This window comes from Serinus canaria, chromosome 2, assembly GCF_022539315.1.
Source record: "Serinus canaria isolate serCan28SL12 chromosome 2, serCan2020, whole genome shotgun sequence".
Classification (NCBI taxonomy): domain Eukaryota; kingdom Metazoa; phylum Chordata; class Aves; order Passeriformes; family Fringillidae; genus Serinus; species Serinus canaria.
This window is the reverse complement of record NC_066315.1, coordinates 55,549,867-55,689,056: the sequence shown is the minus strand read 5'-3', so window position 1 is coordinate 55,689,056 and position 139,190 is coordinate 55,549,867. Positions and strand designations below refer to the sequence as shown.

Sequence of the window (139,190 nt, the reverse complement as noted above, 5' to 3'; positions counted from 1 at the left end):
ATTGTACTGGATTTCAGCTCGCTCCCGTGTATTTGTCAGCAAGTGTTCTAAATCAAGAATCAAACAGGAAGACTCAAAGCTGAATGCCTTTACAAGGTCAAAAGAACATCACCAAGAAGTTGTCATCATAAATAAATAACCTGGGAAAAAAAGAGCTGCTGATGTTAAGACACTCCTACTCGGAAAAAGAATGCCATCTCGAGTTCATTTTAGTAATATTTTTAAAGCACCTGGGCCAGCAATTAAAAGGATGAAGCAGATAAATTCAATTTTATGGCTTTTAAAAAGCAGAACTTCATAGATTCGTGCCTATTTGAAAAAGACCAGTACAGCTCTCTTCAATGCTGTCAGTTACAGAATTTCATTACATATTTCCTGCAAAAAAAAGTATAATAATATTCAGCAAAATAGTGCAAGTCTTACAGAAAGACAGTAAGTATTAATGACATGTGTTGGGGAGATTATGACATAATTTTTAGGAATATTTGACTAAAAGTGAAAGGAGAAAAAGAAATTCTCCTTTTGATGCCACTCAGAAGACCTTCAGCAGGGAGGTGTCCGAAGGCATTTCCACTCCCAGTTTCCATGCTGTCCCTGCCCATTCTGTATTTTGTCAGATTAATAACTCGGGGCTCCACCTCACAGCTTGCACTGGAGCAGTTCAAGACCCAGCTTTATGTTACAGACAGGTTTAGAAGAACTAGCTGAATGGTGCTGCATCTGATTTCCAGCCACTGCTGAAATATGAATTGAACCTGAGATCAGCGATGCTCTGTGTTTAGATGTTGGGCTGTGACCTGTGACAAGGGGGTTGTGGCCACCCTGGTGATTTGGCTGTGGAGGGGAGAGAGCCAGCATTGCCAGTGGCGATGAGCTGCAAGGTGGCTTGGACAGGAATTGTCAGGAATCATGAATTATGGGCTTATGTGTGCTCAGATTTCAGCCACTCTGTAGCTGCCTTTCCAACTGGCTGCGATTTACACCCTGGCAAATCTCACAGCACCACTGTGACCTCATTGCACAGGGAGGCATTTGCCTTCAGCACAGCGGTGCCCAAAATTCCCATAGAGGGGTCCCTGTGGCCAGTCCCAGAAATCACCCCATCACCTATCTGTCTCCAAAGAAAGCACAAGCATGGCTTTGAAATCAGGAGTCAGGAAGGAAAGGGGTTAACTGTATATACTGCAGTTTTCTGACCTCTTTGGCTGCATGATTTTATCTGCATTAAGGATGGAAACAAACTGTTGTGAGTTGGCAAAGCCCAGGCAGCACCTATTGCAGAGTACAGAAGCTCCCTTGCTTCTCCCCAATGAATCTGCCTTTGATTTTACCCAAGAGGTCAAGAAATGAGCTTTAAAAAAATAGCTAGATGAGATTCACTGTTAATCGCAGCTCTCATTAAAAAGCTCCCGCGAGGAGTTACTTTTCTCTCCCTGCCTCTCTTCAGTGTTCCTGTGGCCCAGCTGCAGGGTTTGCTTTGACTTTCCTCTCTTGGGGATGCCATCAGCTACCACAGTTTGAGTAAAGTGCCTGAATACCTGGAACTGAAACCAGTTTTGGTCGCTGTCTCTCTTGAGAAGATATTTTATTTTTTAAGGACCACTGATTCGTACTTCTCTTTTATCAGTGGTCAGGAAAGTAAATTAATATTTAAAAAAATGACCAGTAAATAAATACTTAGTTTCCTTTTCTTTTTAAAATGACATCCAGAAATTTTTGGCTCAGCCAGCCAACTCCTCTGCAAAATAGATGAACTTATTAAAATCACTAGATGATAACACTCATCTCCTGCAACCCAGTGGTGACTAAGATACGCTAACAGGAACTATTCTGCAGGTAAAACTTATGAGTATAGAGCCTATTTTCATTGGGTCTACCAAAGTTAGTATGTGCAATACTTACAATTAAGTTTAAGCAAAAATACTTTGATGAAGAGAAGCTGATCTGGAATGGTCCTGCAGAATTCAATGCCTTTCAGAAGGGAACCAAGCAGAGCCCAGTCTCAGAAACTCCAACACTGAGTTTTCTGTCTGTCTGGCATCAGCTCAACTCACTGACAGTTCAGCTCATTGTGGAGAGTGGACACATTCCTTTTCACAATAAAATTAAAAGGTGTTCTTAAAATGAGTCTTACTTTTCATGTATCTACATATTGGTTGCAACTCATCAGAAAAGCAATTTCTGGAACAAATTAGTCAATGAAAATGAAAGTAATTATTTTGTGACTCTAACAATAACCTGGAGGCCAGCCTGTTGGCATCTCATCTAATTACTTCACGTAGCATCTTTTATTCTTAGGAGGTTATTTGCTTAAAAATTTCACTGTAATGTTATTCACACTTAGAGAGAAGCAAAACTCTAATTTCTGACACTATTGTGATGGGTGTAAAGAAATACTACCGGCTGTGAAATAAATTAATTGAAATTATGTACAAGCCTGTCTTGTTTGGAGCTGTATTCAGAATGAAAATTTAAGCATTTATGTAAAATCATCCACAAGCTTCACAGTAACTAAAACAGCAGCTCTTTAGCCTTTACAAGAAAGATGTTACTATATCATGTGTATCAAACAAACACAGAGAAGATATGAAGATTACTCACATAACCTCAGCTATCTTGGGTATGTCCTTAACATAAAATTTAATCTTCCCATTTTTCCCAGCCAGCGAGGCATATAAAGTGTGATCTGCTGCTGCTGGGCAGAATGCTGAGGTACATCTGTGTTAAGAGAAAATGCTCTTTCCATATCTTCAGGATTTTAATTTCAAGTTATGCATGTCACTTAACTTTAGTATCCTTTTATGGCCTATTTTTTATTTTTATGAGGTGTATTACACTATATTTTCTCAAAATCCCAAAACAATTTTATTCAAAGAGGTATCTGAGGCAAATTCATAGTCTAAAGGCTCCCAATTTTTTTTTAATAAAAAATTCTTAATTTAAGCTTTCTTTTGAATATGGTAAAGCAGGAATGATCTGCCAGCGATAAACCATACTGCAGAGTAGCTTCTCTGGGTCATTCAGTGTGTAAAAAATAAGGCAGTGCTCAATTTCCTCTGCAGATGAATGCAGAGATATTAGAAAGGATAATTACAAGAAATGGTGACTCAAAGAGGGAGAATATATCCTCTTAAATACAGCAAAATATACCAGAAGGACAATAAAAACTCCCAAACCATGAAACAACAAATGTCAAATAAAAAAAAAATAGGCTCTTACAGTATATATTCTTTTTGTATTTAAAATTATTTATTCCCACTCTGCAGGAAGCAAGGAAAGATAATAAAAAGCAGGAAACGCATTGGCTTACAAGAGTTTGTTCTGTGGGTGTAAAAAGTAAGCATCACATGGAATTTTACCTGCTTATTTTATTACCGTTTTAACTATTTTACTTTAAATCATGGCATGTATTATTTATACAGGCTTAAACAGAATATTAATTAGAAGTGACGGTTAAGCCTGAATATAAATCAAGATGTTAAGTGAGTAGTCTCAGCGGACATTTATAATTAGCATTTGAATGTATAAGTAGATATTCATTGCAAGCGAAGAACTGTAGAAAAATCTATAGTTTTGAGTAGGAAGGGGGTTGGATTTTACATGACTGCGTTCTCCCATGCAACACGCTGGGATAAACATGGATCCTCGCAGCTCTCAGGTTCCCCGAACCCGCAGCGAGCAGATTTTCTTCGTGCTAGTCAACACAACGACTGAGGCTTTCTCTCGGTCAGAAAAGAATCTGGCTGGGATTCCCTCGACCCCGGGGTGCTGGATGGCCTTTTCACTGACCCAGCAGTGCCCGTGCCAAGTGGCATTCGAGCGATGGTTTCAATAGCGCCCAGCTGGCTGCGCCCCGGGCGGGACGTGCGCGGAGCGGGTGCCCGGGCGGAGCGTCCCTGTCACCGCCCGGCCCGGCCCGCCGTGACCCCGCTGGGATCCCCGCACCCCCGCCGCTTGTCCAGCGCCGCCGGCAGGCAAGGAATGGCAATTGAAATGGACATTTCATTCGTAGGTCTCAGTAACGCCCAGCTGACTCTCCATCAGCTCTGCAGCTAAGTGCTAACAAATAGTTAAGGGTGTAGTTTTGTCAGCAGTACAAGCATGCAAAATTCAGGGAGAGATGAGATATTTCATGTAGTAAAATACCATTTTTTTTCCCAAAATGTTGAAAACAAATACTTAAAATCCTTTCTATTATGTAAATATCTGTATTATAAATACGGTATTCTAAAACTAATATTTTAGTTATAAATACAAATGTTTTCATTGCATTTTTTTTAAAGTATTTTTTTTCTAAGTAGAAACCTGCTTCCCAATCAATATTTAACACTGTGTTTTTGCCTGCACTAACCAGAATTAAAACTAGAAAAAACCCACTATTATTAATTATTTCCCCTGTCATTATAACCACTGCATAACTGGCAGTAATTCACTGTATATATTAAAAATTCTACTCAGTATAGAAGAAATAGATTATACTATTCTGCTTAATTTTCCTGCATAAGCCAGTAACCAAAATTTATATGAAATCAGTCTGAGTGTTTGCATTCTGACATACGTTTAAATTTTACTTTCATTTTAAAAAGATAAAAATAACAATAGGAAAAAAAATTTAAGTGCAATGAGCTATGAATTTTCATCATCATTATTGCTATTATTACTATTACTACTACTACTACTAGTATTATTATTTTTGCAGGGAATATTTGGCATTAAAAAATCATGTTGGCAAATGAAAATAATTTTTTAGCTAATAGTTCAGCCTATTTTTAAGCTAATTATATCTGATGTTCTGCCAGCCAAGGCTTATGAGGTGTTTTATAAAAGCCTGCATTTCATCGGTTCTCTTGTAAAAAAATAAAGAAAGAGGTGCTAAAACTGTGAATTGATCCAAAACCCAAACATATCTGGAAAAGTGAAGAAGAAACTCAAAGCCTGTTGACTTGCATCCGTCTCGTCTGTTGTGTAGCAATGAAACCATCACCAGTGAGAGACAAAAAGGATATGTAGGCTTTACATTTCTATGAGTGAATTTGATCAGGAGGTAATAGTAAACTTATTTTGTTGGAACTGATTTTCTTTATGCTTGGTAGATAAGCTGGTGGTTTTCCTGAAGCCCATCAGCACAGATGTATTAGCAGCTAGAGAAAATGAGACCAAAAGCAAGGAGAAAAAATCCAAGAGTGCTATACCCCACAAGGTAATCCCCAAGACTGCAGTGCTACTAAGATGCTGTATTTAGGACTGAAATCTTCAAGGTATTTTCTAGCTCATCAGGTCTAACAGTAGCTACCACAAGCACTACATCCTGGAATTGATATTTAAACCCCAGCTGACTCCATAACTCTTTCTCCTTTTGCCCATTTACAGGCCACATAACATCTCAATGCCTTCCCCTCCCTGCTTCGTGCATGCCCCTGTTCTCAGGTTTTCACTGATTTACACTCAGATATTTGTATTTCCTTCTTCTGTTCCACACTGACTTCCTGACAGGGCTGCAGAGAAAACCCTCCTTTCCTCCTGCTGCTTACTTCTCTCTTTTGTCCTTACCCTTTTTTGGTTGCACCAGGGCAGCTCCATTTCAGGGAAAGCTTTGCATAACATTTAACACTTCGATGTATTTTAGGAACACCAAAGTCACTCAAAACTGCTGACACGAACTGAAACCCTGGAAATGCCCAGCTACATCATTAATACTTAAATGTGTATTCATACCAGACAAAACTTACCTCAGGTGGCTTTCCTTGCACACCTTGCAGCTGAAGTGACATCTCAGCTATCCATGGGCTCACCAAAGTAGGAGTTACTTCACATTCACCTCAGAATAGTCTTATGATCTATTAAATGAATTAATTTGTTGCTAAGTAGAGTTTTATTCCATCAGTTAAAGACAGACTTTATTTAGAATTTATTTGTATTCACACTAAATTAGAAGCTAGACTTCTAGTTTATCTACGAACTATAAAAATAGGGCCTATGATAAATGTCCTTTTCTGTTATATCTTCACTGATATATACAGGTACACAAAAGCATGGCTTCTGCTAAAAATAGCTTCTCTCTAACATTAAGACCCAAGTTTTGCTATTGTTCCCTGATCCCCTACAAGTATGCAGCATGCCTTTCCTCTCTTGATCAGTTTGGGACTAGCAGAGATCTGGGCAGCTCTCAGCATCTGGACCCCAAAGTCTGGACATGTGATAAGGAACTGTCTGGCTCTTCCAAAAAAGGGGGGGAAGGTAAACAACCTTGATTCTGCACCTTAGAAAGCAAATCAATTGGTCAATACTTCTTTTATTTTCCAAAAAATCTGACAGTCTACAACTGTTTTAAGTCTGCTGCACAGCAAATGTGTGCTTTATATTGCAAATAATCTTTACAGTTCATACACTTTGTATAATGTCAAAGTTGACCAGTTGTACTACAAACGCCTTCAGCCTTTTCTGGTTTATTTTAGGTTTCATTGCATATTTTGAATGTGTATGCAATATATGGTAACAAGTAAGAGCTGTTGATTCCTTGTTTCGGACCATGGTGTAATCACATCATTGTGGTCCTGAAGGTCTTGCTAAGCCTGACCTGCAGTGCTCAAGAGCTGATTGTGAGGATACTCAGGCAGGAGAGAATGGATTCAGCTATGCTCAGGTAAGCTTAAGTAAAACACATCAGAAAACAAAATTGAGAAGAAGTAACTGGAAACCAATGATTAGAAAGGACAATAATTCAATAAAAAAAGAATCAGTGAAAAGCATCAGTAATTCTAAAACTGTGTCTATCATTCTCTTTTAACTGTAGGATGAAATGCTTCATGAGAGCATCATACAATCTGACAAAGTCACAGCTTTCAAAGTTTCAGACCAGACTGGTTTTGTAAATTTTACTTTTAATGGTAAATGCTGTTCCTCTTGACACTTCCTCCAGTACAAAACAGTGTGTGTGTGATAAGCCTGCCAGGAAATGAGTCTAACAGTGGAAAAGCACTTGAATAGAATAATATATAAAACAAAATTGTCAAATGGTAAATCCTACCAAAAATACTTTTATTAATAACTTGGAAGATACAACTGCTTGCTATCCAAAAATTTTAAATTTGTTAATACTTATAAAACAGGTGTAGGTATTAGCATAAACCACTTAGCCAATAAACCCACAAAGCACTTGGATGAAGTGAAATATCATATTCTTACACTATAAAAATTCCTGTGACATATCAAGGAAGACAAATATTTGTATTGGACACAGTATGTCTGTCATTTTGCAAAATGTGACATTTCAGCTTGTTGATCTCCTTCAAAAACTGAGGCATTTGGAAACAATCCAGAAAATTATTAGGATTGTTCAATTTACACAACACTATGGCTTAACTGAAGCAAGGCAGATACCAATAATTACATTAAATTTTGAAAGATGCTGAACTAAACTGCTGCATCTATAACTCTTCTCCAGTAATAAGGAGGTGCACAGTCCTTTTCAGAGTGTATCTTGGTATCTTTGACTAACAAATATATTACTTTCCTTTTCTTTTAAAATAGGCTCTGTAATTAGAAACAAGCTGCCCCTTTTATTACAAGATATGCATGCTTCCAAAAAATGTTATTGACCCTAAGGATAGAAAACATGCATTATTTTTGGTTATTCCTAGTGTTAATATTTTGGTCTAATCCATTTTAGACCTCTGGCAGACATTATTTCCTAAATTAGGACACAAGCAGCTTATGAGGTAGGTTCACATCTCAGTGCCACATGTGATGATAAATGAATTTAAAATCAAATTGTGATTTCATGACAGTTTCATAAACTTGAATTTGACACTTAGACCAGTGCTGCATGCAAACCATTGCAATTTGAAACACCAGCCCAATGTAAACTCTCTCAATGTTTCATGGCTGTTGATGGCCTTGGATGAGGAACTTTGCAGTGGAAGGCTCCAGTGCCAGAGCAGATCATTGAACATCACAGTGCAGTGTACTGATGACCAAGTGATGGCTGGGGAAACACTGCTTCACCAAAAAATATGCTCAGTTCAGCTGCTGGTTTTCTGAAAATAAGATTACTATCTTCAGTGTTTGCAAGTCTTTCTGCAGCCTCTGTCAAAAGATTGCAGCACTAGGGGAAAAAAATAGTTTATGCTTTTTTTTACACATAGAGAGGAAAAAACTAAGGCGAACAAAACACTATTTGTCTTGAGTTTAATTTTACAGGGCAGATGTCCTCTGTCCTCCCTGGATTTACTCATGACAAACAGCTTTTTAATATGACTGAAAACTGGAAAAATATCCTGTAAAACTGCAGACTACTTTCTGCAGGCCTACACTATCTCTATATTGCATATATTACATATGTCTAATGTGGCAGATGGTTCATAAAGAAGCCACAACAGGGCCCTCTATAATTTTTCAATTACACCCAACTATCCACTTTTACACTCATATTTGATATTGAATGTATATTATTGATTTTGTACAGTACTGGGACTAAATCTGAGCATTTTTCAACCCACCAAAACAGCCTCTACTGATGATACAATCTAAATTTCAGCTACTTAATAACTGGGACTAAATCCTCTTCTGATCCCTCCTTCTGCTACTCTGTGGATAGCAAGAACATAGGCTTTAGTTTTCTTTTCTTTCAATAAATGTGAATTCTAGATGTGAATTCTAGAAGATTAAAAAGATTGTATTTCTAAAATGAAACAGAAAAAAAATTATATGTTGTTGGTAAACTGGTGTATTCCATAGCTTACATGCTTTATAAACAGGAATTGACTCCTTTACACACACATGATGTTTTGAAACACAGAGGTAATTATAACTTTAGAAACTATAGTATGATGCATAAATGGAAGATAAAGTGCTCTTGTAGAAATTCAGATGTTACTAATCCCATGGGAAATGATCAGGGCTCATAAACATTTTTACTGCCCTTGGTTATGGGCAATGAATACTGAATGGCCAAATAACAGCTACTCAAGGTCTCCACTTGCTTCTCCAAGCTGCATTTTTCTTTACTCAGCACTCACAGCAGACTTGCACAAGAAGCTTGGGACTAGCTGTTAATTTGAAACATTCACATTCTCAGGGTAGGCTTATTTGCAAGCTAGGTTGCAAATCCAGCTCTAACACATGACTTTTTCTTCTAAACAGATCAAAATTATGTGATTCTTGGCAGACTTGATTTCAACTAGAAGACAGAACTGTAAGTAGGTTTTGGGATCAGCAGAGCCATGTTTATCCTAATAAAATTGGGGATTTTTTTGTACATGCTATTTCTATTGGTCCTTTCAATCAAATGAAATATTCATTATCATTTTCAAAATAATAGTAAATAGTAAATGTTCAAATGTTTCCTCCCTTAAAAAAATTAAACCAAACCAGGGACCACACTCCCCGCAGGGGGTACCTTTCCCCCAGATAATTTCTTATAAATATACAATATACACTGGACTAAACCAGTTGAAATTGTTTGCATATTTAGCATTGTAAAATACTGGTGATCAATCATATTATAAATATGCTTCAGAAAGATTTTTAACCAGTTGACTCAGATCTCAAACATTTATTTATACATTATTGTGTTTGAAAATTTGTTCAGATAATAAATTGCCAAATACTGTACATTTTTAAATGAAGAACATGCTAATTAATAAAGATATTTCAGCAGTCCTTAGAAGAATATGTATTTTGAAGCTCCTTCAGCAGAGGTGCTGGAATTCCTCTCTTTGTAAGTAACTTGTTGGATGTTGGTCACTTTGGACTAATGAGTAGAAGATAATTAAAAAACCCAAATCTGACAGCACAGAATTGTTCTCCAATTCACTAATGTAGGATGTTAGCAACCACAGAACGCAAATATCAAGCTTTTACAATAATATTAATTTGGTCATAATGTACATCTGGTTTATCTTACAGCATACATTAAACAGCAGAACTATAGCAATTAATGTATTCAGTTAATTTTATTATTTATTTTATTATTAAGCAAAGGCCTAATCACATTTTTACAAACAAGTGAGAGCAGTCTACTTGGTTTGATCCAGATGTTAATATCTTTTTCTCAAAAATTGTGAAGTTTCTGCAGTTTGAGAGGGACCACAATCTTGAATAAATGTAACAAGAAAAACAAGAGGAGAAAACTGTCTCCATTCAGTGCAGCATTGCTGACATAAGAATATTAACTTTTGCATTTCCTGACTTCCTACACTTTAACTAGGTAACTGTATGTGTGTATGAATGTAGGGCTTCATTTATTTAATTTTGCATGCAATATCCTAAGTTTGATGTTTTTTTAAATAAGAAGGAAAGCAAATAAAAGCACAAAGCCTTCTGTTTATGCAGTCTAATGAAGCTGATTTGGTGCTTTTGATGTGGTATTTTCTGTGGGCTGGGTAAGGCACACAGGGATAAGTGTTTCTCAGCTGTGCAGTTTAGAAAAGTCCTCTGAACTGCCAGTGGCCTTTGGATACAGCTTGAATCCCAGGATTAATAAAGTTTCTCTTTACCTGCCTTCATTCAGTTTCTCAGGAAAACACAGTATATACTATAAATAATTGAGCTGCAGCTCTGAGGACATGCAAAAAAAGCATGAATCTGAAGCTGTTCACACTGGACATTCCCACAGCATTGCACAAATGGGTTTTAATGATGCAGCTTCTATAGCAGTTTCCTTGTCCCTTGAGTCTATACAGAGTATGGCAGCAAAAGCTGGTGAAATAAATTTGGATACTCATAATATGTGTCAATGAGCAGCTGTCAAATGACAGCAGTTCTTTATTATTGATCCTCTCTGTCTTCACAGTGATGTGAACTTCTTGACCTGTGAGAGGCACTTTGTGAAAGAGGGACTGCGAGAGAGTATGTGATGTGCAAAGCCTACGCATTCAACTACGCTCTGAGGGAGCACGAGGAGAATTCTGAATAGGCTACATGAAGTATGGGCTAAGAAGGTGGAAAAGTGCAGCACTTCCAGATGGTAGTCCATAATCTTTAGGGACCTCATGCACAGAAGTATTCATAAGGTTCTCCTTTTGTGCAGGCAATAATACAAAATTAATCATTCAGATTTTGATTTATTTTTGTCTATTAGCCTAGTTTAGGAAACAGAGTGCAATGTGATAGCTTGTCACCAGAGGAGGAGGTAACATGTGCTGAAGAGGCCCCACTGCATAATACATTATCAGAAAGAGAGAAACAAAATACCCTGTTTACTGATGGGTTCTGTCATATAGTAGGGAAGCGTCAGAGATGGAAAGCAGTTGTAAGGAGTTCCCTACGACAAGTCACAGAAACTGCTGAAGGAGAAGGTTTGCAGATGTGAAAGCTATCCAGCTGGCTTTAGACATTGCTGAATGAGAGAAATGGCCAGCATTTTATCTCTATGCTGACTCATGGATATTGGCAAAAGCTCTATGGGAGTGGCTGCAGTGATGGAATCAGAGTAACTGGCAGCACTGCCAGGGTGGCATTGACACTGCTCCGGCAAATTACTGACGTCTGGGTGGAGACCCTGGGGTTGAAAATACATCATGCAGATAGCTCAAGTATCCACAAGTTGGGTCACTGAAGAAAATCAGGATAACCAGCAGATGGATCAGGCTGCTAAGATTAAAGCACCTCAGGTACATCTGGATTGGCAACATAAGTGTGAGCTATTTTTAGCTCAGTGGGCCTATGACACCTTGGGCCATTAGGAAAGGATGTCACCCACAGATGGGCTCATGACCGAGGGGTGGAACTTATCCATGGACACTCTCACAAAAGTTATCCATGAATGTGAAACATGAGCTGCAATCAAGCAGGACAACCTTGTCTGGAAGATGGTGTCTGCAGTGTAACCATGGGAGGCCTGGCAGGAGGGTTGTTACACACTCCCACCAACCCACCAGGGCTGAGGCCATGAACTTAGAGTGGTGGAAGCAGCCACTGGATGGTCAGACAACAGATCCTGTGCCCCAAGCCACCACTCAGAACACTGTCCTGGGCCTTGAAAAGCAAGGCTTATGGTGACATGAAACTCCAGAAAAAAAGAGAGACAATGGGACTCATTTCTGGGCTAAAGAGCATGGCATGGAGTGGTTGTCTATAATACACCAGCATTGTCTATAATGCATTGTCTATAATGCACCAACCTCCAAGAAAATCTACTGATACACTGGACTATTAAAGATGAAACATGGAAATGGATGGTGGGGCCTTCAAACATTGGGAGCCACTGATCACTGCTGGGAGATGTGCATCAATCAAGAGGGGGTGAGCAACTATGTTGTGCATCATTTGTTCCTCTTGGAACATTTATTCCCCACTCTCTCTCTCTCTCTCTCCTTTTCATTACTATATGATTTTTACTATCATCACCATTATTATCAGCTTTTTTTCAATTCTTTAACTGCTATTGACCCATGGGTTAATCTTTCTTTCCCAATTCTCCTCCCCATCCCAGCAGAGAGGCAGGGGAGAGTGAGCGAGCAGCTGTGCAGTATTTAGCTGCTGTTTGAGGTTAAACCATGGCATAACTTCATGAAGCACAAGCTCTTCAGTTAACCTCCGGGACCCATGGCAGACATCAAGCCATGGCCTAAATGCAACTTTTTGGAGATCTGTAAGAATTACATGCAGACAAGCATTTGCTTGATCTGTGATGTAACATTGCCCTTATCTGAAAAGTTGATCCAGCTGTGGGCAAGGTTTCTGACTCCACGTATTTGGCCACCCAAAATAAATATGGCATGATTTAACTCCTACTTATCTTTCAACACTGTATTTCAATATTGCATTCAGATCATCCAATATGGAATGTACTTTGAAAATAATTTAAATGTTTCACAAGTAAGTTTTCACTCTAACAATCATATCCTGAGATCTAAAGCCTCCTTTTCTATTGGCATGAAAAGTACTTTATTAACATTCATTAATTCCATCCTTACTTTGAAAATGTGAGAATTAGCACATGCAAATGTAGTTGCAAAAAACCACAAAGTAAACTAAAGGAAAAGTGAATCACATCTGTTCCCCAGACCATCTACTCCTCACACCTCAAGTTCCCAGCAGTTAATCATAAACTGAGGAACTAGACTGAAATAACCGATAAACCCTGTTCTTTGAAACACAGTACATTTCATAGAAATGTTGTTCAGCCTTCTCTATTCAGTAGCACTGTTTGGAATTGTTAGAAGGAGACTCGGAGTCTCAGAAGAACATCAGCCAATTTTCAGTTCTTAATAAAGTGGCTGCTAACAGTAGCCTTAGATAGGAATATATGTTTTGATTGAAGAAAAATTTTAAAACATTTTAACCATCAGTTTAAAACAGACTGAAACTTCTCTGTTTTCTATAAAACAGTTTTGCCATTTAAAACTTTTTCAATAATTTAAACCTTTGTTTGTTCCTGAGTTTGATCACTTTTGTCATGAGACCTGAATGAAATTCTAGCTTAGTTTTACCACTGCCCGCGTAACTAGGATATACTTATGTGACTTCCATCAGAGCATAAGTCACAAATTTTTACCTTTGGCACTGGGCTTGAATACACATCAATGACAATTTTGCTTGTAAAATCAGACAACTTTTTAGCTAGGAAAGCCCAGAAGAATCCTAAAACTGTTACTCTCTGTAAAGCTAGCCATGTAGTCTAAGGCATTCAATTCAAGACCAAATAACTTGGAAAAGATGGCATCATATGCAGAACATCAGCATTTTGCTAAATCACTTCATTTGCCAAATCATGTCCTTCTCTGGAGGACTGCCATCCAAACCTGGAGGATGCAAAAAGCAAAAGATTCGTGCTTCTTAAAGAATGGCAAAATGTTGTCAGATCATGAGGTATAAGAAAAAATACTACCAGCTGCTCAGTTTACTGAAACATTCTGAGAGAGTGTAGTGCAGAGGGCAGAAATTGGCTTAGGATCAGGAAATATCTTGTACTGCAACAATCAGCCAACATGCAAGAAAGAGCCTACAAAAACTGTAGGATTAATTATGTAATATACATATGTTTCCCATAAACTTGACTTTCAAATTCAGAATAGTTTACAATAATTAAAAGCATTCTTCTACTCAGGTCAAGACATCAGAGTTGTTGTAATACTGGTAGCAACTAGGGCTTGATATATTTTCTTTGACCTTTTCTGCTACTGGGACTTACATTTTTTCTTTTTTTAATTTTTGTTTTTAGAAAAATGAAAGGATAAGCAAGTCTTCAGGAAGAGCAAAAAAAAATTGGGGGAAAAATGATTAAGTTTTTCAAAATTCTACACAATTTCTTTATATCCCTGCATCACACCTATAATTTGATTGAATTTCAGCATAGTGTTGACTTCTATACTCTTAATTGCATGCAGCTATTGATTGAAAAGTGACAACAGAATATGATTTATAGATGACATAGGAGAACAAGGTTTTATTCTGCTTCTGTTTGTGCTATTTGAAGGAATAAGCTTTTAGAGTGCCAAAATTATTGCTAGCCTTGTTAACTACTTTGGAAGCAAAATAATTGACATAAGGATAGCCAAATCTGTTCTTTTATGAAAGTGTAATAAGACAGAAAATCATTTCATTGTCAGATAATGCTTCAGTTTATACGACACAATTAGATTTGCAATAAACTACAAACAGATTTGATAATGTCACTTACAACAATAATCCTGGAAGAAGCAATAGTGTAGCATTCAGCTCCCTGACACCGAGGAGCTGGAAGCAGCCTGCCAGGGAGTAGCTGATTACCCCATCCAGAGTTACATGTATGAAACTGAAAACAGACTTTGACAGGCTATAGATCATATTTTTTTTTAATTTGTCTCCCAACTACATAACAAGTTTAGCTCTTGTCTACATGCATTAATATTCCAAACACTCGGCTCATTATCTAAGTCTAATCAAGGGATGGGAAGACCACACAAATGTATGGATTGTTCAGCAGCCTGACCCGCTCATTCACACACATGTAATAGCCCTGCCATTCACTCATGCATAGAAAGGATCACAAAAGCAAACAATGCCGTGCTCACTCATTCACTTAATTAGTTAGTCACTGTTTCACTCACTTGGTTGACTCAGTCCTTCTTACTTACAGCCTTAGAATCTCATCTCACTTTCCCAGTGAGTAATGCCAATTAAAATTCACTTAAGGCCCACATAGATTGAGAAAATCAGAATTACACCCTCAGTCTGACAGATACGAAACTTCATGAAGCAATCCTTCAATGTAACTTGGAGTATTTTAAGATCTTCAGTAGAAATTTAGTGCAGCACAGGCCTCGCTTAGTCTTCTCCTTTTCTCATCTTTAACTCTCTTGCTTTGAAAGCAAAAGATAGGTTTCTGCCCTCAGTATTATTTAAGCACTATTGAGAGCAAAATCTGACTTTTAATATGTAAATTACAGGCAAAGTTTCAACACTTATGGAGTTGTCAGCCATCTGTCCTTCAGAAAACATTTCCCAGCATCAGTCTGCATAGACACAGTTATTTCATAATTTTCTTGGCTAAGGTCCAGTTCCCTTAATTTCTCTTAATTGTATGTTTCATACCCATCATGAAGGCTTCAGAGAGGAAAGTGATATGTAACATTTCTAAATTGTTAAACCAATGACCTTTTTTGTTCTATGATACAAGTTGGATACAAATTCAAAGTGGTCATTCTTTCCATTAGATATCTGACCAGCATATTCAGCTGACACATAAAATGTAATGTTGTCTGTCAGTCTCATGACCAAGTCTTGCATCACTGCATGACAGAGTTTAATGCACAGGTCTGTCTGTATTTGTACATGCATATAAATCACTGCAATGGTGATCCTTTCATAAAGCATGGCCATAAAGCATGAAATCTTCTGATTTTAGAAATAGATTATTTTGCCAGTAACAGCTTTCTCAGACCAGCAGCAGAATATACATTTTTTTTACCTTTTTGGTCTTCAGAGATGTGTATATTACAAAGAACTGCATATTTGGCAAAAGAAAAAAAAATTGAAATAATTAGAAATAATTGGAAATCTTTATACCTAGGAAGTAAACTCACTGACACAATGTCACAATAGTGAATGGGTCTGGGTAATAATCCCTTTTCTAAATTTGCACTATTTGCGGATGTTTTTATCAAGGGCTAAGACTAGAAAAGGAAAAGCCTGGGGTGCAAATGTGATAGATATTCTGTACTTTGTACATCTCCATAAACTTTTGTGAACATTTTATTTTTATGAATTGCATTATTTTACTTAATGGGTGGATGAGTATCATTATCTTTCTACTTTCACTGTAAAGTCTTTACCATACATCTTCTTATACTGATTTTTGATTATATAACTTATCATTCCTGGCTAGATTTAACAGTTTATCAAGTTCACTTTCAAACTATAGGCCTTCTTAGTTTTCTCCCATAAAGGCATTCAGTTTTTCATTCAGTTTAATCAAGTCTATGTTGATAAACATTATTTTCATTTTTACATTTATGAATATACAAACCTTGAATATGTCAGACCTTATGTGTATATACATAATATAATATACATTATTTCAAAACAGGCATGTAGGATTGCCGTAAGTGCAAACACCTCCTGCTATTTTAGATGTCAGGATTGTGTAATTCTAGGACAGAACAGGATAGGACAGAACCTTTACAAAGAAGGAGCTGAAATCAGACGTGACATAAATATCAAAGAGGAAACGAGGAGGGGGTAAATTATTTCACAACTGCATTTGTTTTTGCAAACAGTCTGACTTATCACTACGTGTATGTTGCACGTGGCTGTTGGAAGAAGTACATTCTGCAGCCAAACATGAAGATTTGATTCTAGCCAGTGAACTCAGTCCATCTGCTAGGGTAATTTAGCCACTGCCTCTGGAGAACTTCGACATATCAGAAACATAATATTCAAATAGAGCTCAGGATTTTAATCTCGGATTTGGCCTGATGGGAGACCATCATCCATCAACACTTATTGAATACCCACTTGAACCTTTAAATTTGCAGCAAAATTCTCCCCTGTGAGTGGCACACTCAGCAGTATCATACAGCTACACACAGCAGTATCATACACCAGAATCATACAGCTACATTTGGTATATGGTATCATACATACCACACATTTCCAGGTGCCAAAACCACCTGGAAATGGGGCCAGGACTTTGCAATTTAAGTTCTCAGGCATACGTCTTTGTGGCAATTTTTTGATATTATACCATTTAGGCCTTTAAGTGGTTTGAATATAACAGTAAATGCAGGTCAGTTAAGGAATAAAAAAGAAAAGGAAAATGCAAGCAGAAAAGGAAAAGAAAGTATTTTTCTCACACAACTTAAGCAACTCCTGTGACCACAAAATAATCAGAAGTAGATTATTTGAAGTGAAAGAATTTCCTATAGATAGTCTTAAAAACAAGTTCATTTCCAGTTGAATGCAAGGGAAGTCAATTAATCACAAATTGAAATGGATGATCACTTGCAATAAGCTTCATCTCTGCATGTTAGAAAAGTTAATGGGAAATCACTTCTGCTGCTTAAGTTGTTGCATAAAAACAACAATAGAGCTTTCCTTTCAGCAACACTTCTCTTTAGCCAAAAGGATACTATCTTGCATGTAATATAGAACCATATTTTGTGTCAGCTGTTTGCATCACTCTTACTCCCATTTTGATTTGTCTTGCATCCCCTGTAAAACACTGAACACAGTATAACAGAGCTGAGGTGGCGCAGCATAGTGAAAACACTTATACCCAATAAAAAATATATTACATACCTTTACCATGACACATAGGGCAAACACTCAGTGAAAGGACAGGTAGCTTTCTGTTACTTGGGGATGTGTGTGAGGGGTGTGTGTGCGCGACTGATACATTTGCAGGGCTAGGAACCAGCTGCATTGAGCTGGCATTCACAGCATCAGATGTAGGCAGCCCATAAATTGCACAGAAATCTGTGCATTTTCCTCTAATATTGCTGCATCAAATCCTGGCTATGCTTAGCAAGGTACTACCATTTTTTATACCATTTTTATACCATTTTTTTCATGCATGCAGTCTGTTTAATTGTCATTGTTAGACAATATGTCCCCACTTGCCACCAAACATGTTTGACACTGAGAACCTCCCCTTTGGCTGGGTGAGTTTCCAGCTCTTGTGGAAAGTGCATCAAGTGAATTGGCAGCCACTCCTTTAGTTGCACAGCAGGCAAAGAGTCCTCAGCAGGACTAAACTCTGCTAGCAGGGACCCTTAGAGCACGGTGTGGTGCTTCTTTCAGGGGCATGCCTTTGGCAGTGGGTCTGTGCTCTTCCCTTTCCAGTCCCCAGGCCTTGTGCCTTCACGCCACAGCACCCCACTTTGGAGTGTGAGGGTAGCCAGGAAGGACAGTGCAGGACCCTCAAGCACCATTGCTGAGACATGGCCAGTCTGACAGACACTGTTGTATATGTTATATCTTGCAATGACTCGTCTCCTCCTCATTTAGCCTAATGAGCACCATACCAGTTATGTTGGCCTATTTTCTGATTATTAAATTCAATTCTGCAGAGAAGCATATGGCAAATGGGGTAAAAAAGAGGTCAGAAAGGATGTGCAAAAGCATTCATAAGGTTGCATTTCTTTCCGGGAAATTGATCCATAAGTACCAGTAAGATATTAATGTAAAACATTTTAACACATAGCTGATCTTAAACAGGCTGCTTACAAAACATAGTCATTAATTGCTTGTTAAAAGTTTATATTAACTCCCTGCTTTTTTATAATAATAGTACAAGAGGCCAATACTTTAAAAAGGTCTCTGATATGCCTTTTTATGATATGCCACTTTATATGCTGATTTCTGCGTAATCATTGCTGTGCATAAGAGATAAATGCTATCACAGATTTAGATTCTACTTACTTGAGATTTTAGATTGCACTTACATTTCCATGTATGTAAGCATTTTGTAAAATCTCATCAAATTCACACGGACCAAAATGCAGAATTTCAGACACACAACAAGCTGGGGTCTCTTGAAAAGTACAGGGTTAAGAAAACACAAAGAAACGAAGATCACGCTCCTAAACGTTCTGCGGGATGAAATACTACCTGCAGCGCTACCGGCTATGATTGTAGGGCTAGGTGTACCCAGGACAGGGTGTGCATCCTCCTTCCCTCCCCTCCAGCGAGTGAGGGAGCTCAAACACGAGCAGGCTGAACCTCTGGAAGCTGCGTGACCGATCCGTGGAGCCACCAGCCCGCGCCACGGAGGAGAGCCAGCCCAAAGCTGCACTCAGCTTTGTTCCGCTGCCATTCCGGAGCACAAAGGAAAGCGACGCTGCCATCAGCAAGTCACCAGCTTATCTACAAGAATTAAAGATGCAGCTACCGGCGTGTCTGCTCCCAGCTGCCGGGGCTGGGGGCGGCCCTGCTGTGCCTCTCCTGGAAAAACAACCTGGTGGGCAAGGGGAAAACTGGCCAACATCTCTCGTTATTCCAGGCCAAGGTAGTTCCCAGACAGGTCTTGCTTGGTTCCCCCCACCTGATGGAAAAAAACCCCCTATGATTCTGACTACAAGAATATCTCAGGATAATAGTGCATAAAGAATAATCTATGCTTTGGAAATACCACCTTACTTGAGATATTAAAAATATTTAAAAGAAACCACTTAACTATTAATTTTGCTTTGTAGCAAAATTTTTGTCTGTACCTTGTTTTTCCTGGACTCAAATGTCACTCATTAAAGGAAGAAAAGAGGCACATAAGTATTCACCCCCAGAGGCAATCATAGTTAGGAGCATCCTCTGATGCTGTCAAACAGTTATTTTTATGTCTAATTGATGCTGGTGATCTAGCACCGACAAATCCTTATTCTACTATCTTAGTCATACATACAATATTAATGTACATGTTACATTCATGTGTTGGGAACATAGAAAAAGCTCTTCTACAGTGTGTTAGCTATAAAAAAGGGCAAATGCTTTCAACAGTTCCAGAAGGGTCTAAAATGGATACTTTTTTCTTGAGCCTGATTTTATTTTATTGTCATGTAACACATGTATTTATTCAACGTTATCCACTTTTCTCAAAAAGCACTGTTCTATGCTGCCACCAGAATTCACTCCTTTGAGAAGAACTCCTCAAAATACCAGGTTTTGTAATTATTTCAAAAATTGTTGCACTATTTTTGCCTAAAGATCCAATCTGAATGTCTCTGCATAATACAGATCCTTGTTCAAATAGTTGCTGTTCAATCAGAGAAATACAGCAGAAACAGAAAACTACTGTGAGTAGAGTGGTTTACTCTTGTGAAAACAGAAAGTCTGTAAGGAGCTCATTGCAACATTAACCAGTGTATAGAGTCAAACTGTTACTAAAATTCTCCAGGATGTTTGAGGCAGCCTGAACTATGGATCAGGAAATCAGCACCTTGTGGGGTTTTTTGACAGGAGTTCATAGCTTTAAGAGCCTAGAATGGAGCCTTAGTGGAGAGGTTGTTTTGTACAGTGCAAAGGAGAAAGAGTAACTCAGTTCAAAACATGTACGGTTTTCTACTAAGCATCAGTTTCAGGTGCAACAGATGAATAATCTGCTGTGCAAGGGAGGAAAAGGATGTTATCGGGGCTGAGGTTTAGTTCACAGGGTAGGTTCTGTGATGCAGATCTTTCTGCCTCGTGGCTGAGCGTACCTGTTACATTAAGTTACCTCATCCTTATCTAGCAATTGTTTTTCTTCTTGTTGACCAAAACCAGATCTCATGAACTGCAACTTGAAGGATCCAAATAAATTAAAAACCCTAAACTGTGAAGGGATTGGGTAGCCATTTTGGTGGTGGCAGCCATCTTGGGGCAGAAGAGATTCAAAATAGCTGAATTTCCAGAAATGACCAATATTTTCAAATGTAATATTTTAAAGATAATCTTCCCAATTGTCAGCCACTCCATTAGAATTAGAGGAAGTTTATAGAAGTTTATAGCTATCTACCATAATATGACTTGTAACTGTAACAGGAAATAATTTCTGCTGCATGTTTTTTGCTCATAGCTCATGAAACCCCAGAGATTAAAAAAAAAAAAAAAAAGAAAAAGAGAGCTACTATTAGAAGTAGCTTTTCAAGGCCATGAGGTAAATCAAGAACATACAGCGCAGGAATGCCCACACTTGAGACCTCACTCCAAGTTTAATACACAATGAAGTCCGGAAATTTTAAGTACTTTCACACAGAAAGAGACTATAAAAACACACAAGTACATTGCCTTTAAGGAGAAGAACACCAAGCCTCGCTTGGCAAATAAACCAACTGCATTATTTGGGGATGAAGGTGCATTTGTGATTTATTTCCCCCGCAAGAGATTTTTATCACTTAGGACCTCATTAAAGTGGCCACTACTCATCTTTTGAACTTTGACCCTGAAGAAGCACTAAGGTAGAGCTAGGAAGCTCAAGGAAGAGGGAAGCTGATATTTGGTGAGGAAGGATTTCAGAAACAAGGATGTGTCGATTGCTCCAGTGCACATCGGAAGTGACACTCGATGTGGGACGCATGGGAAAGGGATCTATTCACAAGGGAGGTGGAGAGTATCATTAGAAAAGTTATCTTGGCAATTTTATTTTTCTCTGCTGAAGCCGAGTAAAGGCTGGAGCGACCAGAGAGCAGGACGACAGCAGAGTACAGGTGCACGAGCCCTCAAGGTTTAAATACAACCTCGGCAACAAGATTGATGAGCACGGCTCGTAGATTACAAATGAGGGAAAACGACAGCAACCTCAGAGGCTGGAGACAGCACGTAGCGAGCAACAGGATGCGAGCCTGATGCGGAGCGAGCACTTTGCTGCTGCGATTTATGACATCCCCCCAAGACAGGGGGAAACCGCGCTGGATGCGGAGCAGCGAGGGAGAGGAAGCCGCCGGTGCGATGCACTGAAGGAGGGCTGGCGGCGGTAAAGTTTGGGCGAGCAAAGGTCAAACAGGCGACGCGAGGCAGCAGCGCTGCAAAGTGACTCAGCCGGCCGAGACATCCGCCGGGGAGCGGCGGGGTTGCCCCGCGGGCGTGGGCTGTCCCCAGCCTCCAAGGCTGATACATCCTCGTTTTCCCGACGTGTCACATCTGTGAGCCACGCAAGCCCACGGCATGATTTGGCAACGTGGGCGCGTTTGTGATTTATTTCCCCCGTTAGAGACTTGTCTTATTCAGAACCCCCTTACAGTGGCCGCTGCTCAGTTCTGCCCCTGAAGATGCGCTGAGGTAGCCACAAGGAAGAGGGGAGGTGATACTTGGTAAGGAAGGATGGATGACGGGACTTGTGGAAGTAAGGGTACGACTACAGAGTATCTCGGAAGCGGCACTCGATGCGGCACGCATCGGAAAGGGATGCGGTCACAAGGGAAGGGCTGAGCATCCGCCAGGAAAACTTATCTCGGCAATTTCATTTTTCCCCGCGGAGGCTGGAGAAAGGCTGGAGTGACCTCCGGCGGCTGAGCTCCCGCGCCGGGGGAGCAACAGGCGGAGCGGCGGCGGGCACGGAGAGCCCGCTCCGGACATTCCCGCCCCCCGGGACCGTTACGGCCGTTACGCCTCTCCCGCTCTCGGACCGATTCAAACTCGGCAGCGGCGCCGAGCGGGAGCGGGAGCGCGGCCCCTCCCGGTGCCCGCCAATCCTCTCGCCTGCCTCCCTCCCTCCCCTTTCCCCTCCCTCTCCCCCTCTCCACGTGAGGCGGCCGGAGAGTTTCAAGCCTCCCCGGCGCGGCGCAGCCCCGGGCCCGGCCCCGCCGCGCGGCGCGGGGGGGGCGGGCGCGCGGGGGGCTGGGGGGCGGCCGGAGCGGGGGGAGCGCGAGCCCCCCGTCCCCCCGCGCGGGCAGCGCGAGAACAAAGAGTTCTCCCCACCCCTCCCTGCCCCCCCCGCACGTGGGGAGCGAGGCCGCGCCCCTAGCCCCGCCCCTCGCCGCTCCCGATTGGCCCGGCGGTGCCCCGGCCGCGTCCGTCCGTCCAATGGGGGCGGCGTTAGGCGCTCGCCAATGAGCGCGATGGCGATTGGGCCGGCGTGTTTGGCGCTCGGTCCGGGAGGGTGAATCCGGCAGCCGGAGGCGGAGGGAGGCAGAGCGGGAGCGTCGAGCGGAGCTGGCGGCGGTACCGGCGGGAGCGGCGGCGGCGCGGAGCCGGGGCGGCGGGGGGGCGGGTGAGTGAGCGGGCGAGCGAGCGACACCTCGCGGGCTTGAGGCGGCGCCGGCGCCGGGAGCGGCTATTTATACCCGGGTCCTTTGTCATGGGGGAGGGGAGGAGGGGAGGGGGCGGCAGGGAGGAAGGTAGGGGAGGATGGGGGCGGCGGCGGCTCCCGGGGAGCAGCCGCGTCCCCTTCCCGCGGGGCGCCGGCGGGCAGACACGCGGGCTCCCGGCCGGTGACAGCTGGAGGGGGGAGACATGGAGTCTGGAGTGCCCTTTGTCTAAGTTGGCTCCGTCCAGCCCGGCCGGCGGCTCCGATCCCCGCCCGGCGGGGCGCAGACCCGGGCTGGGGGCGAGCTCGCCGTCGCTCCTCCGAAGGGCGGGGAGTGGCGGGCGGGTGGCGGGAGGCAGAACGGGGGCCAGACCCGGCGATTCCCTTCCCCTCGTCTCGGCTCCAGCCGGCGGCACGCGGCGGCGGCTCCGGCGCGGGCAGAGGGAGGAGTGTGTGTGGTGTGTGTGAAATCAGGGGAAACCCGTGTGCCCGCCGTGGGCAGCGCGGCACGCAGCTCGTCTCTCTCCTCCCGGGAGGGAGGCTGGGTCAGGTCCGCCCGGGCTCCCGGAAGCCGGGGCCGGCCGGGCGGGGAGGCTGAGCGCGCCCCGGGCCGCCCGCCCGCACCCGCGGGACGGCGCGGCTGGGCTGGGGGCTCCCGCCTCGGCTTTGGGGCGCCCCGGGCTCGGGGAGGGAGCTCGGGAGGGGCCAGGGGGGAGCTCAGTCTGGCGGCCGCTCCGGCCAACTTCCCAATCGTGGAGGACACCGTGCGATCCCGATCTTCCAGAGCGCCGCAAGAAAGTTCATAGCTGAAAATTCTGGGGTTTTTGGTCTCATATCGCCAAGCACGGCGATACGGAGCACTGTTTAAAGCTAGGGTGTCTGGGAGGTGAGAAGGAGAGTACCGGGCTAAGCCGTCCGTGAGCAGCAAATGTGTGGTTGGATAAAGAAGTCGCTGTGTTGTGGCATCATGCACATGTATTTAACATTACCAGGTCTCCAAAATTGTTATTCATACACGAAAGAAAGGCAGTGCGTGCACAAATGTGCGGCAGGAATGGGACAACATACTTGTACATTACTCGAGATACTTATTTCTAACTTACAAAGCACCATACTGATTTTATTGGAGCAAGAGAAAAGTTTTTCATTTTTAAAGCTAGAAGTTCAGATTCTTGTTCTCTCTGATGAGAAGCATATAACAGTTTGGAGAAGTTAATTTAGTTCTAGCAGGATAAGTTTGTCTTTGCTTAAGTCTAGCAACTCTAGTTTCAGCTATTGTGAGTTTGGTTCTTACTAATAAAGATTTCAGTGAAGAGTTTTTACCAACACGTTTAGTGTAATCTTCACATCTAAGTGGGGATTTTTCTCAGAGGTAGGTTAATTTTTTTTAGGGTTGGCACATTCAGATTCTTTACCCAATTCATAAAAATTTAAAGGTCATTCTTTGTTTGTCCTCAGTGTCTATATCAAATTGAGAGTCCAGGGAATGTTTATTTGTGGTAACAATAAAGCATCTGCAGAAGGATGAGTATTACTTGTACATATTGTACTATAACTAGTCTCACTAGTGATTATTAAAATACAAATATTTGAAAGCTACTAAGTCTTTCAGAAAACACACTGCCAGTATTTTAGGAGATGTGACTCAAGTTGTCTGTGATGTGTTGACTGTTTTTAAGAGGTAGTACCTTACAAAGTACTGGATAAAAAATTCACATTTCTTGTTCTGGAGTTTCCTTTACAAAGAAAAAAAAAAGGAAAAATATTTTTTTTCTTCCTCCGCCTCCATGAGAAATGAAAGTAACAATTAAAGTTAAACAACCTGTGCAGAAATCTGTGACAGTGTAACGTTCCATGAGATGCCAACTGCTATTTTTGTCTGGAACTTTGGAAGGATTCAAGACTTTAATTTAGGAGGAAAATTGGAAAAAACTTTCGGGTTCTTTCATAGATTTTTTTTAATATGTAATTTCACCTTGAAAAGTGGCAGACACTGGAAATCTGCACCTTCAAATAGTCTTAAAATGTCACTGCTCCGTTTAAAATGAGCTGAAGTGGTGATGTGTAAGCTTAGGCCAGAGACTTGAATTTCAAACTCAACTTTTTTTCCCCCTGCTGTGTTTTTTTCCTTTCTTGTTAAAACTGCCAACAAGCTGAAATATGGTGATTTCTTTGAAGACATGCTTTCAAATTGGTTTTTGTTTGTTCTGTAACATTGCGACTTTCATAGGTGAAATGTAAATGTTCCTGCGCTACTTCTTACCTGCAAAGAAAATTTGGCTTATGTGGAAGGGAATTTTTGTAGTGTATTAATTGAATGCATGAGTTGTATTAGATATAGAAGGAGTGCAAGCCCCTTTCTGTAAAGAAACTTATGTCAGAACAAGCACATCTAGAATCCAGTGCAGGCCAACAGTACTCCCAGGAAAGTTGGTGCACTCTAAAATTCCTCTTGCAATTAGTCAAAAGAAGTGTTCTGTCACCATTCATGAGACAGTTCAGCTTCTGTAGCTGTATAGATTATGGATGTGTTTTAGTAAGTTCACAGCTGTAATGGTAAAACTGAATAACAATTTAAAATGATGGTTTTATATTCACGTGATTGAACAGTGAGAGTTGTTTTTAAAAATGGCTGCAATACTGACAGAAGACACATTTAATAAAAGTCTGCTTTACGTTGTGTTTGAGGAAAAGTGCTGTGGGAAAACTTAAGTCTTGGCTGTAATCTGGAAGTTCTACAATTCTACTGTTAGTACTTACACATGGATTTTAGCTGACTTGAGGAAAAGTATCCGTGAAGCTCTAGGGGGAATGATGTTTTCCCCAGCAGGGATGCCGAAAATCTCAGGAACAGAACCAGAACCTGGCCTTTGCTAAGCAAGGAAGTTCACCGAGTCGATAAAGTAATTTTGGCAGTATTACTTATCCAAGCAAAATTCACTTTACCAGATTTTTTAAAGAGTGAAGGAAATGGGCTGCATACTGTAAATACAATTCTTAATGATTTGATGGAGGCGTTTGCGTATTGCTTACAATAACAAACGAGACCACTGTTAACAGAAGCTGTAGGACAGTAACAGGAGGTTTATTTTAATGTTGAAGCTGCTTCCAGCCTTCTGTTCCTTCCGTCAGCGAGGTCCATGGAGAGCTGTGCTGGGCCTGTTGAAGTGGTGTCTGATTGAAGACAGCATCTGTAAATGTATCTATCTATAAATGTATCTACACATTTAACACCTAAGTGTATGACTTGTACAACTGTTCTGGAGTGGCTAAGTCAGTCTTTAAATGGATGAGTTACTCCTGTACTGACATAATTTAAGGAATAGTTTTAATTATAGTAGCTATATCTGCGAGGAGAACAGTGAGGCAAACTAAAATCTTGTGTAAAATGTACCCAAATCAGCAAAATCTGGTATAAATTGTATGCAGAAGAGAGAGGGGTGCTTCACAGGGGAATGGTGACAACACTTGTTACAAGTTAGTCAAATGCTCAGGTTTATTTTTTAGCTGAGTATATGCCCAAGGGTTTTGTTGAGCTAAAGATTAAAAGGAAAACAATGTACAGAATTACTAAGCAGGTATTCTATCTGTTCTCACAGAGATCAGTTAAAGACTTTGGGGTGATAGTGTGTAGGTCTGTTTATGGATGAGGTGAAACTAAAAATAAAATTTATTGAGGGATGGTTCTATTGCGCTCCAAGCAAGAAACAGGGAAGTTTTCTAAAACATGCTGCTTTCTGTAACTGATAGTTACAGTTTGATTATACACCTAGATTTCCACTAAGATGGGTCAGACTGTGGACTTGGTTCTGAATTAAGAGGTAAAGTAACACTACTAAACTTGAGTAGAGGCAACTATTAAGAAGAAGAGTGAAAGGTGTAATTTGCATATAAAATTGACAAATTAAACTTTCTTAAAAATACTAAAAAAGAAAGGAATTTTAAAATATAATAAATTATTAGCCCCAGGTTTGTAAATGGATTATATTTGAAAAATATTGGGAGAGAAGAGGATGTCTATTAATGTCCTTGCTGTGTCCACAAAAAAAGAAAACAACAAACCAAGCAAACAACACTCACCCCCAAATTAGTGTGGATCATGCTCTTATTTAAGAAAGCTTTTGGCTACCTGGCTGAACCTTAGACATAGGATTTTCATTTTTTGTGCTTCTGCTCTGTTTGTAAAAACTGCTGTTGACTTGGAATGATTTATAATGCATCCTCTGCTTCCTATCTAGTGGTAAAATCAGTAGTACTCTCAAAGTAAGAAGGCCATTTGGACATTTAGATACATACTGTGCGTGATCTGAATGCTGTGGATAAAAATAACAGTGTAATGATGTGAGTGGATCAGCACAGTGTTGTCATTTGCTTGAAAATGTGATGTAGTACTTCCAAAGCTTCTAATTGGGATATATATATGATTTCATTAGCAAATGAAGTAAAATGGGTGTCTTACTGTGTGCAAATAAAGACTTCCTTGATACACAATTACAGAATACTCCAGAATTTGCTATTAGTTTTCTTTTTTTGTGTATACATATGGTGCCTGATTGAATAACATTGTATGTGTAATTATGCTAGCAAAGTAGTACAAATTGCAGTTCACATCCTAGGCTTTTTTGGATATGAACTGAAAATAAATCTTTACGGGAGGTTATCATTTCTTTATATATTTAAATTGTTTTTTGATCTAGAACCAGGCCTATTTCCCTTGTCAGTTATTTGTTGTATCTGGCTTCTTTCCATTCTGCCTTTTACATGGTTAGTTCAGTTTTTCCTGCCATGCATTCTCTATTCACAGTCTGCATGTTCAGTTGAAATCCCAAAGCCATCAGATGTAATTCAAAGAAACAAAGTATTTGAAAGGAAGGAAACTCAAATCTTATAACTCATATATAATTTAAATTTTTTTAATGTGTGCTGGTTTCCTTCCGTGTTTCTTAGCCTGAGTGGATCTGGCAAGCTTTATACTTTTGCTGTGTAGTCTGATTTAGTTTTTACTAATAAGAAAAAATTCTAGAGCTGGAATTAATTTTGCTGCTTCTGTAAGAAGTCGTATGGATGTGTGTTATAGATACTTGATTTACCCGTGGCACTGTACCATGACAAATGGATTAAAGTCGGTATTATTGTCTCTTTTTTGGTGTTACAGTATATATCCAGGACAGTGTAAATTGTGTCCTTTGTGATAACTTCTTCCTGTTGTATATCCACTAGTTTGTGCCACATTTCTAGTGAGTATTTATTGCCAATGTGTTTAGTGCAAAGCTAAATCCAATAATTATTGGAAGAAGAGATCGACATACATTGTTTTATTCTTAACATAGTTTAACCACCATGAATGGTTAAACTATGTTAAGAATAAAACAATGTATATACATGGTTGCTTTGAAGTGGGGAGATATAAGGTCCCAAGACCTTATTTAGTATTTGCAGTTCTCTTCCACAGCCTAAGGGAGATGTTTTCTTTTTCACTAAAGGGTGGTGGAGTTTTTGGGGATTGCATGTTGTTTGGTTTTTTTTTTTTTCCTTTTACCTTTTTCTGTTTTTTTTTTTCCAAGATGAACTGTGTCTAATTAGTTTTCTGTATTAAGTCAAGCTTCTGGAAAAGTAGTATCTGTGGGTTTTTTTCCTTTTTAAGCAACATCTAATATAATGTGCAGGTGGATTTATTGCTGTATACCTTATAGAATAAGGATGCCGTACACTAGACCGAGTTATTTTGTGAAATTTTAAATGATTGCTTTTTAAGTAACTTTTATGCTTCCTTTCATCATTTGAAGCTCATTTTGGAATTATTCAGGCAAATGGCAAATACCAGTTCAGCTTCAATTTGCCAGACTGTTCTATAGTAAGTTCTGCATACGTGGAAGTGTAATGTCTTTCAAAGTTAAGCTTTTAGGCTATTTGCCTAAGCAGGGAAGAAGTATGGAATAACTATTGAACCTGAATTGTGCATCAGGGTTTTTCCTGTGTGGAGTGTGTGCTGCTTTTGCAAGTATGGGTTGAACAGAAGAACCTGTGGCTATTTTATTTTTTAGAGTATAAAAGGTGTGTCCACAAAAAAAATTCAGGTTCAATATACTATGCTCTTCAAATTCTCATCATAAATTATTTTGCCTGTGGAGACATGTCTTAAGTGTTCCTAGCAAGTGTTACTTTTTCTGCCAGATTTATCCAGGATATCAAAAAGCTAAGTTTTTAAGAGTTGGAGGTGTTAGGCAACAGAGGTTAATTGGAATGTGTGTGGGAGTCATCTAACTCCTCTGGGTGTCTGTGAATGAGTGTGAAAAGAGAAATTCTGGAGGTATGTATTTGAGCAACTCAAAGGTGAAGCTCAAGTTTTATGCATAAAACTCTTTTCTCCTGACAAATAGCCAGGCTTGGTTTGCTATGAGGAGTGTGGGATGGTTTTAATTGTGACTTGTAAAAAGTACGATCAAATTCGGGCTTGAAACTTTTTGTTGCTGCACTGCTGCTTGGAGTTTTAAAATATTTTATTTGTTTTTTGAGCCAAATAATCTTACTCATCTGTGCAAATGTTAGAAGTATTTATAGATGCAGATGTCCAAGTGAAAAGCAAGTAGTTGCGTTACCTGGTGCATGGTGTATGGCTCACTTGCCCAAAGTGAAGTGAGGTGTCAGTCAGTTTCAGTTACTGCCAGTTTGGTTCAGTCTTTAATATAAAATATTTGGTTATGGTCTCCCTGTGCTCTCTTTCCCCTCCCCCCACCCAAGTGGACAAGTACTCGAACTTCTTGTTTTTATTTCCAAACCAGTATTTTTCTAAAAGTATCAAATGTTGAAATAGGCTGGAAGAAAGTGGTAATGTAGGGAAGTCAGAAGTTTTTTCTTTTAAATGGGTTACTCTTACTCGTTAAGTGGTGTTCAGTAGTGATTTAATGTCTGTTTTTACTTCTCTAAATCCTGAAGTGGGGACACAAAAAGATTTTTTTGAAGGGAAGAATAGCTTTGAAAGTTGCAGGCTTGCTTATACAGATAGATCCATACTGGAGTGTTCTATCTTTTTCTTTTAAGGACTGTCTGAAAACAAATTATGTTCTGTTACTTTTTGTATTCTACTGTTGTATTTGTTTAGGGAAATGTATTGAAAAACTAATTCTTTGTATTGAAATCTTGTTTTCTTATAAACAGACATAACATTTTTGTTTTTCTCTACTGAAGAGAATGAAACTGAGAAGAATCCATACCAGTGTTTCTTGAAGAGTAAATGTTCTAAATGAAGAACTCCCACAGAATGAGATAATGTCAAAATAAATCCGAAGGCAGTGTGCTATTAGGAAAAAAGAAGTAATCAAATTGATGCTCTCCTTCCTTGTCTCATAGAAAATCTGAAATAAACTTGATTTCTAGACTAGTGCCGTTGTGGGATCTTGCTCAGGCACTTAATGTTTAATCAACCTATAATTAGTTACAAAAACTCTTAAAGTTGTTGGGGGGGTTTTGTCATGATCAGATGAGTTCTTTTGGGTTCTCTTAATGATTGTTATTTAAATTTCTGAAGCAAATTGTTTAAGTTTATTTTTTATGTTAAGGAACACAAATTTGATTATTTTCTGAAATGCTTCTGGAAGATCAAGAGTTACTTGTAAACTCTGAGCTGCAAAGTTTTTACCATGCTGGCAGATAGAGTAAGGGGTGTTGAATACTGGCAGTTGCTTTGCTAGTTTTCTAATGCAGAAAAATAGAAGATTCTCATTTATAAAGAGCAAGGAGATGATAAATTAAGATTTCTCATGTTTTTCCATGAAGCAAAAAGAAGTGAAGGACCATTTCTTTCTATTTAATATCCAAGAGCTTCTTGACGCTTCATTCTTTCTTTTTTCCTTGTCTGAAGGAGTTTTTAGTATCTGCCTGGTCAATATATAATAATGGTAGAAAATCTTGAGAGGATTTTAATGCAACATAGTGTTAAACTATGTATGTGAATTGTTAGAGGCGAAAGCAAGAAACAAAATGCTGTAGGAGGCAAACTAATAATTATAATTTAAACAAACAATTGTATGGGGAGCACAATTGAAGAAAATGTGAATTCTGTGAGCCCTCAAGCTGACATGTTTCCCTCCTATCTTGTGTGTCAGTAAAACTGAACTACTGTGACTACTAAGTGAGGAGAGCATTTACAAAAAGAAGTGGTATGAACTGAGCACATGCAGAAACTGATCTGCAGACGTAGGCATTTAGTACTGTCACAAGGAGTTGAAAATTGGAAGGCCTAAGGCCATGGCTCAGTGTCTTTAGGTGGGGCCAGAATGGGGACTGGATGCTCACTTTCTTCAGTCAAAAGCAGAAAGATATTTTCAGCCAGAGAACTTCCTTGCTTCTGTCAATGACTGCAGAGATGCTCCTGCTGTCAGGAGGGAAATGATAGCACAGGTGCAAGTAAAAGGGCTTCTTTTTGTAGCAATGCCAGCATAAAGTAGGGGTGATGCTTGAAAGTCAAAGCTGGCAGTTTTTGTCTGATATGTTTGGGCAGTAATGAGGAACTGTGTTTGGAGAGATTACTTCAACTGTTAAAAACAGACTGATGAAGGAAAGTATGTGTTACAATCAAGGCAAGCCCAAGTCAGGAGTTAAATGTGCAGAAGGCAAACAGGTGCTCCTACCAAATCTGGACTGAAGGGTAGAATTCCTAATATCTAAGATAGGAGCATTCCCCAGCAACATCTAGGCATACAGTGCAGGATTGTAGCTGCTGTAAAACACTGTATGTAGTTATGTTACATACTAGAACAGAGAAGCAGGGACAGTGACTCTTTGGAATGGTGGTTGGCTGCAGTGGCATTGCTTGGTAGGGGCTGCTCTCTGTTGACACGTCAGTGTCTGCGGCCCTAAGTGGTGTTTCTTCCTAGTAATTTGCTTTTTAATGAATCCCCCCATCTCTTTAAGTTTTTTATTTTTCATAGAATATATATTCATGCTGAAGCTTTTCATAATGCCAGAGCACTTGTAGTCCTTCATGAAACTGTTGAAGAACATACATGTAACTTAGTGGACAGTAAACCATGTCACGTTTGGTTTATGTTTACCATTTGCATCAGAAGTTCTTGTAGATTATGTATGCAGAAGAGTTCATCAACCTTGTTATCACAAGGCTCAAAATCAGCCATTTAGAGGAAATTCTGGCATGCTGCTTAGCTCAGATTCAAGGTATTACCCATGTTTTAATATTTTAATAACCCCTCCAGTGGTAACTAGTTTTAGTTTGGGAAATAATCCTGCAAGTAAAAATATAGTCATTAATATAGTTAATAAGTTAGCTTCATAGTAGTACTACTACAAATAAATAATTTAATTGAATTAAATATGTCATGAAACTGTACTCTTAGTTCACTGAGATACAGCTATGTACGAGTGGCTAAGAGAAAAAAGGCTGTGCATACTCATTTTGTATATCATAGATCAAGGTAGCACGTCATGACGAGGTGTGAAATTGCCACAAAATGGGGATTTTTTTTTTTTTTTCCTATAAGCCTGTTTTGAAATGAGCCGAAATTCTTACTCAAAAGATACAGGAAAGCATCTCATTAGTCTTGAGTATCCTGAAATATGAATTGGTGGCTACTAACTTAAAGAGCTAGTGGGGTAGTAACAAGGCCCAAAAAACCATTGTGTTTGGGACAAAATGATGGAAGTGGCACATATTTCAACACATTTTGGGGAAGCAAATCATAGAAATGTTGCTTATTGTGAATGTGTCTACCACTTGACTCAGTGATTTCTTCTAGAATATGTTTAGGTTAAAAAAAAAAAAAAAAGTGGAAAGAATGTCAAAACAAACCCTGAACCAGAAGACAACCAACCATTTAATATACCAGGGTAGAGATCAGCCTTCTGATCTTAAGTATGCCAAGTGAAAGCTAAGGCTGTAGTCACTTAAATGGCAGAAAGTAAAAGGTCTGAAAAAAGTGACACTTCAAAGGAACAAAGATTGGGCTGTAAGAGAAGCAGAACCCCATTAGGACATCAAGACAACTAATTTGAAAATAACAGCCCTTATATGTGGTCTTTTATTTATTTTAAACATAATGTGCAGTTTAAGCATTCTAGTTAGACTGCTTTCTTAATTAGTGAAGAGTTTTCCAATCTTTTTTAATTACAGTTTCTGAGAGAGAGCTGAAAGTTCTAACTGTACTGTTAACCAGACAAGGCATCTTTCAAATGAACCAACACATGGAATAGTAGTGGGAAGGAGTGTGTGAACTAGCTAGTTGGTGGAGTTGTTAAAGGAGACTAATGTTTCTACTGATTATAAGAATCAGTGATTGTACACCAAACCCAAGAGTTTAGTCTGATTAAGCTCTTAAGCATTTTAATTCACAAATTATTGTTCCTTTAATGCTAATGTTTTTCACATTGTATCTGTGAAATTGAAATTCTGAGAGTGTTAGTGCTCATTGTTTTCATCTTTTGAATATTACCTGAAATTTAAAAGGCAAACAAACTCCCTGGCATGAGCTTTAGAAATAATGTGGTCCTGGTTTTGAGATGGTGGGCCCAGCTGAGAGATATTCTGACTTGTAGAATAGTTTTAGATCTGGAAGTCCTCTAATCTATTCTCCAACTTGGGTAAGGCCAACACTGAAATAATATTTTCCAGACCTCTTTTAAAATGTTTTCAAGAGTGGAGACTCTGACACCTCTGCTTAATACATTTCTATGCTGGACCACACTTGCTGGGAGGAATTTTCTTCCTATATTGAAATGAAATCCCTTACTGAGTCTCTTCTGTTACCTTTTGTGTTTTCATTTTAGCATAGATTAGTGTGTTTCAGTAGAAGAGCTAGAACAGTGTTCAAATTCTGCGATTGGGTTTAGCTCTGATTTGTGTAGGAAAGCAAGTTATTCAGGGAGTTAAGTCCATTATGTAGTGGTTGAAATTCTCAGAGTGACTCGTCCAATTTTGATAAGGCCCAGAAACAGACAGAAGTATGACACATTCTTAAGAGTGTGCTCAGGAGTTTGGGGAGCTTACATGTGGTATTCTAAAAGAATATTTGTAGGAATAAATAGAATGTGCCTTGAAGCCTTTTACTTGTGCTAATACTTGTTGAGTGGCTGTAGCGGGATGTGGAATGTACGTGGCAGAATGCAATTGAGGGAACCTACACTGGCTTTTCATCTGTCTTGCACTGGCAAGTGATGTAGACAAGTTTGCTGCTACTGTTTGCCACTGACTACATCTTTTCAGAGCAATCTTTAGTTGATCAAGAGATAGCAGGAAGCAGCTTCTTGAAAGCTACTCCTGCAGAAGTAGTGAACGCATTAACTGCATTGATTGTGCAAAGTTCTGTAAAGAACAAAAAACTACACAGTGGGAATGATATGTTTTACATGGTGTGGAAGATAAATGTTCTAGTCTAAGACAAGTGGATGATATACTTGAATGCTTTGCTTGCATCGAAGAGGAGAGATTTTTGTCTGCTTTCCCTTGACTCTGTCTTCATAGTTCCGCTTCTTCCTTGCCAGTTTGGATATTTATGATGCCAGCATGAACAGCTTTGGTCCAGTTAGAAAATTATGCTTTTGAGTGCAGAAAATAAGTAATTTGAAGTAACTGATCAGCACAATCAAACTTAACGTATTTGCTATGTAAAGTCTGTCTGAGATGCTGAGGTAGTGTAGACAGACAATGAAGAGAGGAAATAAATGCCATTTTAAGATCCTACTTTCTTTCCTGCTTCTAGTTGAGCAGTACACTAGGATGTGTTTGTTATCAGCTTCCAAAAGCAAACAGGTAAGTGTATGTGCTGTTTAGTTTTGGTTGAAGTGTTGTTCTTCAAAGTGAAATTCTGTTAGGTAATTACTAATAAGCTAGTAACCAAGCAATTTCAATGGAGGCAAAATCTCCAGGTTGGTGGTACATAACCCTACAATATTGTAGTGACTGGGTAGTGTGAAAGGGATTCTACTAATTGAAGCGTATTTTAGTGTTGCAAATAGTAATTACAAATAAATAGCTGTCACAATAATAGGAATTTACTTGTAGTGAGACTGCTTATAATAAAAGCATGACTTTTTGTAGCAGCAGACCTCCTGCTTTTGGAGCTGCCATATTACCTGGAAAGCCTATAGTCAGCATCGGTCTGTGTTGGTGTGAGGGCTGACACTAAAATGTCTTGGATGTGGTTGTTACCCATGCTGCAGAACAGGTTTTTAATTCTGCTTGCAAGCCAGGGGTTTTCTGCTAACCTGAGGAGGAAAAAGAGGGAAATATTCTGAATTTTCACACACAGTTATTGCTCCTCAGTTTGGGGTTGGCATTGGTACATCTGAGGCTGTTGATGGTTCTCCTCCTTCCATCAGATGAGTTATTTAATAGTTTTGTCTTTAATAATAGCCTGTAAAAGTTTCCATCTCTTGAGTGATCAAGAATATTCTTGCAGAACATGTGATCTTGTCAGAACTGATTATGAGTGTTTTGTTAACCTATGTCATCCACAACCACTGATGCCTGTCAGAGTGAGGAAGACCAGATGAAATGTTTGGAGTTACCTGCTTGGCTCAGTTAACTGATCCGTTTAGATACTCCCAAAGAGAACCCGGTACTGGTTAAGCCTTTGTAGGCAAATACAAGCTGCTGGCCTTTATCTGCCCAAAGAGTGGCACAGCTGGCATGGATGGCTTAATAAATGCTTCCTGTTTCTGTTTTTTAAGAATATTTTTTCTGTACCAGGAAAACTGAGTATCAGAGGGATGGCATGGTTTCACAAACACTTGGGTGTAAGCCTGAGCTGTTGCCCTCTCCTGTTTTAGTTCTTTGCCTCTTGTTTCTGCCCCTATGTCGCCCCTCTGTCCCTCGTGTGGATTCAAGAATTCATGGCTTGAACACGTTGAACAAATCTGTGGCTGCTGAACAAACTGGCATGTGGAGCTGGTTTTGTTGAAAAAATGTATTGAAAAATCAAGTGTGTTCATTTTCTGGGCTGTTCAGACAGATTTTTTTTTTTTTCTTCCCTGCCTGACCTAGTTTGATTACAGAATCATAAGCACTTAAGCACTCACAGTAGAGAAGGCTGTGTAGAAGTAGAAATGAGTGACCATTGATACAGTGGACAGATGATGTCTTTTCCAGGTCAAACTGACACCAAATACCATTTGAGGAAGGTAGTTGAACTGATGGTAGCATTTGATGTAAGTTATTTCTTGAAATTTAAACTGCTTTTAATGGCACGGTACTTCAGCATATGGAATAACAGCATGATATACATTTAATATATAAGTATTTTTATGTATTTATTGTTTAAAAATAGGTTGAACTGTACTACAGACTTAAAATACCACATTTCTGTGATATAAAATAGCAAAAACACTAGTGTTTATTCCCATCTATTTCTCTAATTATTTCTATAAAAGACTAAATGTGCTGTAGTTGTTTTTATGAAATATTATTAACAAACTGTGTTAATCTTTCCTTTGTTGTATTTCAGAGATTTTTGTTAGTTGGTCTAGTTTGGGCTCTAAAATACCCAAGCTGACAGTGGCCTTGGGAATATTTATCTTCCCATGGAAATTAGAACGTGGTATTTTACGTAGATAAGTTTGAAAAAAAGCCATGTTTTGTTTTGCTTTAGAAAATCCAGAAAGCAGTGTGGCAACTATAAAACTTCTGGTCATATCTTTTTTTGTGTTTGCTGTAATAGCACAGGTAAAAAGCCCCTTGAGTTTCTGTGAGTGTCATTTCCCCCCCACCCACCTACAGCTTGCATAACTTAATGTGGAAAGACTAAGCAGCTCTGAAATCACAACTGAACAGTTTTTCTTATTTAATCCAAAAAAAGAATACTGGCGTTTATGAATCTCGCTATGCTGTTAAAAAAGTTTTATATAAATGTAGAAGACAGATCTGGTAGATTAAAGCATTAATTTATAATTTATTTTCAAGTTAGTTTTTTTGAAGTGTGGCTATATGTATGTGTTTTATTGTTTGGTTGTTTTTTTTTTTTTTTCCTAGGGGCTTGGTAGACATAGTTAGAGTGTTGGAAACTGTTTACTCTGGAAAGGTTTAGGATACGTTCATGGACTGTATTATCTTGTTTTGGCATTTAGGATGCTTGAAACAGAATACTAAAAGGAAATTTCTAAGAGTTTCTAAGCGGTAAAGTTTAGTTAAACATATCTGAAAAATAGCTGCAGTTGAACAATCATTTATTGTATTGTGCTCTGTAAAATCCTGTAACAAAAAGATTTTATTAGTTCTTTATGAGGTAGTTTGGTAAAGTTAACAACTTCAGGTCTAAGCTTAACTCATTGAATTTTGATACTTGAAATGCATTCTTCATGGGGGTATTTGGTTTTTCCCCTGTTTTCTAGCAAGTACTGAATTTTTCTGCAGGCTTGTGGAAAAATGTTGTTAATCCCTTCTGTTGCTAAAATTCTGTGTTTTTGGGTTGAATGTGAAAGTTGTCCTAAATTCTGCTGCCCAAGTAAAAATTTTTTTTGGTTTGTGAATAAACATAGAAGGGTGTGATGGGGTGTGGTTGATTTTCTTTTGTTTGTTTTTTTTTTTCTCTTTACGTTCTGTAGATGCTTAGAAGAGTTCCGTGTTGGCTTCAGGTAGGGTTTATTACATAATAATTTGTCCATTAGTAAGGTTGCATAAGCTCAGGCTGAAAGAGTTGTACACTGTCTGGATCTGATAACAGCTTACAGCTAAAGAGCATGCCTGCCACTCCAGAGCACAGTGATGTATGAAACCAGTGCCCGTTTGTGGTTGCACTGCCTGCACTAGTTTTTCTCTAGTGTTAGCCTGATTTTCTATACAATTCTTCCTCCTTTATAGTTGTGCAGAGGATGCCACAGCTGTGGATGGGATTGTGAAACTCATCTGTGTTTCTGAAAACAATTACAATAGTGAGTTTTTCTTTATCCTTGGTCAGTTGTACCTAGTTAATGAGCCCTACTGGGGTGAAAATCAAGAGTTGGGAAGGGTGGGATAATGGTAAGGTGCCATTGCTGCTGAGGAAGTTACTTTGGTGAGGACCTCCATGATGTAGTGTTGACTCTAAATGAGTAAGGGTGTAGTATTTGAAATGGCAGCTCCTGAAGCCAGTGCAGGCTTTTGCAGCCAGTGGCAGTAGGTCACTGTAGCCAGGGCTCCAGTGGGCAGTGCTGAAGGAGAGCTGGAAGGGAGATCAAGCAGCACTGTGGTATCATCCATTGAGCTGGGTCCTGCAATTAAATACATTCCTTTGGACCTCAGCTTCTGAGAAGCACGTGTGAAAGCATTTGGCTTTGTGGGAGGTAGAAGCAGCACTTCTCCTCTTCCTGCCCATACCCCATCTGAATTATTTTATACCTTTATTACTCTCCCACTACTCCAGGCATCAAAAACCCCCATGACTACTTATTTCATTATTCTGTTTGGATCAGATTTCAAATGCAGTTTCTCCACTTGGTTTTATATTCTTCTGCAACCTCACTGTCCCCTCACCCCCTGCACTGAAATGGGTGGTTAAGAGTGCTCTGAAGTACTGTATTATATTACCATATATTTAAAGTATGTGAACAACCTTATGAGTGTAGATTAATTCACAAAAAAAGAACTTGTAAATTATACTGTACTGTACAAAATATGTTTTGATTCATAAATATTTCCAAATAGGGGTCCTGAGTAGTGGGAAGATAATGTAATATTTCTACAGTTTAAAATACTGTGTATTATTAAGCACAATTGCAAACTAATAGTGTTCTTTTAAAAGGGCAGGCCCCCTCATTTGTTCTCCCATGCTTCTTAGTTGAAAATTTTCATTAATTTATCTTTTTTCCTGAAATTTGGCATGGTAGCCAGAGGAGCTTAAATATAGTTTTTGACAGCTGTATGACTGTTTGAATAGACTGCCTAATTTAGAGAATTATCTGTGTGCTTGTCTGTCACTGATGGATATTGCCAAAATGATCAAAGAAAAATAGGACGTTGTTTTAAATAAGGCTATTTCTATGTTCTGTAGGCAAAACAGGAGCAGTTTGTGCTGAAATTGTTCTACGCTTCTTTGTCTCATTGTGAATCCTAGATGTATTGTACACAATTTGTCTGCTGAAAGTAAAGGTTGCCTGATTTAAGATAATAGGTATGAATTTTCTTAAAAACTTACTGTAAAGATGTGAGTCTTGTACAGAATTATGAAATGCTCAGCAGGGTTTCTTTAAAAAAAACAACTGTATATGCTTTAGGACACTGCCATTTTTTTGTTTTTCATTTTCAGCTGTGCAAGTATGAGTATAAACTGAAAAGAACACCTATGTCTTTGTTTCTTTTTTCTTGTAGGTTTTTCTTTTAAATTTGTGTTTAGGTGGAGTTATTATTTCTCATTCCTAGTTCCCCCTTATTGTTCTCCTTAAGAGAACAATTGCTATTTTTTTGTACTTGGTGGGGGTCTTGAATAGCATTGGTCCTCTTGTTAGTATAATTATTTCCTGTTTTGTTGTGGCATTGGGTTGATTGCCCAGTTGGAATGAGACAGCACACAGCATTCTCTCTTCTGCAAAGACGGTCCAGGGAGTTATGTCAAGGTTTCCCTCCTTACTGCTATGCCAGGTGAGGTCTGTCTCGGTTAGCTGAGGTTGTGCATGGAAGTCGCAGTGCACTTTGGGAGAAGAGCTTCCTCTAGAAACAGTATCACTGCTTTGGACTTATGCTTGCTTTCTTTGTATCTCTTCTGGAGTCGAAATACTCTGCCCATAAATAACTTCCTTGGCTGCTACATAGTTTTTTCATTTCTGTTTTTTTTTTTTTTGTATAGAACTTCTCAGACTTGGCTCTTTGGCAGTTAAATGGTTTCTCTGGACCATTTTAATCAAAAGGAATAAAAAAAAGGGAAAGAATAAGATTGTAAAACAATACAAACAACTGATGGGATTCAGAAGGGGAAATGGGAACCAAGAAGAGGGACAAGGCCTAAGGGCTCTCGGGATCGGACCATTGCGTGAAGATAATCAGTATTATGTTTTATTTATTAAATGGAAACTGTTTCAAACTGTGCTGTCTTAAGACAGACTTAACTATTCTCAGACAGATGGGATTTAGCTTGTGCCACTTCGGCTCCTTTAAGGGAGTATTCTGAAACTTTGTATGAAAAGTTGGCTAGTTCTGACAAATTGATCTTAACATTCACTAGCTTCTTTGCTCTGCAGTCCTACCATACAGTGTAGTTTAAGGAAAATGTGCAAGTGTTTTGTCTTACCTAGCAAAGTGGGAACTGGGTAGTTTGTTACAGTTCAGAGTACTTTCACCAGTTCTACTGTTTACGTGCTCAAGAAAGTGATTTGGGAGAGGTTTGTCTTACACACTGGCTCTAGGCAAGTAGACCACTAGTAGGCTTGAAACAGCATCTATAACCCTGAACTTGCCCCAGGGATTTATGCTGATGTTTCCCTGAAATCTTTTAATTCTCCAAATTACTTTTGTTTTCAGGGATGGGAAGTAGAATACAGCGCCCTGCTTTCATAGTTGTTGTTTTTTGCTCCCCAACACTGCCTGACCTTTGAACTGACATGAGAAATCATCAATGGCATTTGTCTGTAGTCCTAATGTGAAGATTATCAATAGAAGTATGAGAATTAACTCTGTGAATATGCTTTTCCTGCTCTGCCCCCCCACCTTGATTTATTTTTATTCTGTACTTTATTCTGAGATTTGGGACACAAAACCAATTGTCTCCTACCACAGTACATGTGGCTCTGCTGCTCAGAGACCGGTAATATATTAATTTTGACAGTCTCTGAAAATATTTTACAAACATGCATCCAAGACACTTTTTTTCCCTTAGATATAATTTTTCTCTGTGCAAATGCTTCCTTTCCACAAAGTGCTTTTTCTCTTAATATGGACTTACCATTTAAGATGTAGTTTCTAATTTGTTTATACACATTGGACTTTAATGGATGATGTATATCCCACTGACTGTTGCACATTAACATTTTGGCTTTATGTAGGAGAACTTTTTCTTCCTGTAACTTGACGTAAGCAACAGTGCAGTTTTTTTCGTTTTATCACATGTTATTTGGTGCCTTGACCATTAGGTTGCCTGTGCTGTACCCCAGATAGCAACTTGAAACTAGTGCAAGAGGAGAGTATTCTTAAAGGTTATGTTCGTTTTCAGGTGCATAACTCGAGTGTAAGTTATGCTGTTTTGAAAGGAAGTACTAATCTTAAGAAGTATTATTTTGTTACCATTTTAATACAACAGGTAGCAATGATGTTTGTTACTGGGAAATTAAATGGATTGTTTCTGTTTTTGTGGTTTTTATTTATTTATTTTTTTTTTTAAATGGGGTTGTATTTCTCTCAGGTCCTCTTGGGGCTGTATTTAAGTTGTGTGAAAGAAAGATGAAAATTCTGTTGGGTTTGTCTGTTTGTTGTTTTTTAATCCAATTATATGTGACTTCTCTATAGATCTGCTTCTGATGAGCAGGGCTTATCTGGCAATTTAATTTCAGTTAAGAAAGCTTTTTTTTAAGCTGGAGTCATTTGTTATTATCCAGGAAGCTAGAATAAGAAGAGCTGTGGTTGGGGTAGTATTAGAGTAAGTAAGTGTAATTTGGGTTTCAGTTTTATGGACTATATTATTTCAGTATCATCAGCTGAGCTTTTAATTTATCTTTTAAGTTCATTGATGTTTTTTCCAGGTCTTTTGGCTAAATCATAACTGAAGCAATTTTGATGTTCTGTACTGTTACAAATTGAGGTTGTCTGTTATTTAATGGTACTTATTCTATGTCTAATTTATTTCCAGTTAATAAAAAGGTTGTTTTTCAATATTTTTACTTTGCTTAGTTTAGTATATGATACAGTGTTTTTTCTATACTTCATAATGCTTTTATGCTGCCCTTTAATCAGTATCATAGTGCACTTTGAATCACTGATTATCTTGTCCGTGTTTAAACATGAATGGTCTAGGATTTCTTTTTTAAGTATCATTTTATTTTTTTATCTTTTGGAACCGCTAGGGTTGTGGTGAATGAGGCACAGGTGGCTTTTACTTGCTGTCTTGTGCATGGAAGCAGGGTAACTGTTTGATGCTTTGTTCTAGATTTATCTCCCCATGGTGAGATTAATGTCCTCACCCTCTGTTTAGTCAGGTGCATCATGTAGTTATTTGTATCCTATGTCTTTTTTCCTCAAAGGATGTTTTCCATTACTTGGGTTGGAAATTCTGCTATTTGTTTGTCAATTATTTTTTTCATCCTAAATCTAAAACCCCAACATTTATTCTTGCAAAATATTATTTTAAATCTTATTAAGCCTTGCATGAAAATGGGTTCAGGCTTTTATAGACTTACTACCTTTTTGTTCACTGTAAATGAATGCATAGTCTTGAGAATAAACAGGTTCTGTATTGATTTCTCCCTCTCATCATCATCATAAAGTCTGATAGAACTCAAATCTGACCTCTACAGAACTGCTGAAGATAGAGCAGTAAGCTTCCAGTAACTTGGATAAAGCTGTACTTAAGACTGTTAGGGGAGCTCTAGTGTGTTGCCACGAAGGTAGCACTGGGCATTGGATTTGAGGCCAAAGATGACACCTCTGTTCATGTTGACCTGCCTTGATAATTAGAAGAACTGGAATTGTTTCTGCTCAAACTGATTATGCTTGTTTGAGAATGTATTGGGCATTGGATGTTTCAGCCTCTCAGTCCATGTGAATGATATTTTGAGCTATTCAGTGAAATATTGTAGGTTTTACAATGCAGCTCTTGAGAAGAAGCCAGTCTTTGATGTAGTGGTTTAGTTTCAGGATGCTGTCAAAATAGTCATTGCCAGCATAGCTGTAGCATACGGTCCTTGATTTTGAAAAATACAGAGCAGATTGGCATATTCTAGCAAGGCATTTGGTTTATAACATAAAAATACAACTTCATTGCCAACAGTCCTGTAATGTAAAAATGAACCACTTGGCACCAGGAGGGTGATCAGTAAAGTGGAATCAGTGGGCAGCTTGTGATCTTATAGAATACTTGAGAAAAGAGCAAAGTCTCTTATTCTGGCTGTTTCAAAACTCATTGCCTGAATTTCTACAATTTTTTCACACTTGAGTGGCTGGGTGGGAGGGACTGAACACTCCTTGGGGTCCCTCTGTACTTGAGGTCAACTCCAGAAGTCTGTTGTAGGAGTTGGTGTCTTAGTGAAGATGACCCTTCTTCATTTTCAGGAGGAAAAGGTTTGTCTGCCGTGAACGTAGTTCTCCAGAAGTTAATTTACAAGGCTACTTGCTAGAATTCCAGTGTGTGTCTTTGCAGTGGGAATCTTGATTTGTTCCTCTTCACCCTTTTAAATCCATCAGATACCTTTTTTGTATAGAGGCATTAGAAGTGCAGCTGTGAAGGGTCCACTGATTTGCAATTAAAATTACTGTTTTCTGGTGCCTATCACTTAAATATGTTTTCCTTTTTTTTCCTCTTGGATTGGGATGGTATTGCAAATGTGTGATTGAAAGGAATTAAAGCAATTGGAAATGAAAGATATTAAAGGAATGTTGCTTTCCTATCTAATTTCTGTAAGCAGTGGTGTCAGATTTGGTAATACAAACATGATGTTGTCTCGTAGGATAATCATGGGTCAAACCGGAAAAAAATCTGAGAAGGGACCAATTTGCTGGAGAAAACGTGTAAAATCAGAGTATATGAGACTGAGGCAGCTCAAGAGGTTCCGACGTGCCGATGAAGTAAAGGTACTTTATCTTTTGCTTCTATCACTTATTAGGTTTTACAAGTATTGATTATTTTCTGTAGTATGTGTCCTACAGTTAACACTTGCTGTAACAATGTCATTGAATTCTTTGTCAACCTACTGAGAACTTGTCTTCACTCTGTGGTCTTATAAACATGTATAATACATTTATATGTGATTGGGTCAAGGATGTTAAGTAGCAGAAGAGGTTGTGGAGAGGTAATATGGCACCTTCTTTAGCTGCATACTCTTTCAAATTCAATTTAGAATTTAGTTCCATGCTCAAAGTGTGACTCTCCAAATGTAAGAACATGGTATGAATTCAAGAAAGAGACTGTGAACTACCAAACCTCACTGACGTTTAAACTAAATTTGTATCTTTTGAGCACTTTTGTTTGTTATAACATGTCTGGTTAAATGTTAGAATGCCTTAAGATGCTAGCAGATGAATTTAGAATCTTTCATTTATTTATAATGTTGTGGTTAATTTTTAGAGCATGTTTAATTCTAATCGTCAGAAGATACTGGAAAGAACTGAAATCTTAAATCAAGAATGGAAACAACGTAGGATACAGCCTGTTCACATCATGACTTCTGTGAGCTCATTGCGCGGGACCAGGGAGGTTGGTTAACATGTGTTGTGGTAATTCCACTTCCAAGGTTGTTAGCACGTTTTCATTTTATTACTGGAAAGTTGGCTATTCTTTATATTTTTTTTCAGCATGATATGACTTGGCAGCTCAATGTGTTTTGTATGAGTGTCTTAAAGGATTTATTTATTGTGTACTTTGATCATGTGACTTCTGCAAAGGAATAAATATGTAGCAGGCTACCTGGCTTTGAATGACAAACAAAAGTGAAACTTCTTTATTTCTAATAATGATTGGACCATACCTCAGCATCCTTTAACAAAACCGTTCTGTCTCCGTGGTACTGGGAGTTTACTCTTACTCCTGTTGGAGTCAGATTAACAAATCCTTGTGTTGCACAAGCAGACTGGATGCTAAATTTGGGAAAAATGCTTCCATAGTTGTGGCATGATTTGAGCTAAATGCCTAAACCTAAAGTGGTTCCACAGAATTGGTAAAGTTGAAAGGAACCACTGGATGTCATCTGGTGCAGCTTTCCTGGTCAAGCAGGGTCGTCCTAGAGCATGTTGCTAAGGATTGTGTTCTGTGTCATTGTAGCTTCAGCAGTGATTTAAGCCCATTCCAGCTCTCTATATTCATCCCAGCTTAATTTGCCTTATTTTTAAGTTGCTCTTTAGGCACTTCTTCACACTTAAAAAGTTGGAAGATGTTTGTCTGTAATAATCTGAAAAGCGAACTCTTTCCAGTAGGGTGAGAATGAAAAGACTTTACTGTGAATAGGTTAAAAAAGGCAAACCAAAGTACTTCATCTGCAAGTAAATTTGCAGACTTTCTTTTCCTTAAAATTTCAGTGGAGAAGTGGGGAGTGGGAGTGTGTCACAGAGGTGCATTTGTGTGCTTGCATGTTCAAATGCAAGGAGGAGAGGACCTTCATGTATTATCTTTTAAATGTTCTTGGATATGCAATTACTCATGTACAGCTCTATAGCTATTGTGTGGGATCAGAACTGACAATAATTGACACAGATACACATCCAATTTTCACTTTTTTTTTTGTTAGTAGAAGATTGTTCCTTTTTCTTTTTTTTCTTTTCTTTCAAGCGTGGTGTTCACTATTCTTTATGTTAATTTCCTGCCTGTATTGATAGAGCACACTAATTACTACATTCAATACAGTCTCTGTCTCATGAATCAGAACTCTAATGCTTGATTTAGGTTGCCATAATTTATAGTGAGAGAAGTGAGATGAAAAATTCTGGGGACTTTAGAAGATTACTTTAAAATCTTCTTTTCTTAATATACTGAATTTCTCTGGAGTTGCATAAGACACTGGCTAGAAATAGAAAGGTTGTGTGAGAGCCTTCCTGTATTTGGTGAAGAGTGCAGGGCATTGCTGGTGACAGTCAGCATCAAGTGGAGACCATCACATGCCCTGTGCAGGCCCACCAGACCTGAGTTCCATACCAGGACAACAGAGCACTGTAACTGAGGCTTAGTACCAAACTGAGGCACTTTGACATAGCCCAATTGTCAGCCCGAGACTTCTAGTTCCAAAGATAAAAGTAATTAATTCTTTTACTTTTGTATTTTGCTTTAAAAATACATGAAAAATATGCTAGGTGGCTGCTAGCTAAAAAATTAAACATTAACCTGAAATGGGAATGAAGCAGTAGCATAGGATGGTGTCTAGAATATTAATATACACAGCAGAAATCTAATTTCACTTGCTGCATATTAAAAAGAAAATAAATAAATCTGGCTTGTGTCATTCTGCCGGGGTACTGTCTCTGTATATTGTTTGTTACATTACTTTGTGTATTTCTTTAGAAATGTGAAGCTCTGTTCATCTTTCCCTTCTGGAAAGGAGAAAGATCTTTTGTCTCCACTTCCTTTTTTCCTTTCAGGTAGCTATGATAGCTGTTCTAAACTTTGTTTTACCTACCTCCAAATCTTCTCTGTTGTACTTCCCCAAGCTTTTTATGTTCCTGTCTGCTTTTACTTGTAAATTTTTCCCCAGAGTTCTTCATACTGCAGTCCAAGTATTTGAGAAAAGTTGATCCATGTTTGTTAACTGTTGATTATTAGATGCAAGAATAACCTAATTGTTGTCTGTATTTCTATGGATTGCTTATCTTTGAAGGCTACATAAATCTCTGAATATCCAAAACAGAAGTCCTTTAGCTGATAAGTTCATTGATGTATCCAGAGTTACATACTAAGAATGAATTTTCATTTTTCCTTTGCAAGCAGTGAGCATAACGAAAGACTTGAGATAGGGTAAACAGACAATAATTGGGAAACAAGGCAGGAATTAAAAAGACATATGGAGTTTTTATTTATATAAGGTGTCTTGCTAGCATTAAAGTAAAATTTTATTTATTTTTATAACATAATACGTGATTTCTGCAGTGTATTGATCTGAAGCCAGGGGAATTCACTTGCCCCTCAGATGGTCTGAGTGAATACACAAACATCAGTGTAGCAGCAGCAACAGGTACTAAATGTGTTTTGAGATATCAAACCTAATTTGTATTGTAGGTTCAATAGTCTGAGTAAAATACTATCACAGCCACTTAATAATAAGTGGAAGAATGCCATCATGATTTATTAATTAATATATTGACATAGAAATAATTCTTGAGGTTCTTTTCTCTTGCTAAAACTATTTTTCCTATTATGCCTTGAAAAACAGATGTATTTTTTAAAGGTTGATATGGCTAATTTTGAGAAACTCTTTGAATTTTTGTAGAGTGTTCTGTGATTTATTTTTGTTTGGTTTTTTTCCTGACGTTGCTATGTAAGTGTAACTTCAACTTCTTATTTCAGTGCTCTGTTACCAGTGACATTGATTTTCCAAAGCAAGTCATCCCACTGAAGACTCTCAATGCTGTTGCTTCTGTGCCTATAATGTACTCTTGGTCTCCCCTTCAACAGAATTTTATGGTAAGTTTAAACAGATATAGGGAGAAGAAAGGTATGGAGAAAAGGGAGGTGTTAATTTTAGAAGTATGCCAGCAAAATCTATTGCCAATTACCCTCCCTACTTTAGGTATTGGTAATAGGGCAGTGATAATCCAAAATAAGCTCCCCCAAATAAGATAAATAGAAAGGTAACTTTGCAAACTGAATCTCTGTCCTCCATGTACCTAAGTATCTCCAAAATCTTGCTTTGAAGTTTATTTATCTTTGCTGTAAAAGGTTTATTTAATTCAGGTGACATATTGTCTTTTGTGGCTGTTAACAAATGTAGTTTTATCTGAAAGTATCAAATCAGTGTAGTGAGAAATGTTTTCTGAGGGATATGAATGCTTTAATATAAGGCATATTTGTAACAGAGTAGTAATTCTTGTGGAATAAAGGGAACTAAATCCTGAAACAGTCTCCCCACATAATGGCCATTCTAATATCTGAGTATGCCCTTTTTTTTCAGATTAACTTCACTGTGTGCAGAAGTCGTAGCATTAGATTTCTGATATAGGTGTTTGACTTTTTGAAAGGCTTAGCTTCTTGCAAGTCTTTGGCACATCATTTTGTATATGACCACCTTTGCTGACTAGTTATTTTGGTAATAATTATTATGAAGTGGTTTAAATAACATATATTTTAATCAGTGTGCATACACAGTTTTTTCACACCTTTTTCTCCTTGCTTTCAATTCAGTAGTGTGTGGATATTTTGGATGGGTACAGAATCATGATCAGCAGGAAAGTTTATTTTTTTAACAATAGAAGGTTCTTTTGTAGTATTGGAAGATGCAGCTGAGTATCAAGGACCATAAATTCTATTGATAAAACATGGGAGTATTAATGCATTTAGTCTATATGCAGTTAAAAAAAGGGACAGTGGAGTTCAGGTTAAATTGTCAGGCATGTTTTTCTGTTTGCTCTTTAGACAACTTTAAATTAGAGTCTTTTTCTAGCATGTTTTCTTATCTCTGGCCAAACAATGAAAGGGTGGTTCCCATTGTGCTTTCCTACATTACTGTAAGAGAGAGCTGAGAGAGGACAAATGAATTTACCAAATGCAAGCTTCCCAAAGCCAGATAACTTAATAAGTTTCCATATTAGAAACTTCTTGGAAATCCTCTGTAACCTTAAGATTAGGAGCTAGTGTTAATATTTTGAGCCAGCCACCAAAAATGCAAAAAAATTATTGAAAGTCATTGAAGGTTTTGTTTTGTTTTTCTAGTTAAGTGAAGCTAGTTAATTTACTGTAGGCAGAGTCCTGTAGATAGTGAAAAACAATGCAGAAATGGTCACTTGACAGCACAATTTAAAGTGGTTTGATTATCACTGTTGTTCCTAGGTAGAGGATGAAACTGTTTTACATAACATTCCGTATATGGGAGATGAAGTGCTTGACCAGGATGGTACTTTTATTGAAGAACTGATCAAGAATTATGATGGGAAAGTGCATGGAGACAGAGGTGAGCCCAAACACTCAGGTATACTAATCATTTCTTCCTATATAAATTACTGTTGTAGTGTTGCTTAAGGCCTGATGTGTGATTGTTACATTAATATCTCTACAACTTCTACATTGTGTAAACATGGGGTATAACAGACTTCCCTACTTAAATGTATTGTTCTGCATTTTCATTGGGCTGCGAAGTTTTAAGCAGTAGTGTGGAGAAATTAAGCACATTAACTTTTTCCTTATACCATACAGTGGTTCTTGGTATTCAATTTTGTGCTCAGAGCTTTGGAATATGATATTGTGATGTGTGCATGTGTCCTGCCTAGCAGAAAGTGGCAGGATGATTATGCAACATCTGATAATGACAACATTTGCAAATGTGATTCAACAGACTAACCTCTTATAGGTTTGTGGGGTTTTATTTCCTTCTTTTCTATAAGGAACTTGCTAGCTATTTAAAAACCCCCTCTCTGTAAATCAGCTTCTAGAGCAAAGTTGTGTCCTTCTGTTGGTACAGAAGTATTACATGTATTTATTCTGAGGTGTAGTTTGTCTGTTCTCCTGTATGGGAGCTGGACTACCTGCAGTGTAACCTGTCCCTCATTTTGCTAAAGTCTCAGTGAAGTGGTGACTTTTCACTTGCTCTGGGCACCCTCAGAGCTGGCTTATACAAGCCTCAACTTCACTTGTAGAGGTTTCTCTTGACTACTGTGATTCCCCCTTCTCAGACATATTACCCACACACTCCACCCCTTCTCTCAAACAGAGAATAGCTTCTTAAAATGAATCACACTCCTGTTAATGCTGACACATCTGAGAAAGGGAACCACACTTTTTGAGTTCATTGTGTGCTATTCATGAAGGTTAAACCTGTGATTCAGTAATAAATGCTACTCAGCCCTACTAGACTTGTTCATGTCCTCAGTATAGCTAGTGCCTTTGTATTTCATAAGAAACATGGAATGTTTTGTGGACTTTGGCCTTTGGATATTTTTACACATTTCCTGGTTGCTGATTTCCCTATCAGAAAACTGGTTATGTCAAAATGATGACATTACTTCTGAATGTCTTCTATTATGGATTTAATTTATTATTAAAGGACTCTAGCTTTAAAATTAATCCTGTTTGAGCATCCTGAGATTCAAGTTTATGATGGCAATTACTGTTATTATGGGTTCTCCGTAATATATAAAACATATAAATATTAAAAGCAGACCTTTTTTTAGTCTCCCAATAACTTGTATGGTGTGACTGTAATTAAATGTAAATACTGTGGGAATCTGTAATCCAGAGGCATTCCCATGTAAGAGTCAGAATTCTAAACCAGCTGTGTAATTGCACTTTTGGGAGACAATTTATACCAACCTGTGTGTGTATATTAAGAGTCTGTTTAAAACATCTGAGTGGTATTTTCATTGTCTACATCATAATAAGTGTTATCTTCTGTCAAGTTATTTTGACATGCAAACCCAGTCCAGGTTCAAAAGGACGGTAATAAGCACTACAGTTCTCACACAGTTCATGTTTGTTTTGGTTTTGCTTTTGTTTATAAAAATGATCTCTTGTCAGCACTAACTATGATTTTTCCTTTGTGCAGAAATGCCTTATTGTTTAATCTGTTTTGCAATCTGAATGTCACAACAGAATATAATCTAATAAATAGATTTATGCAGAATATGATCTAATAATTTGAATTTGAATTTTATTTATCCATTTTTCTCTTGAATTTTTTGTATGTACATGTATTCTTTTTTAATCACCTAGCCAGTAGGGTCTGTTGTGGGAAATAGATGCTAAGGAACAATCAACCAAAAATCTCTGGAGATTCCTTAGCTGGCTAAGGATTAGTTTATAGACTGTTAGCATGCATTTCCAGACTTAACCCTAACCATGGCTTAACCCTAACCATGTTGGAACTGGGATTCTGGCATAAAATCTCTTAAATAATGTAGCTGGTAGTGTTTTCTATCTTACAATGAAGAGAGATTTATATAAGTACGTAGCACATGGAGTTGGGAAAAAAAAATTGTGGGAATTTTTCTTCTTTCATTCCATGTTGTTAGTCTAAGAAATGAATAATGAGCTTTTTTTTAAACTGGTCTTGGTTTATACACTGCTATTTAAGAGGGGAAAACTACAAAATTGCTTTTCATAAATGACAGCACTTGCCTTAGTTTAATTAAAGTGTGGGGAGGATTAAAAAATACCTGATATACACCTTGTGTTTTTTTGTTTATTCCCACTTTTGCTGGATTTCAGAATGTGGATTTATCAATGATGAAATATTTGTTGAGTTGGTCAATGCCCTTGGTCAATATAGTGATGATGAAGATGATGATGATGGAGATGACAATCCTGATGAAAGAGATGACAAGCAAAAAGATCGGGAAGGTAACAGGATGGGTATGTCTATCTGCAGACTTTAAAAATGAAACCCAAAACGTTTTGTTTAACCACTCAATTGATTTGTTCAACCCCACTTTCCTATGTGATAGTTTTCATGTCTAAAGTAGCATAATTTTCATAATTTCCTTTGTCATTTAGTTCAAGTTTTCTATTGAAAACACCATGAGAGGTACTTTTGCCAATTTTTGTTCATTGGCATACTGAGACAGTCAAATGCACCGAAAATCAGTCAGCTGTCTGTCTAATAAACACTTTGGTACTCCTCAGAAAATGATGTATCATTATTCTAAAGCAGGCAGAGTTCTGAATTTCCATCTCCATCTGCTGGTGAAATAATGGTTTCTCCAAATTCTACTAGCAGATTTTCTCATCAGGAAAGATCACTTAACACGGTTAAAGTTGTAAGTGATTTTGGAAATAAAAATCTTTACTTCTTTTTTACGTTAGAATTTTGGCAAGCACCCCCTTTCTCTGAACACCTTCTTGAGGTAGCAAAGGAGCAGAAATACATTTTTTTTTGTTTTCCAAATATTTTTGCTTCCTTGACAGAGAAAGAAACCCACCCTCCTCGGAGATTTCCTTCTGACAAGATATTTGAAGCCATTTCCTCAATGTTTCCAGACAAGGGTACAGCAGAAGAATTGAAAGAGAAGTAAGGATGTATTTCTTACAGCATATTGCTGTGTTGCTTTATGAAACAAAGATTCCTCTATAAAATAAATCCTTCGTTAAATACTGGTTGATTAGGAACGGTTCCCCTTGCAGCTAGTTCTGTGGCATTTGTGTAACTTCTGCAAGTGACACTGAAAGGGATTTGGCTCATTCTCCCAAGTCAAAAAATACAGAAGTGTTTATTAGCCTTCCCTTTAAAATTTTGAGAAGTGGCTGCTTATATGTCTCTAATAAGGTGGTAAAATAAAAGCTACTGCTAAAAAGAAAAACAAAACAACTTGTCTCCATATTGGATGATAATACGATGATGATACTACCCCTTTTTAATGATACTATGTACGGGGTCGTGATGGTCTTGAAAACAAATGCATTATTTCCTAGTCAATTTGTATTAATGAGTATGGAATTAATAATTTGTCATGTCACCAACAGATTGGCCTTTTTAGCTGACACATATTTCTTAGGGATTTTTTGAAGTTGTCATTGAAAATGCAGAGTGGTACTGGAATGGAATAAAACTGGAGTGGAATAAGAATCACTTTTATTTAAAAAAAAATTATATTCAATAAATGACTTATATAATTCTGCTTTAAAGATACAAAGAACTCACTGAGCAGCAGCTTCCTGGAGCTCTTCCTCCTGAGTGCACACCGAACATAGATGGACCAAATGCTAAATCTGTTCAGAGGGAGCAAAGCCTGCACTCCTTTCACACACTCTTCTGTAGGCGCTGTTTTAAATACGATTGCTTCTTACATCGTAAGTACGACTCAAGTGTGCTCCTAAATGTCTTACTTCTTTTTGTAAGTCAGGAGACTTAAAAGCACCTTAAGATCCAATGGAGAAAGAAGGAAAGAGAAAAAAAATAAAAGCAAGAATATCCCTAAAGTTTGTGAAAATGGCTTGTACATGTTGACATTATTTTGCAGTGTAAACTGTACCTCAGAAAACTGAATGCACCTGTGCAGGTAGTTTGTTATCCTTTCTGCATTTAGGACTTTGTATAGAACTCCTGACTTGGACCAAATCTGCAACATCACTTCTCTTTTTATATAGTCTGCAAGAAAACTGCATTGCTTTCTACTATTGTTTGTGTTACACTTCCTCAGTTTGTGCATGGAGAATGGGATGTATTTTTCCATTAAAAATTCTGATTATTCGTTAGACTTGCTTCATTTTCCACTAGGGAGAATGAGCACTCATGAACAATTTTCTCTTTTATTCTTACGTGTTATTACTTTCTAGGTTATTTGAAGAATTGTTTCAGAGAGTTGAGTTTTAGAAATTGTGATGTCTATTCCTCTGAACTGCTCTCATGTTGCCCCATTATTTTGGGCCAACAAGCTGACAAGAGCTTAGCAGAGATGCTGGCTTTCACTTGCAAAGTTTGAAGGGATTCTGAAGTGCTACTTGAGACAATTTTTCTGGACAGAGAGTTAAATGTAAAGGGGAAACTAGCAGCCAATATTAAGTGGTTTCAACTTGTAGTGGTATACTGTGATGCCCTCTATACCAAATTAATTTTTGCTTTTGACTTAGCTGTTCATTTGCATGTTCCACTGTGAGTGCTCATGCATGTTCATTTGGGAATCCTTGTGCTTTGTCAGCAGCTCCTCATCCAGCACACATGCAATCTGCCTGTGTTTGTACTCCACACTGAAGGCTTTGCACAGGGCTGCTGCTGTTTCATATCCCTTGGTTGCCTTTCAGTTTGAGGAGGAATTGGAGTTGTTCTCAGATGGTGGGGAGGGGGGAAGCTTTTCATGTTCCTGGTTCCTTTAGTACTTGAGCATTTTGGAGTTAGGTCTGTTAGTTCCACTTTCTCATTATAGTCTGACAGGCCTTACTAGAAAATGCAAAATAAAAATTAGAAGGAAGCTGTTACTTCTGCATAATGTTCAAAAACAGTAAGTTTCTGGAGTAAGTCACTGCCTTGACCAGCCAGCTTCAACACAGTGTCTTCTGTGAAGCTGTAGGTCTTGTGGTGTCCTAGTTGCCTGGACACTACTTCCAAGAGGTGCTATGTGCAGTCCTAGTCTGTAGGACAGGGAAGTGAAGCTGTATGCTGATTGTTGGCAGTCTGTTTGTCTGGCAGGGGTTTTAGGAGTTCTTGACACTCTGAATAGTCTAGCAGAGAGATTGGGTGCCAGTTTTGATTAAGTCAACAAAAAAGCATTGTCTGGACATAGTGAGGACAGGCTTACTCTAGCAGCACCTCTGAAGGCTTCAGATATTTCTGCTGCAGTGATTTTAGACATTTTTCTCAATGATTTTATGAGCTTCTACTTTTTCAGTGGAGATGGTTGCTCCTCTAAAACACATATTTCACTACTCTATTTTGTTAGTCTGTGTAGATTTGCCTTTCATGGTCATTTTTGCAGACTGATAGAAGTCTGAAAAGTTTTGCTGACTACCTGTTGGGTACCTGATACTTTACCAGACCACAGTTTTTGAGGCACCAGTTCTGAGGGACTTTTTTAAATAAAAGTGCTGTGAAGAATGGATTCACAAATGGACTTTTTGTCATCTTCTTGGCTGCCACAATCAGCCAGTGAGAATGTCCAGAGCCATCTATCTCACTGCTTGAAGGACTTCAGTTCTCATACCAGCAGCATCCTTTAAGCCAAAAGCACTGTACCTTCTTTCTCCATGTTCATAATCTTGAGATAGAAGACAAAGTGTTTATACTAAAAGTTTGCCTAAGTTCTTCTTGTTTGTGACTTGATATGTCCCTTTAGCAAGTTGGAGTTCTTTCCAATGCAGTGCATGTCCAAGGCTTTATTTAAACTGTACCTCCTACTTAAAAGAGCCCAAACTTTAAATCATCCCTTCAGGATTTCAGGGCCATGACAGAAAGAGGGATGCATAGCACATTCACTGTGGAAGCTTTTAGGACTTGGTGTCAGATGGAGGGTGCAATGAGTGGCTATGACAGTGCTCTTAGTGCAGCCTGTGCAGCACATTCGTTGTCCCTGAAGATAATGTGTTTGACATGGAATCCCTGCAAAGAGATCACTGACCTTTGTAATCCCTGGTCATTGCTGCAAAGAGATCTCTTGACCTTCACTGTGCGGGCTCAACGCTGGACCCTGAATGGAGTAAACTGATGCTTCAGTTGCCACTCCCTGAAAACATACCCAAATTCCACTGCAACAATGACTGCTCACTGCTTTGGATGCATTGCTTCTTTTTCCTTTTGTCTCTAGTTACACCAAGGAAAGAGGATTGTTTTCTGTCTGCGTGTCTGTCTGTCTGCCTGTCTGTCTAGAGCACGGAATTTTTTTTTTTTAAAACTGAGAGAGTCAGTTGTTTGACCTCTTTGTTTTCTGTGAAATCTTATGACTGTTGGTCAAAATTCACCCAGCTCATAGCTTGGAATAAGTAACTCATCAAAAAGAAAAAAAAAAAAAAAAAGCTTTGGTTATTGAAAGGCTGCAGTAGCAATTTTCAGTGTCTCTGCAACAATTTAGCAATTTAACTTTTATTACATTTCTACAGTTGCCTCCATGTTCTGTTTCATGCACTTGCCAAGTGCAGTGGGATGATGTTCTGGCTTCTGCAGATGACATTTTTGATGAATTACTTTTGTGATGTGGTGGGCTACAGTGATCAGATTGGTACTCTGAAAGGTGTAAATCTCTGGAGAAGGCATAGAGAACTAAAAAAATACAGGAATTCTATTAGGTCTGCTTTTGCTTTTTGTATTTCCCCCTCTTAGATTCCATTTCTGTTAAGATTAGTTAACAATTAGCTATGTTGTGGAGTTTCCAATCTTTGTTCTAGAACATTTGAGTTAAATATAGGAAAAGTTATCATTAGATTTTTAACGTGTCAAGTCCCCTTGACGACCTGGCAATCCCTTTATGTGCAGGTGATGACATAACTGAAAAAACTTGTGTACTTGTGGACTTCATTTGCTGACAGCAAGGAATTATGCCTAAATGTCTGGACTAACAAAGAATTTAGAAGAAGGAAAAATATCAGGTAGGGAGAATTTCCCAAATAGCTTGACTATGAAGCAAATGTACATTTCAGGCTAAACTGCTGCCTGTGTACTTTCGCATTATTGAAAATGAGAGTTGAGCCCATTGGGGATGAGACAGATAATAAATCTCAAAGACAGAAAACATGCTCAGGGACACCATTTTAGAATGATTTCTCTTAAGGAAATCATTAAAGAAATACAGACTTTAGGTGTTTAGGAAATTCTACAAAGTTTTCTGTGATTTTTTTTTTTGAAAAAGATTTCTACTGATATTTTAAAAAATCATAATACAGCTATATGAATAGTTTTATTCTTGTCCTGGGTCCTTTCTTTATAACAAGCCTCCCAGACAAATACCTCACAATAGAGGTGGTAGATTTTGACTGTAGTTGTCTTTACTGTACCATGTTGGGTGTTTTTTAAATAGTTGAACACAAGATATGATTGTAATTTTAAGTATCATATGTAACTTATTTTTGAGGTCTCATGAGTTTAAAAATAACAAAGGTTGGTTTGTTTCATTCTATTACCAGTTAAGCATTTCTTCATTTTCTGAAGGAAAAGAGTTTTTAAAAAAATACTCATTTTAGGACCTTGCACAAATGAATTTGTGAGGGAAAAGATTGCATCTGCAAGTGACATGTAAAAAGAATAGCTTTGATTTCTGTACATTGCAGCAATCTAGTATAGATCATGGCTTGCAAATGTCTTAGTGTTCTTTTGCATTGCTGAAAAATTATTTCCCTTGTGATATGAAGAGGAGGTAAAACAGTTAAGTGAAAGAAATCTTGAATGAAATGGTATACTGTGCAAATTTAAAGATGCGGTGTTGAAAAACACAGGAGTTTTCCCCTTCACTTTCAGGTAAATGGCTCCCATCATCTCATTGTTTCTTAAAAGATGGAAAAAAGTGAAATAACTTGGCATTAAATTGCATGGTTTCTTTGTTACTGTAACAAAGTATAGCATATTTTACCTACAGAATATATGAACATGAAGGATATGTGAAACATGAGAAGTGGCATAGCAATGAAAGCTTTTAACTAAATCTGGGGGAAGAAAGAACACTAATGGCAACAATATACATAAATTACATTCCTATACTTGCTTGTAAATAATTTTTCCATATCTGTATGCCCATATAGAGCAAATTAAGGCTTTTTTGTGTTTCCAGATTTATAAAATATAACATATTTGTCTGGAGAAAGGGACGCAATATTTACTTATTGTAACTTTTATTTTATTTATACCATTTTAAGAAAGCCTAAAAAGAGTACATTGCTTTCCTGGGGGGTTCTCCTCTGCTGCTATCATTAATACAGGCACAATATTATAGAATTTATTATTTGATTTTTCAACTCGCGCTCCTTTATGGGAGGGAAACATGAAGTGTTTCCAAAGTTCCAAGATGGAACTGGTCTCCCTCCCCACTGCTGCCAAAGCAGGTGTTTGCAGACCTATGCTGCAAACCAGGCCACTGAAATGAAGTTTGCTTTTAAAAGCTTGTCTGGGAAGACATGAGCTCTGCCCACATGCTTTATCAGGGATGGAAGTGCATTTAAAAAGCTGAGTCTTTAAAGCTTAGTGGACATAGAGAGAGAAGCCTCCAACATGATCTGGAAATAAAATGAATAACAAATGGCTTAATGAAGGAGATGTGTGAAGTAGTGGAACAGCCCTTTTAGATTAATATGGGTAGGAGAGGAGGGATTTCTTCTTTAATTTTGAACATATTAGCACTTTTTATTCACTGAATTTTTACAACCTTCACTGTAAGTTACAGTTACCCAACTGCAGCTGCAGTAAAACTGCAGCATAAGTGCTTCTAGTTTGGAAATTGCACATTTTAAGTTGAGCATCTTTTCTGGGCCTTCATGGAGCATTAGCAAACAGATAGCACTGAGTACTCTCTTTTTTAAATTTCAGTCCATTGTTCATTGCTGTTCCTTGCAGTTCTGTATGCCACTGTTTACACATTTAGAGGGGAAAAGTATTTATTGATATCTATCTCTTTCTCTAAAAAACAAAGAAACAGAATATTTTTTTCCTTGAGTACAGACGAGTTGTTTTTAAAAAGACAATTGCAAAAAACGTAAGATACTATCTCAAAAAGCTCCTCATATAATGTGGGAGCATGCATGTATGAGTTTTGGTGAGAGTCTAGTGGCAGGTTTTCTAGGCTTCAGAAAAGCTCTCTAAGGGATACAGAGGAGTTCCCAAGACTTCCAGAAAACTGTGAAAAGACAGTCTCCCTGAAAACACCCTGCTGAGAGACAGGAGTTGCCTGTGAGGAGAGCTGGCTCTGGCAAAGAGAGTGGGTAGGAAACTCTGCCCTCCTGTTACCAAGGTGCTCCTGTTGCATGTGTAACATACCCAGTTCTGCTCCTTTCTGAGTCACTGTTCTGCAGCTTTTTCAGAGCTGTACAGAGTCCCTCAGATACAGGAGCAGACATTTCTCTGCAAGGTGCAGACTTGGTTCACTCATCCAGAGTGACTGTGCAATGCTAACTTGTTTTTACCCTGCAGCTGGGATACAGGAACTGAATTCTTATATCCTGCCAGCTTAGCTGGAGTGCTGATAAACTAATGGAACAAAAATGCTGATGCGTCCTTCTCACTGATGAAATGTAAAGTGGGTCCTGTTACCTTTCCAAAGTGTGCACGGCGTCAGATTTTTTGACAAGGTAGAAATTTAACAACTGAATCTTACACATTGAAGAGATGAATATTAATAGGAGAAGCCCTGAATAATTTTGTTTAACATGACAACAAAGTAAAATTTGTTCTTTTGTTAGAAAGAGTGATACACCAAATCTTCCTCGATATGTGAAACAAATGTGATGATTGTCTTTGTTGATGTAAAAGGGCATAATGGCTTTCAAGTGGAAGAGGATAAGTTTATCTTTGATGGAAGGAAGACATTCTTCACCATGAGGGAAGTGAGACACTGGAACTGGCTGCCCAGAGAAGCTGTGGCTGCCTCATCCCTGACAATGTTCAAGGCCAGGCTAGATGGGGTTTAATCAGACTGGTCTAGTGGAAGGTGTCCCTGCCTGTGGCAGCGAGGAATTGATTTTAAAGGTCCCTTCCAACCCAAACCATTCCATGATATGTGAAACTTACCTATGTGCTGTCTCTGTGTATTTAAGTGGTAAGTCATATGTCACTACATGGGGTTTCTTTTATTATTTATTTATTCCATTTGTTAGTATTTTATTCTGGTTTTAGTAAAGTCTTGGTAACCTTGTGTTTTGGGTACAATTAGAGGTTACATATTTATTGTATTTTTATATGAAAACTAAAAAATGTGATGTTTTGATTCAACAGCATTCCATGCAACTCCCAATACTTATAAGCGAAAGAATACAGAAACAGCATTAGATAATAAGCCTTGTGGACCTCACTGTTATCAGCATTTGGTAAGTTAATTTTATATGTCACAATTCACTGCTAGTGCTGGCTGCAGTATTGGGGGATACTTAAACTAAGGGCATGCTGGATCTAGGATAGTGCATCTGCTTGTGGGTCATTTGCAGTCAAAATACATTACTTTCAGCTGCTGTGAGAGAAAGAGTTTAACTTTCAATCATCTTAAGTAGGAATACTTGTAGATGTAGCCTGAGATATTTGTAGGGAAGAAATATTACTATCCCCTAATAACGGTGTTGCTGCTGTTCTGTCCAGTTTAGTCAAGGAACTGCAGATATCGCTCTCTTGTAAATTGCAGCACAACTAAAAATTATAAAGGTTTTTTTAGTTTGCCAAAGGCTGATTCCATCTGGGACTTGTGCTCTCAAGAAGCAATAGGATGGAAATTAATAAAGTGAAATCTTTAGTAATATAATTTCAAATCTCTCTCATAATTCCCCTAAATGTTTTAGTATGAGAAAGGGCAATTTTCCCGTCTGAAAACTTGCTACACTTTATCATGCCCCTTTTCACTAGAAAACAAGTTACCAATGCTTGCATTTTAAAAAATGCAAAACACATAGATTGTAAGTGCCATGTGCAAGAAGAATTCTCATATTTTTATGGGTGTTTTCTGTGGGAAATTTTAATTTATTTCTGTCATCTTGGAAAATAGAAATTTACTACTGAATTATTTTTCACTTGGCAGCCAAAGTAAAAGGTGAACTGAAATATTGACACGAGTACTTCGCAAGTGTAGCATCAAAAGTACTTGTGTTCACGGTTGGGGTGCCTTGAACTGGAACTTTGGTGCACGTGATTGTTTTGTAGAACAATGGGAAGTTCCTCAGGCTGCAAGCAGAAGGTGCTCTCCCACAAGTGGAACCACTGCTGGATTTGCTTGCTGTAAACTGTGCTGTTTTGTGTTCAGGAGGGCGCGAAGGAGTTTGCGGCCGCCCTGACGGCGGAGCGCATCAAGACGCCGCCGAAGCGCCCCGGCGGGCGCCGGAGGGGACGGCTGCCTAACAACACCAGCAGGCCCAGCACGCCCACCATCAACGTCCTGGAGTCCAAGGACACCGACAGCGACCGGGAGGCCGGCACTGAAACCGGCGGGGAGAACAATGACAAGGAGGAGGAAGAAAAGAAAGATGAAACATCCAGTTCCTCTGGTAAGGCTGGTCGGTGCTGCTCCGTTCCGTGAGCTGCGGTGCTGGAGAGGGTGAACAAAACCAAAACTACACAAAAACCAATGCAACAAAAACAACAGAAGGCCAAAACCAGTTGAGCCGTGCAATCCTAGAAAATGTGGGTTTGGAATGTATGGAACGGAGTGAAAAGACAGAATAATAATATGAGCCTCTTGGCTTGGAAAGACAGATGCCTTCTAAGGAAGGCAGGAGCCTCCCCTGAAATGGAGAAAGTGAAATTCCCCCCCCAATCTGAATTGCTATAAAATTTAAATTAAGAGGCTCTCAGGCAACAAAAATTATGGGATCAGGAAATAACAGTTCTTGAATAGGGAAGAAAATAAAAAGATAAAGTAAACAATGCAGTAAACTAAACAGCACTGACAGAGTCAGAACACAACCTGACACCCTGTTGGTCAGGGTGTTGGTAGCAGTCCAATTGGAATTGTGGCTGCAGTCCTCCTGGAGCGTCAGGTGTGGTTCTGTTGGAGCAGTGATCCTGTAGAAGGGTGTAGTCTTCCTCTGAAGATCCAGTGGAAGAGGCAGCTGCTGTTCCTCTGGGAAATCCAGTGGAGAAGCCATGCTGGTGTTTCAGAACCTCTGGATTATATCTGGGTAGCAATGCTTGGCTCCTCCCTCTGGGCAGAGCATATCTCAATGGGATGCTGTAGTTCTTATCAGTCATGCAGTGACATTCAATAACCTCTTATCAGCAGATGTCCCCTCCTGAGGGAGGAGTGATTGTGATCATTTAGAGAGAGAGATAAGGTAAACTGCCCACTTGACAACCAATGGTAATAGAATACATCTTGCCTTGCAATCTAGAACAATGACTTTATCAAACTGTAAGAGAATGTCTGCATTGTCTCAAATTACATGTAGGTCATTAATTTGAGTAGCTGCTGTTAGCTTCTGTAAGAGGCATGTGAAAAGTGTTTGTCTTTTCTGGCACATAGGAAACAACAAAAACCTGGGATATTTTTTATCTGCAGTTAATCATAATGTGAAGGGCAAAGTAAATTTTGATACGTAGCCTTACTCTCAATTATTTGTTACAGAAGCAAATTCTAGGTGTCAAACACCAATAAAGATGAAGCCAAATATTGAGCCTCCAGAGAACGTGGAATGGAGTGGTGCAGAAGCTTCAATGTTTAGAGTTCTTATTGGCACCTACTATGACAATTTCTGTGCAATTGCCAGACTGATTGGGAGCAAAACGTGCAGACAGGTAAGAAGGGAAGCTACTTGCTGAGGGTCAAAGTGATTTACTTTAAAGCTAAAATATACAAATAGTAGTATTGATTACTAAAAGGGAAAAGTAATTAATTTTCTTGGTTTTCCCAAGAATGCTATGGTCCAGAATTCATACCACAAATACATAGAAGTTAGTTTTAAAACTGTTTTTAAATTAAATTTACAGGAGGTTTAAATTAGAGTATCAGTTCTTAAATTACAAAAATAATCAACTTTAAAATGTATTGAAAAGAGACTATGACTGGATATAATCTGTAAGTTGTTGGTTGGAGGAAATCATACTAACTTAGAATATGAGCAACTTTGTACTAGTGAGAGATTTATCGTGGATGTGTTATGGTATCTCTTGTTAGGTGTATGAGTTTAGAGTAAAGGAATCTAGTATTATTGCACCAGTCCCTGCTGAAGATGTTGATACTCCTCCCAGAAAGAAGAAAAGGAAACACAGGTAAATCTGTTACTAAATACCCTTAGCATAACAATAAATTGGAGATACAGGGGATCAGAACAGAAAGTGTTTTGGAGGAAAAGTTGTGCAGCTCTTCTTTTGCTTCCAAAACCAAAAGTTGCAGCAATAAAACAAAATGGTGTTTTAGTTTCAGACAAAATCTTAATGCATTGGCAGCTATAACCTTCCTCCTCTCTTTCCCTTTCTTTTTAAGCTCTTTAACAGCCAGGTTCTTGTAGGTGTATGTATCTCAAAACTCTGTTTAGATTAGAAATCACCTATTGCAGCTTGTTGCAACATTCAAGATAGTGTGGTGTAATCATTTTTTACAGCAGTAAACATTAAATTCAGAAGTATTTCAGTAGGATTGAGTAATGATTATATGATATTTTAAAATTAAAACTTCTGTTTTTTTAATGATGAAGTGCATTCTAGCAAGCTTCAGGTAGCAAACTAGTAGGATTGCCCTATTTTTCTTTAGGAGAGACTACTCCTTTGTAGCACCCCAGTTTCATTAGCACCTAGAACACCAACTAAAGAACCAGGTTAACAAGTTGTTATTTGAGGTGAAGCTGAAATGAAGAACAAACGATTATTTGACACTATTTCTGTTGAAATTGCAAAACTTGTTGGCTACTATCTGTCAGTGAAATGCATTTTCTTTTAGAATTCTGAGGTTTGGAGAATGCAGGTCTGCATTGATTATTTTTATTCTGAGAGATAAGAACATAGGAGCATAAAAGCTGACTGAAATTAACAAAAGCATTTCTTTAGCAAGCAATAAGTATACTTTTTCCCATGTAATTGCCTATTTCTCCCTTTAACTTCCCTTCTTTTCCCTCAAGTTTGTCCTTCCAATTCTTTTCTCATCAATTCTTCTTGCTTGTGTCCTAGCTCATCTACTTATTATTTCCAGGCCTAGTGAAATTCCTGAAGTGCTTCAAAGATCCTGTTGACGTGGAGTAGAATATTTCTGCTTTGTAGCATAGAGGCAGGCAATGTGAGCTGGGAAAAGATTGAGTGAGCATCTGGAAAAGATTTTGTTCTCAGCAAAAGCTATTGATTTTAATGCTCCTGGCACAGCTTTCAAGTGTTTGGGCATTTGGTGGGCTTGGCTGTTTAAATTTAGGTTTTTAGCCATGGTACAAGTTTGGAATATGTAGCTGAGAATTAGCTTGCTGTTAGATTCACACAAATTGCTGTACAAATGGTACCACTACATATATTTAAAAGAGCAGCTAAAAGGCTCAAATGTATTTTTGCAGCTGAAATGGATTGTATGATTACCAGGCTGACATTGTTTTGGAGGAATTCTCAGACTTTTTTTAGTTTAGGAGGTTTTTTTCCCCAAGTAAATGAAAGCACACTCCATTGCATGGGGTTTCTTGACTTTATTTGCTTTTTTATTAGTTGCCAATATAAAAACTTTATTGGTAGCAATTTAGTTTTGAAATGCCCTTTAATGCTTTAAACTGTCATTGAAGGAAGGAGATAATTTTATGAATATAATGTCCCAGAATATGTGGCAATCAAGCTGTCTCCATTCTTCTATGGCAGTAGCCTTTTTAAAAAGGAAAGCAGTTTAGCCTGCCCACATCCTGCTGTAACTTGAGCACTCTGAAGATCTCCCACCAATCAGCAATTGGGACAACCATCTGGAAATCTTCCTTTTTTTCTTACCTTTCTTTTAGTTGAGTTTTACTCCCTCTTAGAGTAAATCCAGTCCCAGAGCCAGGAAGGCCTTTCCTTTCCTTTTGCCCTTTTCCATTGCAGGGCTCTTACCTGTCTGCAGGTTTTCCATGAGTGCATGTGGCTTTGAGCTAAAACAGCATCACCAGAGAAAAAAGCAGCAGCAAAAAGCTGCTTTTGCTGGCCTCTTGTAACTGATCTGAGAGCAGATAAAGTCTTGTCTTGAAAGAATTTGCCTATTTCCCATGTTATCTTGGTGCCTATGGGCATACTGAGCAACTAGCTGGCAAGACTGCACCCCTCTTGGATAATGAAATGTCTTGTCTCCCTCCTTCCTGGGTCATTTTTGTTAGGATAGCTGTAATAAGGCTGATGAGTGGAAGACCACTTCTAATATAATTGCTTTTTGGAGAACCAGTGAGTGTCAGAGCCTGGCTTATCTATCAGATTAACCTGTTATTTTGAGAAAACTCTGCCTCAATGAGGAGTGAGTATTTGCATAGAAGCCAGTAAAAAACCTGAATGAAGAAAGAATTCTGAAAAGCATGGGTGTATGCTGGAGGGAGAGTGTGCTTCAGTACTGTTCATTCTTTCATGTGTATACTTTTCTTCCATTGCTGGGAGCTGAGTTGAATTTGCTTTAACTAATCAGCACTCCTTCCTCTATTTTGGTACTGATTTTAAGGCCATGTAAAGCTGCTTCTTTATTGTTTTGGTTTTCCTCTTCTCCCTCATCCCCTATTCAGAGGCCAGTTAGTAATTTTATTAGAAAATATTTTAATTTTTTCCCCCACTTTCTCTTTTTCCTCCTCTTTCTGCTGGACTGCTGTTCACTGCATGTGTTTGAAGAGCTTATGTAGTTCTGCCAAGAGTTCAGGATGCCTTTTTCTAGGGATTTAAAGTCTCACTGTTATCAGGCAAAAGGTGCAGCTGAGGCATTGGCACAGATATTCTTCTGTGCTACCTGGTTTGAAGGGCTGAGTCTTGGGGTGGTGGGGAGGCTGTGGATAAGGTGATCTAGGTAGACTTTTGAAGTCTTTGAGTGATGCCAGAAAATCAAACACTGCAAAGACTCAACTACATATTTGACAAAATTGGCATGTGTTTTGAATTTTTAGTGCACTTTCTGATAGCAGAGTATCCCTGTGAAAGGCAAGAAATGCTGGAGCAGCTTCTTCTAAAGAGTGTTTTTAGTGCCAGGTTGGCTGACACTGCTGCTGCCCAGAACCACTGGCAAAGTTTACAAGTCTAGTAGGTTGTTAAGAGAGAAGAACAATATCTTTGACAGCTGCTGCCATGATGCTTCTGGAAACACTTGTTTTGTAAGCTGGTTCTCCTGCAGATGTCAGCAACCAGATGTACAAATCCACTGGCTTGCTTGGAAACTTGCTATGCAGGTTCCAGTTGGGTTTTTGTAATGAAGCTTCAAGTTGTGAGTGCTTTCTCAACTTTGTCCTTTCCTTGCCTTTGTTTCCTGCTGCATGGGACCAGGTCTTGCCTTGTCCCTCTTTTGAGATGGCAGATTTATATAGGGCAGGTACAAAAATGACTCTGCCTTTAGTAGAGTGCTTGCTCAGGCTCCAGCTTTGTGCACTAACCGGGGCAACTTGAGCGCTCTGTGGCAGTTTTTGGAAATTACGAGGCAGTGAATGTACTCTTGGATTGTGCCAATCAAAACTCCTGTTGGTCAGTGTTGGCAGCCTGCTTCCTCTTGTCTTGTCATTCCCCACAGCTCCTGGTGCCTCTGTGTGTCCCCAGCCCCCCTCTCCCTCCTGTGACACCAGTCTCCAGAAGAGGGGCAGAGCACATGGATGCCTTTCCCATTGTGACTGCCCCCTGTAGTTTTCCTTCTGCTTGTTACTGTTAATGCTTTCTTGATGTGCATTTCTAAATGCACATTTGTGTGAATTTAAAGTATTAGGATAGTGCTTACCTTAGGAGAAAAAGTGAAGCTGCTAATTGCTAATGAAAGAGTATTTTAACAAGTCTGGCCACAGAATGCATTTAAGAGTTTGCTGTGCTAGTAGGTTCTTACTGTCTTGGAGTGACAGACAAGTTTCTGTGAAAGACTTGTTCAAAAATATGGTGTGTTACATTTTCCAAATACCAGCTAGACAAGAAAGAAAATAGTTTGGTGTGCATAAGAGTAATTTAAGTCAAAATTGCACTCCTTTCAGGCATATGGGAAGTGTCTTCTTGCAGAGTCAGTGTCTCATAATTCATAAATATATGTTGGTAGCCTTTTCTTCTAGAGTGAATCTCTCTTAATAGGAATGTCATCTATTTATTACAGTACTCTGTGATTCTGGGCTTCTTCCTTCCTCTCAGCCTTAGTTACTTGGACAAGTCTGCCTTTGTGGGTTTCTAACCTGTATGGGCTCCTTCAGTGCTTGTAAGAAAATTGGTTATTGAGTTAAATCTCATAGTAATGCTTTAGAAGGGCAATTTTATAGGGAATCTTATTTGTCTGAAGCTGTTGGAGGGCACTGCACAGCATTCAGTTGAGGTAAAAGCTGCTATGCTTTTATGAAAGAAGTAGCAGCTAAAAAGTCATATTTAAGTAGTTACAGTGGGAGATGTTTTTTCAGAGTGCAAACTTCTGAGGAGTGTTGCGTTCACTGAAAGGCAGAATAGCTTTGTAGGTATTCTGTGCTGGGAATCTTTTAGTACCTGTGCTCATGAGTGTTTTGGGCAGCTCAGTAAATCTGCAGAGAAAGTGAGGTTGCTTGATGCAGGTGGCAATGTATTATTTGGCCAGGGAATGTGGCTTCTTCCATATTGTCTTCATGTTGTTACATGATATACTAAGGAAGTCCCAGAAGTATAAACTTTGAAAATCCTTAATCTAATTTTTTTTGTTATGTGTGTTCACTAAAATAAAAGTAGTAATTAAAATGCATAGAATTGAAGAAAAAATAAAACAATTGATTTCTCCTTTAATTTTAAATCTACTGAAATTAAAAGTCTGGTTTTCCTTTTGGTACTAAAAGTCCAGACAGGTGTTTTTGCTTAATTGTTTCTGACACACTGTTTATGGAATAGCTGACATTCCCTGGCCAAAGAGCTTGCAATCTGAAATGGATCCAAAATAAAGGGGTAAATGTAACATGCAAGAACTTTCAAGTATAGTGAATTATGTTATGCTAACCCAAAAGCATGTTACTCTTAAAAAAACCACAGCAAAGCAACAAACACAAACAATGAAATCCACCACACAACAAGAACACCACTTCTGGCAAAGGGTGTGCTTGGCTGAGCTACCTGAGAAAGGGGACACTGGAGGAAAACTGTAAGGACATAAGAGAAAGGAGTGTGGGCTTTGAAGCAGAAGGGGAAAGGCTCAGTGCAGCACTGCCAGCCAGGACAACTGGGGAAAAGTGTCCAGCCAGAAGGAATACTGAAGTCCCATCAGCATGGCTGTGCCAGGCGGACACTGTCTCCTGTCAAGTACTTGGAGCTCCTCAGGTGAAGGGTAGGACCTGGCTGTGATCTGTAGGTGACAACCAGAGTGGTGCTGGGCCAAGTCCTGTGCAGCAAGCAGCTTTCCCCTTGCAACCCCCCTGTTTAGGTGTGACCCTCCAGATCTGCACATTCGCACCCTTCCCTCACTGCTGCTCCTGCCTGCCAGAGGCAGCTCCAGCAGCCTGCTCTTGGCAGGGCTTCCTTCAAGGGCCTCTGAAATTAGGCATCTCTAGCTGGGCTGGGTGGGCACTGCTCATCTGTGCAATCCTGGGACTGGAGGAATGGTGTGGGGAGTGGGGGGAGCAGCCTGCAGAGCTCTGATCTTGGCAAGCCCTAGACTGGGACAGGGTGCTTCTGCTGCAGCCCCTCTGACTCGTGTGCAGTTAGCAGGTGTTCCTGTCTCCAGAAACTTTCCCATCTTAAGTCAAGTGTGGGTACAAGATGCAGCTGCCTTTCCCAGCCCACTGCAGGAGGAGTTCCTGTCAACCTTCTTGTTTGTTTTGTGTTTTTGCAGGTTGTGGGCTGCTCATTGCAGAAAGATACAGCTGAAAAAGGGTTAGCATCTTTCCATTCAATTTATGTCCTGAACTTTTAAGATTTTACTATTGCTTTTTTTTGTTTTGGTTGTTTGTGGGGGGGGCTGGTTACTTGGTTTTTTTTTAATGTTAGGCCATTATGTATGTTCCATGGGGAGCTAGAAATTTTAGAGGAATGAAAATTAAAAACAAACTCTTGCTTACACGTGTTGTAGGGACAAAAAGGTACTCTTTGGGTTAAATAGCTGGAAGAGCTCTGTATACTTCCATGAAAATGGAAAAAAGGCTGAGTTTATTGTTTTTCCAGTATGGCTTCATTGAAGCACAGGTAAAAATGGTATTAAGGATAGGAGCTGCAGTAAAAAGTGCCTTTTTTTTTTTTTTTTTTTGTAAGCCAGCTTACTTTAGAAATAGTTCCCTGAAAAGTTGTTGAGAATGACTGGGACTTCTAGCAACATAAATAATGGATCCTTTTGTCTCTCTTACTTTTTGTTGCTGATTGCTAACTTGAGCATTTTTACAAATTTACAAATTCTTGCAAACCCAAAACAAGCTCAGGAGTATTAATAGCAAATGTAATTTATATAGCACCAAATTCTTCTAGCTGCTGTATAGGTAAAGCTCTAGAGTTGTCCCTGGTAGTTCTTTTCTTGCCTAGAAAACTTCAGCATTGTCTGTACTGGAAAATTGACTTGGAAAAGCACAGTGGTATAGTAATAATAATAATAATAATAGGATTACATTGCCAGTGTTACATGTTTGAAAGTTGACTGTTGTTCCCCATTAAAATTGCTTTCAGTATTTAAGCAAATTGACTTTGCTGAATAATGTCAGTGCTATTCCAAAACATGTTCAGACAGGAAATGATACCATTGTAGTTTTGTTTCTCAGTTTTCCACATAAACAGCTTTCAGCTCTGCGTGCTCAAAGCAGCTGAGCAGTGGCAGAATGAGGTGCACCAGGAAGGCAGCTAATGGTGTAAAACACCTCACTAATGTTACAGGTCTGGTTTTGTGTCTTTTGGGGTTTTAACCCCACTTGTTGTGGGTTTGGGTTTTTTGTTCATGTTTGGGCTTTCTTAGTTAAATGACTAAAAGGGAATTTCTACCTTAGAGTGAGGGGAACTGTATGTTGTTTGTCTGCAGCTTTCAACTTTACAAAATGTTGCTATTTTTATTCAGATGGGTCATCGAATCACGTTTACAACTATCAGCCATGTGATCACCCACGTCAGCCTTGTGATAGCTCATGCCCATGTGTAATTGCTCAAAACTTCTGTGAGAAGTTTTGTCAGTGCAGCTCAGAATGTAAGTAAAACATTTAAAAGTTACCTATAAGCTTCTCTCACTGTCCCACCATCGAGCTCTGTAGTACCAGTCTGTCTGTGCTGCAGGCATGTTACAGGAGCAGCAAATTGTGTCCAACAGTGTGAGCATGTTCAGTTTAATTTGGCCCCTGTAATTGGCCATTGCATGAAGTCAGAAGCAGCCTTCAGACCTACAATTGAGGAAGAGTTATTAAAATCAGGGAAGGAAAGACTTTGCAGTACTCCTGAATGTCCTATGCAGATATCAGTGGCTGTGTTGCCAATATTCTGATACACTATAATCTGCACAGTCTTAATTTTAAGGCTGTGTTTTTTCATACTTGCTGTTTTTCCTTTCCACCTGTTCCTTTGTAGGCCAAAATCGTTTTCCTGGGTGTCGTTGTAAAGCACAGTGCAACACCAAGCAGTGCCCCTGTTACCTGGCTGTCCGTGAGTGTGATCCTGACCTCTGCCTGACTTGTGGAGCAGCTGACCACTGGGACAGCAAAAATGTTTCTTGCAAGAACTGCAGCATTCAGAGAGGATCCAAAAAAGTACGTCCAGAGTTATACAACTGCATGTCTGTTGCTTGGGCTTTGAGGTATTCTTATATTTTCAAGCCAGAGAATGGAATTTCTTTGCCTTCATACTGTCAGACTGGAAAAGAAAACAAAAAAACCCAAACCAAACAGCAAGGAAAGGAGTTGTCACTTGTTAGCTTGCTCATGTGCTGCTGTTAAGTCTCTACATTTTGTCATGTACCAGTTAGTGTTTTCTGTGCAGCAGAGCAGCAGAATATCTCCTTTTCCCCGTTCAGGCTTTGCTTCTTAATTGCACATTGGCTGCTGTTTTAAAGAGCTCAGCAGTCTTTCCCCAGATCAGCATAAGGAAGTTTAACCCAGAGTCTAGAAGCTGTTTCTTTCTTTGGTTATTGATTCTAAGGTATAAACTTGCATATAGTCTACTAAAGTCTTGAAAGCCCATTCCGTTTTGGCAAATCAATAAATCAATAAGCCAAAGTTTTTCTGCTCTGGAATGTCTTCTCACAAAATAATTGATTACTGAGCTAATGAGGAGTGGGCTCCTGTCTGCAGACTTTTTGAGGTTGAAGTCTTTAGTAAATGAATTTTTATGTAACCCCCTCATTTCAAGGTGTCTTGGGGTGCTTAAACTAAAATTTTTAGTAGTTTAAAATACTTGGGTCATTTTTCTTTTACATACATCTTCTGATCCACAAGCTGTAATTTTAGTGTGTGTTTGATCATTAGAAGACTCTGGATTTGTCTGCATTCCTGGAGTCCCAGCATATACATTTCACTAAGTGATACAAAACAAAATGGAAAAAAACCCTGAACTCAAATCTAAGCCAGGCATATCAAAACTTCTTGGTTTTTGTATTCCACAGCACTTACTATTGGCACCTTCAGATGTGGCAGGCTGGGGAATTTTTATAAAAGATCCTGTACAGAAGAATGAATTCATCTCTGAATACTGTGGTGAGGTAAGGATGGAGAATACTGGATATGAGCTTAGCTGGGGAAGTTGTGCATTGACAGGGACTGACCATGGGTGCCATTGTCTGTAACCTGGTACCACGTTCAGACAGAGCCATGTGGCTGACTCAGTGTCACAGGCTGTAGCTGCTGTCACAGGCTCAGACCCCAGGAGCTACACAATTGAAATGTCACTAAAATTTTGAAACAGGTTCTTGTGAGAAGGAGAGAATGTCCTTTTTATCTTAGATGGAATTTTAGTTCAGACATGCTTGGAATTTGGTGGCAAATTATTTAGTATAGTACTGAAAGTCAGGAGGAGCTTTTGCTAAGCTGTATTCTGCAGCAATAAAACCCTGAGTCCGGTATGCAGCCCTGGCTTTGAGAGGAGAAGCAATTCTTGCTTTTCTTCTGCTCTGAAATAGTTTATGTATGCTAAAAGCAAAGCATGGATGTTTGGTAAGTGCAGAATGCTTGCTGAAAACAACACTTTGTTTGGGAATACTTTGAATCCCAGAGAATAAAAAACCTCCCACCTATCTTTCAAAAGGCTGGGGAGGGGTTGACATTAAGCTGCTGTGGTTACACAATGGAGGAGTGCTTCTCTCTTTTACAAGTGGTGTTTCTTTCAGATTATTTCTCAGGATGAGGCAGACAGAAGAGGAAAAGTGTATGACAAATACATGTGCAGCTTTCTGTTTAACTTGAATAATGGTACGTATGCATTAGTTGCAACCCTTGGCAGCATAAGTAAAGTATGTATGCCTAGCATTTTGTTCAGCCCTGTTCTTCTGCAGACAGCAGGTAACAATGAGAATTTTTTTCCACACATCTTTCTCTATCAGTGTGTGGATTCATCCTGTAGATAGTCTTTGGGTTTTTTTCTCTAAATGCTAGTCAGCTAGATGTAGTGATGAGCCTATGGTACAAGAGGAGTAGAACTTCATGGAGTAAAATTGTGTGCAGACATTAAGCAGACTAAAGGATGTAAAAGGTGTTGTCTGAAGTAATTTTACTGAATTAAATCAGCAGTAATTTATGATGGTAATTGTGTTGGGGGGAAAAAAGCCACATGTGGTATGTGACTGCTGCCACTTGAAAAGAAAAATACACACTGCACTGTATCAAGCATAAAATACTAGAAAATAGTTGAAATGAGGAAAAAACCCTGCTGCTTTATGTCAGTGACGTAGCATATTTATGGAGCTTGTCCTTGTGGAATGAAGGTAGAGAAGCTTCAATGAGAAGCTAAGGTGGTGCCACTGTGGCAGGAGGTAAAGGAAAAGCACAGTGTGGAACAGCAGAGTTCAGCTGTTGTAGGGTGGTGGGCCAGCTCTTCCATGGGGGAGGCTGTGCAGTTATCTTCTCCAGCTGCTAAGATCCAAGCACACTAGGTGTTAAACTCAAAAATGTGTTTGTAGATGACCCATCCAACATTTGTGGGTTTTGTTCTTTTCTGCCCCCTTAGATTTTGTGGTTGATGCAACACGCAAGGGCAACAAAATTAGATTTGCAAACCATTCAGTAAATCCCAACTGCTATGCAAAAGGTAAGGTTCACATTTACTTTTCATCAATGTATGAAATACTGTGAGATATTTCTTTAGCATCCATTTGATCAGTATTGGTACTAACGTAGCTAATTTCTTTTAAAACAGTTATGATGGTTAATGGTGATCACAGAATAGGAATATTTGCTAAAAGAGCCATTCAGACTGGTGAAGAACTGTTCTTTGACTACAGGTGGGTAGATGGATTTCAGGTGGGATTAGCTTTCAGTATCTGCACAGCTCAGAGTTAATTCCTGTGCCTGCCTGGCCCCTGCAGCCTCAGGTCTCAGCAGCTGAGAAGCAGCACTCCCCACTCTGCTTTTGTTAAGCCAGATGCCATAGCAAGACTGATTTGAGCAATGCAGCTGGTTGAGAGCCTGCAAGCTTGGAAAAGCAGCTCTTACAGAACAAAGTGTAGTGACAAATGGGGACAGACTTTCTCTGGTTGGGTTACCTTGGTAGCAGTACAAGTTAACTCCCCCATCATTCAGAAATAGGCAAGAAGTTCAGAATGAAATTTCAGAATTCCTACAGACAAATGCTTGCTAAGAATGTGTCCTTACTGTCCTCTACAATCATCTTACTTGGCAAAAAGTAAGCTGTCCAGGGGCAATACTGTGTAGGTCAACCTGGAGAAATGCAGTGGCTTTCCAGTACTGAAAATGAACTTCAGGACTGTGAGAGTCAAGGTGAAAAAGAATGGAATTTTAGTGATTTGTCTCTTGATCAAAGGCCTCTGAGAATAGTTTCTTGTGGGTCAGCAGTGTTATGCACCTGCAAATTCACACAAGAAGGAAACACCCCAGCTGGTGAGGAAATACTGGGAAATCTAAGTTGAAGAGTGTTCCAGACTGTGGTGCCGTTCTGTCAAACAATGAAGCTGAAATGTTCTGTGATACTGGCTTTTTGTGATTTTGTTGTTTTTTTTAAATTTCAGATATAGCCAAGCTGATGCCCTTAAGTATGTGGGCATTGAAAGAGAAATGGAAATCCCTTGACACCAGCTACCTCTTCTTTTAAACAAACAGCTGCCTTATCTTCAGGAATTTCTAGTACTGTGGGCAATTTTAGAAAAATACAAATGATGCAATTTGAAATTCTGTATTTGCAAAGTACTGTAACAGTAATTTATAGTAACATTTTAAAAAAACCAACTTTTTATTGCCTTCTCACCAGCTGCAAAGTGTTTTGTACCTATGAACTTTTGCAATAATGTGGTGTGGTACATTTTTCAACCTTGAATAAAGGATACTTGAACTTCTTCATTTTTACTGGAATTGAGTTGGAATTTTGTGTCAGTCCCTTGAGAAAGCAGTGTCAATTTAACCTGTAACATTTGTGCAAAGGCAGCTCCATCCTTGTCTTCTTTTGTTACTTGGGTCAGGTTTAAGATCAGTGTGAAGATGGAAACAATGTAGATGGCAGTCAGGTGATTGGGGTGCTGCAGTGCCTGAGACAGGTGTGGTCTTGCAGTTTCTTAGCTCCCTTGGATGCAGCAACATCCAAGTTCTCTGGAGTAATGGCTGCAGCCCAGGAACTCCTGCAATTGCCAGGGTAGCTGTGATTTCTGTGACAAACACTACTTTCAGGACTAAGCTGTGGTACAAGGTGCCCTCACTGTGGCTTCTCTGAAGCACCAAATAATGATAAATACGACAGTAACTACACCTATATTAAAAAGTGAAGAGATGCAGAAGAGAAATGCAGAGTTTTCATCCAGAAACATTTAGACTGCAGCTAGAGGTCTGTACAGGGCTACCACCTACCTGTATTTCTTACTTGCCTGTACAGCAGGCACCTGCCATGTGCCCTCCACCTTGGGTGGGGGCCCAAGTAAGAACTAAGAGTTCATGAGGAAAAGAACAGTCCAAAAGAAGAACCTCATTTTCTCCCTCCTCAGGGAGAGCACAGCTCCTGGTCTGAAGGATGCACAGAACACAAAGCACTGCTTTAACCAGCCACGGGCTCTGAAAGGCACCTCAGATCAGGTGATTTCTGGCCTTCCAACTAAGAAAGGATTTCAGGCTGCTTCTTTGTCATCATTAGCACACAGATCCTGCTTAAGAAATCCATTAGCCATGAAATTTCTGCAAGAAGGGTTTACAAAAAACAAAAGAGCATCTTAGGACAAAAAAAATTAAGAGGCATCACCAGCTCCACTTGTCTAAATTTCCAAAAGCAACTTTGAGCAGCAAGATGCTTCTGTCACCCCTAATGGCAGACTTTAGCCCTTTCAGAACAGAAATAGCAAGTGTACAAAATCTCAACTGCAGATGACACCCCTCCCTTCTAGTACTGCTCAGTTTTTTTTTAACCCAGAGTTCAACTGTAACTATTTCCTTCGAGAGAAACATTAGCAACACAAAACCTGGCTCCTTTCCTGTGAGAATAAAAGGCTGAACAAAATCACACTTTGCATAAAGGGTAAGACGGCTACAGAAGTTCTTTTCACTATCAAGATTAGAAAATATAGATTACCAATAGTGAGACCTGTGAGGATGGCAGCATTTTGCTTGTAGCATATGGAACACCAATACTCATTTCATAAAATGTTGTGAGAAGAATGGAATGAGGCCTGGTCAATCAAGGTATGTCTAGTAACACTTTAAAGTATTTTAATTCCCATCACAGGTTGCATTTAATGGGAATTGGTCTTCAGGAACACACTCAATTTTCTGCTCCAGTCAAAGAAATGGGCAGCCTAAACCTCCTTTATTCTAGGCAGCATTTATGCAAGTGTGATGTACTTTATAGCACAATGAGCAATATTAAAACCAGCTCCAAGTTCAGATGACCAAGCATTTCCACATATATTTTGAGCTTTTTCTGTTCTGCATATCTTGTGAAATCATCACAAATTTATTTTCGAAGTGCAGACATTTCCTCTTCAAAAAGAAGTAACATGCACAGATAATGAGAGATGACAATATCTTCAGAGAACAAAATGTTCTTAAAGCACCAGAAACTGGGGAGGAAAAGTAAAACGAATTTCTAATAGCTTTCATAACCATTATACCTTTTATTTACATTTAGAAAGATAAGTCATGAAACTTAAAACAATAAAACCAAATGCAACTTGTACAGAAATCTTTTAAATTTTTTTTATTATTTATCACACATTAAAAAATGAAACACACTATACAAATGGTTTTTCATAGCAGATTACACATGGGTCCATTCAGACTCGCTCTCCAAGTGCTGCCAACATGTATAAGTGCTGCCTGTGATGGCAGCTGTTTATCATATAGCCAATGTATTGATTTAAATGCAGTAGCATGCAACCCTTAAACGAGAAGGGTCTGATTCCTTTCTGTTCTTAAATTAGGTTAAATGGCATTGGTGTCCATATTTACATACTTGAAATGTATCAATCCTGAGCAGTTCTGATGTAAATCTGAGACTGGCTGATGGAGTCCTGGTCTCAGTCATTAAAAAGGGAGGTCCAAATGGCAGCAGGGTGGCTGCTATGAAGTTCTGTCGCTTTCATTCTTTCCATCACATACCTACTTGCCGAGTGTCACAGTCAGGTAATTGCTAATAAAAATGCTAAGCCAAGTAACTGTAGGTGTCCTTCTCACCATCTACACGTTCCAAGTACTCCTTCTCAATGAGGATGTCGATGCATTTCTGTGGGAGGAACAGAACAGAGGTAAGCCCTGGGACATGGGCATAAAACCCTCTCTGGGGTTGCTCCAAACTTTGATTTTGACCCCCGAGGGAATTCCCTGCCAAGCAGAGGACAGGAATAGGCAAAGGACACAAACCACAGCAGTTCACTCTCCTCTTTCTGACCGCATCTAAGCAGAAGGCTTTGCTAATCCACTAAACTGAATTGCACTTACTGGACGCCATTCTAGGGGTGTGACTGGTAGATCATCAGTATGCTGAGCAACTTCATAGTAAAACAGCAAATAAAGAATTACACCAAGATGCAGAGAGCTTATGTAAGGTCATAAAAGAGCAGCAGCAGCAGTGAGGGGCTCTCTGTAACTGCCCTGCTGCCAGTTTATGCAACTGCTCTCACTGCCTGTCCTTTGCCTCATCTACCCTTTGGCTGTGGATATAAAAACTGTTGGTGAGCTCACTTAAACAAACTGATGAAGAAATTAATATACATAAATGAATAATTAATATAATCAATATAATTATGAGTAAATAAATACAATGCTCCCTTCCCCAATGTTTTTACGGTAAAGGAAAGTAGGAAACTTTTATCAAGCTAACCCCAAGGCTGACTGTTGTCCCCCAGCTGGGAGAGCAGGAACAAAAGGTAAGCCTGGATCAAGGGCAATGGTAAGCTGACTGATGTGAAAAGATGTAATCCAGCTACTATTTTACCACCACTGCCAACAATGCGAAACATGGATAGTATCCTAAGAGAAATGCAAATTTCTGGTTAAAATATTTCCTACTTGCAACTCAAAAAAATCTGTCCTTGCCCATCCCATCTCCTTAGCTTTCCTTTTTAATTCAGAAGCACTTGTTTTGTCTGTGTATATATCCTCCTCACCTCCTGGAATCCAGGTTCAGAGATGTGGGTCTCACATACCTTAATTACAGGAACTCGTGGCTTGAACCTTGAGGACAGCTGTGTTAGCACTTCTCCAAGCAGTTGCTGGTGTTTTAGAACCTTCCTCATTTTCATGATTCTCACAATAGCAGCCTGCACAGCAAATTGGGAAGGTGTGTTTAGGAGCAAAGTACTTGTCCCCCTCTGTAAAGCCCTAGCCCATTTAACTTCCCTAGATCGTGTCTGCCTGTGCAGCAGCACCACCACAACCAACCTGAGCACCAGACAGGAGAAGCTTGCCCATGAGTGTCAGCTACTTACACAGACTCCAAGAACTCAGAGTCTCCACAGCACACAGTCATCAAAAGTGGTTTTGACACATGAATTTTTAGAACTGTGCTTACAGTCAGTCAGTCATAATAATAATAGCACCAGCTGGTAACAAGAGCCACACAAAACTGCTTGTGTAGCAAAAAGCCTTCTTCATATATTTAACCTTACTGTGACACTGTCTTAGTGGTACATCTGTATTTCCTTCCCCTGCCTCTCAAGTGGATTCCAAATGAACTGATATAAAACCACTGTTGAATTCATACTACCTGGGGATTACTATTTTTTTATTATTCACTTTTCACCAAGGACAAGATCTGGTGAACGTGTATCCAAGTAACCCAAACACTCATCAACATCAGGATAGAACAATATGAATGAACACATCCTGTCAGTAGAAGTGCCTTCCTCCAGTTTCTACTACAGACTCAAAACACCTTTAAGAATATTTCAAATACATTTTTTGAACTCTAACGTAGTTAGAGCATGTTGTCTTCTAGTAAAAATTAGGAAAACCCTACAGTAAGCGTCATTAAATGATTACAAAGATGCGATTCTGGGCTCATGACAGCATTCTGCAATAAAACTCACCTGAATCAGTAGTTTCCTGTCTTCCTCTATATTTTTGTGTGTAGTTTCTTGCTCCTGCTTCTGTTCAGTCTTCATTGGCACATTGATGTTTACTCTTAATTTTTTGCTGTAGAGAAAAGCAGAAGTTAAAGAACAATTAGACTGTTTAAAAACCTAGGAAACAAAGAAAAAACTCCAAACAAAGCCCAACTCCAAAATTAAAGCCACAGCACTATAATTACTTTACAACAATACAGGACTTCGGTTTTTAACTGAAAACTTTAGGTGCTCTCATTCAAGTTAAAATAAAAATAAAGAATGCCCACAACCAACCAACAAAACAAAGTTATCTTCCTGCTGGGTATCTGTGTATCTCACAGCTTACTGAATCCATCCTAGTGATCTGTGTAACCAGCACTGTACAGTTACACTGTATTCAAAATATTTCTGTGTGTAGTAAGAAGCTTGGAGTCAGTGAAGGGGACAAAGGAAGTCAATGGAAACAGAATCACCTTCTGATTTACAGACTGGATTCTGACCATAACGTGGAGAAATTTGTTCTGTGGAACTGAGCTCTGCCTTTCTTTCACACACTCCCTGGCACTGACAGCTGTGCTGAGGTGAGCCCACTGCCACACTCAAGACAAGGTCCTGTGTCACACGTGGGGAGCAAACCTCAGCACCAGAGCACCAGGGAGCACAGGGCTCTGCTCAGCCCGTTAAGCTGTACTGTTAGTTATTTAGCACAGTGCTCTCCATCACAAATTGGGAACCAGCTGCTGCACAATGCAGCAACACTGAGCTGTTTCCATCACTGCATTAATGCAACAGACCATGAATTCTCAAACCTTTAATTTGGTAAAGGGGGATAGAAAGCAGATAAAGGGCGAGGTACAAGGAAAGGTTTTAAAATGTTTCTTTCACCTGAGATCTTATCTTCAGGAAGCACTGAATCCCTCACTGAATTTATGTGTGTTTATATCTATGCTCTGGTAAGCATGAGAAAAAGCACCACAGTGCTGTAAACAGCTTAAAATACACAACTGTTTAAAGTAAGTAATAAAACCTACTGAAAATTGTGTTTATTAAGTCTTCAAATCACTGTATACTTTGTGGTTATAAAACGAGCCTGATCTTCTAGTGTTAGCAGCAGTGGATAAACATTTATGCCTTTGACCTTTGCTGGTCACTGGACACTACTGTAACCTTATAAAATATCATGGATTTGCTGAGTGCTTGTCAGTAACACCATGGCAAAACAGCAGCACTTGAATAAATTATTCAAGAATTAGGCAAGAATCAAGGAACAAAAAGGACACATGAAAATACACCAGGCCTTGACTTTATTTTATGACTTTATGACAAAGTCAAGGCCTAAGAGTTGAAATCACACCCATCCCCCACCACTCATGAGCCCTTTCTCTTAATGCTGGTACATATTGGATCTACACTTGAATTGGCACTTGAACCCTGAAGCTTTCATCCCAAGTATATTAGGTTTCACCCAGTTTTTGAAAGCAGAGGAGGATGCTACCCATTACATCTAAGTGATGCATGCTGCTTACTTTTTGTAACCAAGATACAGTTTTATTAAAGTATCTGGTTTTAACTCCACTTCATCAACATTTGCATTTTCATCTTCCAAAACCTGCAATATATAAACAAACAAACAAATAAATAAATAGTCTAACATATTTCACTGTATGTTAAGCAGCTCATAAGAAAGCAAGAGTACTTACAAGCAATTTTGATTTCAACAGTATCTGTAGAACTTGTGCCAAGATATCCTACAAAATTATAGAAAACATTATCAGTGCAGATAGCACCTTTGTCTAACTTAAAAACTTGAACAAAAATGAACATATTTAGACTAAGAACTAATGAGTGCAGAACACTGCAAAATGAGGGACCAAAAAAAGCAGTAAGAACTTAGTTCAGAGAAATTAAACAATGTCCTTTTTGGGTGTTATGATGTATCCCCCTTGTGTTTGGTCAAATATAATAAAATTCTTGAGAAATTAATTCCAAACAAGAGATCTTTCCAGTAGCTGCTTTAGGAACTATTTTAAAAGCAGATTTATATGCCTAAGAAACAATTTTTCCCAAACCATGCAAATATATATAAAATGGCAAGCTTAAACTTCAGAAAGCAAGCACTCTGCTTTCTGATTAACATCTTTTGTTTTAACAGGGATCTGTTCTGGCTGCTATTGCTGGTTGTTCACCCAGAAGGCTACTGGCAATATTCTGTGCAGGCCTGCAAAGCTGCTCTTTTACCACAGTCTCTAATAAATGGCAACCCCCTAAGACTTCTGGGTTTGCTGTAATCCATCAGCAACAATAATTTCTAGGTAGGTATTTCTAGAAGTAAAGATCCTACTGAATAGGAATACCTAACTTTCCAGAAGTCAGAGCAAACTTGATTCAAATCTACTGCTAAAGGTCAAATAAATGTCACATTGTGGGCCATAAAGCCTGCTTGGGAAGAAAAGGAGGGAAGCTTTTCCACAGGAGAGAGTTAACCAATGAACTGCTGATTTACTATGTTCATGTAAAAAAAAGCCTTGAGATATAAAAGAATGACAGATGCATAGATCAATCATTTAGGGAAAATGCTGGTTTTGCTCAAATGTTGTCTTTTAACATTAAAATGTATGTATTGTAACACTGAAAACTTCTACCCAGAGCTCAGCAGGAAGCTGGACAATTCACTCCAGTCATGAACAGGAATGTGCATGCACTAAGACTCATCAGAAGACAAGGCAGTTATGATTACAGGAAACTAAACCAGGAAAGTGAATTGACCAAGAATAGAGCACATCTGTCTCCCTTGGGACAGAAGCTGGTTCTGGCTCCAAGCACATGTAACCCCAATTTCTTATGATAGCAGGAAGAGCCCTGAAGACCAAAACACTTGCTCACAAGAGTGTGGTAAAACATGCAAAGTCACTACCATTTTTATTTGAGTACTGTCTGTCAGCTGCTGCACGGTGTAGGCATCTTCTGTGTTGTACTGCAGTAAAATCGCCATCTGGAATGTGGATGCCTGACAAATGCAAAAACAAAGAACAGAGGGGAGAGAGGGGAAATCAGAAATCAGAACTTCCAAACATTTTCTGAATTTGAACTGCCTGGAATACACCAGTTAAACACATACACTGGAATATTTCGACAACAAGAGAATACCCAAGTGGTGCTAGTAAAAAAAAAAAAAAAAGAATCAAATGTTGCTTTTACAACCAGAACTCCCCCTTCCAGCATTATCTAAACATAAACCCCAGGATTAGAATAATTTAGCTTGCTTCAGACACTCCATCAAATCGTCTATTATGGCATCAAAGCATTATCCTTCCATTTGCCAATATAGCTTTAAGTTATTATCCTCTGTCACTTCAACTCTTGCCCATTTAATCTGCATTATACCCAATACAGTCTGCTGAATTCATCCTCACAACCCTCCCAACTCCAGCAGAATAATGAAACCAAATTTATACACCAAGTAGCTATCAGTAGCTTATCCATCTCTATCATCACAGGGTTAACCTATGTTGATGACAAGGTCAAAATCTGACATTATCTCGTTTCTTCTCACTGTTGTGAACTCCCTATCCCATCTACTTTTTGAGAGAAAGCAGACAGGAAGGTATAAGCAGCATGAGATCCTAGGCAAAGAGATTGTATTTATCTCATAAAATGCATTTCAACACCTGTTTAAACCACAGCCAATGTGTTCCATCTCCTAAGTCAACTTTCTTTTAAACACAGATCTTTAGTATCAGCATAGTAAATAAAATAAACATACAAAAAATGTTCTACTGGCTGCGTCCAGTCCTCTGAAAACAACCATCACATCAAGTGTTTCTATTGGTATGACTTGTCCTTACCTGTAATGTGTATCTATTTTTGAAACAGTTGGTAACCAATTCCCCTTTGGACAGCTGATACAACCATGTTAATTTTCTTCCACTGTGACGACTGGCATAAAATGCAGTAAATCTCTGATAGCTCCGTTCTAACTGTATAAAAACATAATAAATAAATACATAAATAAATATTATTTACCTTCATTTACCATTCCTAGACCATGTAATGGAAGCAACAGGGGATCATGAAATCTGATCACCCTCAACCACCACGTTGTCTAAATAGCCCAAATGGAAACTCAAAGTATTCAGATTTGGCAGACTGGATGAAAAATTTCCCTCTGTTATAAGTTTCCCCTATAGGGAATCATTAATAGTACAAATGTAAACAGGCATTTAAGGTTCATTCTTCCTTTTAGGATACATTAAGCATGGCTAGAAAAGCAATTTGTTTTAACCACCTTCATCCTCCAGGTAACAGCATTAAATCTATTTCTCATGTAAAATATTCATGCCTTTTTGCTGGATAAGCACTCCGCAGAAAACTGATTATAACATCTAAAGATTTGACTGGGCAAAGCTGAACCAATGGTATGAAAAGGTTTCTTAAACTAAGTAAACCCAGAAAAATGCACTAACAAAGTTTTGCTTTTGTTGCTGTTGAATATTTTGAAGAAAGATTCATTAACCAGGGAGTTTTCATGGGAAAGATAGGAAAACACGGATTTCACACAGTTTCCTCCTATTACCTTACTCAATTATCTTGTTCCAAATATCCTCAGGCCAAATAGGCAAATACCAGAGACACTTACAGTCCTCTCTGATACACAACAGAATGGAAGGAGACACCAGCCTTGTAAAAAATATTTGTCTCAGGATCATTCCATGCTCAGATGAACCAAGAGCAAGTGCCTCACCTCAGATGGCAGAGCAAACGTGCAGGACTGCTGGAACGGCCACGATCCAGAACTCAGCACCTGGATGCTGAAATCCACTGAAAGAAAGGTGAAGAGGATGAGATGCATTATCCCACTTTCTCCTAAATCCCTCTTCAAACACAGTCCCAGCTCTAACACAGACATGGTTCTGGCTCATGGTCAAACTAACACAGTAAAAAATCATTAAGCACTAGTTTACTTTTGTCAGAGCATAACCAAAGCTAACAATGAGTGATGTCACTGCAGTTGGAGAGCTTTAGATTTACTGTTACAGGCACTCAATCTTCTCTTATTTGGACAAGCTACTACTTTGATTCTATCCCTACAGTGAGTTACAATTTTCCCACTTCGGTGTTAAAAGAGAAAGTGTTCATCATCACTCCACAATACACAACTGCAAGAACAGACCTTCACACCTATACTTGCAAGGTATTTTGGTCAAGTCAAGTATGAACAATACAAAAACTAAGTAAAATTTAAGCCTGATTATACACAACTCTAGTTGGAATCCAATAAATAATTATAAATTCTTGACAGAATTTGGTTCAGCATGCTTCAATTGAAAAGTATAAAGAGGTGATAGGGGCATCTAACAACCTGGAACACAATATACTTTTATCCTTAATACTTTCATATAAATCTAAGTATTAAACAGCTAAAAATCAAAACTGTTTAAAGAAAAACATCCCTCCAATCAAACATAAAAAATTAAAAAAAAAAAAAAAAAAAAAAGACAGTATTCAACTTTATTTATGTACCTAAACGTGAGCTCTAAAATCAGGAGGAGGCTACTCAGAAAATATATAAAGAGCTACTAGAAGACAAAGAACAGACCTAGAATTTAAAGACCTAATTGAAACATCCCAGCTATCGTGGTCAGGAAAACACTAACTCTAATTTGTGGCAGTGTGAGTAAGTCAAATATTTCCCTCACACACTTAGTTCTGCAGAAATAAGAGGAAGCTATACTGTTAACAGTAACTTAGGTAAAGGTGCTACTTACAATCTAATGGTTCTGAATTGGTCAGGTGCTTTTTAAATTGCTCATTCAAATCCTTGCTTACACCAATATCTTGGAACATCCGCTGCAGCTTGGAGGTATACTCAAAACCACAAGCTTGCTGTATTTAAAAGCACAGATACATCAGCAAGACACATTTTGGACATTGGCTAATGAGAAGAACAAAGTGTTGGAACTTATTTCCTTAACAGAAGATGTACAAAGTTCCATATTTCCCTAACTCAAAGTGCAGATCCCCCCTGGAATATGATCTTTACCTGCCATTGAAAACTGATGAAAATTTTGCTTAAAAATGAAGCAAAGCACAATGAAACAGACTACCCAAAGGGCAGTCAACTGTATTTTGCTTAACTCTGCATAAATATGCGTTAACAAAATTAAGCTACTTTTCAGTACTCATTCCCTTGAATAATTAAATCCATGTCATGCATTTGGTTAAGAATAATTAAGCTTAGCTCCATCAGGCAGACATGCACTATGAGTTCCTATAATTAAAAAAACAAACAAACAAAAAACCCATATATTTTTCTGTGCATAAAATAAACAAATGAAAGGATGTATGTCAATGCTTTCCAAAACAGTGTGAAGACCTGCAAGGCAGTAGATCATGGGACAGTCATGGAATACTCACTTTTAGTTTGGAGATCATGCTTGCCTCAGCATCATCACTAGCACTGTTTTGATGCACAAGTCTCTTTGCCAGCATTTTAGCATAGAATTTTTGAAACACATCTTTATCCTCAATGTACTTGAAGACAACCATCTGGAAAAGCCAAGATAATTTGTAAGGGAAAAATATTTAACCATTTGTCTTGAAAAAGATGCAGCATGAACTACTTAATTTGCACCTAAATTTTAAAGATTGGGAGTTTTGTTTGGCTTTTTTGGGAGAGGGTGGAGGGACTGGTGGTGTGTTTGCTTTAAATATGGATACTGCTTTAAAACAAGAACTGTATATTCCACATGTAGAGCATATTACATATATATGTGGATATATAATGACATAAAAAGATGTAATGGAAAGGATACATTTTATATGCATATACAGATTAAGCACAAGCATAGCCTCAATATAGCCACTTTAAATCTGTTGTAAAGAGTTTTTTAATAAATAAAATAAAATAGTTTATATATTTTATATGTATTTATAGACATCTTACCACTTGATTGAGTGTATCTTCCAATTCGGCTTCTTCTGGATTCTTTGAGCTGCAATTAAAGAAGTGCATTTTTAATGAGTCCCAGACCAGAATTAAACCAGCAGAATTAAACCAACATATCGAGGCTTCAGAAATAAAAGAATGCAAATTTGAATAGTTCTGAAATCAAAGGCTCTTTAAAGAGAAAACAATGTAATGAAGTGAACAGTTCACTGCTCCACCTGTTAGCAACTTGGAAGCTCCCAAATGTCACAGGCTGAAGTCCTGGACCATGACTTGCTTGGGACTTGCTGGTAGCCTGGTACTTTTCAGGATTTATGAGCTTAAACATGGACATCTCTCTTCCTGCTGCTAAATGCTATTTTTATTTCTTATCTTAGACAGTACAGTGAGAGGAAACCACCTCACAGAGTTGGGACTTGACTGGGTAAAAGCTCAGGTGGAAACACATTGTCTTCTTCCATCTCATGTTTGTCCACCAGGCAAACCCCAAATCTACCCTGCACACAGTCAGTATTTGAAAAGGAGAAAATTAACCCATTTGCTGAATGAAGGGGGAGATGGGAAAGAGAAAATTGAGCAAGTTCTCCCATTTTTGGGTTGTTTGGTGGTGACTTTTTTTCTCTGCCAAAACAACTAGAAATGGGACAAAACTGACACCAATCCAGTATGAACTGGACTGATTCCAACTCAGCATATGAGCTGCTGAATCATTAAAAGCCAAATACCTTGAATTAAAATATGAACTAGGAAAGGTTAGAAAGCAGTTTTTCTCCTCCTCAATTTCTGCCCAGATAGAAGAAGGTATAGAAAAAACAAAAGGAGGAAAGCAACAGTTTTAATGAAAAAAGGGAATGTGCATCTCTGTACAACATACAACACAGTTTAAGATTTTCAGTGTAAAAAACCCTACCTAAAACCCCTCCTTCAGTTTTGAAAAACAAAAACTGAAAAACAAAAATTTAAGATTCCTACACAGCAAGAAAGGTTTGTTTATTTCCTCCACTTTTCCTTAAAAAGAATACCAAACAACAACCTTTAGGAATGGTCCTACTGAAATTTTTGCATCCAGAATTTGATAAAATTAATTTCTTGCAAAGTGAAGTTGTGCTTCTGAAGACAGTATAAAACTTCATAGGCTAAAACCTTTTAAAATAAAAGCCAACATGAAATAATCATTTGTCTTTGAGGACTTACCTTTTCTTTAGTAAAGAGTCACAGTATCGTGCCAGTAGCTCTGGGGATTTACTGGATGATTGAGCCATTTTTGTTACTGCATTATTATTTATGAATCGACCACAAGCCTATAAATCACAAAAGACAGTGAAATTTTGGGAGACAACTTTTTTTTTTATTTTGCATGGAAATAAAAAAAAGTCCAGCATTTGCCACTACAAGCACTTACTTTGTCTAGTGCAGCCACAAAGCCAGCATCATTGTTGAATGCAGACATGACTAAAGCGTTGTACTTCTTATGGACATCCAACACTGTCTGTACATACATTTTTGGATCCTGCAATAACGAGAGACTGGATTTTGCAATCTGTTGATTTTCTGCTTTCTACTTTCTCCAAAATGGAGCTATTTACTGGCCCAAGAAAATTTGTGTAGAGAAAGACTATGAAGTATTAGAAACATTTTAAGGGTAAACCAGTACCAGGACTAGTTCAGGTCCTACACCCAGGACTGACTCATGTTACTGCAAGCTTTTATTTACAGCAACCAGACTTCAGAGTGTACCACATCACACAAATGACAACAAAGTATTTACTCAACCACTTCGAACATTTTCAAAGTGTTCCAGATTGCAAGGCAAGACATATTCTATTACCATCCGTATGGCAGTTGTCTTTTGTCAAGTGGGCAGTTTACCTTATCTCTCTCCCTGAGTGATCACAATCACTCCTCCCTCAGGAGGGGACATCTGCTGATAACAGGCTATTGAATGTCACTGCATGACTGATAAGAACTGTAGCATCCCATTGTGAGGTGCTCTGCCCAGAGGAAGGAGCCAAGCATTGCTACCCAGATATAATCTGGAGGTTCTGAAGCACCAGCACAGCTTCTCCACTGGATTTCCCAGAGGAACAGCAGCTGCCTCTTCTTCCACTGAATCTTTGGAGGAAGACTACCCCCTTTTCTACAGGACCCCCTGCTCCAACAGAACCACACCTGCCGCTCCAGGAGGACTGCAGCCACTTTTCCAACTGTACTGCTACCAGCACACTGACCAAAAGGGTGACAGGTTGAGTTCTGACTCTGTCAGTGTTGTTCTAGTGTACTGCATTGTTTATTTTATCCTTTTATTTTTCTTCCCTATTAAAGAACTGTTATTTCCTGCTCCCATAATTTTTTGCCTGAGAGCCCCTTAATTTAAAATTTATAGCAATTCGGATGGGTGGGGAGGGTTAACATTCTTCATTTCAGGAGAATTTCAGGTTAACATTCTCCATTTCAGGGGAGGCTTCTGCCTTCCTTAGCAAACTCCTGTCTTTCCAAACCAAGACACAAAGACTTAAACTTACTTCAAGTCACACTTGAGAGAGCTGGACAATCATAAAATGACAGCTGCTTCAGAGGAAAATCTCTGTAGTAAGAATGTGACTGGTGTATATCCAGTAAGTACAACTTAGTAGAGACACCTCAGTCACTGGTAGTTCTTAAAAACTATGTGCTCAGCACCCAGTGGCAGCCAAATGCCAATAAATATCAAGCTTACTGTACTCAGACTGAGTTCTTTGTGCAGTTACTGATCTTTGCTTCTCAATAAAGATGGAGTGGAGTCAAGGAGTAGGGACAATGATGGGCAAGTAAATCATCAGGCACACAGGACAGCTACTACACAACTAAAAAGACTAAAAAAGGCTGGAAGTCTTCAATTTGGAGATCAGAAGGTCTTGTTGGCTAGAAATGGTGGAATATGGGCAGGGTTTTATCAGGATCCTGAAAAACATTTCCTGTTGCCACTGAAGACAGACACAGACTAGCATGGACCACCAATCTAATACCATGCTTGAGACAAAGAACTGAGATTATTGAGAACTTCTAAGATAAGGAATGCAAGTGGATTTGAAGGACATTCAGAAAAGTACTGATTATAAGGACTAAAAAAACCAACAAATAAAAAGCACAAAAAGCAGCCAATCTTCTGACTGAAAAGCAGTCTTGTTAATACAGATAACAGAGACTAGAGCACAACTTCTGCAATAAAGTCTAAAATAGGTGAAATGAGTCAGGCTGGTATGACTATTTCTCTGCACTGACTACAGAGAAAGTGAGAAGCATTTGTTCACTTGATTATCTGTTTAGACACAGTACAGGTAAATGAAGCTGGGAAGAATCAATCCTAAGTGTGACAGAAGACTAACAATGCAATGATGAACACAATGCAGTGGTGTGTGGGATATTGCAAGAAAAGGCAAGATGGTTCCCAAGGGTAACAGCCAGATATACCGCAATGAAAACAAAGAACAAAAAGTGTGGAATGAAGAACAAAAGAGAAAGATGTGGAAACAAGAAACATTGTCAGAGGTAGGAAGAGTTTTGTAAATGGTTGGACTCAACCAATACATACAAATCTTGGACCTCCCCTCTCTGAAAGGTGAAATATTCCTGGAGAAAGAGCTTTCATTTTTTTTTTGTGGCCTAATTCTTCAAGGCCTAAGCAGGAAAAAGCCTCAAGAGTGATGACCACTAGGGGCTCTGTGAAGCACGGAGCAGATCTGATTTCAAATTTCATGGAGACATCTACAAATGAAACTGAAGATTCTTGATCTTGCTTCATGATTACTTTATGATTCATAAAAGATCAACACTGCTAAAAAGCTATGCACTTAAAACTACAGAAATGAACAGACACCACACCCTTCAATACAGATTACTGCTTTAGTATGAAGCTATTTCAAAAACTTCTAAGGAAAGCTACAAGTTAAAATAAACTTTGTCAAAAATCAAAGTTAATCATAGAATCATAGTGTATTGGGACCCATAAGGATCATCAAAGTCCAACCCCTGACTTTGTATAGGATCACCCTGAGAAACACACTAATGATGATATTATCAGTGACAATGCCTGAGAGCATTTTCCAAGCGCTTCTTGAATTCCGCTTTAAATAAAATTTACCAGAATCTATATTCTATCCTGATCTTTGTTTCATTCTTTCTTTTCCCCTGGAAAACATCATATTGTCCATAGAGAAGAAGGTTGGCAAATGGTTAAAAACCTTCATGTTGCCAAGATGCAACCCCAATCAATACAAATCCAAGTTTGAAATTACAATTATAGGATAAAAATTGATAAAGCAGCCTTTTCAAAGACTGATCTCCTTATATTGTGACCTTTCCAGCCATTTCAGTTCCTTCTTCTTCTATCTCTCATGCTTTTCCAAACAGAGTAAAGACATTATCAAAAAACTCAAACCAACAGAAACTTTCTCTACGTAGTCCCATCCAAGTCAGAATTCCTTAAGATGATGAAATAAAATACAGTTGACTGGAGATAATGCTTCTTGAAACAGTGGACTTTCAGGTGTACTTGTATTATAAGTGTTGGGTGTTGTATTTGCACAGCCAGCTTTCCAGGCAGAGTGACATCCTGACAGAGAGCAAAACCTCAGAAGGAAACTCACCCTCCCCCTCAAAACCAAATCAAAACCAAACCAAAAATCACCACAACCCACCCAAACCAAATGAAAACAAAAAAACCACCCCAAAGACCCCCAAAATTTAAAGAGTAGAAACAGAGTGATATAAATTTTGTTTTAAACCTTCTACCAACATTTGAGAATTGCCAAGTTCTTACAAATTAATTTAATGAGAGGGAAAACAAACTGGAAGTTTTATAAGGAAGTATTCACTATCCTCTAATGTAAAAGTGGCAGCACACAGAGACTTTTTTGATGGGATACTTGCATTTAGTGCAGCTTCTCCACATTTCTCAATTGCAGCTAGACCCTGATTATGAATGTGAGTTTCCAAAAGTTTTTTCAGCTCTCCAAGGCCATCCTGGATTCGAGATACAAGGTTATACATGCGACCCAAGTCTGTAAAAAAGAAAAAAAAAAGGAAAGCTAACATCTCCAATCTGTACTGGCTACTACTTTGGGCAGCATGAATGGTAACAGTTGGAAATTTAAGGCAAAATATGTGTTGATACAATCTTAGCAGGTAAATTGAAACATTATAAATCAAATTTCCTTCAATAAAGCTCTGTCAGTAAAAGACACCTCTTCAAAAAGGAAACAACTTTAAGTGACTGATTACCAGTAGTAATAATTGTATCTAAAAGAAAAGAGGGTCTGAAAAGCATTACAACAGAACCAATGAAGGTAAAACTGCATGTCATTTCACATATGTTAAGGCTTCATATACAAATCTTGGTTTTCAGCCAAGGCTTTCCAAATCAATTAGCAATTTTGGAAAGTCTAATACTGAAGAGGGTTTTGGTTTTTATTATTTAGTTTCAACAGGATAGATGCTTTGTATTTTCTGAGAGCAGAACTCTTAAAAAAAAAAAAAAAGCAAACATTGAGTGGCCATAAACCAGGTTCACAAACCTGTCAGTCACCTCTTGCAATCTTGCCCTCAATGAACAGGCACTCCAGTGAAACAGTAAACAATCAGATTATTTACTGGAAACTAAGGAGGATATTTCACCTTGTGGAACACATGTAAAGGTTAACAGCTGCATCTAGCTCTTCTGAGGTGCAAGGACTTCTCTGAAGGGCTTGTGAGCAATTTATTACCACCAGAGGATTATCAGATTAAACAAAACAGAGCAATCAATGAGCTGGTGCTCTACCTAACTCTGAAATACAACACAGAGAGTTTGATGCCTTCTAATACTGAAGGCATGACATTTCAGTTCAGTTAGGTTTCTGTATAACACTTTCCTTTCCTTAAAACTTTGTCAAACTTAAACTTGCAGATTTGAAAACAAAAATTTTTTCCTCTCTGTGAAAAACCATGATTGCAGCCTGATAACTTTTATAAGAACATATGAATACCCTACAGAATTGTAGAAAAAAGATAGGAAAATAATGCCATGCATAGATACAACAAGCTGCTGCTCTATTTACCCACAAACAAGTGTTCACAGGTTGGTTTACCAGGATGTCTGTGTTAGGTGAAATAAGGAAGAAATGCTACAAAGTCTCATGGAAGATTGCCATGGTAACTCCACCTATATCATTACAGCCTTCTCCCAGTAAACCCAATTATTTCCTACAGCTATTATACTGATGTGAGTATGTAACACATGAGGAATGTGTCCCACAACCTTTATAACCAGTTTATGCATTAGTTGCACAATGGATTAAAAAGTTACAGAACACCAACAGGAGTGGCCTGTAATATGATATTCTCAGACATAGTTTGCATGGAAGAACCACAAAACCACTGTATTTTCAAGAGCAAAGCAATAAATATCTTAATCAAGAGCAATCTTTTATTGTAAGTTTAGGGTAGTCTACCAAAGGCTATGCTAGTATATCACAAATTGGAGAATGAACTGATTACTGGGTTAAAGAGTGAATTATCAGACTGCCACTGAAAATAAATTTTCTAATCTTGAAACCTCATGAATCTAAAAAAGGGCAAGGGAACTGCTACAATTTCCATAAGTGAAGCTTGATAACAGAAGAAAAAATATTTTGAAAAAGAAGAAAAAAATTAAGCATTTTAAAGAAAGTCTAGTTAATCTTAGAAATAATCCACATGAAAGTAAACCCAAAGATACATAACTAGACAGTGCCCAAGACACAAGATACTTTTTTCTTTTTTACTCTGACAAAATTATGGAATTGCATCACTATGGTAAGTGATTGTACTAAGGGCTCACAATACCCATGAGCTTGATAAAGTAGGAGGAAAAAATAAAAGTCTGTGAAGGTATCCTGAGTCCAGAAAAAACTTTTTTTTTCTATTGCTATTTTAATTGTCAAAAGTCATTTAATAATTTATGAAGTTATTTCACAAACCAACACCCATTAAAATCTCTTCCAATTATGGAGCAAATATTTACAAACACAAACAACATCTGACTCAAATACTAGTACAGATTATTTACATTTGAATCAGCTAACTTCTGACCTACTAATCATGCTCAATTGCCCTTTTTCATTTCAAAGCATCTCTTCATTATCAACATGACTATTACAGATAGTAATAATTTGTAGTTGCTATTTTAAGACCAATACACAATGAGACAGAGTCATAGTTACAATTTAAAACTCTCAACTGAACAATTTTATCATTAGTAACTTAACCACAGCCTCTCTTTCATTCTGCCCCTTTCATCAGAACCATGATTCATCCTTATCATCTGCATGATACACAGGAATTAGTTCTGGCTGTTATTTTGTGCTCTCTATAAACTCTTGAAGAAACTAATACAAACCAACACAATTGACAATTCCTTAAAGATACCTAAACTCTGATAATCTTCACTTATTTCAGAGGAAGTGTTGAAGAAGTCTTTATTCTATGTATTCTCCATGACAATATAAATTTGATCCATTAACAACACTTAAGAATCATTTTCACAGCCAAAATTAACTCATCAATTAATGATTCCACCCTTTCCTTGGGCTCTATATGCAATATTATCTATTTTATATGTTTTATTTTAAAAGCTACTTATTTGCATCCATTCCTCTTTTAACATTTCCGATACATATTTCTGAACACTCTGGATTTTAAAATACTCAGTGCTGACTCAGGAAGATCCACAGATTAAACAGAAAGAGCTGGAAAGCATACTGGTCTGTTTTTCACCTGCCATCTCTCCCACACAAGATTCAGCTCCTGCCGGAAAAATGTCTCAAGTGCTCTTGAAACTTTTCCAGCCATGTTAAGAGAAATCAAACTAGTGCTGTTCTGCCTAAATATCTGGGATTGGGGAAGGGTCCTGGAAGCAGTACCATCAGCCATGTTGATTTCATTAAAACCTGCTTGTCCATCAGTTTAGTGACTATCTTCCCTCTTAACCTAATTCCTGAACACAAGACATTTAGCTAGCACCAGGTCTTACATTATTCACGATTCATCAGGGAGGAGAGCCCTAAGCCTAAAGCCAGCGTTTGAAACTCCTTACCTTCATTTTTGTCAGCATCCAACAAATTCTGAAACTCTGTATGAAATATCTCCAGATGTTTTTCGATAAGTACTTGCTCACACTTTCGTGCTAACTCATCTTGTGTGCTCTCATGGAGATATACCTGAACTCTACGCTGCTCCTCAAGAAGGCGAGCTTCGGCCTACAGAAACACAGGGAAAACATGAAACCCGCAGGGAAGGCAGAACACGAATCCGACAGCACAAAACAGGTGACTTGTTCAGTCAATTCTTTTAGAAAACAACAAGAAGCAAATGTCTCTCTAGTCTGGTGTTGTGAACCACCTACTTTAGCAGTTATTTTTCCAGGAATCATAATATACATGTGGAATTGATGTTTACGTTGATGAAAATACAATGTGCTGTTTAAATGGCGGGGGAGATTCACAGCAAAACTGTTTTCCTCTTGCTTGTGAATAAGGAGTTTACAGATGGAAATCTGCTGTCAGAAAAAGAGAAAGCCGCTGACATGAGATGCTGGCAGTTTTAGGATCAGCAAGCTCTCCAGCTACAGAGGTAGTTTTGTTTAAGACAAACATGAATGTATTTCATGGCTCCACAAAACTAAAAGGCAGGAAACTACAATTTAACACTATGCCCATGACAAATCTATTTAAATAGTCTCATCTACATTCTTACACAGAAAAGCTTCCCAATAAACTACAGTCGTTTAAATTATATTTGCATTTAATCTGGCATATGAAATGCTACATATGCCCATCTTCCTGGCAAACTAAAATTCTAAATGTCACTCAAGGAATAGAACTTATGCCGAAATGTAAAACTGAAATTGTTTACATAACAATTACCTCTATTTCATTTGCAAAAGTGTGAAGGATTCACATTACAAACCATTTGTAACTGCAGCACATTACTAGGGATAAAGGGTGTATGCCTTCTTATCAGCCCGAGTTATTTAAATTAACAATATGATCAAGAAAATGGAATTAGGTTAATTCATTGTCCTAGTATGCTAGAGTAACAAGTAAGCACGAAAGATCATATTCTGGACAACAAAGAAGGAACAGCTACACTGCAAGTGCACTGCATCACACATAGACAGCTTTAAATCATCTAAGTCACAGCTTCACTTGTTCTGCAATGATTTTGCACTTAGGTCTTGTGAAATGGTCCTGGATTCACGTTTCCTAGAGCTAAACCAGTACTGATCAAAAAATAGGAAATGAAATCAGCAGCTTGAGAAGGGATACAAGCTCCAGCTCCAGAGTACTCGCCAGTTTCTTACCAGTAAGGAATAACAACTTCCTTACTTGAAGCAAATAGCAGCAAATCTTTCTTATGAACATTGGAACTACTTAGCCTGTATTTAATCAATTTTGTATTTCTGTAGTTCAGGAAATTCCACCACTTCTGACGCTGCTTCTTAAAATATCCTTAGACTTTCGCTTTTAATGTTAACTCATTGTGAGTTCTTCTGTGAAAAGAAATATTTACTCTAACTTCATGTTTCCTTATACCCTCTGTTTTATTTGGTGTTCTTATAACTCCATTTTCCTTTTAAAGTCACATTTCAGAAACAAGGGAAAAATAATTAGTTCACACAACAGTATCTTCACTTGTTTCAATTATAAAGACAAAAAGTTCAGTGGAACACTATATTTCAAGGAACAGTCTTAAAAATACTGACCTTTTTCCCTACAGCACATCAGGCTATGCCAGCTTTACTCATGAGTTCTGGCCTGAGAAGAAAAATTCACAATCCTTCTAAACTCAGTAAGTCTACCTATATAACCACATACACAAATCCTAGTTCTAGTTAAGATTTCATTGACTATTCTACAAGACACTACCACAATTCTCCTGTAACACAGTAACAGTCATGCTACGCTGGTGTGCCCTAGGATACTCCAAGGTTTGTTTTTATTTTGCAAGGCTATTTATCGCCGGACTGAACTCAAAGTACAGTGCTCCAGTGAGAATGTCAAGTAAGTGTACTGACAGCAGATTGCTCTGTTCACAGTTCATGCTTCCATCAGATTACTTGTAAGATCTTACAGCCACTAGTGTGTAAGGAGATGCCGAGAGTGCCCAAATGGCTTGTGTACATCTCTAATATATTAATTTGAGCAGATACATAAGGCTACATTTAGCACTTTCCTGCTGAACATTTCCCCTGCTGTCTGCTAACTTTGTATGTACTTTCAGCTTCAAGCAAAGCAAGTTGCTTTGTGTTGTTTTGTGGATTTCTGAAGCCTTGAGGATTGTTTGGGGTACTAATCAGTTATTTCTACTTGCCTGTAATCTCTAGTTCTTGAAATAGCAATGACCTTCAGACAGCTTCTTACTGTCCTGTACCAAGGAAGTCTGGATGAGCCAGTCATTCAGGTTCTGAATGACTGAAATTTCCCTACTTTCTCTTTATACATACATTAGGATGAAAGTTAAAACAAGAACTTGAAAGTAGCAAAAAATAATTAATTCAACAACAGATAGGTAAACATAGGTTGGTCTGGTAATTATTGGGAAACTACTAAGGGCACAATTCCTTTTACTGCGTTATTTCTAGGACTTCCCCTCCCATCTTTTTGTTTTTCTTTTTTGGGTAATTCATTGACTTTAATGCCAAGAGTTAATAAAGGATTCTTCTGTGGTAAAAAGCATTACACAAAGAATATTGCAGGGAGGGATCTGCACATTACATAGTTGAAAAGTTATCTTATTTTTTAACTAAGCTGAAAGGGAATAAACAAGCAGCAATTCAGAAAGTGAAGAAAAGAACTGAGAAAAGAATACATGAAGCAGCACTTGTCCAAGGTGGAAGATGACCTATCTACTACCAGGTCAGTAGGACTGACCTAATAACCAGGCCAGAAATAGCCAATGTTTATCCTGCTTGCCCTTAGTTGCCCTGTCTGGGATCCCCAAAACTAGAGACAAGTTAAGAATTTAAATCTGGCCTCTGTTGATGAGAAGTACTTTGTAGGGGTTTATGACACTAAAACATTCAGAGAGAATTAAAGCTAATTAATGATGTATTTCCTTAGCCAGCTTGCTCAGGAAGGTACTTCAATAAATGTATCAACACACTGTTCCTTGTACAGGAATGGTAAACTTGTGATATTAAAGCAGAATTATTGTTTTGGTGTCTTGAAGTCTAAAAAAAATCTGAATTTATTTTAACTTATCTTTTGTTTTGACTGTGCAGAAAGTTCCATATTCTTACTGTACTCTCTGAAATGTGTTAAGGAGACAAACTTCAGACCAGATAAACAGATAAGCAAATCACTGCAGGGAAAACCAGCTATCTGTTTCTGTAAAATAACCACCATTTTAAGAAACTGATAATGAAAGCCCAGAATTTATATTCCTTTGTCTCTAAAAAAATCGGTATCCAGAAAAACAAAAATCACAAAGCAGATTAAGTAATTTACCTTCTTCATGTACTCTGTGACGGGGTTCTGTTGCAAGAATTCAGTACTTTCTCGTGTATAAAATCTCTCTGTGTCAGCAAGAAACTGAGATTCAAAGGATTCTTTATAGACAGTTAGTGTAGGTCCTTTTGCAAATGCATCATCTTCATTCAGCCCCAGCTCCACTAAAGGAAAAAAACACAATCAAACAAAAAAGACCAAAAAAAAAAAAAAGGTTTTTATGAAGTGGTCTCCAGCAAATAAACAAGGACACTCTCTCTAACTTCGATGAAAGCAATCAACTGGGACTACACCAGCACTACTTTAAAAAAGTACATTGATTTTGTATTTTAAAACTATCAGCACAAGAACATTACTAATTCCAACTACACTTTCAGATACATTTCTTAAATGTAGGATTATAGGGTTTGGAAAACTTCACTATCTCAAAGGCTAGCTCAAATTCTCCTTTCATTTTTTCCCTCTGAAGAGTTCCAGATTATATGCTTTTGCTTTTATTAATGAAACCAGTCAGTAATTTGGATGGCAATGCTCTCAATATTATACAAAAGGGAAAAAGGAACCCCACTCTGCTATGCAAACTACCATCCTTCCCCACTTCCAGTTTTAGCTCCTTAATACTGATTTGTAAATGATGAACACTCTTGTCTATCAGTTGCACTCTCAAGTTTCACAAATATGGTATAATCATCTGTTATTGTATAAAGTATCAGTCAAATGTGAAGTTAAACACTACAGAACTGCATTTACATTACTGTAAAAAAAAATCTTTACTGGACATAAAGAAGAGGTGGGATGTTACTTCTGGGCTCTGATAGGGTATATAAATTTATTTTTAAGAAAGTAACAGAATCTTAAAGAAATCACATTTACCATAGGATTGTACAACTCCACTGATCAGCCTTGTATTGATAGTTTCACCATTTCTTTCCTTTTCAATCAATTTCAACACTGCATTTGTTACCTTAGAAAACAGGGATTAAAAGTTAAGTCAAGCACAGAGAAAGCAGCTGGTAGATCAAGCACCATACTTAATTAGGAGTCTATTTCCATATTCAAGAAAAGTCAGGCACCTTCAGAATAACATTTAAGGAGATCTGAACATATAAAGTTCCTACAGAGAATGATACTCCTTTAAGTTATACAACATAATTACAGTCTGATTAGTGGTAAGGTGTATATGGGTATTAAAGTGCTTAGTATTTTTTTTTCTTTAATTTCAAAAAACCACCTTCAAAGCCAAACTTCACTTTTTTTTAATACCTGAAACACAAAACACTGAAATACAAGACCTGAGCTAACTACCTGTTCTTTGGACAAATACTCTGCTGCAACTACTTCATCATGAAGTACTGTTAAGAAGTAAAATCAACATACAAATGTACCTAAAAATTGTGATGGAATGCCTTGTTTTATATTGTGTTGATTCACTAATTTTAAACATTTGGCTGACCTGAGTCTCCCAGGCTAAATCTAACAACTCACAGTAACGTTAGGAGAGACCAAAATCCCAGCCTGTCCCTATCTGTTCTCATCCAATCTTGACTCCCAAACCTTAAGACATGACTGTCATCAGCCTGTACTCCTGCCTAGCTTAGTAACCACTGAAATTGCTACTTCAAGTCCCCTTAGCTAAAAAAAAAAAAAAAAAGCCAAGGGTCCCCTCAGCAGAGAGATAACAGAACAGTCTTGGTATCAAGGTTCAATCACACACACAAAGGCTTATTACTTCTATTCCAACACTATAGTTGGAATATATTAATATATACATACCTGCTTATTTAATGGCCTGAATAAGCAGTCTCGCCAGGTCACCAAGGCAAGCTAGAAGAAAAAGAGGAGAGAAGAAAGATGGAATAAAGAAAATATTTACATATACACATATACATATAGGGTAACTCCCTTTAAGGAAAGCTGATGTAGTATGCAAACTAATGAGAACTTCTAAAACTATAACTTGGCATACACATTTCTCAAGCAATGAGATTGTTTCACATTAAAATGACAACTGGGTTTACCACTACCTTTACTAAGTTGCTCCTTTTTCCACCACGGGATCCACTGCCAACTCTGGAAACTCACAAAACCCACTTTGAGTGACTATGAAAACACACAGCTTTTTTTGTTGTCAGTTTCCTTAGCATTAGACTACTAAAGTCAAGAGGAAGTGAACTAAGGATACCAACTGTTTTTCTACCATATGCAGAATTATTTTAGTGAAGCAGGAAAACAGAACAGCACTTTCCTAATTCTTCACCAGTAAGGACAATAACTATCCTTTATTAAAAAAAAAACCCTTTTAGTTATCTGGGATACAGAAGTAATGTCCTTATTTATATTACTTCATGTTAAAAAAAAATTATCAAGATCACATATCAATCTTTCAGAACTGCACTAAAATAACTTACACTACAAACCAAATATACTGAGGTAGGTGTAGGGAAAGGAGGGAGAATGCCACTTTGCCCACTTCTGCAAAATGTCCATGAACCTCCTACAAGATTCAAGGAGTGATCTGTAGAATGATAATGCAAACATGGCAGATGGAATGGACAAATCACTCACTTCAAAAAGCTACTTACTGAATAAATTTCATATATTCCTTTACGACCTTCATCGCACTCACGACGAACCCAATGTCGATTGAGGTAGGCACATATCCCATTCAATACCTTGCTTGAAAACCTATAATCTTCCCACTGTTGAGTGTAGAATTTCAGCACACTCTCATCCATCAAATCTTCACCATCCTGAAATCACACATTTGCCAGTACTGTTGTGCGATTTTAAGGTACAACCAAGACATATCAGGGTATACAAACTGACTGTGTAATAAACCATGCAATGTATTTACAGGAAACACACTGCTACTACATTTAGTTCTACATTAGTAAAGCACAAAGCCAGTATGAGATTTTGAAATGAAAAGGCTGGGAAAAAATTGCACAGCACAGATAAAGCTCCAGAAGTCTCTCTGTCCCTCTGGATGCAAGACAACATCCAGGTCTATCAGTAGTTTATTTATTAAACTAAAATAAAGGCTACAGTCAGGCATTTTCAACATGACAGGCATCCATTTTTCAGCAGTCCTAATATGCTGGTCAATTGCTTGGAGAGCCTAGCTCTTCTTGCTCAAGTACACGACAGTACTTAAGATGTCATGTAACATTACTTCTATAAAACACACGAAGGCTGTTTTGGCTTCAAGAGGAAAAGCAGCTCACAGGTACAAGCTTAGGGACTGATCCATGTCTGAGGTAAAGCCAACAAAACATTCTAATGGCTACAGAGGCAAAAGCACCTTTTAAGATTATTCAGTTTACTTCCAGTGGCTGTAAACACCTCAGGCTTATTGATACAGCTTTTCTTGACACCCCAGTTTATGTTACTACAAGTGCAGATCGATCTCATACCCCATCTTACCTTAAGGAGATTAGTCAAGTAGTTCTTCAGAAATTCTTTTAGCCGTTTGTACAATTCCAAGCCAACAAACTGAGCACCTCCAGGTGTCTGGCCCTTTTTCGATTTAGAAGGAGGTACTCCAGCTCCCCGTGCTTGATTAGACTGGTGTACACTGGTACAGTAGTTATAAACATGACTGACAGGAAAGTCAAGGAATACGTTTGCCACCATAAGACATTAATAATACAATGAAAAACAATGCTAATTTCAGTAAGTTATTATTTATACAACTGTGAATGACTTATTCCAAGATGCACTAACCTACATCAAATCAAATCACAGCTAAGAAAATTAAGTAATTTTCAGCAGAATTATCTGCAGCAAAATTGTGTCAGACTGAGAGCACTGCAAGTACTGACCCCAACATTTTCATTTACTTACTTAACAAGGCCATCAAGAAAACAAATCAGTGGAATTTGCTGATAAGATTATTTAAATGGAATTTATTTGATCTAGTATATTGGTCTTCTATAAATACATAAGCTTTCATTTGAACTGAAAGAATTTTCAATACTAGCCTCAAGCAACATTCAGTAGTTGAAAACACAAGAGAATAGTTTTGCATTCTTTCAAACACCATTCTCTATAAAAGATTTGGCCACTTAAGATTAGCACACAGGACGAACCTGGAAAGCAGTAATGCTGAGAACACACACACATTTAAATGCACACCATAAGATGAGACTCACTAAAATAACCCAATTTTAGGCTACAAGCTAATCCCAAAATTTTAGTGTAAAATCACAGAGTCATAGAATTGTTTGGATCAGAAAAGACTTCTAAGAGTACAATCATTAATATAGCACCACCAAGTCAACTACTAAACCACCTCCCTAATCACCCTATGTAAGGGTCTTTGAAATACCTCCAGAGACACTGATTCCACCACCTATCTGGGCACATCATTCCAATGCAGGATAACATTACAATAAAGAAAGTTTTCCTAATATCCAACCTACATCTCCTCTGATGCAACTTAGGGCTATTTGCTCTTGTCCTGTTGCTGATTACACGGGAGAAGGGCATGACCCTCACCTAGCTACAGCCTCCTTGCAGGCAGTTGTAGAGAGCAATGTGGTCCCCCCCAAGCCTCCTTTTTTTCCAGGCTAAACACTCCCAGCTCCCTCAGCCTCTCCTCATCAGCCTTGTGCTCCAGGCCCTTCCCTAACTCCGCTGCCCTTCTCTGGACATGCTCCAACCCCTCAAGGTCTTTCCTGTTGTGAGAAGCCCAGAACTGGACACAGGATTTGAGGTGCTAAGTACAGCAGGACCATCACTGCCCTGGTCCTGCTGGCCACGTTATTGCTAATACAGGCCAAAATGCCACTAGCCTTCTTGGCCACCTGGGCACAGGCTGGCTCAAGCTCTGACAGCTGTCAAACAGCACCCCCAGGTCTTTTTCCATAGGGCAGCTTTGCAGCCACTCTTCCCTCAACCTGCAGCACTGCCTGGGGTTGTTGTGGTTGAAGTGCAGGACCCAGCACTTGGCTTTGCTGAACCTCATACCACGGGCCTCAGCTCACTGGTCCTGCCTCTCTGGACCCCTCTGCAAAGCCTACCCACACTCCAGCAGATCAGCACCCTCAGCCAACTGGGTGTGCTCTGCCAAATCCCTGAGGGTGCACTTGATCCCCTTGTCTCAGTCACTGCTGACCAGAAGAGGCTCCAGCACTGAGCCCTGGGGAAGAAGGCTTGTGACTGGCTGCCCGCTTGCTGCCTTGCTGCATGCATTCATACAAATGCACTTGGTTGGGCTGTTGATCCCACCATCTTTTTTTTTGGCTAGAAGCCCTAATTCCTATGTAACCAGGCAATTCTGTGGTTTCTAACACAGTGACCCTTTTTTCTTTGCCGCCACATGGATCTCCATTGCTTATCTCCACTGAGATATCAGATTGAAGGATCTCACGAGTACATGCCAGTACTAGCAGCATCACTAGCAGCATGCCAGTGTTTGAGTACATCCCTCAAACACTGCCATGCTGCCCCCTGGTTTTATCCCTTTTCCTTTTCAAATTGCTCTCTAGAAGACCTCTAGAAACTCTGGTATCTGCAAAGAAACCTTTCCCTTTTTGAGACAGGTGTACCATGTCTGTCACCAGCAGGCCTGATACCATATAAACCTAGCACTAGGTTGGGGTTTTTTTTTGGTTTTTTTTGTTTGTTTGTTTGTTTGTTTGTTTGTTTTTTAATAAAATCTGCCACTGACACCAGACTCAGAGCCAAGTATTGATCTGCCAGCTCTTCCTGTTCATTCCTTCATTATTTCTTGGAACAGGAAAGAGAAAGGTAGGAAAACTACTTCAGCTTCTGATCTCTTAACCAGTCATCCCAAGTCCCTGAAGTCGCTTGATTATGTTTAGAGTTCTTGTTGCAACTTCACTGCTGTCTACCTGAAAAGTCTGAGAATTGTCCCCGGGTAGGAAGCCTGCTCTTTACATCTTTAAGCCAGGTATCAGAGATGCAGAAGATGACCCTAGCAAGTGGCAGCAATATTTTTTCCTCTTATACTACCACAGCCTGGAAGACTTGCTGTAACTGTTAATGTAACATTTCAAGAATGCATTCTGTTTTCTGATCTAAAAAACTCAAATATTCAGAATTCGTCCAAAGTAGTAACTGGAAGTCATATTGTCCCAAACACTTCAAATAAGAAGGCATCCTTAAAGAAGCTGCATTCACAAGCAAGAAAAATAAACTAGCTAGGTACCCAGATGGAACTTGATGAGAAGTCAGGTCTGACAATAAAAATCACCCTAATGACTCACACAAATCAGCCAAAAGGAATGAAGCTACTGGGCACTTACTCTTCTACTGCCAGTCCAAGGGCAAGCTTTTGAGTCACATCCTTGTTAGAAAACATTGTATTAACCAATCCAGAATGTTCAATTTGGCTTTGTGTTTTCACAAAATCACTAGGTTGGAAGAGACCTTCAAGATTGAGTTCAACCCATGCCCTAACACCTCAACTAAACCACGGCACCCAATGCCACATCCAGTCTTTTTTAAACACATCCAGGAATGTGTTTAACACCTCACCAGCAGACCATTCCAGTACTTTATCCCTCAACACAAGTGGACTCAGCTTTAACCATTAGACAGGTTTCCTCCACAGCATACCATGAACTAGGAAATTAATATATTGCAGAGATTTGACTTTTATCTTTCCCTTCACAAAGTCCAGCACAATAGAATAGCAAGACATCAGCACAAAAAATACCAAGAAAATGATAAACCACAAATATATGATGCATTACAGTCATTATGAATAGATTTGCTTCTAAGTAGTAAAGCTCAAGAAGAAAATTGTCTCCAAATATCCAGTTAACTTCCTTGCAATTAATTTTGTAAAACACTTCATAGACAAAATATACCCTTAAACTGGATTTAATGATCAGAGTATCCTGTATGCCACCAGGAACAAGGCTCAGGGTTTTCACATCAAGAAGCATGGAAAGCCTACTCAGAGTCTATATTTACATGCTTGTTTAGAAAGTCATTGCATTCTGTGCAAAGAAATAACTCTTTGCCTAAGATTAACCCTTTTTGAAAATACACAGTGTCCATTTTATTTCTTATCTGTTACCTCATCCAGATGCCAAGTAAGTAAATTTCTCACAATGTCAACCAACAACATAAAGACTTCATTTGTAGTGAATTGAAGCAATTGGACTCTTAATCAGCCTCTTATCTCTATCAGTCACTAATTTCCTGGACATTAATGATTTCTTCCACTTCCTAGTCATTTGTTTGCTCAAATTCCCTGGCACTGTTGCTACTTTTACTATCTACACTTTGATTTCAGAATTCTCTGTTCAAGTGAAGAACAAGACACAGAGCAACCATTTTCCTCTAGATATGCAACTTACTTTCTTGCCACAAACAAGAAAAGCAGGTTAAGAAAAGCAGGTAACCTATTACCCAACAGGGTAATTTTAAAATAGCGAATATATAAAAATTTCTCTAAATTGTTTATGGAAAGCCTCTCCATCATGATACTAGGAAATTAGGGCTGATTCATAAATACCCCCTTGACAGTCTTGCCTCCTTCTTCCCCTCTCTTATCCCAAGTGGCTTTGAGCAAGCCTGAAAATAGGAAGACTGTCCAGATGAAGGGTAATTCTTGCAGTTTTGAGAGTATTGCCTGATAAAAACATTCTATTCATCTCTACAAACAATCAAAACAGCCTTCAGAAAAACAAAAGGCCAAGATTAGACATAAGCCTTTTTCTTACCCCATATATTTTACTATTAAACCCAGGATTCATTGTAAACACAGTGACTGGGACCTTTTGTCCATGCCTGACAGTAATCACCTCAGAGCTGCAACAAAAGTAATTCCAGTAATGCTCATCTTTACCTTTTATTCTGGCTTGAGATTTGCTAGCCAAAGGGTCCAAGACAGCACTGTTGAAGTGCTCTAGTTTCACTGTTCCACACAAGTCAAACTGAAGTTAGTTTGCAAGTGTAACTCCTTGACATATTCTACATAAAGCATGCTCTCTCACACTTTGTTTACAATCTGTCCCCCCATCTGCTAGAGCCAGCAAATGACAAAAAGACTGACATATTCAAAACAAAATCAGATTTCTGCTGCTTGCAACGAAGTGTATGACAGTCCATCTGAGAATCACAAGGGGAATGCTATGAAAAGAACTCCTAGTTGCAGAAAGCAAAATAAATCCCTTGATGCATGGTATGCTGGAAGCTATATACATACACAAACAGCTACCAGGAAACATTTTGGGGGGTGTTTGCACAAATCTGTATAGCAATTTGCATACCATAGCAACCAGAGAAGTTAATTCATCAATAGAAAAGTTTGAACCAGCTGAAGATGTGTTGATCCCCAAGCTTTGGGCTGCTTAACTTCAGATTTGGCCCAGCAGACAAACCCCCTACAGGAGGAAGAGATCAAGATCAATCTCCTCTAACCTCTACACCTTCCATACAGTGAAGGAGAAATTTAATTTACTTGTCTAATATAAATCTGAGGTCAAAAACTGCAAGAAAGTTTACAAAATAATTCAGCACTTTGCTGTTCAAGATGAAAAGTCCTTTTCAGAACTTTATTCTCCTCCAAAAGTCTTCAAAACAAAAAATAGCCAAAGACAAATTAATTTTACCACCTCTGTCACCAATATAATTTACACTTATATTAATTTTTTTTTACCACCTCTGTCACCAATATAATTTACACTTATATTAATTTTTTTTTCTGTTGCCTGTCTTTAGAAACTGATCCAAGCCTTGGATCAGTTTCTAAAGACAGGCAACAGAAAAAAAAAAATCCTGTGCTGCCAGACCCTAATAGATTTAAGGCCTTGTACAAGATCACTTCCACTGGAGGAAATGGTCCTAACACACAACCCAGCTGGAGAGCTTCCTTGCCACCTGGTTTCCAGTAGCATGGGAGTTCTGCAGGCAGTCTGTCATGAGGACTGGGGAAGGAACCAACACTACAACCAGCAGTGGTCCCTGGCCCCAGACCCTTTGGTGAGCAGATCTGAACTTCTGTGCCCACCCTGGGGAAGTGAAACAGGCTCTTTCAGCAGCACTGCATACATTTTTTGAGCAGGCATGCCAACAAAACACAAGCTTGAGCATGCCATGGTCAATTCTAATCTACCCTCTCTCCTCAAAAAGTACCAAAGTAATACATACAGGATTTTTTTTCCTCTGGAAGCAACGGCAAACCAAAATTATATAAGAAAAATGATCAGTTGTGTAATTCAACTCACAACAAGAGAGCGCTCAGACTCTACAATGATGAGTATAAATCATTCAGTTTTGCATAAGTCTTCAAGTTTTTAAAAGAAAACAGTTCTGCTGAGGTAATAACTGGTTCACCACAGCCAGATCCCCAGAGTTCTTTCATTTTTTTATGAAAAATTAACAGAACTGGAAGAAATCTGTGTGAGGAACAGGTAAGCAGAATTAACAGAACACAGCAGAAAACTACAGCGCAGAGATGCCCACAATAACACAAGCCAAACAACTGTCCAATCACTTTGTTTCTCATTATTTCTAGTCTCTTTATTATAAAGATCAGTTTTAGGCATAAATTTGCTATTTCACAGACCTTAAGCAGTCATTAACTTCAAGCTCAGTAGCTAGCCTGAAGGACTTAATTTGGATTAATTCCACTTTTGTCAAAAATCTGTATTTTCCTAAATTACACCAAAGGCATACAAGAACATCTTATAGAAAATTACTGCAAAAACTGACAGGAAAATTGCTAGGGAAGGCTACAGACGCTTTGTATTATTGTAGAACCACTTCTAATACAAACAACACAGCTTATCATACTTACTACAGAACAGCTTTACATATTTTCTTCAAAATTAAAGCCATTCAAGTCCTGTTGAAATCCAGAAGATTAGGATGGATTACCCCAGACATAAGAGAAGAGAAGCTAAGAGAAGTGGACATGCACACATGTTTTGTGAGTCAAACAGATGAAGGAATTTTGCACGAGTTTTTGAAATTAAAAGGTTGTAAAAAAACAATCACTTTTCAGAACAAGTGCTTTGAACACTCACTTCAGCTTTGTGAGGAGCAGCAGTGAAACAAGCACTCCAGAAACCTTTATTCTTTTCAGGGAGGTATCAGCAAGAGATTTTATCTATGGTCAGTTCATCATCCATTAAGTAAGAGTTACCTCCACAAAGCAATTCAGAGAAAGCAAACAAAATTAAGAGCCTGTACCCAACCTCACACATTCACACTTGTGATTAAGTTTCAATTGATACATTGATACATTGATACATTTAAGTCTTTAGATTTGATACAACTGCTCAGCTAAATCACTCCATTTTAGACAAACCATTTTAGTCAGGGAAGGGCTGAGGCAAGAGATTGAGAAGCTATTACAGCATCAGCCATGCAGCTGCTATGAAAATCCAGGCATAACTCAGCTCAAACACGTTTCTACAAGTCTGAGATCAGAGACACTTTCAGCAAAAGCCATCTGAAGACTAATAGATAACTTCTTGTTTCTCTCTTTACAGCATAAACTCAATGGCATCACAGAGAAGCACTGAGTTACATGGAAAATACAAAATTTCAAAACCAAATGCATCAACAAAGTGTACAGTCTTTATGCCAGGGAGTGTATGAACCTCCATAACTGAGGCTGCTTTTTAAATTTCTTTCTTTGCATTGACAGAGGTTGGTTCTGAACAGAATATTATTGGTTACTATAAAAAGCAAGCAGAAGGGCAAGCAATCGTTGTGGAAGAGTGCATAAAGAAGGAAAATGATTCTGTCCTTCTTTCAAACTGAAGATGCAATCTTTGTAAATACGCACAAATGCATACAATTATTTGTACCTTTCCAGACAAGAACAGGTCAATTATGTATCCTTTAAACATGTCAACAAATACATTTACTTGTGCCTTCATGTTCCACACAAGCACTAACTGGAACATGAGAAGTCCTATGAAATAGGATATTGAATATATGCAGGACTAATACTAGCAGACAGAAGAGGCTGCCTTATGCATCCAAAGCGACCTCAAACAATTTGACATTGAAGTGAAAGAATGGCTTAGAGTGATTGAATCTTAAGAGAAAGTGGAACAGTGTCTGAGATGTAAATAAGAAGAGCATGCCCTAACACCTCAGTATCTTTTCTGCATAGAAAGAGCATAATAATCTGTGCAGAAAGAAAAGAACAAGAACATACCGTGCTGCCTGGTAACAACAGATTCATGTGATTAGAAAATGAAATATTTTCACAGTTTTAATATGCATCTACTGATCTAAAATCCTGCTAAAATACAGGAATTCAACAAGGAAAAAAGATTGCAATAGAAGCAACTACAAAAGATCTTGGCAAAGGATGCCACGAAAAGGTCTTAATGGTTTTGCTTTTTGCTTGGTCAACATATACTACTGGTGCTGAATCTACTCACAGGGAAAAAAAAAAAGTGAAATATATTTACACTTTCTATTTTATGAACAGACAGACTATCCTGAGTCATCTGGTATTTCTGAAGTGCTAGCATACTACACTTTATTTAATGTTTTATTTACACACTATTTTCCTATACCAGTTGCTAATATGTGAGGAAAAAAAAATTCCATTTTATAAAATGATTACAGTAACTTCTTCTGATATACAATTACTTACATCTGATCCAATAGTTATTTAGTAGCCACTGCTTTGGTAAAATAAGTGAACAAAATTCAATCACAAGAAGCAAGGATTTTTCACAAAATAATGAAATGTGACAGAACGGCATAGCCTTTACCTATCCTTGACAAACTTCAACCAATTATTTTGAAAAAAATTTACAAATGATGGCTAATAATGGAATAATGTAAGAACAACATTTTTAAGATCCAATTTATTGGTGTAAGACTTGAGCAAATTTTAGGTCATAATAAATTCAGTCATTTTCTTCAAATTTCCACATAAGACCTACATGATAATGATGCCAATCAACTACTCACAGGTATTCTAGGAACCTGTTGAAATCAATAGTGTAATTTTTATGTATAGAACATTTGAAAGACCTTGAAAAACCAATCTGAACACTGCAATCTGGACATTGCAACTTATACCTTAGTTAAACAACCACATCATACCTTCCACTGTATTTTAAACTCTTCTTATCAATGATAACATTTTAAGATATCCTCATGCAGATATAAATCTCATCTGTTATAAATTAATAGCAACTGGACACTTTAAACGCATCTTATTTTTCTCAAATTTTCTTTAAATATTAAATTTCTACAAAAAGATTAATCTGTTCTGTATGGGCATAAATTAACTAGATTGTTTAAAAGAATACCTAAAAATGCTTCTCAGGTTATGTTTTGTAAATCAGGGCAGTGAAAGCATGAATTTATGTCAAAATTTTGGCATTTCAAAGAGTGCACACATGCAACAGAGAAGCACACCACTAACCTTTCCATTCACCAATGCAATCTGAAAATTGTTGATATGTGCTTCTAAAAAAAATAAGTATTTTAGCAAAATTACTCAGCTCTTTCTCTAAGTCACTGTGAAAAATTATACTACTTTGATACAGTGCAGCAAAGTTTTCTGACATTTTAGTACTTGGCCTGAAAATCTTAAGATACATAAAATAAAAAAAGTAACAAACCCCTTTCATTCTCACCACTGAGTTTCAATACAAATGTCCAGCAAACCCCAATTCATCCTCTCATACCATGAGGTTTGAGTAAAATAAACTGCAGGATCACCATACAATTAGTTTGAAAAATGGACATCACCTTCTGCCAAAAGAGAAGAAAATAGCATAAGGTGTATGAATATTTTATCACTGCCAAATGGAGTTAAGAAGAGGTGGCTATAAAGACAAGTGGCCTACAGCAAAATAAATAGGTTGAGTAAGAATAATTCTAGTAAACCAAATAATAGGTTTTCAACCAACAATTCAAAACAGAAACTCAAAACTTGTGATACAAAAGTACAGTTTTCTCTTGGACAGACTAATTGAAGTTTCCTCCAAACAGACTAAATGCCACCAGGAGATGTTCTGTATATATATACCCCTAAACACTGACTTTTACAAGCCAGTCCTGTGGATCACAGCCTCCAAACTAATAATCACTAAATGGAAAGAGGGTGAACAGACCCCTCCCTCACAATATTTAGGTCTACTGTCCCTAGAAATCTAGTTAATTTTATTGGCTATTTCTCTTTTTGGCATAAAGTCAATGTTTGGCATGTAATTCTGAGCCAGCTTGTAATACTGGTTGTCAGATGATGTTAATTACTGTTATAGGGACGACTAGGCTCTTCAGAACTAGAAATTACATAATATCTGGGTAAGGAACAGAAAACCATCTAGATTTCATTTTCAAGAATCTCACATGTGGGGTGAAAAATGAAACACCAAAACAACAAACTGCACAAGAAAGAAATATGTGATCATCGGATCTCACAAAAAAAAGCCCCTTGCAGTTAAAAGCACAAATAAATCTAAATTACAAGAAGTACAGGTGAGGAACTCGCTAACCACCACTCAGAAACAAAACTTTTCATTCACCTCTTCAATATTCAGATCTAATAATCACCCTGTTTCTGCTCCCACTAAAATGAAGGGGAAAAAACCCGCCTAAAGCACAGGCTCTAGCCTGTACTCAAGAGACTGAATTTACTATTTCACAAAGAGACCCTCTGAACAAAGAAAACAAGTGCAGGTGTGACAGAGGTCACAACTGTTTGAATTGCATAACTATTCTAATTCTTTTCCAGAGGGACTTGACCAAGACACAACAAAATCTTCTACATCTCAAATCAATTTTGATTGAAAAACTGATAGCAGATACAGGACTGAAGGTAGGTTTGCTTACACACACAGTTACCCTCTTATAAATTAGAAGGATGTAATGAAATCCACTTCAGGAGCAATATCCTGACTAGAAAAAAAAAGGGGGTGGATGGGGAAAGAGAGAAAGGATGAGGAAAGACCAAACTGTCAATTGTCAAGACATTCTTGTAAGTACAGCTGATCTTCAGACCAATTACAGCTGCAACTGAAACTCATCTGCAGCTGTTCTGCTTTCCAAACTAAGCTGGTTGATAAGCAAAGCTTCCTGAAATAAACATCTACCCGACTACAAGACTTGCTGTACACAAAGACTGAGCAAATATACCACAGTTACTGCTTTGAAAGGGGTGTAATCTTTTAAGCACAACTTTTGAACACATGTACTTGGTACAGGATGCAAAATGCATTGCTATATTCATAGGAGACTAAATACCCAGCCTAACCAGTTATCAACCATTCTGAGTTATCGAACTATTATATTATATTAAAGTCCTCAAACTTGGCCAAAAAGTCCAAGCTGACCACTAAAATTACCCCCTAAATTAATTCACTTAAGAAATTAACATAAACAGTCCTTATTTTTGTACCAAGAAATACTCGAAGCAGAAGCAAGGAGGAAATGAGTAACTAATAGACAGCTTTTCCCTTTACAGCTTCATTCTGAGCATCTTTGAGAACATCAGGAGAGGGAAAAAGCCTGTGTTTAACCAATACCATTATAATAATCAGTACTTAGTCTTCAGCTGCCCTGCTTAACAGACCTCATGAACAAGAATATATTTAAGGCACTCCAAAGAAAAAACTCTCTGAGCTTCTACTGCATGTCAAATTTCTATCAGACATTCAATTTTTACAGAGTTGTTTCACTGAGTCAAAACCAACGTAGTACTGCAAGAAATCACTAACTTTAAATCTTAGGAAAAGTACTGACCCTAAACAAATGTTATTTCATCTTCCCGTTGCTACTAAAGAAATACCCTAGAAACGTTCAGAAGGCTGCTCAGGGCTTCTGCCACGACAGCCTGGAGCATGGATTCTGCAGGCACAGATAGAAAAGATTACATGTTGATACTAAGACTACACGTACAGAGAAACTTTTCTACCTCCTTAGAAAGTTCAGGGAACTACAGAATTGACTGGTTTATAGCCTTCAAGCTCCTCTTTCTTTTATAAAAGCTCTGTCCTTTCAAAAAAATTAATACAGACTAAAATTTTATATGCTGCAATTCCAAATCAATGCCAGCAACTATAGACATTAGTTCAGAATAATAACTTCATTAAAAACCCAACTTTGAACTGGGAAGAGAAAAGCAGCAGAACTACTTAATGATACAAAATGTATTCAGTTATCATTCTATCATATGTACAGCAAAGTGTGTAGACCACCACCTTTTTAAGCAGTGCTGACTTTACTGAGCAATATAAGCTTACAAGAGTCAAGGCAGAACAAATGATGCAAAACAAAGGTCATCAAATCCATTTACATGGCACCTTATAGGCGAAATAAAAAATAATTTCCTTTCTAAATCAAGTCCTAAAGTCAAACACTGAAGCTATAATACAACAAGAGACACATTTCTCCTACAAATTAGTTTAAAAAAATCCTTATACACTACCTTATAGAAATAAGTTTCCTACAATCTTCTAAGCAGTACCTCAGTGCATTTGAACAAGGAGGTTAATCCCCTTCCAGCATCTTATAACCACACCCAGAATGTATTTTCCAGAGATGCTGGAAAATAACTCTCCAATGCAAGCTAGAATTAAAGCAAAATCCACTGAAGACATTATCACTCCAGCCGGAAAATTATACAATCAAGTCAAGAGTAAAGTATTACATAGAGAATGACAACTGAAAAATTTCCAGGTAACTGGACATGATTATCAGTAAAACATGAAGCATAATGCCAGAGACTAACAGAAAAAAAAAAGAGGAATTTCAGTTTTCTTTGTGTGCTTTGTGGACTCAAAATTCAACCTATTAATAAAATCTCTTTAAACATGTGCTCTAATAAAGATAACAGTAATCAAACCTGAAATACAGAGGTAGCCTTAATAATTATGGAAGCCAGTTTTCCAGACAACAGAATGTTCCTGCTATTTGCCAGTAATGCTAAATTGAAAAAGCCAATCTTCAAAACAAAACCATGCATTCTTAAAAACCATTAAGTGAAATAGGTATGGAGCAATTTTCTGTCTAAAAAAGTCGAAAGCTATCTCTAATCTACCAGCAGTGAGAGCAGTAGCTATCATAGGCACTAGGATACGTGTAGAGTTCCATGTATCTGGATTTCGCCATACTTTGTCTGGTGTAAACCTGTTGAATTCCAGCTCTTAGGTCATCCCATATCTGGTCAAGACCAATCTGTTTAAGTCCATGCGGGTTCTGACTCCTATTCGATGACATTTTGTATTTCCTGTAAAGTCTTCCAGTGCAGCAGCCTGAGCTCTTGTTATTCCTCCATCAGAATCACAAGTCAAGTAACATTCTAAACTCAGTTGCAGCAACTCAGCAAGATATTCTTTACACACAAAAAGTGATGTTTCCCAGGAGGATAACCTGCAATACGAAAAGAAAATATACACGTTATATGACGGTCTAAATTTATCCACACTAAAGATACAAAATTTATTATTTCATTGAAATATTGTCATTTACACAGATGAGAAATTCATCCTGAGATGTGAAATACCAGAACCAAGGAATATAATTTAACAACTCATCACAAAATGAGACAGTTAGTACCCAGAGTAATCCAAAGGCTGTAGGTACTTAGATCAGTGCAGCTGACAACAAAACTATAATGCTAACAACAAAACACAAGAGTAAAAATCTTTCCAAGCAGCAGACACTATTTACCAGCAAGTGCAAATAGTTCCTTCCCATTCAACAGTAAAACTCCAGTACTTCTGAGCAACTCTGGGTTCTGTGGTAAGCTCATTGTTTAACAAACATCCTTATGGGTAGCGAAATAACCAGAAGATACTACAAATAACTTTTTCTTCAGTTATCAGTAACTCTTCCAAACTTGTACTATTACAGGCAATCTGAAAGGCCAAGGCATTTTGGTAGCAGGGAATTTTTCTATCTGACAAGCATATGCTTACATTAATTTCTTTGCTATGTAGAAGAACACCACTTCCGTCAATGTCATTTTACCAGCAAGAGAACATACAGTCAATAATGGTGGGAAGAAAGAACTACTAATAGGAGTACACAGAATAAATATCAAATGAATGGTGAATGAAACAATCAGAAAGTAATAAAATGCACTACTCCCATGAGTTTTAAGTGCACAAATTTCAGGACATAGTGAAAACATGGTTATGAATTGATCAGCCTCGTGATATTACAATGAAGGAACACATTCACCTGGAAAGGTCCACTGAAAACATCAAGCAGAGAAGATCCATTTTTACACAAGTCCATAAAAACACATTTGCAATTTTAACATGTCTTATCCTCCAAAGCAACAAAATTAAGAACATATCAGAAAATGACAATGTAAAAAATTAGCCCACAAATAAGAGAGTTGTACTAAGGACCAACTCAATCCTACTGGAATCTTCCCATTCATATAGGGAGCCTATAAGAAAGATGGAGAAAGACTTTTCACTACTAACTGTAGTTACAGGAGAAGGGTCAATGGTTTTAAATTAAAAGAGGGTAGATTCAGAGTGGATATAATGAGGAAATTCTTTACTGTGAGACACTGGAACAGACTGCCCAGAAAAGCTGCAGATGCCTGATGCTGGGTGTTTAAGGCCACGCTGAAAGGAGCTTTGAGCAACCTGATCTAATGGATGGTGTCTCAAGACAGGGAGACTAGACTAGATGATTCCTTCCAGCCCAAACCACTCTGTCATTCTGCACTCTAGAGCTCACAGACTGGAATACTCAAACCACAGTGAAACATTAGAGCTTTCCATTTTTCTGCAGACAATACAGCTTTATGATAAATCTGTCATCCAAGGTTCATATGAACCCTTCTGTAATTTCAAGAATAGTATAGGCTGAGACCAAATAAATCCTATTTTTTGTTCTTGGTCTCTGAGCAGCAGAAAATAAAATATATTCTTTCAGGACCTACAGTTAAGTCGTAGGTGCTTTGTCACAGCCACTTCTAGGCTATTCCATGTTCCACTCCAGGCTTTGCAGAGTTTTGAAAATTAAGTATTCTGTTATACACTCCCTGTTTTCCACCCAGTTATCTGAAGTTCTCTTCTGCCTTTTCTCCTGAACCCTAAAAAGACCAGCTGAGATAGTGACATTTTTTCAATTTTTTCAGTCAATGACTGTCTTACTACAGTAACACAGAAATTACCAATCCTCACAGTCCTTTGCTTTCCCATTATCCATACACATTTAAATCTCCAACTCTAAGTAAAACCACCAAGAAGTATTTTTATTATGTGAGTCTCAGCAACAAGTACTGTCTCATTTTAATCTGGCATACAACTGATTATGTAGCTAGTTTTATTTTTTACAGAGGAAACAGTTACTCAGAGCATTGGGTGGAAAACCAAGAATTCAATCAATATATGTCTTAGAAAACACACACCTAAAATTCAACACTGCCATTTTTATTTCTCTAATCACAGCAAGCTAGTTACTAAAGACATACAACAATCATGCATCATAATGCTGAAGTGCGATCTAGATCATACCTTGCTTGTATTTAACTTCTTTAATTGCTGTAAACTGAACCTGCTGCAGTACTACTGACAATGGACCTTCAGGACTGAGCAACAAAAGCCAGGAAGAACAAAGGTCCACGAGTGGCCATTCACCTCCACTGCGGGAAATACTCTGTGCATGTTACACACCCACAGTCTTGGACTGTGATCCTAAATCAGCATTGTAATAAAAGCAAGAAAATTAATTCCATGTCTACAATCCAGGAGAGCAGAAACACTTTGATTTCTTAGAACTGGTACTAAAGAAGACATGGCACTGAATCTGCAACCTCACAAAAACTGCAGTATGCTGCAGTATGAATTAACTGACTGTCACTTGCTTATTAATCTGCCAACAGCAAACAGCCTGGGCTTAGAGTGCATTTCCGTAAAACACATTTTGGTGTACCTAACACAAAATAATTAATTGCTGTATAACAGCTTCAAACAAAAGGCCAACCCCTTGCTAGCTAGCAGAAAGCATAACCAGCAGATGTTGAGTTTCCCCCTCTATGATGATGGAAATACTTAACTCTCCAATTAAACATGTCCTAGTTTTTATGTACCCTAGTGCATCTACAAATACTACCTCTATTCCCAGAATCTTTTCAACTCAAGGTATTCCTCATTCACCCTCCCTTTACCCTAAAGTAAACCTGTATTTAAGTCAGGATGTAGCTATTAAAAACGCTATGAAAAAGAACTAAATTTCTGGATCTTTTTCACATGCAGTCCACTATATAAAAATATTATAAATCATAATTCCACTGCAATTGACACTACCTCACTATCCTTTGGTTGGCATTCAATTTTAATTTTGCAATTAAACAAAATACAGAATGACAGTACCATCTTGCTAACTTCCTAGACTCAAACCATTTACCGTTCATTTTCCAGTTAATTACTACTTAACATTAATCAGAAAATAGAGCAATAGATGAATAATTCTATAAGCCACTATCAATTTCTTCCAGATTTATTAATGTGCAAAAAAAAGGGTAATTATTAATATATTACTTTACAAGAATAAAATTTCAATATGTAAGAATACTTAACTACAAAAGCCTATTTATGAAAAGAACTATTCGTATTAGTGGTTAAACTAAACCATGGTAATAAATTTATAGAAAGAGCAGGAGTAACACAAGGCTTTCTTATTTGGCACATTTGTTATTATACACAAACATATGATACTCTATTTCATGTGAAAAGTACTATTATTTGATTCTCACACAAAAACCCTTTCCTAGGCCAACAATTCTCAAAGGTCAAATCGAGTCCGCAGCAGTTACACTGCATCTCTTCACCCAACATCCCAACTTCTAAAAAGGGGGAGTTCCTAAGGCAGATTTCTCAGTGCCCAGACTGTGCACAACTGCCTGAATTAAAACCTCACCATTAAGTCATGACCTTTAAATCAGTGAGATCTCTCCCTTGCAAAGTGCTTCTGGCAGGACCTTGCACAAGCTGGTCTTGAACTGACCATCACTGCGCTTTCTCCCCCAAACAGATCAGACTTGCTGCTGACCTGCTTCAAGGATAATATCAGTTGCCTGAGTTGCAACATCCACTCTGCAGCTTTGGACCTTCTCAAACCCAAACTTCATTATAGCTTCAGGAGCAGCTATATTTGCATGAGAATTATCACCCCTGCAGTTTCCAGACATTATATGCACAATTTGATGCAGCAGGATGATAGTGTTCAATGCCGGCCAATCTTTCAACCCTACACTCAAGTACTGCAATTAAAACAGTCCAAACAAAAGGAGGTAACCTTTTGCCAAAACTTTAGAACACCCTTGAAGGACTTATAAGAAATGTTACTCCCTCTTTTTCATTACTTGGGGACACACATCATGATAGATAAACATGATATGCAAAGGAACACATTGCACTAGAAAACACTGGGCTTGTTTTTATTGATAATCTAATAATAAAGAGTCTTTTTTAGATATCCCACCTCCTTGGAAAATGATGTGAATGCTGGAAGATGCCTTCAGGAAAATGTGAAAGCTAACCCAGCTTTTATCTAAAAAAAAAATAGACCCCACCAGCTTTTCAGCATCCCAAGCCATCTGCTGGAGCAAATACCCAATTTTTACATCCTAACACAATACAACTTTCAGCTTTACAGCTCCAAGGCCTGTGCATCACTTGTTGTTCTCCCACAACCCCTTATTTCTAAATTACATACTTCAAGATAGTTTACTTCAGTAATTACAGATAGAATTTGAACTTGTCAGCTTCTTGCCCAGTAAGAACTCCAGGTTCAGAGCAAGGTTTCCCAGCTGATGCAAGAGCCCAGATAACACTGTTTTAAAGATGCAGTAAAGAGGCACAACCTCTAGACTTATTTTATCTCTTGTCTAAATTCAAATATGAGGAAAACTTCTTGTGATGTCTAACAGCATGAGTTTCAGTGACCAGAGTTAATCATACTGCACCCAAACCCATTTGGGAAGAGAAACAAGTTTCACTAATAAGCTACAGGGGAACAAATGTCACTAAAAATAAGTTTGAAAACCTTCAGCATTATGAAGTTTCCAAAGTACCTTGCCTTCAGCTGATGTGTTAGCATTACGAGCTCTACACTGTAACACTGCTTAGCTGAACCATGGTCCTACATGCAACATTATACAGCACTAACAGTTCTGTCCAGAATTATTTTAGGCCAGTAAATATAAAGGCTATGAGATAGGCAGACAATTTATGCACTTCACATGACACATTCTTAAAGCAAGACTAGGAACAAGCATAATGTCCTTAGCACTTCACATGCTACAAACATGTAATTAATCAACATCTGGAGAATCTGCCTATAGCAGACATTTTCACTGTGCCCCAGCAAAATGACACAACTATTGCAAAAATTGGTTATTCTAGAAATCAATACCAGAAGAGAAATACTAGATTTTTTTCTCCCTTTTCAATAAAGATATTTAAGAGACAAATTACAAAAATGACAATGTTCAGTTCCTCTGTATTGTTACGAAACACTGAGCTATGTGTAGTGTGAAAAGCTTTAGCTCATCTCATTTTCAATGGAATTAAATTCAGTTCATTATGAAAAAAGGCAGAGATGTATGCATGAACTCCTCCCTTCCAAAAGTTGTCTTTGGGTGGTAAAAAACTCTGTGCAGCAGTTAAAAAAAATGCAGCAGCAAGAGTGTGTAATTTGGCAGTAATTTAAGACCAAGTTGTTAAATTTGGTGTAAATTTTGGCTGGTTAATACTGTACCTCCCTAACGATGACTTCATTTTGGGCTCCAATGTTCTCCCCACGCCCTCTCCTCTGTGTTTTACAGCTCTGATCAATGATATCTAAAGCACTGTAATTAATACACTCCTACATTACTTCATGTGCCAATGATACAGTTGCCAGCTGAACAAATAAAACAAAGCCTGGACGTGTTCTTCACAGCTAGAAAGACTCTAAAATTCAATTTTACATTCAAATTTAAACACAGTATATATAAGTAACTTGGAATTGAAGTTTTCACACTTTTCTTATTTACTTAAATTATCCATTATTGTCTTTACTAAAAGTCTTTTTAACGCATGTGGTTTATCTGTATGCCTGAATACAAGGTTTTTTTAAAATATCAGTAACTATTCATCAGAAAAAAACCAAGAAACTTGGAGTGTGCCATGTTTTCTCTTTGTCTATTCTTTTACCAGGTCTTCAGCATTCTTTATTTCTTCCTTACAGCTTTACCTTTGTCTTCCTTGAACAAACAATCCCAGCAGCTTTTGACAGGTATCTCCCTACAGCTAGTACAAAAAAACCCAACAACCCACACCATACTCCAACATATACATGCTGCCTCATGAACAAAGGCTATATCTAGACTCTTAAAGATATTCTATACAAGCAAACTCTCCCTTTGCAACTCCAGCCAAAGTAAACTCTGGTCAATATTTAGAATCCAACAAACAGTAAGTTTTATGGTTGTTTTCAATTTGGAAAACAGCGCAAGGGGACTACATCCTTAAGTAATACATAGGTAAAATATTTCAAGTTTTGCTTGGCCATCTTCAGAGAGTTCACTTTGCTGTTGAGGAAATAACCCTTATGTAGAAAAGCTTGTAGTTTGCTCCTAAACTAAATGTTCTTTCTAACCTAAGGTCTTGCACATTTCTGTGTCAAAAACAGAACCCTGTAGTACCCTACAGACAGACCCTACAGCATTTTTTAACTGAACCTGCAGTTAATGTGCTTCATAGCTTCTTCAAACACTCAGCTTTTACATCTTGGAAAAAGGAATGCTGCACAATAGGAAAAGAACAAAAAGAATCAAGTCAAGATATGGGTGCACTGAAGAGAAGGGAGAAAGTTTTACAGAAGTGTAGTCGGTTTGTGTGGCAGGTTTTGGTAGTGGCGGGGGGGCTACAGGGGTAACTTCTAGAAGTCAGCTGTAGCTCCCCCCAAGTCCAAGAGAGCCAATGCCACCTGGCTCCAGGATAGATCTGCCACTGGCCAAGACTGTGCCAACCAGAGATGGCAGCAACATCTCTGTAAGTACATATTAAAAAAGAAAATAAATTATTGCACAGATGTAATTGTACTCAGAGAAGAGAGGAATGAAAATGTGTGAGAAACCCCGCACACACCAAGGTCAGTGGAGGACAAGGCACCAGAGCAGAGATTGCCCTGCAGCCTGTGAAGACCATGGTGAAACAGCCATGCCCCTGCAGCCCATGGAGGACCACAGGGATGCACAGACCCACTCGCAGACCACAGGGTGCAAACTTCCACCTGCAGCCCATGGAGGAGACCCATGTCAGAGCAGGATGCCTGAAAGGAGGCTGTGGGCTCATGGGAATCCCATGCTGGAGCAGGCTGTGCCTGAAGGACTGCACCCTGTGGAAAGAGACTCACATCAAAGCAGTTGACGAAGAGCTGCAGCCCATGGGAAGGATTGATGCAAGATAAGCTTATGGAGAACTGTCCCCCATGGGAAGATACCATGTCAGAGCAGGGGAAAGACTCCTCTCCTGGGCAGTGGTAGAAACAGCCTGTGGTGAACGCACCATACCTCAGACCAAGTCTCCCTGTGCTGCTGGTAAGGGGGAGATAGAGCCCGAGAAGGAGGGAGAGGTGAGGAAAAGGTGTTTTAAAAATTAGTTTTACTATTCATTAACTTGCTCTGATTTTGATTAATAATAAATTCAATTAATTTGCCCAAGACCAGTCTGTTTTGCCCATGATAGTAATCAATGAGAGATCTGCTCCTGTCCTTATCTCAACTCATGAGCCTTTCATTGTATTTTTCCTCCTGTCTACTTGAGGGGAATGATGGAGGGGTTTTGGTGGATACCTGGCATGCAACTGGAGTCAAACCACCACAATAAGATAAAGAGCCTTGAATATTCCCACTTTCTCTCTGGCTTAAATCATATATATGATAGAACCTGCATAAACCCAAACAAAACAAACAAGAAAGCAAAAGACTAAACAAAGCCCAATGAAACCCAAATAAACATAAATAATGAAGGACAATGCACATGAAGATGCACTTCTTGATTCAGTCAGAAAAATGCAGAAAAGGCAAATGAGGGAGGACAAGCCATGAAAATTGCTAGATACCCAATGCTGCAAGCAGAAGACAGAGTAATATACCTTGTTTCCTTAGAAAGGGGGAAAAAAAAAACAAACCAAAAAAACACACAAAACCCCCCCCAACCAAACACTGCCGCAAAAAGCCACAAAAACAACACAACAGCAGCAAGGAGTTAAATCCAATGTAATTCAGAAAGAAAAAACACAGAAGGGCTGGAAACACTGAAACACCTTGGGCCAGTTTAGAGACCTTAATGATCCTGCAAGGACAATTCTTACTCATAACTGTTTTCCCAAAAGACCTTACCAGACATCAAAACTTCAACTAAATCCAACTTAATAAGCTAAAACATCATAATACTACTGATCTCCACCAAGAAAACAGTGTTGTCTTACAGCTTGCTTCAGACACAGCACACCCTCCACCAGAACATCCAGGGCAAGCCTCTGAACCCTAACACAAATCCCCCACCACTATAACAACACTCAATGCATCACAACGTACACTTTCACACTGCCCTGGTAAAGAAAAAGGAATTTTCACCTGCAATAATATTTCCACAGACTTTTTCCATGCTCTCGGAAGGCAGCAGCTCTTACCAATAACTTAAAAAAAACCCATTAACATATTGCTAACAAGCAAAAACCAATTCTGGCTGGAATATCTTCCCAACAGCTTGCTAATTTTACAACTTCTTCCCTCTTGTTATTTGTACAAGAGCTCAATTGATCAAGGCAATCCAGTTTGCCACTTCAATTTATAAATAAAGATGACGGTCACACTGATTAATCTTGCAAACAGTCTGATATTTTCAGATATTTGAATGTACTACAAGAGTACAGCTTAAATTCTGAAGAGTTTCCTCACATAATCACCTTCATACTAATGTTTCATTCTGAAGTGACAAATAATGGATAAATCAAGGACTGTTGCAGTTACTTACATTAATTTCCTGTGTGCGACAAAATCAGAACCTGTGAAAACACTCCCTCTTTATTTTCTTATTTTCCTTTTAAATTGTGTTTACATTAAGTGCATGGATATAGGTGCTAGTGATCTTGATTCCCACTGTGGTGTAATGCTGCAAACACTGTTGGCAATGAACAGCACCTCCCATACATTTCATTCCAGATGCCCATTAAATACAGTCAGCCCAAAAAAGAATGACAACTTTCTCATTAAAATCTAGAAAGGGATTTGTATGTAATTCTTCTGGTTCAACTACAAAGTCTGAATTCTAGCAGCCTTAACTTACAGTAAGGCTGTAAGTTAAAGTTAACAAAAAGTTAGTTCTGCTTAAATGTAGTATCATTTCAGCAAATTATTAACCAGTTTTGATCTCTAATGACTGCAACAGACACCCTTGGTATAGAAGTGAAACAATTTAACTTAATTTTGTAAAAGTTAAAATTGCAACACATCCCTAACACCCACATTTAAATCCTCCTTCTTTTTGATTAAGATTGCACCATTAAGTTTTAAAGCTAAGCCTGCATTAGAATCTAACAAAATCAGTTTAACTAATTAAAGATATAAACTTTGATTTTAGACAACTTCTGTTAGCGACAGCATCCTAGCATAGGCACACTTTCAGAAACAACAAAACTTCTTCAAAGTTATCTCTGAAAAAAAGAGTAAGAGAACAGTCTGTTTTCTTAAAAAAAAGCAAACATTCTAAAAAAGCATTTTCAATTGTACAGTGAAAAGTTTATCCTTTGCCTACCCAGAAGCAAGCAGAGCATTTGCCCATGAAATTATTACCATGAAAAGCAAGATGAAAAGACTAACAGCTAACAAATGATGAACTATTTCCTAAAATTCTCTTTTTTCCCCTAATTCAGTCCACTGAACTTTAGATAAAACTTCCAAGTGACAGTTTCCACTGCCTGTGAGATTAGAGGAGCTTTAGAAATTTACATATGAAATTAAGTTTAAATTACAGAGCAAAACAGGGTGAACTAAGGTCACTTCACCAGCCTTAGCTCTGAACTCTAATCCACATTAAGGTATTGTCCAACCTGAAACACAGAGGAACAAAAAGCCAAGTTACATCAAATGCATATTAAAAATACAAGAAGTTTCTGATTTCAGTTATGGCTGAAATTGCCTTACTTATAACCCAAATTTTTGTAGCTAGCTCCCTGCTTCAAATTTTAAAAATTCACGTTTTTTCTACCGTGTATGTTAATGAATCAAATACATCTGAGTCCCAGTAGCAAAGCCACCAGTCTCCAATAATATAGGAGAAGATGTGCATGTCTTCAAAAGATAAGTACATTACCAGAGCAGAGTGAAGAGCTCCCTGCATTGCAGAAACTTTCCATCACCATGATCCTCACCATGTTACAAGAAAAGTAGATAATATAAATTTTTTCCTGTAAATTTTGGAAGAACATCACATTGAAGTTAGACTGTTTATTCAAGAACTATAAAACGGTTTGGGTTGAAAGGCACCTTTAAACATCGCCTAGTAACCAACCCTCTGCCACAGACAAACATCTTGCACTAGATCAGGATGCTCAAAGCCCCATCCAACCTGGCCTTGAACACTGCTAGAAAATGGGGTATCCACAACTTCTCTAGTTAACCTGTTCCAATGCCTCACCACCCACCAAAGTAAAGAATTCCTTCCTTATAACCAATTTAAATCTACCCTCTTTCCATTTAAAACTTATGTCCTTTGTCCTGCCACTACAGGCCTCTGTAAAAAGTCTCTCCCCATCTTTCTCCCCCTTCTTTACACACTGAATGAAAGCCTCAATAAGTTCACCCTGGAACCTTCTCTTCTCCAGGATGAACAACCCCAACTCTCTCAGCTATAGGAGAGGTTTTCCATCACTCTGATCACTTCTGTGGACCGCCCTGGATCTGCTCCAATAACTGCATGTCTTTCTTGCACTGGATGCCACAGAGCTGGATGCAGTGCTTCAGGTAAGGGTCACCAGCGAACAGAAGAGAGAGTGAGAATCACCTGCTTCTTTTTACAAGTTCACGATACTACTGGCAAAGAAAGTAGTGAAATTTTGGAGAAAGAGATACCAACTCTGTCAAAAATTTACACATGATTCTACACCCATTCACTGAAGTGCAAAATGAAATTACTATTTTCCTATTTTCACAGTAGCCTTCATTCCTTTTTCTAAGGTTCACAGATATAGGAGTTGAAAAACACTACATTAAATAAAGTGGAACGTAATCAATGTTTGGTTTAGTTAAAAAAATACGTATTTGATTTTGACTTGAATCATTTACAAGAAGAGGTAAGGCAGCAACAGGAAGAGATTCTCTCTTGTGACACCAGAGGTTCTGTGGGCAAAGAGAAAACTGACAGAGAACCACCCACTGGGACACTGATTATTTCCCAAAGCAGTGCTCTTTCATGAAGCTGGGATAAGGCAAGGAGTGTTTAAACCTGTGGTTACATTAAAGGCTACAAGTTACAGCACTATAGCAGGGCATATCAGCTCAGAGCAATTTCATTACCAAGTCATTTAGTCATGTCTGTAACAGGTCTGGACTGCAGCACTGTAGAAACATGAACAGCCAATCTGTTCTTGTTCTAGTAGTTCTTCTACTGAAAAACCTACAACTCTTACAATAAAACAGTAAGTTATTCATGTAGACAAGCTCAACATGTCTCCAATTTCTCCAATAATTATATTTTCTTACTGAAAATTCTCCTTTATCAAGCAAGGGAAACTCTGTGGTCTCCATAACAAACCAAAAAAACAGCTGTTTAAGTTTGCATACTGAATACATTATAATTTGTAACCAGACCTCTAAATGTTGGTTCCATCAACCACTTCTTATATGGAGATAAGCTTGAAAAATACAGTTAACTAAAATTTTCCTATTAGTGTACTCTTACCTAAAAAACATGCTAGCACCTAAGTATTCTATTTAAAATGAGATCATTCATTCCTAAAGCACATGCAGAACTTCCAAGGCCAAGTTTTTCATACTCTTCTTTCTTCCAGGTCTGTGCAGCAGGAAGACTGCACCAAGCTGCAGGCTGCTATGACTGCCTGTGCACATCCTCCTGATATCCCATCCAAGTGGGACATCTGCCCTGTTTTCCTTCTGATGCACAGAGACAGACCCTGTTGGACAGCACAGGAAGTACAACAGCAGAGTTGGTAACACACTGACCTCTTACTAGGAAATTCCTCACTTCATGCTCATAATACAAATTTTTGAAGCGCAAGTGCAGCATCTTTAAAGCTGTTTAATTCACTAGAACTTTGTGGGGTTTTTGATTAATTAAAAGAAAAAGCAAACTTCAGTGGCAAGAGAAAAGATTCCAGGTATTTCCAATCCATGCAACCACTGGCACCTGGGATATGACTCATCATTAAGTTAGGCCCTACTGAAATAATATTAACTACACAAAACTAGGCACTATCCAAGAATCACAACAGATGAAAAGCAGTACTCTGAGATGTTAACACAAAGTTGTAGGATAACACTTCCTAAGCTGAGTATCTGAGAACATTCTCTAAGGACTCAGTATTGTTTTCATAATAATACATCTAAAATCCAAGAGCTTGCACCAAGACTACAAATAAGCTAAATCAAAAAAGAGGCACCCCCAAAGCAGTATCCAAATAAGGGTGTGCATCCATTTATTTTAAATGAATTTAGGTTATTTAATTTAAAGCAATGAGATTTTCTCATGCTGATGGTTTGAGCAACAGGCCCAAGTTTTAAGGTCAGTTCAAACCAGTGTACAAAGGAGCAAGGTGGAAGAAGGATCATTTTGCTATACCACCACCACCATTTTATCAGCCAAACATATGTGCTTAATTTAGGTGCCCAAATGAAGACTGTTTTCTATGTGATCCCTGGATAAGCAATGGAAAGTTTCCTCCAGAGACGCTGTTAACGCAAGACACTGAACTGGGATTCTAGAGCCAGGTGTACAAATTAATCCCGATGTCAAATGTGCTCACCATGCCTCCATGGGGCAAGTGTGCCCAGTGCTTAAACTGCACCTCAAACATGTAGTCATGAGTTGACTGTGAAATGTAACCAATCTTAAGAACCAAAGCAACTAAGACAGACACAAAATAAGAAGTTGGACAACAAATACTGAAAATGAGAAGCTACAGAGCAGATGGAAAAGACTTCTTTCTGGTCACCATCAGAAACACCAAGTGCTGATGCCACACAGACACGAAATCATCAACACACAACATTACAGCAGTTCATTGTGAGTAAAAACTATGTACTGTGGAACCTGCATAGCATCTTGCTACTTCCCCAAAGAGGAGGCATCCCAAATACACTCCATTTCAACTAATTCACAACATGGTATTACAAACATTATTTAGCCTAATTCAAGCTATGTAGCCACCTGGTATTTCTGGTCCTCATGGACTATTCCTCCCAGTCCTGCCAAAAGGATTTCTAATAGAGAATTTTTTCTCCCTAAGTAGCATCAGGGCCTGTGTCTGTATTTGGGCTGAGGTACATGATTATATACGAACACATATACCAAAGGAAAAGTTGCTGAAGAAGTCAGTAAAAAATCAAAACAAAATAAGGTAAAACAAGTAATTAATCTCTGCCCTTTCAGTGTTTATGCCAGTTGAAACCAGAACACAAGTATTCAGATAACCTAGGGTAAAATTCCTTTCTTCTCAAAGGCATAGCTAGAGGATTTAAATACAAAGTGGTGGAGACAGCATATGAATCTACAGAGGAAAGGAGTATGTGCAAAGAAAAGAGTATGGGGTGAGATCACAAGGAAGGTTTTAATGACAGGAAAGTAAGATCAGAAGGGCAAAAAAACATGAAGAAGGAAATGGTTACTGGGCAGAAGAAAACTGGAAGGGGAAAGGTAACAGAGGGGTAATGACAGTGCTGGAACATAACTTCAAAAGGAAATAAGAAGCATGGGGAAAGGATCCCAATGAGGACACACTTAGCTTGCATTGGCAAAGTTACTGGGAAACAAACGAGCTGGTTATTTGAAACAAAATATGCAAGACTAGTCATCTGGATAGAGACAATAAGTACACAAACAGACAAACAAAAGGTTACGGGGGGCACCTTCTCTGGTAAGGCCACAACAGTAGGTGGCAACAAGGGGAAGCCTGGCGCACACTCCCTGAGAGCAAGAGAAACCTACAGAAGTTGACCGAGATGAACTGTGACAAAAATCCGCCAGCCACAATGGTACCGAGAGCACTAGGGAATTTCTCTAGGTACAACCAAAAAGCTCCTAGACAGACCTGAGTATCACTAGGGCTGTGGGGATTGCTGGGATGAACAGGGTGAAAGGAAGCAGCACAGGAAAGGACAGGGAGGACAGAGAGCAGGTGAACTCCCCAGAACAGTACCCGGTGAGGTTACGGACAAAAGCTCACAGGGAAAAAAGAGGGCAGAGGCGTGGGAGGAGCAGGGCCTGGGATGGCTGGGGTGGGCAGTCCCGGGGCCGAGGGGGGCACAGCGAGGGCCACGGGAGGACGGGCCCGAGGTCTGAGAGCCGCCGGGGCGGGACGGAAAGGCTGGGGCAGCCACCGAGGCGCCCTGGCCATGCGGGGGCCGCGGTCACGGCGGAAGGACGGGGACGAGGGGAGGGAGCGGGCAGCCCCCCGGCAGCCGGGCAGACCCTGCGGGGCCGGGCAGCCAGCGGGGCGCTCCCGCACCCCGACGGGGGCGAAGCGTTCTGAGTGCGCAGCTCGCGGCCTCCCCGCTCCGGCCCGGCCCGCGGCTCCGGGGCCGGATCCACGAGCGGGCCGGGCAGGCACCACCGCCACCCCCGCGCTCCGGGGCCGGGAGCGCGCCCGGGAGAAGAAAGGCGGGCGGGCGGGCGGGCCGGGCCCGACCGCCCCTTCCCCCGTTCCCCGCGGCGTGACTCAGTGCCGGGCCCCGCGCCGCCGCCTGCGCGTCCTGCCGGGCAGGGCCAGGCTGGGCCAGGCCTCGCTGCGACACAACGCCGCGGCCTCCCTCCACTCACCAGCATCGCGCGTCCCGCAGAGTCAGGGCCACGTCCGCCCGCCCCTTCCGCCTCCGCCGGGCCCGGATCCGCCGCCGCCGCCGCCGCCTCCCCCCGGCGCGGCCCGGGGATCGCGGAGGCGCCGCCCCTCGCAGCCGCCCCGCCCCGGATCACGGCGGGCGGGGAACCGGGGCTGCGGCTGCCCGCGCCGGCAGGGCCCGGTGGGGCTGGGCCTCGGCCTCGGCCTCGGCCTCGGCCTTCGGCGGAGCCTGCCCGCCCGCCCGCATGAGCTGCTCGGCGGGAGAGGCCGGCCGACCGCCATCTCCTTGGCTGCCAGGCCCTGCCCTGCCCGAGGGGTCGTTGCTCCGACCCCTCCCCAAGTTAGTCCATTGCCAGAAGAGCTGAAGGATGACCTGAAAGACTTGGAAGTGATGGTCGGTGAAAAACTCAACGTGAGCCGGCAAGTGTGCGCTCGCAAGCCAAAAAGCCATTCGAGCTTGGGCTGCATCAAAAGCAGCATTGGGCCAGCAGGGCGAGGGAGGTAATTCTGCCCCTCTACTCTTCTCTGGTGAGACCCCCGCTGGAGTGCGGTGTACAATTCTGGTGTCCCCAGCATAAAAAGGACATGCAGCTCTGGGAACCAGCCAAAAGGAGGCCTCGAAGCTGATAAAAGGACTGGAACACCTCCCCCATGAACCCAGGCTGAGAAAGCTGCGGCTGTTCAGCCTAGAGAAGGTTGTGTGGAGATCTCAGCAACCTTCCAGTATCTGAAGAATCCTAGAGGGAAGATGGAGAGGGGCTCTTTGTCAGGAACTGTAGTGATAAGACACAGATTAATAGGTACAAATTCAACAAGGGGAATTTTAAGTTAGGTACTTGGAAGAAGTTCAGAGAGGGTGTCAGGTGCTGTAACAAGGGAGTAAGTTGTCCAGGGAGGTTGTGGATGCCCCAGCCCTGGCAGTGTTTAAGGCCAGGGAAGTGTCCCTGCACATGGCAGGGGGTGTTGGGACTAGACAATACTTAAGATCCATTCCAAACCCTTAACATTCTTTGATTCCATCTGCTTCAGGATGGCATCATTAGACATGATAAGACTTTCCTCCATCCATAGCTAAGCAGCTGCTTCTGTATTTATGAGAAATGCAGGTTTCGAAAGTGTCCTGGATGTGGTGAATGGCACCACACCAAGTCTGGGAGCCTGAATGGATGGTACAGCTGTGAGTTAACAGTGTGTCTTTGTCAAGTGAGTGTCAAACCAAACTGTGAAGCTCCTCTGAGTTATTCACATCAGGAATCGTTGCCTCTAAATCCATGAACATTGCCTTGAAAACTTTAATCAAAGTGTAGCTTTTGTAAGAGCATAGAAATCTTTCTGTAATTGTGAGTTTCAGAATAGTAAGAAGACAACTTGGAAACAACAGTGCAGAGAGAAGAGGGTAGAAATTGAAAGAAAGGAAACTACATTGTTCAGCTGTGAGCTGCTTGGAAGATGTGTGATGTTATTTGGTCTGACTTACTGAGGAATACGGAGTTACATGAACCTGTTTGGAATCTGCAAACAAATTAAAGCAGAACTACCTACTGTAGATAACTTTAATGTATGATAATAAACCATAAACCTCCTTGCAAATTTGCATCACTCATATGTGGATTGGTTGTGGAGCAGTTATTTTTTCTTTCTAAGAGTATGATGATACAAAATCATACCAAAATTAGGACAGGTTTCAGAAAAGTAGTATTTTGGAGTCACTTCTGTCTTATTTATTCCTGAAGACTGAAATTATATTGCTGGAGCAGTGTTGTGAAGAAAAAACCCCAAAGTTTGTAAAAGATTTTATAAAAAGTACTTATCCTTTATACTAGTATCAAGAGTTAAACCTGTGAAATTCAGTAGCTTCATGGGAAAGGAAAGAGAAATGGGGAAGCAATAGGAAGAAACAGAAGATTTATTTTCTTTGCAAAATGCTTCACTTGCATTCCGGTTCTACCAGCTGTTCACCTTTTCTGAAAATTTGCCTTCTGAAAGCTAATGGTCCTTAGTCATGTTGGTGCTGGAAAAATTATTTCCCTGTATAATAATGCCTTGCCATGGCCCAGCCTACTGAAGTGGACATGAGCAAAGTCAGTGACAAAGCTCTTCCAATGAGACAGTGCTGACTAAGGAGCACTGTCTGAGAAACTGGTTTAATGTGTAGCAGGGACACTGTCTCAGTCAGCTGGGTGGCATCACGACGCTTATATTTTGCTTATGTAGGTGTACTTTCCAAATACCATACCTGGGCATGACTAAATTTCTGGTTTGCTGACATAGGTGAGTTGTAGCAGAGGGCAGTTTGTGTGGGTCGGCATCAGCATGGCTAGTTCTGCATGGTGTGTTCAACACTGGGACAGTGAGGGCAAACAAAATAGTCTCTGTGGGACAGGAACCAAATCCAAAGGAGGGTGGATCATGAAAAATAAGGACTGATTTTTCAGACTTCTAAAGTTAGGTTTTGGTGCTGTATGTTACAGCAATTGTCTTTGCAAGAGGTAAAGACATCGTTTTAAAGCCTAAAACAAGGAGACAATAGAGCTATAGATAGCAAGAAAACTGAAAGAGAAATGACAGGAAGGGAACAAACTAAGGGGAGAAGGAAGACCTGAATTGGCACCATCTTGCACTAAACTGTATTTTTTTTTTAGCTTTTTTGATTAACTGCGGTACAAGCCTGAGTTTTGACAGTTTGAAGTATTGAAATTTGTTTATCTTTTTCCCCAAGGCTGCATTATGATTTGTGCTCACTTTATAGAGAGAGGCAAGGCACAGTTCTCTGATTTTATTCATGGTAGTGGTAGCTGAGTTGACACTCTGAAAAGGTATGCCATAAAAAAAGCCTCACTAGACAATTCAGACATGGTGTGTAACCTGGCTCCTTCATACATCCATTGAAAGAATTCTAACAGCAGGGTAAGTGATCACAGAGAGAAAAGGGAACTGAATGCAGGGAGTTGAATGCCAAGGTACCTGTTACCAAATTACTCATAGCAGGATGACTTATGCATTTTAAATTGTCCAATGGAATTTATGTACTTTGCGTGAAAGGAGAGAAGCCTGCCCTAGAGACTGAGGCAGCCAGATTTTCAGACAGACTTCATGAGAGAAATCCAGTCTTTTTTTTTAATAAAATGAATTTGTGGTGCTGCTGAGAGGGGCCTGTTTTCAAAACAACTTGCAGGTCTCACACTTGTTGCATCAGCAATGAATCAGCATACACTAAGCAAGAAAATTATCATGACAATGTTTGTCAGTTTAAGTAGGTAGCTCCCTCAGCAAAGAAGAAAAGCCTGAGTCATTCAAAGACACAGAATTGCAGCCCCTGCTAGTTTATTACTACTGTCAGGAGTCTGGGCTGGTTTGGAGGGATATTTTCCCTTCTACCATGTACAGTGATGGTCTGAAAACAGTAATTAATTATATCACCCCCTCCATACAGCCTGGAGGACGGGCTTGGTATAGGGAGAGTAGATGACAACCAGATTTGTTAAAGGTTGCATGGCTGTATTGAACATCTCTTGCTTTTTCTGACAGATCTGTTTTCCTTGGTGTTTTGGTAAAGAATGTTTGGCTAAGCTCCTAAGTGGTGGTTCCCCGTTTAAATGCTTTATTCCTGATTTTCAGTTGGGCCCAGTGTGCTCCCTAGCTCTGAGAGCCTCTGTTTTTGACCTAGTGAGAGGCTGCAGGCATGTTTTTCCTCTTACTGTTTCTTGGGATGGTTGCAAGCTAAGATACAGGAAATAAAAAACAACATTTTTGAGAAAGGGATATATAGTTCTGTACAGTATGTGAGCATACTACCAATTTCTTCAGCTTTTTTGTTGAGTAGAAAATTTGAGTTTCAGGATTTTCCATGATTGCTTGTAAATCAGTCTTGGGCTCAGTCTGTCATGCACATTTGTATAGAGTAACTGAGAAGCTATATCTTCTGTGCTTCCAAATTCAAAGGTGCCCAAAAGAATCTGTGAATTACAGATGATATTCCACTGCTCTGCTGCTTCTTGTGCTGTGAACAAGGTGGGAAGGTGGAAAACATTTTGCAGAGATCAAATTGTTCTTCACAAAGGCCAATCCCTGCATGTGTCAGACAGGTAGTGCCAGGCTTCTATACTGACTAGAAAGGCAGCCAAGGAGCATTCACAAACATGGTTACCTTTGGTTAATCTGCTCCTTTTATAGTCACAGGTCAATGTTTTTATTGTCAAGCAATGTTTTTCTTGTCATGCTGGCTGTATCACCAGCAGGAGCAATACAATGTGTGTACAAATGTGTGTATGGAGGGCACGCGACCAGCTCTCCTCAAGCCTTCTGTTTTTTTTCTCTTCTCTGACAGGTTGTGTGTCACCTGGACAATTGATTTTTTTTAGAGGTTTGCAGCAGTCTGAATTCCAGCATTAGAGCAGAGAAGAGGAACAGAGAAAAGTAAAGTTGAGTTAGCAGGGAGCCACAACCACATTTTTCTCCCATGAGCACTTTGGCCTAATCACTTCGTTCAGTTCTGACCTCAAATTGGGATATGGAGATATTATGCAGAATAGGATCATAAGAAGTGAAGCATCATTGCCCATCCAGAGCAAATGTTAGTATCTCTTTGGGTGGAAGATGAGCAAGTAGTCACCTTGTTCTCAACTTTAGGCTATTTAAATTGCAAAATGGACAGTATTTGTTCATACATCTTAAGGCACACATATGCTCTGGGAGTTCTAATAGAAAGAAGATGGTGGTAGGTTTTTTTTTGGTTGGTTGGGTTGTTGTTGTTTTGTTTTGGTTTTTTCTTTGCCATAATTTCTAGACTAAAAGTTTTCAATTAAAAATGGTCCCCTTCTACTAATGCCTCTCCTATCAACTGTCACAAGTAATGCACTAATTTACTGCCTTTTCTTTTTCAATCCTCTCCTTCATTGGGCTGAATGTTTCTCTTGGGCCTGAGATCCAAGACCTAGTGTTGGTTTAACTCCTTAAAGCTCTTTCTTTGTAGGATTTTTTACAGACTGAAAGACAACCTTGGTTGCGCTTCTCTTTTTTTCTTTTTTAAATTTTGAGTAGCAGCTAATCTGCTGCTAATGTAGCAGGACTCTGTTTAATTGATCTTTAGTGAAGCTAATATTCCTTTTTGTTTGTTTTCTGTAGTTATTTGATATTTTGTGATGATGAACAGGCAGCTGTTCACAGACACAGCATGTGTAAGGAAGGAAATTGATGTTCTGTATGAACATTTTTTCATAGAGGAACACTGCTCTTTGGGCTTAGCTTGTTTCTCACTGTATTTTTACCTGAGGGAGGGAGAACAACGAAGAGCAGTGTCACAGGAGCAAACCACAGCTCGGCTTTTCACATTCAGCATATTCAAAGCAAGAGTTTATCCTTATTGCATTCTTCCTCAGGCTGAAACTTCAGACCTTCCAAGGCTCACTCTCTTTGGTTTGAGCCCACTGAGATGCTTCACAGGACACATTCTCTTGTAGGGTATTTAGATTCTCTCTGATCAAGATTGGGTCTAACCTCTGTACACAGAATTCCTAAAAGCAGGAAGGTCTAGTAAGGAGCATGGCAGGAGATTTTTCATAGTGTATTTAATACTGACAAGCTTCTGATTTTTCCTTCAGTGCCATGATACTCAAGAGTTTATGTGCTTAAACATTATGGTTTAGGTATGTAGAGTTTTTTAGTAAGAAAATAGGTAGAGGAAATATTTGTATGCAAACTTCTCACTAGCTTGACAGGTAAACCTAGTGAATTGTAATATATTAAATATGTGGGTACAAATTGCAAGAGGGGAAATTTGAGTGAGCTATTAGGAAAAAGTTCTTTACTGTGAAGGTGTTGAGGTGCTGGAACAGGTTACCTCGGGAGGTTGCGCATGTCCCAACTGTGGCAGTGTTCAAGGCCAGGTTGGATAAGCCTTGGAACAACCTGGTCTAGTGGGAAGTGTCCCTGCCCATGGCAGTGAGGTTGGGAGTAGGTGATCTTGAAGATCCCTTCCAATCCCTTAACATTCTGATTCTAAAACAGTCCCTAAGAGAATGATTTGTAGTAAGTTAATGTGTTATCTGTACATGTCAGTGCATGACATCAATGTAAGATGAATGTTGGCAGGAATGGTAAGAAGACAGGTGGTTTGTGTGGTCAGGAAATCAGATGATACCTGAAATGTAGCCTTTGCCACAGAAATCTCTGCAAGTCCCTGCTTTTGATATTTGTGTTGTGGGTCTGTGGGTACCTGTGACAGTGGCAGGAGCTCCAGCACCTCCTGGGGATCTACAGGCTTTGAAGATTGCTCTTTCCATGAAAAGACCCTTGCTGTGGGGCTGACAGTGAGGCTCACAAACAGGCATGTCAGGCAGTGCCAGAGGACACCAGTTCTTCACCTGGCACTGCAAAAACTCAGCAGTGCTGCCCTTTACTGAACATGCAATGTGTTTCTCTAACACAGAGATTTCAGTCCTTCGCCTCTTTTCCCCCATGGCCTGGCTCTTCTCCCAGCTAGGGAGGTTACTGTTTCTTGAGCCTTTACTTCTAGGGTTGACCCTTCCCTTTCAGTACCAATTCAGGACCTTTCAGGAATTGGAAACCAGCTGCTCCTTCATGGCTTCTGTTTCCTGCCTTTGTTTATGAGCAGCTCTTGCAAGAGCTGCTGCTGCAGTTTCTTGTAAGCTTTTCCTGGATGCAGCTCTGCTGTCTCTAACTGATCCTCAGCACAGGCCCTCCATTGCACTCACCAGTGCTGCTGGAGTGTGAGGTTTGTTTGCTGTAACTCAGGAGCTCACTGGAGGCATAGGTATAGATGTGTGCTTGTGTGCCTGCATCTTTTCTTCCTGGTTGTTTCTAAGAAATCATTATGCTTGTTTTGTACCAGGAGTGGGCAGAGGCAGTAGCATTTTCTCCTGCTGTTTTCAACGTGAATAATGTTTTGCCTAAAAGAACAGTTTGTTCAGACAGACACAAGTGTTTCCTCATTTCAGATAGGAATCCATCTGTCTTTAGTAGCTTACACCGGCATATCCAATGACACACTGGATGGCTTTCCCCTTTCCCTCATAGAGCACTCAAGAAATAAACCTTATGAGGGAGAGACCAACACCCTTTATTCCAAGGGTGTGAATAAACTTGCTGGGATGATGTGTTCTCAAAGTCACAATTTCTATCCTCTATACAGGACCCTTTCCTTCACTGATATTTATCTGAGGTGTTTTAAACTCATCTACACAACTGAGTTGGTTATTTGTTTTCCCTGAGTGTTGCAGGGAAAACCTGTTCAGTCAACATGACTTGAAGCAAATTGGAATCTGAGTGCTTTGCTGATGTGTCAACAGCATGAAATTAAGCAGCAATCAGTGAAGTGTTGTATTTGAGATCAGCAGTAGTAATACAACAGGTAAACCCCCAAACTAGACATATACTCATGTTAATGAGCACCAGAATATTTCTAAACCCCTTCTGTAACAAAAGCAAAAGAGGTTTCTGAAGTGCTCCAAGCCTTTCCATAGAAAAGATGTGGATTGTGTAAAGCCCTGGTGAGAACTCATTTGTACCCATGGTATAAATTCCTTTCTCTACATGGTCAGGATGTCCAGATGAATTTACAGGGATGCCTTGTAGCTGTACACAATGCGTGGCCTCCAAGGACAGGGATGGTCTCTTGACTTTAAAGGTTCAGTAAAGTCAAAACCTTGAATTAATTTGCTTTATTGAGGTAGTATAATCACTAAATGTCCAAACATAGTGATTCTTGTCTAGATGTGACAGATTTGTGTGGTTCTTGTCTAGATCAGACAGATTTTAGTGATTTGCCTAATGAGAGGTGCCAAAATGCTTTAAATGTGCCTATCTTAGAAGTCGGAGAAAAACCTGGTGGATCTTTATAGCTTGGAGACCCATTCTGCTGGCTAATAGCAACTACCTTCACATGATTGCAAGAAAAAAGTGGTAGACTTAAACTCAGTACAGCAAGTAATAAGTTTTACCCTAATTCTCTTGTGTTTTTCAGAGTGAAGTGCACAAAACCCAGATAGTAACAGATGATGTACATTTTTTTCTTAAAATGGTAAATTACAAGTCAATTATGAAGGAATTAAAATTGCTGTTGTAAAATAAACCAAGTACATTGTGTTGTTTATGACTGATGCTCTTAGTTATTTGTCGTTATGTTTGCTTTTTAAATTCCACAATATACAGAGGATTTGGTGCATATCGTTGCAAAATTAGCCCACTTTGCTGGATAATAAATGCTCTTATCTCTTTGCTAAACAAAAGACTACATAAAAAATGAATAATAGTAGTATTAGTATGGAAAAATCTAGTGCTCCAAAAAGCCATTGTAAGTACACTTGAGCAATAATTACAGGCAACAATGCCTCTACTCCTTGAAATTTATCATAGAAATTGTGATAGCACTAAACTTGATTAAAATCTGGGACAGTTTAGAATGCCATCTACTCGGAGACATTACGAAAACACATCTACCCCCACTAGAAATAAACACACAAAAATAGCCCCAAAAGCTGAAAATGTGCTCATTTTTCTCTGCTTTTGTATTTTGGTTTCTGGAAACAAGGTATTCCCGCATAATAATTATTATTATTATTGTGACTGAACCTATCTGTATGAGCCTCATGGTCTTCAGTTATACAAAACAGCAAGACTTCAAAACAAAATGTTTTGTCAAGAGCTACATGTAGTGTTTGGGCTCAGATGCTGTATCCAGGGCAAGTGTTATGCCACTACACACGCCCGTCGGCACTATGCAGATCAGTTTTTAACTCCTGTTAGCTTTATTTTTTCTGCTGAAGACACAAAAAAGCATAAATGTTGACTTTTTAACACAATCTTGGCAATATGCTTGGGAAGGATTACTTATCTTTAAAATCATGGCAATTTTGTTACATCAGAGTGTGAGACTGATGGTCAAAAAGTACACAACCCCCACCTCTGCACCAGTTAAGGCTATCTGTCGAAATCATGCTATGTCAGTAAGGAAAATAATGGTAAATAATACCAGTGATTCCCAAGGCAACTAATCCCTGGGGGACAACATATGAAAACATTTGAAAATAATTCTAATGACATCAAAGTCTGTAAATCATGCAGGTGCTTTGTACACCCTCACAGTACACACTGTGCATGGCCAATTCACAAGCTGTAGAGTTATAGGCCCAACACAGACCAGCTGCTGGGCTGCAGACATCTTACAGTAAATATGATACTGATTGTTCCTTTTGTTTCTATTCTGTGTAAGATGACTTGATAAGCTGGCACTAAAAATTACCAAGATGCCCCAGACAACACGTGCTGGGCTTGCTGCTCAGGGTTTTGGTGGTTTTTTTGTATTTACCCTGTTCAAAATTTGTGTCCAATGGATTTTCTATTTACCATGCTTTAGAACACAAAAGTGAATAAAATGTTAAGTGTGACTTAGTTTTCCATGTGAATAATTTTGGTTTTGCCAAATATTTAACATCAATGTGGTTGGTCAATGTCTGGTAGTAGCTGATGGATCACTGCAGCCAAGCTCCACCACAAAGCTTCTAAGTACTCCAGCAGGGCAGCTGGTGTAAACATGTCTGAGATGCTAAATATCACTCCTCTTTGACACAAATGTGAACAGCTTTCCATTTAATTTGAAACATCCTAAATTCCAGTTGCTTAATATTGTAAAAGCAACCAAGATTTATTTCAGCAGAAGACTACCATTGCCAATAGGCTACACCCTATAACAGAAATCTCCAGAAAAGCTATTTCTGTCCAGATGAAGTACACACAGAGAGATTTTTATGTGTGAATCTACATTTTTGCACCTTATTTTACTGAAGGATAGTTAGTTATTGATCTGGTTTTCAAAATATTCAGAAACCAGCACTTAGCAGAACTATTAGTTAGTATTTGTTAAACTGATCTCTAGTGAGCCAAAAATTTTCATTTACTCAGTAAGTGACTCAATCCCTATCATTAAAGCCTCCATTACTTCAGAACTGTGATCTATTCTCTCTTCTGATTAAACAAACAGTAAAATTATCCTAACCTAATAAAGTGATTCATATATCAGGGTTTTTTTAAAAAACAATACTGATCTCCCTTAAAAAAATCATATAAAGTCAAGTGTTTCCTATTTTGTAATGACCCCTCCATTTTTATGGATTTAAGGAGTGCTATGAAAGTATTATTACAGTAACTGTCTTATATTAGCTTCATTCCTCCTTGTTAAGATTTTGAGAAATTACTTAAAGGTAGGAGTTACAGACCTCTACAGATCTTCCCTATTAAGTTTGGGCAGGCATTTTTACAAAGCATTACAAATTACTTAGAGACACTCAAGTCCTGGCTGCATCACACTGCTGAGGCTGATCAGAAGGCTTGTGTGATCTTCTTCAAGGACATATGGTGGCTGTTGTTTCTGTTTGCTGTCCCTGACATTTCTACCCTCCAAAATTCCAGGCATCAACAACCAGTCTTATTAAATTCTTCCTAAAAAAGAAGATGCAGCAATGGGAGGAGATGATAGGGAGGTGCTGAGCTCTGGCTCCAGCACAAAGCACAGTCCCTGTGTGCCATTAGGCAGTGAGTAATCTGCATATGTGTGGGGGCACGTGGAGAAATGGGACTCCCACCCTCTGTGTTACTCCCATGTGCTGGTTATTAGGATATTTTCATCAAAGGTCATTCATGGACCGGTGTTGCTCTATCAGAACTCAGTGGTGCCCAGAATAGATGATGCCCATGCTTCCAAAGACAGTGGATTGGTTGAGGTGGAGGAGGAGGAAAGGAACCTTTCAACAATGGTATCTTAACAGGCATAGTTTCTATTTCAGTATAGCTGGAGGGGTGTGAAATGCTCCACTTTTAAGCTGGAAGTATGTTGTATAGCATAGAACAACTCTTCAGAGTTTGGTTTGGTGTATTGCCTCATATTTGTGCACCCAAACTGCATATAGATTGACTTTTAGAGGTGCTGAGGAAATCTAAGTTTCTATGCCTGTTGTTGAAGGAGCTTTATAGAAGTGCCTAACAATTATGGCTCTAAGTTTGAAAGTGTGATCCTTTATAAAAAAGCACAGAAACTTAGCAAGATTATTCTTCCATGACTTATGAGCATAGTCCTTGGTTGCAGTGTGCTCCATATAGCTGTTGTGCCTTTTCAGCTCTGAGTATTGCTAGTGGAAAGTGCAAAATTCAATGAAGCAAGTTTTTATAGCAGCTCATGATGGATTGAAAAGACTTGATTTCTCTTAGGGGTGTGAGCCAGAGAAAAACTGATCAGTGAAAGAGTTGAATACATAGTGCTAGTTGCAGGTGCAGTCTGAATTTCTGCAGTATACATATAAATACCAAAAGTATTTACAGAAATATTGCTTAACAGAAAGCAATCAGCTGGTTTGATTGAAGCCATCAACATACCAGAATAAACCAACAGCAGGAACACCACAGCAACTAAAAAAGCATGTTAACATTGCTGTTTAATTTATAAGATCCTGACAACAGAGAATCTAAGAATCTTTCAGTGATAATTTTGTGCAATTCTCTTCAAAGTGCATCCATATTGTAGGGAGGCACTATTTTTGTAAGAAACTGCAAGAGGCACTGAAATTCTAAGATCCTGTTTTTCACATCTGAAGATGAAGGCAAGTACACAGGGAGATTTCCCAAAACACATAGGTTCCAAGCCCCTCATGCATTAAAAGAGAAGTTAGGCATGGACATGGTGTTAAAAATACTACCTGAATTGTGATTTGCAAGTTGAAATAGATAAATTGCTTTTCAAAAGCAAGGAACTGATTTCCTTCCTCTCATTTGTTTCTTCACTAGCTCGACAGAATTTGCTCTGGGGAAAAAAAAATAGAGAAACCTTCAGTACTGAAAGCATTTTTTAAAAAAAAAGGTGAGGCAGAGGAAAAATGTATTGCAACAATTGATGTACTGGTAGATGGAGGCAGCACAGAGAATGGGACATATTGAAGTAACACAGAGCTCTCCCTTTGCCTGAACTGTAACACGCTCCCAGCTGGACAGAGATGGGCAGGGAGCTGGTATTTAACATCACAGGCCTTTCAGTACCTCATACAGCACCAGGAGCTGTTCACT

The 139,190-nt window shown here is 38.9% G+C and overlaps 2 protein-coding genes across 9 annotated transcripts; one reads left to right on the top strand and one right to left on the bottom strand.

Annotated features, from left to right (window-relative positions):
• The first annotated feature begins 22,179 nt into the window (after nucleotides 1–22,179).
• Nucleotides 22,180–73,500, top strand: EZH2 (enhancer of zeste 2 polycomb repressive complex 2 subunit). Of its 8 annotated transcripts, none has more exons than XM_018918204.3 (20): nucleotides 22,180–22,202; nucleotides 43,709–43,832; nucleotides 44,326–44,454; nucleotides 47,248–47,364; nucleotides 48,727–48,865; nucleotides 51,097–51,240; nucleotides 51,793–51,895; nucleotides 52,511–52,674; nucleotides 59,228–59,319; nucleotides 60,240–60,480; nucleotides 61,557–61,726; nucleotides 62,106–62,200; nucleotides 67,866–67,906; nucleotides 69,069–69,194; nucleotides 69,569–69,747; nucleotides 70,599–70,694; nucleotides 71,319–71,400; nucleotides 72,155–72,235; nucleotides 72,344–72,428; nucleotides 73,173–73,500. In XM_018918204.3, the coding sequence occupies exons 2-20, from the start codon at nucleotides 43,716–43,718 to the stop codon at nucleotides 73,231–73,233; spliced, it is 2,262 nt and encodes a 753-aa protein (XP_018773749.1). In that variant the 5' UTR covers nucleotides 22,180–22,202; nucleotides 43,709–43,715; the 3' UTR covers nucleotides 73,234–73,500. The 8 variants fall into 8 exon arrangements, with proteins under 8 accessions (XP_018773749.1, XP_030084575.1, XP_050826904.1 ...); XM_030228715.2 differs by lacking the exon at nucleotides 22,180–22,202 and adding an exon at nucleotides 22,906–23,052; XM_050970947.1 differs by lacking the exon at nucleotides 22,180–22,202 and adding an exon at nucleotides 22,940–23,101.
• A 1,822-nt stretch (nucleotides 73,501–75,322) lies between these two features.
• Nucleotides 75,323–127,226, bottom strand: CUL1 (cullin 1). Its single transcript, XM_030229518.2, has 22 exons — nucleotides 127,103–127,226; nucleotides 112,171–112,463; nucleotides 99,555–99,729; nucleotides 98,714–98,881; nucleotides 97,905–97,955; nucleotides 97,005–97,095; nucleotides 96,132–96,295; nucleotides 92,720–92,882; nucleotides 89,539–89,669; nucleotides 86,033–86,140; nucleotides 85,825–85,931; nucleotides 84,628–84,676; nucleotides 84,099–84,230; nucleotides 83,450–83,567; nucleotides 82,426–82,502; nucleotides 81,530–81,661; nucleotides 80,599–80,691; nucleotides 79,385–79,432; nucleotides 79,211–79,293; nucleotides 77,667–77,772; nucleotides 76,785–76,898; nucleotides 75,323–75,862 (listed from the first exon to the last, which is right to left on the bottom strand). The coding sequence occupies exons 2-22, from the start codon at nucleotides 112,308–112,310 to the stop codon at nucleotides 75,782–75,784; spliced, it is 2,331 nt and encodes a 776-aa protein (XP_030085378.1). The 5' UTR covers nucleotides 112,311–112,463; nucleotides 127,103–127,226; the 3' UTR covers nucleotides 75,323–75,781.
• Between the last annotated feature and the right edge of the window lie 11,964 nt (nucleotides 127,227–139,190).

Coding starts and splice junctions, on each gene's coding strand:
- EZH2 (XM_018918204.3), top strand. CDS start 43,716: ATGGGTCAAACCGGAAAAAAATCTGAGAAGGGACCAATTTGCTGGAGA. Junction 62,201..67,865: donor AAGAAGAAAAGGAAACACAG/GTAAATCTGTTA, acceptor GTGTTTTTGCAG/GTTGTGGGCTGCTCATTGCA. Junction 67,907..69,068: donor AAAGATACAGCTGAAAAAGG/GTTAGCATCTTT, acceptor ATTTTTATTCAG/ATGGGTCATCGAATCACGTT.
- CUL1 (XM_030229518.2), bottom strand. CDS start 112,310: ATGTCATCGAATAGGAGTCAGAACCCGCATGGACTTAAACAGATTGGT. Junction 83,568..84,098: donor GCATGATCTCCAAACTAAAA/GTGAGTATTCCA, acceptor TTTTAAATACAG/CAAGCTTGTGGTTTTGAGTA. Junction 79,433..80,598: donor ACAGTACTCAAATAAAAATG/GTAGTGACTTTG, acceptor ATAATTTTGTAG/GATATCTTGGCACAAGTTCT.